General features: G+C 36.3%; 1 protein-coding gene and 2 long non-coding RNA genes across 8 annotated transcripts; all 3 read left to right on the forward strand.

Annotated features, from left to right (window-relative positions):
• Window positions 1-19,578: 19,578 nt before the first annotated feature.
• Window positions 19,579-65,416, forward strand: PNPLA4 (patatin like domain 4, phospholipase and triacylglycerol lipase). 6 transcript variants are annotated; one of them, XM_023918338.2, is made up of 9 exons: window positions 19,579-19,836; window positions 20,729-21,037; window positions 21,760-21,886; window positions 27,442-27,626; window positions 31,460-31,554; window positions 31,723-31,858; window positions 35,074-35,139; window positions 62,370-62,480; window positions 62,585-65,416. In XM_023918338.2, exons 2-9 carry the CDS (start codon window positions 20,879-20,881, stop codon window positions 62,648-62,650), a joined length of 945 nt encoding a protein of 314 aa, XP_023774106.1. In that variant the 5' UTR covers window positions 19,579-19,836; window positions 20,729-20,878; the 3' UTR covers window positions 62,651-65,416. The 6 variants fall into 6 exon arrangements, with proteins under 6 accessions (XP_023774106.1, XP_086736273.1, XP_023774104.1 ...); XM_086880147.1 differs by having other exon boundaries at window positions 62,370-62,490; window positions 62,585-62,736; XM_023918336.2 differs by lacking the exons at window positions 62,370-62,480; window positions 62,585-65,416 and adding exons at window positions 39,975-40,127; window positions 41,963-42,822.
• Window positions 44,000-45,330, forward strand: LOC147654001 (uncharacterized). The gene is made up of 3 exons (XR_015284230.1): window positions 44,000-44,147; window positions 44,469-44,783; window positions 45,065-45,330. It is a non-coding gene; the product is annotated as an uncharacterized LOC147654001 (long non-coding RNA).
• On the forward strand, window positions 46,232-50,808 carry LOC111922794 (uncharacterized). Its single transcript, XR_002860720.2, has 2 exons — window positions 46,232-49,055; window positions 49,207-50,808. It is a non-coding gene; the product is annotated as an uncharacterized LOC111922794 (long non-coding RNA).
• Window positions 65,417-144,179: the final 78,763 nt, after the last annotated feature.

The raw sequence follows: 144,179 nt of genomic DNA on the forward strand, positions 1-144,179 counted from the left end.
GGCTTTGGATCGCTACTGTGCAGCTCTTGGTCCATTTGTCTTCATCCTAACACCAATCCTCAAAACTCTTCCTCTTACACGTTCTTGCTTATAATAAAAAGTGGTAGAAACTAGCAACGAAATAATTTTTGCTGCTCAGAGAAACTGAATACAGTATCAGGACAGAATAATCTAGAAAAACATTTTCAAGCGTTTGTGTTTTCCATCCCCTTTATTTCCCTGAAGAGACTGGACTTGATTTTTCTGTGGACAACCTTAAAGGACACCTATTTCTTATCTTTAGCACAATGAACATTCAAGATCAGAAGCTGGATGAAAGATTCCATATGCAACATCGTACCAAACCAAAAAACACCTTCATAATAACAAGAACTACAAAATTTTTTTTTCTACAATATTTCACACAATAAGTTTTTTTTCAGATTCAGAGATTCTGAGCTCTTTTTGCTAACAGCGATTAAAACACTATAAAACTATCCATATTCTCAAATAGAAGGTGTTTTTCATTTTTGGACTTTCTGAAAAATAGTGGGTTTCACAAAACCACACGTATTTTCCTACACTGATAAGCCAGTAGCAACAGATGTTGCAGTACTGCAGGATATAACAGTAAAGAATACAATCTTATTTTTAATTCTCTTGCTTAATCAAACATGCTGAACTTTTATCTTGTAAACATAAATCAAACATTGTCTCCTGAAGTCAGGGAATGTGGGAAAATCTATCTGGTGGTAATAGCATTAGATTGCATGTAACAGCACATGGGCCATAAAGGGCAGCTTAAATTTATATATTCCATAATAACCAGGGTGAAAAAAACAGCACTGTTCACATGCAAAACCTTTTCTACAAATGGAAGTGAAGAACCAGTAAAGCTCAGATCTACTTATCATGGTCAATAACCCCAAACAAGTAATTTTTGCCTTACCATAGTTTCATTATACGGATATTTTGATCTATATTTAATGCTGCAGGAGTGAAAATAAGCAATGAAATGGAGATGATTAACAAAACCTACAACAATTTGCAGATTGTATAAAAGCTTAATGAAAAGCAGCTCTTAAAATGGCTTTTCTGAGAGAAATGGTATTTCTCTCAGAATTTGTGTAAAAAATGGTTTGTTATTTCTTTAAAACTCTTAGACATCCCCAAGACAGTAATATCTGTCCACAAAAGTTAATTGAAAGTGTAGTATGACTATTCACTAAGATGGTTGAAAAACAACATGGAGAAGAAACAAATTATTTTCTTATTTTCTTCTTTTGATAATGTGCTGATGAGTCTTCCTTCTGCCAAAGTGAAAACTAATTTTTTTGCTTTCTTGGGAGATAAAAGGAGATACTTAATGTTGCTTTAGAGAACGCCAAATTTTTAGGACATGGACTGCCTTAAGTTCATATTACATCATCAATTTATTAGACATGATAAAATTAATCGTATCATTGTCACATAATTCTATTTTGAAAGGTAAGTCAATCTTCAGTGCTGACCACATTGTACTGCTCAACAGTACTCAGAGAAACCTTCTAGGCCAAGTGTGGTGTGAGGATAACAGCCTATCAAGTTCCCATGGATACTCATAACGCTTGAAGACCCAAAGGTCGATGGGTCATGAGAAAAAAGAGTTACCAACCTGAAGAGTATGCCTGCTAAATCTGTGAAAAGTTCCCAAGAAGAGCCGTGGTGCATGAGTGGCTGAAGGTCATGAGGGCATGAGAATTTGGGTGGGTTCCTGAACAGTGAAGTCCACCCTTAGAGCCCACCAACTTTAGTCTAACTAGGGCTCATGTATTACATGTTCACATATTACAACTGGATTAGCTCTTCAGCAACTTCAGGATGTCAACAAAATCTCAACCAGCCACTGTGGCCTAGAGATGCTACTTCTTGAAAGATATCTTTTATGTGGTTATCATGGAAATGTCCTTCTCTTAAAAAGACAACATAATTTCCACAGTGCATAGAAAGCATTTTTCAGAGTAAATGCATGTAACATAAGGAGCCATAAGCTCTGAGGAAATCACTGAATATCTCAAGTGTTACCTTTGCAAGAAAAGATAAACATCCAAAACCAAAACTTGCTCATAAAGCACATACATTTTAATCTCCCCATAATCATTTGCTTCATCATTTGCTCATGGTCTAAAGCACCTAAAAATATTACCAATAGTTATAGGCTGATTTGCCAAATTCAGAGAAGAACTTGATTTAGAGATGAAGTCAGCCCTCCTTGTCACCATGACCTTGCTGGATGGACACACTGCTCTGGGCTGGTTGTGGTCACCATACTACTCCCAGCTCTGCTGCCTCACTGGGACTGTGGGATGGGGCTTTCATAATGGCAGACCCCGACTTCCTGTTTCCACCCTCAGCTCCTGGTTACCTCACTTGACTGCGCCCCAGCCATAAAATCTGTTAGGAAAAGAAACCGAGGGATCATGCCTTTTGACAATAGGAACTGACTATTTCAGGTAACTAAACACGGATGAGAGTGAACCGTCACCTTGATCTCTGATGGCAGCCAGATACTTCCTTCTTTCTCAAGGACAAAAATTATTGCGCTGAATATTGCCTTGACAATCTAAGGCAGCACTTTGGAAAAAGATCTGAGGTGGATGCAGGTGTTCACAGCATCATTCATGTTAAATATCAGCTGCCAGACGCAGCTTTTATTTATCAGCAATGTTATGTTGACCTGAAGCAGTAGTAAGGATATATCTACAAGTTTAAAATGACAAAAGTTCTTGTCATGTGGCAGCCAATTGAAAGGTCAGTGTTACTTGAACACAGAAGTCTTAAGTCCTTAATATATTTCAAATCTTTTACAGTTTCACTTGGTTTAGTAGCTAAGCCTCTAAAGGCTTAAATGTCCATAAGAGCTTAAGATCTCTGGAACTGTATGGTATTTTTTATTTTGTAAAAATAATCTCAGAGAAGAAATGTCGCTACAGTTTATACACTGTCCAAATTTAACCAGTCATATCCTAACTGGAAGTTTCTTTCTCTTCTTTCATATATGTATGATATGTATTGAACATTAATAAAGACAATTATCCTGAGAAAGTTAGACAATGCAAAGAAACTAACACTTCTCTAAATTAATTATGGTGTGTAAAGTATTTTTATAACATGAGTTGTAAAACTCAAAAATAAGGATTATCTTTTCTTCATTTCAACCGAAAGTAATGCAACTAGTTTTGCTATTTCTATAATTTTATGCTTAAGAAATACTTTTCATGAGTTGGATCTTCCAAAATGTCTGTCTCTAATAATCAGTAAGTTTTAACTCCTTTCTGAAGAGAAAGTTTTCCTGGAAATTAGCCTGGAAAGGTGACATCACTCATGTAAATGTGTGAATGCTTATCATCCTGTTTTTCTGAATACCTTAAATATACATATATTCAATAGTCACAAAATGACTGTATTATTTTGTGTCTGTCCCTCATGATCTGAGGCAATAGCTGAAGTTCTAAAATCTAAGATCAAGTCACAGACAGGCAAACTTATTCATAAAATGCCTGTCATGAGTCAGGTCTTTCTTGATGAAAATTGTCACCAGATGATAGTACATAAATTCTTAGCATGGGATACAAACCCTACAAAACTGTTACAGTTTTATAAGTTTTAAGAACTTGTTTTGGAAATCTGATCATAATTTAGTTCTCCTTCTAGAGTAGGCTCTTAAGGCCAATAAGAGACTACATATTCCAAGAACAAGAGAAATTTCTTTTTTATCTTATGAAATATCTAGCTGTATTTTTAAGAGGGGGGACAACATGTCTAATATTAAAATATGAAATCTCCTTGCAATATACACTTTAACTGTTTGGTAACAAATTACTCTTTCTTTTCCTGGTGGAATGGAGGAATCACTACTACCTTGAAAAGTGATTCACCAAAAACAACCTCTCAGCTTTCTTGGAAGAACTTTGTAGGTGCTTGGACCTATACCTGACCTTCTGAAGCATTTCCATTACTCTGCACCATGGTAGTAGGCACTTTCGGCAGGGAAAATTTCTGCTTTATGTACACTAAAGAATGGATTAAATGAAACTGAAAAGAGGAGCAGAGAAATTAATTAAGATGCTTTTTTAAAAAATACATAATAAAAAGCAGATACTCTATCCATGTGTCTATATCTATATTGTTTCCATAATATATCTATATTGTTTCCATGAATGAAAGAGAATTTGATGGGCTCCAGGGCTTAGTTGCCTAGAGATGAATAATCAGATCTGTGCAGTCTGGGGTTACCTTCTATGCTGGTCTAAGATATCAAGGGCTGGATTGCCAGGAATGTTTATACTTATCTCTCATCAGCACCAAACTACAAAGTAGTATCTTTCACCAAGAGAGTGGTAACAGCTATGTGCCTGAGAAGCTTTTGAATGATTCATATCCTTGATTCCACACCTGGCTTAGAGACTAGGATGAAGAAAGTATTTCTCTGTTTCTCATGATCTGACATGTCCTAACCCTGTCAAGCCTCTGGTAGTTTTCGCCTTTCCTCGTGCCAGGTCACAGAACCTCAGAATTGATAAGGTTGGAAGGGACCCCAGTGGATCATCTGGTCCAATCTCCCTCCTCAAGCAGGGTCATCCCTGAACATTGAACAGAATTGAATCCAGAGGGTTCTCGGATATCTTCAGTGAGGGATACACCACAAAATCTTCAGGCAGCCTGTTCCAGTGCTCCATCATCTGAACTTTATCACATCCTGAAGACCTCTTCTATTGACAGCTTACAAAAACAGTATGAAATCTTTCAGCAGGAAGTTTGTGGGTATAAAAAGCGCTTTTTACTTACGTTCTTTCTCTTCAGCCAAGTTACTAGGCTATTTTATAATACCAAATGGAGATACTGTTTTGGCTTCTATCATCACCTGGTGCAATGCCGTGTAACAAGGAAGCAATAAACTCAGTGTGCTGAGTCTGGCTGAAGGCACAAAGAATCCCTTTTCTAGCATCAAATCTGTCTTGAATTCTCATAAAAGATGAAGGAAAAAAAAAAAAAATAGGAGTTGCTAAGTCCCTACCTTGGGAATGAAAGCTACTTTTCATAGTGTGCAGAAAACCAGCAAAAGTAAGGATCTGATCAGGTTGTGATTACCACCGAAACAGAGTAGTTATTTCTACATGCTGTCAGTAGCAAACACTACAGAAAATCAGTTTTTACCCCTGTGGCAAATTCTTGGGTCCTTGGCAATAGCAATGGTATGGAAATTGTTAAATAAGGTGTTTTAGAAATGACAATAAAATTCATATTTCAGTCTCATCTGAGACAGAACAATTTTTGAATGCAAGAGATCTTTCTGTGTGATGGTACTAAAGAATCTGTACCAAAGTCCCAGCAGTATTAAGATGGGGGAATTTTAGTTATTTAAACTAAACCAGTTTAATCTGGTTAACTCCAGATGTATGAATTAAGCCAACTTTTCCCAAAGTTTCCGTCTAACATTGATATTCTATGTATATGTTATAGTAGAGCAATATCTAGGAGTAACAACACATTTGTCACAAGAAAATTAAATGCACAGCTGCCTTTGTGTGTTTGCCCCCTGTGACTAGGGCAATGAATGCACATACCTGCCTTCACATCAAGTAATCAAATACTTTACAGCTAACCAAGGACGTAATGATTTTATAAAAAGAGCTTTCAGATTCCTTTTGTATTCAGTAATAAAAGAATGACATTTTTTACCATCCCAAGGCAATTGTCTTTCCTGATCTGTGTACCTTTGAAATACACATTATTCTAGCAAAATAAATTTGAATATTGAAAAAATTTTTATGTAACTTACAAGTAAACACTGTTGATAACAAGACACATACTAAAAAGTGGACAATAAAAGTGAAGACAGAAAATTTGTCTTTGTCAGTCTTTTGTTATGGGAGGAGAAAATAGTAGCTGAAACCCTTCAAAATAATTCAAAATGTAAATAAGCAGATGCATATGTTCAGTCTTTGAGTCCAAAAAATTCTATGGTTTTCAGTCTTGCAATTTCTCTATGAAGAAAAAACTACTTATCTTATTTACATAACCCTTGCAAAGGTTTTCAAATTGTGGTAAATGTGGAAAATGTACTTTAAGTCAAAATTTCAAGTATGAATTCTTGGGATTCAGTCTGAATGCCAGGGTCCTGACCTTTAACACTTCCGAGACCAAAAGGGAAACTATAACAAATATGTGTCAAGAGGTGATGACTCTCCTCTCTGTCATCTTAAGGAACTTAGCAGTATCTGTGCCCTCTCAAGAACAAGCACTATTGCATCAGTAACAAGTGATGTCCAGAAGAAGCAAGCAAATCTTTAACTAATTAAGAATTAATCTGTTTCATATTGTTCACTGTTTGATTAACTTCAATTAGGTGAATGCTATTGAGATCCTTCCTCATATTTCTCATTTTGGAACTGGTACCTCAAAAATAATCATAGAAACTTACTTTTGATCACCATAGCATTTATAACTATGAGAATTACAACTATGAGAATTACCAGTTGCTCTGTTAATAATAAAGAAAATACATCTGCTTTCATTCTAGAGTGCTATTAATGTAATACATATGACTAAGTAAAGTACTTAAACATAGAATACAGTCTTGCCTGAACAAACGGGTAAGGAAATCAGTAAGAAAATCCCACAACTGGCTGAAAAATGTGGAAGTTAGGTCAGTTAAGAAATTTATATAAACTAAATGCACATCTGAAATATATAATGTCACCTTATTAGTGTGGATAAAGTATTTTCCTTTTTGAGGTGATTATATGAAACTAGAGTGGTCTGCCATGACTAAGAGAAATTCAGCTCCAATGCTGGTTTTTCTTTTTCCTACAACAATATTAAAGATACGAAAATGGATAAAAAAACAGATCACTGTTTTCTTTTTTACAATGTGACAGAAAATGCAAGAAAAGTACTGAAAACTTATGCAGGAAAAAATACAGTAAGTGGATGCAAATGGCCTTGAACTCAATTTTGACAAAGCTAGAGATAAGGATGCTGCAAGAACACAATGCTTATTGCAGTGCAGGGAATCTATCAAAAAATGCAGAATACCAGGAGCATGGTGTCAAATCTTTACTTTAAGAGTACAAAGAAGCAGCCAACACATCAGTAGCATTCATAAGCACTTTGCTGATAAATCCTGGAAATAAAAAGATGTCTTCTCTGCTAAGCCTCTAATCTACAAACATTTTACCAAAAAAAAAAGTGGTCTTCCATCTTCCCTGGGTATAAGATAATCCAAAGAAATTTGCAAAGATGACTGACTCCTTTTGAAAAAATAACAGTTTACTATCATAAATCACATTGCAAGTAAACCTTGTAATTCATTACAACATGACTTCTAGTGGGAGAAGGGAAGAAACACAAAATATGTCACTTTAGGAGTGAAAGGGAATAAAATAAGCAGAAATTCCATTGAACTACTGTCAATAATGCACTTACAAAACCAGCTTTTCCACTGTACTTGAGAGTTTGGCTAGTCTTTTACTTATGAATGGTTAGTAACTCCATCTAATTATCTTTTTCCTCCCAGTGACACCTCTCAAGTCTGGTCACATTCCTTTTTTGCTAAGAGATACAACTTTTTTGTCTGCTACCTAGGAGAAAAATTTTCTATAATTGAAAAGAAGAGAAAGGTACATATATTGTTGACAAAGTATTGCAATCATATTCTGCTGTACACAGAAATATACGTACATATTTTATCTTAGGAGTGATTCCATAATTCTCAATGTTTATGTCTATAAGTGTCCACCTATCATTTGAGAAACAGAAGTTGCATATCAGTTTGCTTTCACTCATCATAGATTATAAAACTATAAAAATCTGCTACAGACAAGACTTCTTTAAAGATAATTAATGAATTCTACGAGGAATGACAAGATAGACAACATCACTCTCATATATGTGCATAACAGAATAGGTAAGATTTTATATTAGAATTGCTGGCCAGCTTAGATGCCTTGCTTCATTGCCTGTAATAAATAAAAGTACACGTACAAAAAAATGTAGAGAGACATTCATAACACTTACAGACTAATTATACTCATTAAAGTAGTGAAGAAGTTTAAAGTTTATAATGGATCACTTGAAAACTCTTTTTCTATACTACAGAAAAAAATACTGGCATTTTATGTCCCATTTTAATACCATTATCCTAATGTTCCTCATAACTATCAGCAAAAACTCTGAAAAATATCTTTCTACTTGTAATTTAAACTTCTTTCAAAACCACTATGAAAAAAGTACATTAATATTTTCAAAAAAACTTGTCAGTTTTTGAAAGAAAGACCAAAAAAAGTCCAAATCTTACAGTCGAATGTCATAAAATGTTATCGGACAATTTGGTTGGAAGCTTTCATTGCTCCTTTCTTTGTATTGCACTGCCCCCTGCAGTTATAAGGTATACAGCATTTTCTTCAGCCCTGTGAGGAAGCATCTCATGTGCCGCGATTTCCAAATCCCTTGCTAATTGCAAAATATTATTTAAATCACAGAGAAAAAAAGAAACAAAACAAAACCAAACCCAAACCACAAAAAAACCCAACTCGTAATGTAGAAAACAGGAGAATAAAGGGAAAAAAACAAAAACCATGTGATTACTATTATCATGTAGAAGATACTTTGAAAAACAGCAGGTGCTCGTCCCTCTTTTGACAGGTTTCAGACAAGAAGTATGGAGCAGAGAGTCAGAAAGAGGAGACAGGAATCTCTGACACGCAGGTGTGGAACTGCTGCCCCTCCACAGCAGCTGTGGAACTAGGTAATTTGAAGGATTTGTGGTAATTTTTCAGACTAGGAGCTTGACTAAGGAAGCATGTCATAAAAAGAGAAAGCAAGGAGATTTAACAGTTGTTAGAAGATAATATTTGATTATATTAGTTAATTGTCGTGTTTCCTACCTGTTAAACTCTGCAAGTATGTTAATAGAAACTTCATTAAGTAATTACAATATACTGACAACACATAGCGCACAGCTGAAAAAGTTTCATTCTGTTAAGTCATATGTGTTGATTAGTTGCTTACAAACAGCTCAAGAACTGTTCCATTTCATGAGCTGAAAAAAGAGGAATGACACTTAACTACATTTCTTAAACAGAAAAAAAATGCAACATGTCTGAATGAAATTAGACTAAAGGCATCTATCCATTCTTTCTGATTAAAAATGCTAAAAAATAACCAAACACTTAAGAAAATGTTTCACTCCAGCTTTATGAACACAGAATACTGAGACTGAGCATCTACAAGTTAATAACTGGTATTAAGAACAAGTCTTCCTCTAGCATGATAAAAGAGCATTGACCTTTCAGAGTTTATTAATTTCTTAAAAATTAGAAATCAGGTACTATGTTAACTTTTCTTTTTCTTAATTTATAATCATACGTTGTTGCAGTGTCCGTTTTGGAGTTACCACTCCAACCACCCGGGGTAGCTCGACACTGTCAACCTGCAGGGGCACACCCTTCTAAATCCTGGGAATCAGAGGAGCAGCTGGATGGAAGAGACCGCAGCAATAGAGGAGGCAGGAAGGAGCCAGGCTCTCTCGAAGGGCAAAGCTCAAGGCTTATTGAGGCCCCACAGGGACCTCCAGCCCCAGTGAAGTTACTCCAGGAAAGCCCGTAAAATAGTGATGACAGCAACTTAAATTTGGGGTAGGAGCCAGGGGAGGGAACAGATCTCAAACCAATGAGAAACAAGGGGGGAGTGTGAAGGGATCAGAGGGACATTGGAAAGGATCAAGAAGAAAGGTCCAGGGAGGAACCTCCTCTGTCTCTGTCCTATCACTCGACCACCCTCCCTGAATTTTCTAGAAGCTGGGAGGAGTAGCCGAGTGACAAACAGGGCCCAGCGGGGAGCAACAGGGAACATTCAAGAACAAGGGGCAGGTACAAGGGTGGATTGACAATTAGGGTAGGAGGGTACAACTTGGGTTAAACTGGTAACAAAAACAAAGGGGAGAGGGGAACAAACCATTAACATAACAACATGGGGAGCAAAATTAACAACACTGTACAACAATACATATTTTATATTCAAAATAGAAAGCCAGAGAAAACTGAAACTTTGATACAGGCTAAACTCGGTTATACCCTTTCAGAACACCTGGTGATGTAGCCCTGAGCTCATATGTTCAACTAAACCAGCTTTCCTTCTTTCTACTGCAGTCTTGCACTGTATCATACCCAGATCAACTTCTGACATCAAAAATTAAATAATTGCTGTTATTTCTGCTCTTAGTTGACTTTCTTATTGAGAATTTTTTTAGACAGATACTTATTAAATGTTACAACTTAATCTCAGATCTGTTTTTCTTCAATGTTTCATTCTCTTTTGTCTTTAAAATTTATAGCGTTATAAACGTTTTTCCATTCTACACACTAGAAATTAGCCAGGTCGGGATTAATTGTACAGAAAAGGAAAATACAATGGAGATACGCAAACCTGCAATCAAATTTATCCCAAGAACACTAGCACACTGTTGGAACTATTCCAGAAGCAGAATAAAATGATAGAGGGTTATTACATTTGAGGATTTTTGTAACTCACAGACTGAGTCAAAAATATGCAAATTTCTTCATTTTGTACAACTCAAGATTAGAAGATAAGAATGATTTCCTCCTGGATTCACCAGATTGGAAAGCATAAATATCCAGAAACTGTCAAAATACGATCTGTTAATTTAAAACACAATAAATCAGACTCTAAGGGATGATAAGCAAAATCCTTTTGTAGCATAAAGAGCCCAAAGAGAAAAGAACTAAGATTACTTTTAGTAAAAAAGGTAATGCAAAAAAAGAATTTTGCCCCAGATAGTTGCAAGAATGGCACAGATTTTTGCTGAACAACCTTAACCTTTTTGTAGTGCAAAGTTTGTATGGCCACATGATGAAATTACAACATTTCAGAATGTGACATCTTGCACTTCAGAAATTTCCAGTTGCATACATACAATCTGAATGCGAAACTGTCATAATCAAAGCTACTCAGTAGATGTGTCAGACATACAGATTAAGACAACCATGAAATTGTAAATAAACACCAACTGGAAAATGCCCTTCCTTTTAGATGGTCTGACTCCTATGAAAACATCAGCCAGGGTATACACTGATTTAGACAGAGCAGTATCACTACTTCTGTCCATGAAGGTCTCATCCAGGTTACAGCAGTTCAGGCAAGAAGTTGGAAACTGGATTACTATCAAATGTGAAAAAAATATTAAAAAGGATGACTGCCAGTTAGAGCAAAATAGGCCAATATTAAGCCATATTCAGAAATCATGCACTTAGAACACATTGATGCCAGAAGTCATCAGGAGCTATCTATAGCATTTAAAACTGTTATAAAAGAGTAAATAGTACTGAAAGTACTATGATATTTTAAAGCATGCTTTTAAGGAAAGAAATATTTTTAGTTTGATTTCACCTGTAAGAATTTCACTCTGAAATTATTCAATAGTTCCCAAAGTTCTTCAGTCTCCCCCGGGCTTTGCAGAAGTGACAAGCCCTGGCCTGGCATGAGAAGGGTCTGGGCTGAGAAGTGAAAAGTCCTAGCTCATGGGGAGACCTCATTGCTCCTGCTTAGGATTCCAAAGAAGCAGTCAGAGACTTGTCATTCAATGGCAGCTCCAGCTGCTTGCTGCCACATGTAACCTGGATTCAAGAAGTCTTGATCCTTTCTCCACACTAAAGTAGAAAACTGTGACATTCCTTTTGCATTATCTATGACGCTGGTGCAAAGGCTCCTGAGGATACACAGCAAAAAGTTATAGTCAGACAGCATTGACATACAAAGACAGCAGAATTTCTAAAACAATTCTCATTTACCTACAGGAGAAAAACCATTCAAATGAAGAGTTCCTTAGAAAAAAATTCTCAGGATAGCATTTCTAGTAGGATAGACTGGCCTCCCACCAAGTGACTTAATATTTAGATAATGGTCCTAATTCTAAACCCAGCTCTGCCTCATCTGGAACAGATATCAACTCAGATGAGCTTCTCATCACTAGCTATTTCAGGATAGGATTACCACAATTTTTGTTGGAGCTAAGCAATTTAAATGTCTACTGAATTGAATTCACATTTCAAACTCACATAAGTAAGCTCAAAAATAATATGAATAAACAAGAAATGTATGTCTAAAATTCACATCCTACAAATATTGATAAAACAAAATCAAAACAAGTTAATTCATGGAAGCAGAATGTTCTTTTATTCTTTTCATACAATTCTGATTTAAACTGTCATGTCTTCATCATCCCTATATTCCCCAACAGGAAGCTTAGCACTTGTTTCAGGATATACTAAGTTGGACAGAAAACTGGATAATACTTTCTCAAAATCCCTGCCTATAAATCTTGATCCCCTGGTAGACAGAATTATCAAAATAATCACTTAGTTGACCTTTACCTTTCAGGAAAATTCAATCAAATCTGTCAGAAAATATTACTACAGCACTCTTGATTAGCAAAGATATTTCAGAGTGGCAGATTCAGATTAAATTGGCATTTTTTGAGACAATAGGTAGTTTGAAGTAAACATTACTGTACTGGTGATGTTTCACAATTTATTTACCTCACTAAACTTCTCTGAGTCTGGTAATGGTTATTATCTTGGAGTCATGGTTGGGAAGTGGAGGACATAGACAAATCATTCAGCACATGAACTTCAGACAGGTTGCTTTGAAAACTCTTTTTTGCATGACTATATTGTATTTATGCACGTGTCTATTACTAGAACTTCAAGTAATTTAACCAGATAATAACTATAAATGTGCAGTCATTCTATGAGACTAGTGGTAGATTCTTAAGAAAGATCATGCACACTCATCATATATTTAGCTTCACTCTATCAACAGAGTACAAATCAAATCTTTATGTACTACAGCAATGGAAAAAAAGTTTCAATTAACAAGTTTTTTGCCTTATGCAATTGTTGTTCATTAGCTTTCAATGATGCTGCCAATTATCAATACAATAATGTCCCTTACGCATTTTACAGTGATGGAGATGATATTAGCTGGTAAGGCTTAAATACAAAAGCAGAAAATATAGAGCTGAAACAACAGTGGAGTCACAGCTGAGACAAATCTGATATTTTAAAAAAATAACCAACATCATATACACCAAAACAGATCAAAATATGAATTTGTAATGAGATAATTTTGTCTTCTCTTGCCTCCTATATACAGAAATTCTTATTCAGGTGCTCAAAGCCCTTTTCTGTTGCCCTGCCCTAATTTTTGTCATCTTGCACTGGACTTGCCACAATTTCCTGTGAACAAGTTATTTTTAGATTAAAAAAAAATATTTTCTCATACTGAATCAACAAATACCTTTCTTCTTGTAGTCTACTGCTGTCTCAGCCAGAAAAGAAGATGTTTCAGGTAAATGTCAATGACAGTGTAATTAAGAGTATCTGCAGATAGTAAAATGAGATTATGTGCACTTGAGGTGTGTTTTGTGGTAAAAGACTGAACACATCCCATCAGTTGCTAAATACCATTTGTGAGCTTTTTGAGGCTGTGTGGACTCATCACATACTGCCAAATGGAAACAAAGCTGGAGGGGAGCTTCCCCTACATAGAAGGGAGATAATAGGTCATAGGAAAATTAAAAATCTCCCCACAAAAAGTTGAAGCAATCATTTATGTCCTCACTCAGGATTCCATCTTTTACCTCAATTACTTTTTAAAAAATGTTTTCAAAGATCAGATTCCCATTTAAGTACAGGAATCAAAGTCTTATCTGTTATTTTTACCTTTTTATGCACAGAAATTGAAAACAAAGATGAAAATGCTTTAATATGTCTTGAGAGCTCTATTTTAATATCCAAACATTTTTTATGTATACAAACTCAGTTATGACTTTTTTGATTCTGAATCAGTAGGTACAAAGAATTAATTGGGCCTAATTCACTCTATACTCACACCATAAGTTTATTTAAATTAATTTTTTTAACTCTTCTCATGTTCTCATAAGTTTAACAATGACTAATAAATTGATAGAAGGCATATTACAAAAAATAAACTGAGTGATGAGTCACCAAAATGACAAATGTTGTTACAAAAAGCACTAAAAACATCTCATGCTAAATGTAGTGGATGCATGGGAAATACTTATATACAGATGTGATGTAAGCACAGCTATTATCATTGCTACTATACATACTTTCAATAGTTTTAACATCTAAAATATAAAGAAGGCAAGATAAAACAATGGAAAGGTGAGATAATGGGTCTAAACAGGAGAGATGGTGAGATTAAAAAAAATTACATGAAAAATATTAACTCCTAGTAACTAAATATACAGCACATTATGCAATACAGGGAAGTTATTATTAGTGTAAGGATTTTGAAATCTTTACCAAGCCACATAAAAATTATTTTTGCAAAGTTAGTACAGGGCTGTGTTAAGAAAAAGATAATTTCATATGGCATCAGGCGAAAATGTACTAACATCAATCTCCTAAAGCTGAAGTATTAGAGAGAGACTGTGAAAGATGCAAAAAAACCTTAGCTTCTTGCATATCAAACTGGAAGTTGGAAACTAATAGTAGCCTACACATCAATACTCATGATTAAGTCCTCTCACTGTTTACAAACACACCTCATTCCTATGCTGACCCGAAGTAGCTTATATTTAACAGAAGAAACAACAAACCAATATTTCCAAAAGGATTTTCGGAGGAAAAAAATCACAGAATCATAGACTGGTTTGGGTTGCAAAAGGTCTTAAAGACCATCTAGTTCCAGCCCCCTGCCCTAGGAAGGAACAGCTTCCACTAGACTGGGTTGCTTAGGGCCCCATCCAAACTGGCCCTGAACTTCCAGGGTGGCGCATCCACATATTTTGGGCAACCTCTTCATGGGCATGGCAATCCCCAAAGGCTGTGACAAGAGGAAAAAGATGAAATGCAAAAGTAGACACTTTAAATGAAGTGTTAGGAAATGAAATGAGACAAACTGTGAGCAGATGGAGTGATTTAAAAGCACTGAGCCATTCCCCTTCTATAGTGTCCATTCTCTGACTGAGTTTTCTATTTAATGGATGGTTTCAGGTTTTGCTTTCTGGCTTCCAGACAGTAATTCATCTCACCTCGGAACTTCAAGTGATGGCAGACTCAGCATTTGGCAGCCAAGAGAGTCTACACTGTTGCCAGGACAGAGGCTCCTTTTGCAAAACTTTATTCATTCACCTCTGAGGTGGTCTTCTCAGACCTTCCTCAATGTCAATAAAGAAAAATAAGCAGTTTTAGAGAATAATGCATCTAACATATTTCAAAAGTGTACTCTGAATGCTGAAATCAGTTCCAAAAGTGTCTTTTTTCTCTTTGATGACCAGTGAAGCAGCTTAGAATGACTAGCTCAAATACCCATGTCTAGACTGTATCCCACGCCTGCATTCCTTTGACAAATCCCACCCAAGATGTCAAAAAGTGAGAGGGAAAATATCAAACTGTCTGGTTATGCAAGAAGAAAAAAGGAAAAAAAAAATTCTGGGCCCTTTAATGAACTATATGAACTTTTATGAAAAATAATATCAAATAACATACCTAGCATTCCTTTGGGATGCAAAAAAACCCTTTATTTGGAGGCTATTAAGGAACGAAGTGCAATTCTAGACTGTCTGAAAAAATATTCATTGTCAATTAGATATGTGGCTTCAGCTACAATAAAATCAAACAAAATCAGAGGAGAGGGAAGAAAAAGGGAAAAAAGTACAGACCCACTACCCCTGCTGTGATTGTTCCCAATTTAATTAAATATATCCATGTTATGTTCAATAGGCCATAGGGTCATACTAGGAAATTCCTAAAGACAATTTTCAACCTATGACAAAAATCTATCTTATATTTGCAGATTTATAATGATTACTTGGAGTTTTTTCCTTGATTATTTTTCCCAAATGAATGCCTTGGCAATATCTAATATTTTTCTTTTGTGGTTTTGTTTGTTTATTTGTTTTTTAGAAAATATTTTCATTTTGAATTTCTGCTTGACTCCTTGGCTGGATCAAGGGTCACCAGTCTCCCTCCAAAACCATTTTTTTTTTAATCACATATTTTCTTTTGAACAGGCTTTTTGGGGATATAATTCCCACATATGCTTTATTTGTCAGCTTTTGTGTCCTGTAGTCATTCCTTTTTGTGTCCCTGTTCAGACATCTTAGCCAAGAACAAAGTGATTCTGTGAGCAGGACCTACTCAGAAGTATAAAAATTATTTATTGGCTATCACACCCAGATGATCCCTACTAGGTTAGGCATTAATGTGCTCACCACTTTTTATAAGACATAAGCAGAGTCTCTGCTAGCCAGGCTGGCAAAAGTCAGGAAGGAAAAAGGGCAGCTCCTACAGCTCCCTGGAGCACAGCCACAGTCATGCCTCCCTCCAACGTTCTGTTTTTTCTTTATGATTTTATGCTTGCCTATGTGAGTGCTTTCCCTTGTCTTACCCTGTCAGCAGCTTCAGCTTTCTCATCTCAGATGAATCTCTTCTTCAGACTTTCTGACAGCTATTTTTTTCCTCACCTGCAACCTATCATTCTCCTCAGAATTCTGAGCCATGGTTGCATACCTTCAGCAATGGACCTGGTATCCTCAGGCACAGGCACTTGCATGGACTTCCAGCCAGAGGGAGTGACACCCTATTTTAGCACTGAGATGAATATAACAAGGGGGATAAGGAGTTAGTTTTCACTGGTCACCAGTCAAACCCATAGTTTTGAGTATCAGCTGCTCACCACTATTCTTATGCTTATCCTATAAAAAAAAGGCTCATCTTTTCTTTGTGATGCACTATATATATATACTATATATACTATATATTCCTGCCATAAATCTTAATATAATGATATAAATCATTACATTTCCTAGAACATTTCAATCCATTGATCAGCATTTGGAAAAAGGCCAATTGGAATTAACTTTGCAAAAAACAGCATTAAATCATTTAATGACACTTATCCATAACTAGAATCTTGTATCCTCTCCATTAAAATTTATCCTGCAGAGCCTATTGAAGAGACATATTTTTACATGTCTACTTCTGAATTATACACACAGCACCTTTGTCAGTAATAAAGGAAGACTTTCTAGTTAAGTTTGATCCTCAATGATTTTCTTTGTATGTCTTCTCCTTTCCATGTGGGCCTCGAATTTCTGAAGTAAGAATTCAGTTTTACTGACAGAGACATGGTACAGTAGTCACACCACTAACCAGCTTAATTGTGCTGACCAAATATAAAACTAAATTAAAGTGCTGTTACTGAAATCTCCTTTCACTCCTTTCACTTAGTCTGTTTCAGGAAATGATTTTACACACATTTTTAAATGCCTTGTTCTTTATGGCTGCTCCGAAATACCTGTTCTGACAAACACCATGTTGTGAAGCCATTTCAACACTTATGTAACTCATGTAAGATTTCTTTGGTGCACTTTATTCTTAAGAAAATGTCAGAGAATTCCAAAGAACAACCATTAAAGGAGCAAAGAATGAAAGATGTATGTCATGGTATAAAAAGTTTGAATATGGATAAAGTTATCTAAATGCAGCATATGAAATAACACTTTGACACTTGAAGATAAGGGTCTGATCATGTGACATTTCTATGGGAAAGAGAATGGATAGAGTTAGGGAGCCAAAGAATCACAGAATCAATGGGGCTGGAAAACACCTCTGAGATCATCGAGTCCAGCCTCTGACTGAACACCACCGTGTGTCAAATGGACCATGGCACTGAGTGCCACATCCAGAATTAAACACCCTCAGGAACGCTGACTCCACCGCTTCCCTGGGCCCAGTGCTTGATGAGCCCTTTCATGAAGAAATTCTTCCTGATGTCCAGCCTAAATCTTCTCTGGCACAGCTTGAGGCCATTTCCTCCCATACTGTCACTGGTTGTCTGGGAGAAGAGGCTGACCCCCACCTGGTTACAACCTCCTTTTAGGCAGTTGTAGAGAGTGATAAAGTATCCCCTGATCCTCCTCCAGGCTGAATAACCTCAGCTCTCTCAGCCACTCCTCATAGGACACACACTCCTGATCCTTCACCAGCTTTGTTGCCCTTCTCTGGACATGTTCCAGCACATCAGCGTCCTTAAGTCTTAGGGCCACAGGAGAAGACATAAATGTTTCTCTTTTATGACCATAAACTAAAATACAAGAAGTTCCACCTCAACTTGAGAAAGAACTTCTTTACTTTGAGGGTGGCAGAGCAGTGGAACAGGCTGCCCAGGGTGGTTCTGGAGTCTCCCTCTCTGAAAAACCCACCTGGATTTGTTCCTGTGTCACCTGTTTGAGGTGCACCTGCCTTGGAAAGGGCATTGGATTAGATGATCTCCACAAGTTCCTTCCAACCCCAACAGTCCTGTGAACTTTGAGAACCAGCTGCTATATGTGAAACACCATCTCATTTGCTGTCCTTCACAATGACTTGCTATGCTTGTACTTGAAATTTACATGGATTAAAGGTGCAGTTTTCCACAATTCACGAAGCTTCATTTACATCACGCATTTTCTAATTCATTAATAGATCAGACACAGTACAGAAAGAACAAGAGGCTAACTAATGTACTTCAGACCACATCTACAAGAAGGGTACTCCAGACATGCTTGTGACTTGCCACAGCTGTCAACCAAGTATTAATTTAGATGCAAGTAATGATACTACTGACCATTAAAAATTAGAACTCTGGCTATTATTAAGGCAAGAATTTTTTTCACCACTAGGCCTCATCTGGCAGTCTCATCTAACATCTCATCCTGTAAACATGGGGAAAGAGTGCAGGATGATGAAATCAGCAGGCAGTAACTCCACAAGATGCTGTCCTTGCTGTAAGACAGTCTCAGGGCTCTGTTTTGTAACTATTGCTCTTTAGCAATTGAAAGGCTGGCTAAACTCTGAAGAGACCCTGTAGACAACAGAAGGTGCCAAAGTTCCACCACACAGCTGCATCTCCTTCTATCCCAAATCCATCCCACCATCTTCCCAGATACTGTGAAAAAAATCACAGATAATGGATGCCGCAGGTGAAGTAGACAAATCTGTGTGAAATCTAACATAGTGTTTTTTCACAAGTTTAGTTTTAACCCCAATCAGTCAGACTCCAGGGAGAGTCCACACATCTGTTCCACAGGCATCTTTGTGCCCCCTCAGCATGTCTTCTTCCCCCACTGCTGGCTGCAGAATCCATATGCACCTCGAATCTGGGTGCTGTGTTTGCTCTGGCTCAGGCCTGACAGAAGGGTGAGTGGACTCACCTTCGTAAAACGGAAACACTGACCAAAAAAAAAAAAAAAGGAGGTGGGGGCGGGAAATGTAATCTTTATAATCTTTATTGCCCTGAGGTCACCTCAACAGCAACAAGACGCTACTACACCGTGCGCTGCCCAGCAGACAAGGGCGGCGCTGAGGGTGCGGACACCCGCTCACACGACAGCAGCGACAACCCCCGGAGGGGCCGGGCGGGCCGAGCCGGGCCCGCCCGCACACCCAGCGCCGCCGGTCGGGTGGCGGGGGCGGGGCCATGCCGCCTCACCGGCCGCGGCCCCGCCGCTCCTCCCAGCGCCGCCGGCCCGAGCCGCGCAGGCGCGCGGGGGGTCCGGGCTGGACCCGCCGTCACTTCCCGGTCCCGGCCGCGGTCCGGCGCTGCGGGCACTGCCGCGGGGGCTGCTGCGGGCAGCTGGGGCCGAGGCGGGCACAGTGCCGCCGCTGCCTCGCGGAGGCCGCGTTAGCCCCCGCGGGAGGCCTGCGGGGAGGCAGCGGGCGATCGGGACGGGGTTGAGGTGGCTGACCTCTGCAGGACCGTGTCCCGCCTAGGAATCGCCCGCTTGCTGTAAGTGTCTAAGGTTAGAAGGCGCAGTGGCTGCACTTTGGCGTTGCGCGTCCCGTGGTTGTCACTTCACGTTCTGTGTTTGCTAGCTCTAAAAACTTGTCTCGCCGTTTCGGCTGTTTTGCTCGTTTGTTTTGGTTGTTTGCTGAACAAAAGTGGAGGTAGGAAAAATCCAGTTGCACCATAGGCCTGATCTCATGGCGCACGAGATGAAACGGAGCGCCTTTCACCCACTCACTTGGTTGGGATTAAGCCGGAGGTTGGCGGTGTTCGCTGAGACCTCGCCGCCACAGGGTCACGGTGGGGTTGTTTGCAGTGGTGCTCAGGCAGGGACCTGCCTGAACGAGCGCAATTCCATACATTCTTCTTTATGGTCAAGGTGTAAACTAGGCTTCCACTGGGTGTGTGAGTAACCCCTGTGCTATCTTAGAGAAGATGACGAGGCTTGCCTTGTACCAGCCAGCATGCTGGAGTGTGTTACTGGGATTTTAACATCGGCACTTAGTTAAAGTGAACATGTTGTTTGAAGCTGCTGGATCACTGCATCCACAATTTTCAGCTGAGGTAAAAGGAGCAGTGTATTCACTTTGTTAATCCTAAGGGGCAGTTTGTTCGTTTGGGCTTCTCTGTTATTAACAATTTTAGTTCTTTTTGTCTGTGAGATGAACAATTGACTTTGTAGCCAGTGGTGAGCAACACGGTACCAGATGTGGGCTGGTGAGAGGGAGAGAGAGAGGAGCTACTGAACAAAAGTGTTTAATTGTCAAGTGAATCAGTTGTTAATGCCTCTCTGGTTTTGGGTTGGATGGGTGTGAGGAAGGCTTGTTCCAATATCAGAGCATTGATCTGAACCTTTTAACTACTTTTTCTTTTTTTCATAATGTCTTTCAAACAGGTTATGCTTAAAAGAAAGTTACTGCCGTATGCTTTTATGGTGTCCAAATTCACCTGTTGATGCTTCCTTTGTAACTTCATGGTAAAACAGCTTCTGCAAGTATCAATTTGATTACCAGATCGTCTGGATCCAGAGATCGCTTTTACTAAAATGTGGACTGCCAAAAAGCTTTTTAGTGCTCAAATACTGTTGCTCCAGGTGAAAGAAGGCCGATTGTGTAGTTGCATGTTTCCCAAAACTCAGCAGTTCTGGATTGGAATTCCAAGCTATTGTGCTATTAGAGTGCCACATAACAGAGTTAAATTCCAAGTAAGTATTTTTATGTTTCTCTAAAGATATAAGTAATTTTCATAAATACAGTGATAAAATAATTTATTTTAGACTCTACAGAGCTAAACCTTTGATTTTTCAGCATTAGTCATGAATTGAAGATGCCTTTGGTTTATCAAGGTAAAGGGGCAGGCAGCAATAAGTGCTGGAGTACTGGTGTTTCAGAGTGAATTTTTGAGTCTGATAGTTCTGAGTTGGGGAGAAATGTTAATTTTCTTCAGACTGTTCTTCAGACAGTAGTACAGGATAACTGACAGGCTGATTAGTTAGAGTGACAATCATTAAGTGAAGAATAGGACCAGAATTCTATGAAAAATTACTTACAGATGCAGTGTTGCGCATTACAGGGTAGAGGGGAAATGGATTGGTAAGGGAGGATAAAAACAGGATAAACAGGATAAAAATTTATTTTATTATAAAAAAATCTGTAGATATAAATAAAAGTAGTGGTAAATTACACAAAATAAAGCTGGTTTTGGAGACTGGCATATCCAAATGGCAGTGTTTTTCAATAGGTAGTTAAATTCATCTTTAAACTGTAGATTGCTGTGGCATAAGCTGTGGAACACTGAGGTTTGAACTTGTTTTGTGGCAGCTAAGCAATTGTGAAATCCATCTAGATGACTTAACAGTTATTGTCAAACGTCATATTGCTGTTGTTTTTCTTTTTAATACTAATATGTCTGACTCTCTGATTGTAGGTTTCCAAACTAAATGATAAACAATCAGCAGTTGATAGAAGAATGGCTACTAGTGCAGAGGGAACCAAAATAGCTGTTGGAAAAAGTCCCAGTGGAGTATGTGATGAAAGACAACATACATTACAAGGTATCGAACCTTTTGCCACCCTCTCCTGGAGAAGTCAGCCTTCCCTGACCTCTGTTGACATCTTATGGATCAAGGTCTAGAATCTTAATTTGAAAGTTTTGTATCTTGTGATCCGTTTTGGTTTTTTTTGTTTTGGTTTTTTTTTTTTAATTTTAAGGGGATTATATGCAAATGTTATAGTTTGCAAAGATTCATGATTTTCTTAGAGTTCTTAATGGCCAGTTAGATTATGTACTTACAATTTTTTTCCTTCAACTTCGTCAAACTCTTATGTTCACCGAAGGCTGTGAATTGTTATGCTAGCGCACTTTTTTCCCCATCAGGAATGTGGAAAAACAAACATTTCTGTGTCAGTGGTGATTTTTGATCCAGGTAAATTAGTAGTTACCTTTATGACCTTTATTTTAGCAGTGCTGCCGAGCTAAACAGTTTTTTCTGTGACTTTGCTTGTTTTGTCACTCTTTGCTAATAACTTATACTCAGTTGTGCTGTTATGCATCATACATTTTAGCTCCTGTGCCTCAGGGTACTTGGTCATTTGCATTCTATGTATATTTAGATTTTGTTTGTATAGGTGTTGGTACTCAGTTGCTTTGGGCATTTTCAGCTTTTGTTTACAAGTGGAATGACAGGGAGGTAGTTATGACAGGTTAAGACCTTGGATGGTACAATGTTTATGTAATTACATTGCTCAGGAAACAGTCCTATGAGAAACTGTTGTGCTATTTCATATGCATGACAATCAGGAAGACAGTACCTGTCCTCAGAAAGCTGTATGGTACTGTATTATAATTTTTCTGTACAGCCTTGTTCCCTTACATACATTCTCTTGAAGGTTTGCATTACAAAATGGATGAGATACTGCTGAGTAAACAGAAATGTCCCCAACCCCCAGAAGATTTTTAATCGCCATTATTTTATTTTTTTTTTTTCCTGCAGATGTGATAATCTTTTAAAATTGTTAGGTCTATGTTTATTCTTGAATGCTCCTGCATTATTTGCAAAATAATGAAACTGAACAGCCCCAGTGGTCCTCTTGTACATATCTTTTCTTACGCTTCTGTTTTTTCTCTTGTAGACAACAGAAGCATTTCTATCTCTTTGGCCAGTTGAAATCTTTATATTTTGAATTTTGCCAATCATGTAAGATAACAAAATATTTTCAAAAGCAGGGTCAGAAGTGTTTGCTCTGTCTTGTTTATATCACATCTCTACTTATGTACACTGTCCAGCTGAGACGTACTTGTGCACCTTCACAGTTTCTTGAAGCATTTTTTTAAGACATGCCATTTTGACAGCTTTGTGTTTTTAGGTGTTAATACCCTTAATAGTCACAACTTACGTTAAACTCTTTATTTGTTTTGATGTCTCGTGTAACAGGTGTTTCATATTGTTTCTAAGATAGCAAGATTTCTGCTCTCTGCTCTCTGCTCTGGCAGCTGAAGGAAGTGGTTTTTGTCCACATATGCCTATGCCCTATTTCTGTTACTCTGTAAGAAATTGTCAGGGAATAGTCATGTATACTTAATTAAATTCCTCTCTAATTTTTGTTTGGAGTTTTTATAATCATACTGTACTTTCTTGATCAAAAAGGCAGTGATCTACAGATCATCAAAGCAAAAGACATTTTTGAATCATACTTTGAAATACACGATTGTAAAACTGATTGATGCCATGATATTTGCAAGAATTCTTTTAAAAGTGTCCTTTTTCCTATTACTTGCCTTTCTGATTTTCCAAGACATTCATCTAACAAATGCTTTTGTATCTTTTATTCTTATTCGGAGATTTATTTTTTTTTGCAAGGTGAAAGAACATTGCTTAACTGTATCTATGAAACAGTAGTTCCTTATAGAACCACGATTCTTGTCTGTTTCATCTTTGTCATCTGCATCCTTAGTAAGTTGTGCTTTTTTACAGATTTGTTGAAGAGGCCTCAGTTCCATCCACTTACCTGCAGGTGGATGCATAGTACTGATTGAAGATATTAATGTTCTGTTTCTCATCTGTGATGCTGAGTATTTGCAATACTCTACTGTTTTTAGTATTCTGAACAAATGAAAGAAGATCTGATTGTTTCATCTAGCAACAAACAAATGCTAGGTATCACTTAGGAGCTAAACATTACAAGATTTTCAAGTTAACTGGGTAAAGCCCTGAATGACCAAGTTTGATCTGATAGCTGACCCTGTTTTAAGCATAAGAAGGTTGAGCAAGAAGTCACTTGAATGATTCTATGATTCAGTGATTTTTCCTTCTCATTATTTACCCACTTAGAGGGTTGATAGATGTATGTGCATACCCCATTTCTCAGTCATGCAGCTGAATGTAACCAGTGGATCTGTCATTTGAGCATGAATGTCATCTGCCAATTAAAATTTCTACTGAGGAATTTTAAATTTTTTTGTGTATATGACAAATGCTTAATGTATACCTGGGAATTGATCCTAATTAATAGAAATACAGTGTCTGGGTAACACAGCTATGCTATTGCTACCCTTAATTTGAGGTTCTCTTGGGAAATCTGTAAGACAGTGTTGTATTGCATGCCATACAAATCCAGTTGGTCAAGTACTTCTGTTCACTACAAGTAAAAAGTTACTTTATTTTTACATTGTGTTAATTTAATCTTTTAGGATTTGAAATTAGTCTACTCTTCACAGAGTGTGAGACTAGCAGCATTCTTGAACAGTATTCCTTTACCTGAAATCTTAGCACTTTTTTTCTTCCTGTGTGTTCTTCTCTCACTGAATTCTTCTGTCAGTCAAGTATCTGATGTGAATACTCATTCAATAATCTCTCTGTCTTTTGGGTTGGAAAATGAAGGAGGCAGAAAAGTGTGGGATCTAAGCGTTAACAAATTATCTCATGTGAAAGAGTGAATTCCACATATGCAGACACTCTGAAGAGAATAGTGGTTACTCCCAGTAGCTGATAATTAGATAGGACTAAAGTTTGTCTAAGAAACTACAATTTCCTTATGAATGTGTGTAAGAGGAGGTATGGATATCTGACTTAAGTCAGATATGTTCAGTAGTTTTTGCTCTGAGATTCAAATAGTTTCCTCAGTTCACATAGCCTCCTTTTCTGTTCTTGCTTTAGAGAAAATGTACCAGCCACTTCTTTATATAATGAAGTGTGATTTTTCTTCCACATTTGTGGGGAATTTTTCTTTTTAAAAAAAACTTTTAATCTAAAGTTTTTTTACTGTAGCTTTAGACACTCTCTGTGGTTCTCATATATTCTTTTTTTTATTTGTGAACATTTAACTATTTTCCATCAGAGAGAGATACTTTTTGGAGTATGAGCCTTGTAGAAGGTTTAAATGTGTGTATACATGTACTGTAAGCTGTATATATACATGTATATAAGCAATATACTTATTTTGGTTTACATAACCACATTACAGTTGCATTTCTTAGTTACATTTCTCAGATCCCTTAGATGTAATTATTTGGATTTTTGAACATGCACTTTGTATACTTTTTGACCAATCAGCTATGTAAAAATAATTTTTATTTTATATAGTGCTTATAATAGTAGTGTCTTGATCTCGAGATCTGTTTTGCACAGAAATGGGAGTTGATTCTTCCATTCCTATGTAAGAATGCAGTTGCTTTCTTGAATGCAGCTTCACCTTTTTGTCAAAGTGGTCTGTGATGCAAATGCATCTTTGCTCCTAATTTGTAGAAGGTATGGAGACAGCTGCAGCAGCTGGTTAAACTCCCAAGAGTTTAACTATCCTGAAAGGAAGTACATTGTGACATTATGCTTCAAAGACTGTTGATTTTTTTTTTAATAGAGTGGAAGAAAACTAAAAGTAGAGTTGTGTTTGTTGTTTACCGGTAACATCTTGAGTAAAGTTTTTTTACCTTCTGTTCAGTACATTGACTTTTCTTTAAATTAAAAGATTGGTTTTTTCAGAAGTAGTAAATCAATTTATCAGTTGCTTCATTCTAGAGAAAGTTGCCTTTCTCTCATATTGCCACAGCAAGAGCCAACCTCTAGTACTTTCTGTGAGTACAAATGTGTTAGATTCATTACAGGTATTTTTACTTACAAGTGGATATGGAAGCCTTTCCAGCAGAATTGATAAACCATGTGTTTTAGCAGACTGACTTGTGTTCCCTGGCACTATGAGATGCTCTCTCTGAGTAAAATAGCAAACCTGTTCAGGTTATTAGGTCTGATTTTAATCATGCTGTGGGTAAAGCAGTTTGGTTTAGCATGTCTTATCTAATGGTTTTGAAACTCTTTTCTTGTCCTCCTCGTTCCTGCCCTTTCCATATCAGAATGAAGACAAACATTTTAACAAAAATGTGGTGCTGTATATGTTTGCCTCAGTCAGGACTGATAGAATAATTTCTGTCTTTCGTTCCCATTCATATTGAGATCTACCCAAGTACAGTAGGAGGTTATTTGTAATTCAATAATAAGATAATGTGTTCAATATCTCTTATATTTGTAAAATACAACCTGCAGAATACTTTGCCTTTATGATGGAGTTACTTACAGAAACAGAAGAGCTAATAAATTCTACAGCATTCTATTTTGTTTATTTAATTAACTATCCATAATAATCTGAACTTGTGCTTCCCATTTGTTGGGGTTTTTTTGTTAATTTTAAATTTCTACCCTAGTCACCTTTGGAGTATATGTGTGTTTTCCTGCATTTAGTGCTTTGTATTTTACTTTGGGATATTTTTTATTCCTTTTTATTTTAATAGTAGCAATAATATGTTTTGTGTTTATTCTTTTTAAACTAGTAATTACTTTAAAAATTTGTCTATTAATAATACTAGTAAGGAAATGAGTTTCAAAGATGACAGAAAAAAATCCCTCTCTTAGAGAATTATAATGGATTCAAGGTTCTGCTTGTGTAAGGAGGAGTGTGATCATAGAGTCACAGAGTGCCCTGGCCTGTGAGGCACCTTAAAGATCATCTCTTTCCAACTCCCCTGCCGTGGGCAGGGACACCTCCCACTAGGCCAGGTTGCTCAGAGCTCCATGCAGCCTGGCCATGAGCACTGACAGAGATGGGGTATCCACAGCATCTCTGGGCAACCTGTTCCAGTGCCTCACCACCCTCACAGTAAAGAATTTTTTCCTAATATCCAATCTTAACTTTCTCTCAGTTTGAATCCATTTTCCCAGTCCTGTCACCACATGATGAGACAGTAATGAGCAGTTTTTTAATTAATTTGATTTTTTGATAAAGATGTTAAACAAGGTTTGTTCTTGAAAGGTATTCTTTAATCACTTTTGTGTAGATACTCTTCGACAAATCAGATGAAAATATGTAGTCACGTTGTATATATAGGTACATATTTTAGATTTATTTAAAAAGGGATTTGTACCAAGGATTATTTTAGAGTCGCTTTCAGTTTTGGAGGTACTAAACTAACTGTAATTGTTTGATGTATTTGGTAATCAAAAGCTTTTACTGTTCTCAAATATCTTGCGGATTTTTGTGTAGTTAGAGTATGTTATGCAAAAAAAAATAAATGTATATTGCAAGACAAATTTTTTCTCACTGTGACATGCTATTTCCACAGCCCAAATGAAACACATCAACCTGTCCTTTGCAGCTTGTGGCTTTCTGGGCATTTACCACTTGGGGGCAGCAGCTGCTTTTCACAGGCATGGTAAGAAGTTACTGAGAGATGTGAAAGCTTTTGCGGGAGCTTCTGCGGGATCTCTGACTGCCGCTGTCTTGTTAGCAGTGCCAGAAAATATAGAGGTAAATCAATAAACTCGTAGGTATAGGCCATGATAATTTTCAAAGGATTTTTTTTTTATATAATCATCTTCCATTAAGTTTATTAAAATGTTTTGTGTCTTGTTTTTTTTTTCTTCTTGTTTCTTGCTAGGAACAGGACTCTTGTATCATGTTTTCATTAACCACATCTGTGACTCATGAGAAAAAATGTTAATAATAAAAATATTTCATATGAACCTTACATTTTAAAGTGTTTATACAAATACAAATCTCATTTGTGTGAATCTTGATTTGTAGGCAGCAGGTATACTTTAATATACCAAAATGTATATTTACTTAATGATGGTACATTACAAAGTGAATCATTGTTCTGTTGGCTAGAGATAATCTTAGCATAGCACCACCCGTTTAACCTTTTCTGAAAGGAGATGGAAATGGTAGATGGAGTGTATCTTCGTAAACAGCTCCCACCTGCTCAGATCTTTTTCTTGCTGCCTGTGCTCCATTGCACAGCATTAAAGGCCTTTGCATCTCCTTTAGTCTCAGTGTAGCCCATGCCTTAAGAGCACCCAGTAGAATTAATCCTCACAGCATTCTGTTCTGACATGTGTCTAGGTGGTTTCATCTCCAGAGATGCCACTCCTTTCTCACCCTGGATGTGGTGTAATGCAGAGACATCAGGTTATATTCAGTGATTACAATGTTACAGATTCTGTGGAGAGCATTAGGAGGTTTTTTTTGTGTCTGTTTCCTTGGTTTTCCCCAGGTTAAGGCTGCTTTGCCCTCCTGAGCTGTCTGTAGTGAATTCGCCTTAATAAACGTAGAGGACCATTGAATATTTTTAATTATTGTGGGAAAAACAGATTGTTAGATTTTTGGTCTAAATTACACTTATGTTTCATTCCAAGTGAGCATTTGATAACTTTCTCTAGACCTCACTTATTTCACTTCATTTGATTCAAATAATAGTCCCAGCCAAACCCCACTTTGCCACTGATCTTTCTGTTTGTTTGTTGGTTGTTTGTTTCTCCTGGGATATGAACTCAGCTTGCAGCATTAACTATATTTCTGTTGCTTTCAGCAGTAGGTTTTTCCTTGGCTTCTTTCCCCCACCCCACTCCCCTGAAAGCATTCTTTATATTACTTGGTATTAGGCAAGTGCCACTCTGTTGTGCAGAGAACCTCATTGTATTTTGTACAGGCATTACTCCCCTTTTGTCACCTCTGACTGGTAGTTCAGTTTCAAGTTTGCCTGGTATAATATGTACCTCTGACTTTAATTTCCTCTGTGGTGAGCATGGCAGCCCTTTGTTAGCCTAAGGAAATTTTTCTGCTTATTGCAGACCCTGGGTATGAGCCCTTGTTCTCAGCCTGGTCCAACTTGCAAAGATCTTTCTAAGTAAAAATATTAGAACAGTTTTTATTTTTTGTTTTTGGAAACTAAGTTTATATAACATTGAGTCTGTTGTATTTTTCCTTAAAAATTTGTCATAATATTGCAGACTAAAGAAAGATTCATGAACTTTCTAGTCCTTTCATTTTTTGTGTACTTTTTAGTTATTCTGTTATATTGTTTAAGTGGAAAATTGAGAGTTCTTTTGTCAGTGGGAATAATTCTAATTCTCATAAAATTTAAGTAAAGGCAGTGTTCTGTACTGAATAGAATTAACTTTTCATATCAGGATAATAATACTATTATCTTTACTACGTTTCTAGCTTGAAACTTTATAACCTGAAATGTAGCTCCTAATCAGTTAATTATTTTTTTCTTCCCCCTCCCTCTGGCAGTCTCTGCCTCCAGAGATGGCAATGTTGGATAAGCCATAATTAGGACTTTCTGCATCTCTTAGTCTCCAAGCTGTAATGCAAGCTTTCCTTATCTTGGAGAGAATGTAACATTGAAGATTTATTGTTTTGACTGTTGCTGTTCTAAGACAGTTTCCAAATGCTTTCATGTCATATATTGGATTTTTGTCACTGTTTGTAAAGGCGTGTGACTTGAGAATTCTAAGTAGGCTTATTTAGTTATGGATAAATACCTATTTATTTTAAAATAACCTTCGTCATGTTTGATAGAAAGTCTGCTTAACTCAATACAAGCAGTTACAATTTCTAAACATGGCCTCCATCATTATTTAAAAGGTAGATGTATTGTTTAAAGTTTCTGTCACTCAGATTCTAACACAATTCATAGCTGTAAGAAGTTGTCCCTTTTGAGAGCAGAAGTTGAGAGTTTAGGTCCGGTCCATTCTTATCACGTGTAACATGGAAAGTAGTTTTCTATAATTTCCCTAGTTTGGTACTCTTAGCTCCCCATTACCTTAAGCATCTTACATATATATTATATATATATATTATACAGAGGTAGTAGTTCTGAGGTGCTTCTGTGTAGCGTTTTGTTGATTTCTTCTGCATTTATAGAGAGAAGTGTCTGGATGTGCCTTATATATTTTAATTGGCTTCCAGCTGGCAATGGCAAGTATCTCGTGGGGTAAAGGTGCCAGTCTAACCAAAGTGAGGCTAAGTAGCACAAATAATTGTTTCTTTAAGAAGTATGAACCTCTCAGTGAACTTTCTGATACATTTATTCAAAGGCCATATAAAGAAAGTGGATACAAGAACTACATTTCTGTCTTTTGCTTAGATGAGAGCTTTGTCATACAAGTGATGTGAGGAAGTTTAATTCTTTCAGTTAGCTGGCTCTGGTCTCATGTTAATCCTGACCCCACCTCCTTCCTTGTTTTCCATTCAATAGATTCATATAGTGGGATATATTCATGTCAATAGTGGGATACATTCATGTCTCTTTTTTTTTCTTCCCCTATACTTTCCTTAGTCACTCTACCATTTATTTTGTTACTAGCAACATGCTTCTTCTTTATGCACAGACCTAACAATCCAGGAAACCCAAACTATCTTTTATTCATGTGGTTATATATGTGAATGTGAGTGAATTTATAAAGTACCAATTTCAGAAGGTTGCATAAGATTGAATTTAGTTTTTTTACAAAGTCCCTAAAATCATTAGAAAAGCCTGCATGAAAGGATAAAAAAAGGATTACAAATATTGAATAGTGAGTCTTAAGCTCTCAGGATCATAATTCATTGTTTCAGCATCTTATAGGTGAAAAATAAATTATACCAATTTCTTTACTGCCCCTTTGGAGTTCTTATGACTCACACTTCAAGCTATTTTTCTGCAGTCATTAATGCTAGACATTTCAGCTGGTGTAAAAGGTTCTCTGTGCAGGAATCTGTTGCCTGGTTTTCTGCAGTGTATTTTCTTTTTCTGTCATCCATCATAGTTTTTCCTTTATCAAATACTTCCATAATATTTTATTAATTAAATCTGTGTATTTGCTAGTAGCTTGTTTTTTGCATTAGTGAGAAGAAATTGTTGCAATTTTATATTTTTATTATTGCTTATAAGATCTTAAGATACTTGTGTCTGGTTTAAATTCTAAAGTAGACCTTAAAATAAAAGGTGGCTTTAGAATTTAAATTATTGTTATTGTAATGCATGATCTAGGAAACTGATTATTTAACAGTGGTAGTATATAGAAAAATAGCCTTTAACTTTCCTTGGTTGTTGAAGTGGCAGCCTCAGGGTTTATAATTTTTTTTTTTTTTTAATTAGGGATTTTTTGTTTTTTCTTACGAATCAATCCTTAGAATAGGATCAACATTTTGTTATGCGTGTCTTGTTACAAACCAAGCACATACAGGAAAATCCTTCAGTTTGATCTATTAACTCTTTTATTAAAACTTTAATCTCTAGTATATTTTAGGTACTGTAGTTAAACATGCTTCCCATCACTTAAACATCCTTAATGGTTAATGCTTTTCATTTCCAGAAATGTAAGCACTTTGCCTATGGATTTGCAGAGGAAGTCAGAAGATTGAACTTTGGTGCTGTAACACCTGGTTATGATTTTATGAAAACACTTAGGTACCTATCTTAATGCTTCTGTAAGATCATTTTTGTGTTAAAGAACTCTCCAAATGCAAATGGAGAGGGTGCATATTTCTTCTGTGCTGTGGGGTGCTCACCCCGAATGCATTTGCAAGGTTTTGAAATAATAGTGGTGAGTAATGCTGAGCATTTTCTTTCCTCTAGGGAGGGCATAGAGTCTATTCTTCCTTCTGATGTTCATGAGATAGCTGAGAACCGGCTCTATGTGTCAGTCACTAACTCAAAGAGTGGGGAAAATCACTTGGTTTCAAATTTTGCCTCCAGGGAGGATCTCATTAAGGTAATCATGTTGAACATGACAGGAGTTTCTTCAAGGCTTGAGAGTGTGTTATTAATTGTGCAGTAAAATCACCGGTTTATTCAGTAACCACTTCTAGTGGTGCTACAACCATAATATAAACAATGTTTAAAGCAGAATTTAATCCTATAGCTACACAAATTTTACTGAAATTTATTTGGTGTTTGTGTGTGTTTTCTTCATTGGTTATTCAAGTTCTACCTTGTCAGCAAAGTGTTTCTGAAAGTAACAGCTAACTAATTGCAGTTGCAGTAAATGAGAACAGTAGAGAATGTCAAAATGTTGTAAAAATGTTTGCATCTCTTACTTCCCTGATATCATTATGTTTCATCACAAAAGAAAATAAAGGAAGTTTAAAAAAATTGGAACAATTCCTATAGGTGCTTGTGGTTAATAGTTATAATGTAATGCTAAGTACTGTATATAAGCTGCATTTTAACTGTAGCTGGAAAATATATCTTTCACTGCCCTTCTCTTCATCTGAATGCCACGTTTTAAATTTGGATCAGAATTGTATGCATAAGATGGTATGAGATGGTAGAAGCAATTCAGATGCACATGAAGCAGATGTTCTTTCTAGTAATTGATTGTATCTTAGTGGAAGACATAATAAGCTATAGCAGAATAAAGGAGGAAATAGAATAAGAAGGAATTCTTTCTCTATCCTTGTGGATTGCTTAGAGAAAATAAGAGATTCTTTATAGTTATCACTTTAAAAGAATTGACACTTGTTAACAAAACCACAAAGTGTGCATTGGGAATTTGCCTTTAAAGTATATTTTTTAAAATTTTGACCCTATTGTATTCTACATGGACAGTCCTCAAAATTTACAGGACTTATTAATGCAAATAAAGTGATATGAAAAGTTTATCTCAAGTTATGCACTGTTATTTCTAGCTATAGTATGCAATGGTAGCAAGAGTGGAGATTTTTATTCTTTGTGTGCTTTTGCAGTGAAATCTTCTAACCTGGGGACAATTAGAAGTCTCAGGATGACCTTGGAAATACGTACATTTTTCTAGTATTTCAACAGTTTTTTCATTGGTAGCAGTAGGGTGGGTTGGAATAATAGTATTAAAATTACACATAACTGCTCATTGGAATACATTTATATTGTCTGATCTTTCAGTCCAACTCCTGATACCTGTTTTTGTGCATATGCCTGCAGCTCTGCCTCTGTCTGAATGCTGGTGGCTGCCACAGGAGCAGGAAGGGGTAGAGCTTGTTAGATTATTTTATTCCATCATGCCTAGCCATGACCTACATCCAAGGCATGGATAGTAGTACTGCTGGGCAGATTGTTTTATAAACAGCGAAACATCTGTACCCCTTGCCAGAAATCTTTCAACTTCGTGTAGATTTGGTTTCAATGCTTAACAAATAAGCCTTATGGTTCCAAAGTTTTTCATAATGGCTAAACTGAATGTGTGCTGCTACAATGTTAAACTTTTATCTTATTCCAGGTGGACTTGGAAAGGCAGGTGATAGTCTCCCACTTTTGAAATAGTCTTCCCGTATGTGAAGACAATCATCTTTGTATCAGCATTCCTAGACTTGCAGTTCTTAAACTGGAGGTGACAGGGAAGAGAGGCACGATTTGTGTGTGAGGGAGCAAGAACACTGGTATATTTAGTCTGGGAAAATAAGGCAGTGCCTAGAAGTCCACAGTGGTCTGTTAGTGGTAGGAAATACTGAGAGTGTTTGTTCTTCAAACTTGTCCTGCCTCTCCTCACTTGGGAGATCTAAGTGACTTTGTAAGAAGAACAACTGCTTTCTTCTTAAAAGAAGAAAAGAAGGTTCTTTTCTCTTGAAAAGAACCCAAACTTTGCAGGAGTCACCTGGTTTTGACTCCGTTCACTAAATCTTCTTTCTGCATTTCTCTTAGTTTAGAAGGGCCAAAGCCAGTGAGATGGAGTTGAGAGGAGAAAAGGTGCTGGGCTGGGGAAGAAGCTGATGTTGAGAACTTGGGAATTTTGTCTTAGGCTTTTGTGAGCGAAAGACCTGTTTGGTAGAGAAATAGCTTCAGTTTCACATTAAAAAACCGAGAGCCTTTTTATTTGAGCTCAAAGCTCTACATTACTAGGAAGAGAAATAGGCAGGTAAACAGTTCTCAAAGTGGAAGACTTCATATACATATACAGTCTTAAAACTTGTTGGGGAGCAGATGGGCTTCATACTGAAATGGCTTAAATTTTGTAAAAGTAAATGTAATTCCAGCCAAGAAAGCTCAGGAATTTTCTTTCCTAATCTCTGTGGATTGTGAGTTTTTTCTGTACCTGTTTATGGTGTATGCACCATAACACCATAAACACAAACCAGCAGTTTGTGCCCTGCTTCTGCTCCCCAGATTGGTCGTCCATGCCACCACACAAGCATGTGCATATTCCCCCTATTTAGCTGTATGAAAAATTCTGACATACTGCGCCTTGTCCATGCATTTACCTATTCTCCTGGAAATGCTGTATACTGATTGCTTATATATACACATCCATATAGATGTGGATGGATTCACAGGTACAGAGAGACCCACAGTCTCACAGGTATTGCTATGAATGGATAGAAAGGCATATGTGTGTGCAAATCTGTACATGATAGAAGAGGTGTCCTGGACTAAAAAAAAAATAAAAATCAAGAACAGTTGTAGACAGCAATGAAGCTTTACAATAGGGGAAATAGTTTTGTTAATACTTTAATGTATTAAATACAAACATTGGTAAAGGTATATATATATGAATTTCCAGGTTGTTCATGGTAATTCTAAAACTCTGAAAATCTGATTTATTAGAAAAGTAAACACAATATTAATATGCTAACAGAATGACTTGGTCAGCTTCATCTTCGATGATATACTGCTTTTTTTCATCATAGGCATATTTCATTTCTTGAAAACCATAGATTAACTTCACATTGTGCAAAACTAAGTTCATACTCTTGAATCACATTAATCATTGAGTTAATTTTTGATATTTTGTTTTGAGAGTTGTGACTGTCAAGTCATAAAAAAAAAACCTCTGTTGAATAATGTTAATCACATTTTGACATACCACAAGAAGAAGACATTTTGAGATGATGCTGGATTTATGTACAACTAATACATTGACTGGTAAATACTTACAAAAATATGTATTGGTTCTAAATTACATTGTTGACGTTTTTGATTTTTTTTCTTCTATTCTTTCTGCTTTCTTCTCTCTAGGTTCTGCTAGCAAGTAGTTTTATACCAGTGTATGCAGGAATTAAGCCTGTGGAATTTAAAGGACAGGTAATTTTTTATTACCTATGAGCATCCTTTTTATATATTCTTCATTTATGGTGTAACTATTTCATCTTAAGGGAAAGCAACTTCAATATATATTTTGTATTTCTTAAAAGAAAACCTTATTGCAGTTGTCTTTACTCATCTAGCTCCTACAACTTTTTTGTCTTTCTTACATAAATATATTAACACATTAAGAATAATTTTAAGGCATGAAGGCTTATAAGGCTATTTCTTCCTTATGAGAAATACGTGATGCTTCAGTTCCCCATTCATACAAATTATGCCTCTAGAATCCTGATAACCCTCACAGCCCCCCCTGCCAAAAACCCCCATATGTATTTGCTGCTAGGTAGTCATTATATCAGAAAGCTTGTCTGATTTAGAATTGTAGATACAGCAATACATATCAGCTGAAATTTTGGAAGGGTTTAAATCAGTATTATTTGACTGCTTGAGTTAAATGGAGAGTGCTTGCAGCTTCCCTGGAATTTTGTTGATTGAGTCTATATATTGCTTGTGCAATTTTAGAGGGAATACATGGCTGTTTTAGGTTCATTCTGCCATTAGTTAAAGGGAAGAAAATGTCATTATTAAATTTCTTGTGGTATCCTTTCAATTAAGAAATTGAAAAGTTGACTCAGATCTTTGTCCAAAAGTTACTTAAAAACCATTTTACTGGATGAACAGTTCTATTATAATTTGCATAGGTATTGTAGTATTTAATTAAGCCTTTTTAGATTTTTTTTAGCCTTACAGTATTTTACTGCAGCCTTTTTTCTAGGGGACAGTTTTCATTGCTGAGTATTTTTGCATCCAGAACTTGAATCAATGAAAGTTTCATGGCAACTGGTTCTTCTCTTACTTGAAAGCTTCTTGTCATTCCCAAAGCTTCTTGCTGCTCTCTTCTAGTGAGATTCAGAAAAGGCAGTTTCTGGGATGAGGTTGCTTTCATTTATTGCTATTTGTTGGAATAATTAGTTCTGTATGGCTTTTCTCAGACTCCATAAAGCAGTGCATTTGTGGACTGGGGAGGTTTTTTGGGGGTGTTTGTTGAGAAAACTGTTGCCTGTTCCTGCTTCTGGCTTGCATTCTTTAGTCCCAATGTTTAGATCTGGGTGAGAGCTCTCACAAAGCATTTCTTTAGTTTGGAATAGTGAGTAAAAGGATGTGTGGGTGTGTAGCAGGGCCCCCAAGCATGCACTGTAGAGCCAGACGTGGCATGTACTGTCATGGCCCAGACATGTAAGCACCAACCCAGTAAGGTGGATTGGATATGGATTTGGCTCTGCAAGGTCACCTATCATATAGCATCATATTCCAAATTTCCTGAAAGCTTCGTGTAACAGACCAGGTTCTGTCTGTCTGCATTTAGCCTAGTTTAAGGAGGTAAATTCCTTAGGCCATGGGTCCATGGCAATGTGGAATAAAGATTACTTCCTCCTAACTGTGTGAGACTTATCTGTACTTCAGATTGATCTGGATTTTCTCTGGGCTACATGTGTCACCTGCACACATCACCAGGTCTTGGAGGACTGTTTCTAAAATGTATTTCACTGTGTTACTTGTGCTATGTTACCAGCCAGCATTTTGCACAGTAAGTAAGGGAGTATGGTGCACTTTCCGTGAATTAGTCAAACATGTTGCTAGCCTGCCCATATGCCTACAGAGACTGAACCCTGGGGTAAACATTGCACTTCAGTTTTATTTTTAGGAAGAGTATTTTTTGGGAAACACTTGGCTTCACAGGGGATTAGCTAGTTTACCTGTAAATACCTGCATGCCTTCAGGCTAGACTCTTGGGATGAATAAGCTAAATTTCATGTTAGTATAGACAGAACATTAGTCTGCTCGTAGTATGTTTTCTTGTTAATGAACTGGAAAATACTGTGACTTAAGAGGAAGTCTAAGATGATGTATGAGAATTTATAGTCTGTTAATGTCCTTAACCTGAGGGTTGGGGATTTCAAGTGGAACTGGAACTAAGCTTCCAGTAACACTAATGCAAACTTGCTCCATGTGAAATTATCTTTCTCTGACTTGGCTTGATGTCCTTTGAGTCTCTGACAAGGTTAATTTTCAAGACAGATAAAGATCCACAGATGATGGAGTTGCCTGTGTCTGCTGATGCATCTGTAGTTGGTGGAATTGTAGTTGTCATGGAATAGCTTTGTGAAAACCATCTGCTGATAAATGGGAAGGTTCTGTTAGGTGAAGCCTTAATGTCATTTTCTGGTTTGGTTTTCATTGCAAGTCATTTCAAAACTTCCTCTGTTTTTGTGTTGTACTAAAGCATTAGTAAAATTCATTCAGAAGCTACCAGGAATTTGTCTCATCAGCAAAGAAGCATTATTGCAGAATTGATTGGTGAGATTAGAAGAAACTGGTGCTTCACTGGTCTTTTTGCAGCAAATAAGTGTTTTTAATATGTTTTACAACTAGGAAACATGAGGGACTACAGAGCTAAAATATTTTTGAGTGAAAAGCGTTTCTCTCAAATGCTTAAAAGAAAAGCATCTACAGAATCTACAGAAAATAGTACTAAATTAACAGCATTGTCCATGCCTTAGTAAATGTTTCAATTTTCAGGTAGGTATTCAAGTTACATAGGGGGGAAAGGGTAAAAAACAAATGATCATAATTCTAAAAAATCTGACAACTTTTAAGTTTTAAAAGTATAAAGTTATACTTGTGAAAAACATCAGTAATGTCATTTGTTATGGTGTCTTTGACATGGCTTACAGAGGGATTCCACCATACTTTTCACTGTAGGAAATGCAACAAAAAGACACTTAGTACTCCAAGAAACATTGCACATAAATCAATAATAAATTACTATTTATGACAGACCTATATAGACAGACATAAAATTTATAGACAGACACAAAAAAGCCTTGGTGCTAGAAATGTTCTGGTGTGTTGCAGCTTTACTCACAGAAAAGCTGTAATGGGAGCTTGAGAAATCTGAAAGATAGCTGTAAATTATTCCAGAATTTTATTCTTTTTTTGCCTCTTTTTCTAAGGTGAGATGATCTCATTCCTCATTGATAAATTCGATGTTTCTGCAGAGTGAAGGAATTCAGAGGTATATTGTGGGTACTGACATCAGCTAATGTGAAGGGTCAGGTGCTATAGCACAAAATGGAATAACAGGATGAAAAGGGCCGTAGAAGCTACTGTATGTTAGTATTTGTAGCTTATATTTTGAGATCAGGAGCATAAAACTGATCTGAGAGTGAACAAAAGAGTGGGGTGAGGGGACTGTAGGCAAACAAATGGATGGATGGATGGATGGATGGATGGATGGATGGATGGATGGATACCACCAGTACCCCCTTGCTATGTATCCATGTATTAAAGAGTAACTTGATGTACCACCAGGTACAGGAGTTAACAGGCGGAGTCAAATGTGGCACTGGGAGAAATCTGTATAAAATTAAAATGAGATTTACTTTAAGTGAGAGTAAAGAACACAGAGAGGGATCTATATAAGTGATGGACCTCTGAGAATCTCAGGGGCTTCTGAAGAACAAACACTGTAACTAGAGTTAATGCTTTCTGTATAGCAGTAACTACACTGAGACCTAGTTAGTGTCTTGTCAGCAACCAATAATTTACTTTTTGTGAGCAGGCTTTTTTGTCTTTTGGGATTTTTTTTTGTTTTGTTGTTGTTGATGTTTGTTTTTTAAACTTTTGTGACTAAGTTCCTGTGGTGTTTTCAGGAATTGTGATGCGAAACACATTATTTTGCCATTTGTGATGGTCACATAGACCATCACTTACATCAGGAAAGCAGTCTTGCTTGATTGATGCTGAAGAGTACTAGTACAATTTGCCATTTCTTTCTAGTGGTTTTTGTTAACGTAACTTGAGGAAGATATCCTGGACGTGAATCTTATTTTTCTTACAGCATTTCAGTTTGCCTGGCTTTGCGAGTCTGCAGTAGTCTACATTTTACATAGTTAATGTTTGTTTCCTTTATTATTAGTGAAGAAAAAAGCACTTTTTCAGCACAATTAAAATGAGATATAAACACCTACTTTAGGATAAAGTGAATCGTGCTAGCAGAGTTTTCTCTCTCTTGATGATAAAGGAAGTGTAGAATAACTAATTGACTATAGATGTGTAAAGTTCAGTGAGATGCATCTGGTCAGCAGACCTCATGTATGATATCAGTGAATCCATCTAGCCAGCAGACTAGTGTTGAATTTTGGGCTATGCCTGTAAGCACAGAAAGAAATAGGAAGGTATAAAAACATTAACCAGGGATGTCACAGCTGTCCTGTTTATATTGGAATGGAGTTTGGATCCTGGATCTCATTCTTCACTTTAAACTCCTGCAGCAGACTGAGGTCTGCTCCCTCTTATGTCATAGTTTTTCATCTGCTTCCCAGCTTTACCTTCCACTTTCCTGCCACTGCTGCTTGTGTAGTGTATGTAAGAAGAAATGAGGCTCTGGAAGAAAAATCACAGAAGAGGAGAGGAGTCATGTATGGTTTAGCATCTGCAGTCAGAGTACCTGCACGTAACTTTAGAAAAATTCCATATGGGGCATTTTATTTTTTAATTAACTAAAAACTCTTATAAGTAGTTTGATAAATACCTTACAGCCAAATTTGCGCATTATGTCAAATGCTCATTGATTCAAATTTCTGTGTGCACATTTTCAGTTCTTTGATATTTGAAACATACTGAAGCTTATTTGTTGTATTCTTAGAGGGAAACTTGTAAGTTTTCTTGAGAGTGGAGGAGGCAGGCTCAGCAAGGGTAAAGTATTGGATTTTGTATATTGTACAGTAATCATACTATGTTACTTTGAAAATATTTCTGTTTTCCCATAGAAGTGGGTTGATGGTGGCCTTACCAATGGCCTTCCTATCTTGCCTTTTGGAAGAACTGTGACAATTTCCCCTTTCAGTGGTCGATTAGATATCTGTCCACAAGATAAAGGGCGTGTGGACCTGTATGTTAAATTAGCAAAACAAGATATGATGGTAAGTTGCTTGTTTATTAACTTAAAAACACTAAAAAGTATTTTTGCAGTTGTGTTCATATTTGTCTCTTTTGTGCTTATATGTCAGCTTACATAAAATTTTGTCATTTTCTGTTTTGCAAATGCAGTTTAAACCTTTTCTTAAACACAAGGAAAGCAGAATAATAAAGAAGGAAGTTTGAAAAGCATTGATCTAGTACAAAACAGATCAAATTATAACAGGCTGTTTAGTGTAAATAATACTAGGTTTGCTTTACATATCTGTTATCTTAGACTAGGCAAGATGTATATAGAAAAAAAAATTGAATGCCTCAGGAGAGGACAGCTGCAGAACATTTCTTCATGCTGACTGAAATCAATTGTTCTAACTGAATTTAAAATACAACTTTAAGTTGTACATTTAAAATGGTATATACAGTGACTTGTATCTACATTGCATGAGAGAGCTTTTGAACATTTTTGACTACAATGCATTTCCAGAAGTTTCGTTAGAATTTGCAGAAACATTTCTGTATGTTGAAATATGAGACTGATTTTTATTGCCTACTTTTCATCGTTGACATCTGTCTTTGCAACCTTTGTCTCACAAACACAGGTTTGCTTTCTTCAACATGCTGAAAGAAAATACTGAATAGTGATAGACCTAGTGGTCAACAATATCCCATTAAAGATTAACAGTAATAAGTACTTTATAAAACTTTTTTTCTAGGCAGTTTTTAATGTTTTCTTAATTTCACTTAAATTAGTGTTATGTAATACCTTTCTCAATTGGACCAGTTTTTCAATCTTTATCATTTTTCACGTAGAGATATTAAGCATGATAGTGCTTGGTGAAGATCATAAAGTACAAGATTATTGATTTAATATATCTTGAAAACTTATGCAATGATTGTATATTTCTTGATTTTACTTTGTATCTAGAGGATGAAGAATGACCTGGTGATTAGTTTAGTTTAGAGATAAACACTAAATTGCACAGTCACATTTCTTCTGGGGTCACACGCAGACTTCTGCAGAATCCCGGGCAACATTTTAAATTATTTGAATTGAAGCACCTCTGCTTTTAGAACTGTAAAAATTATTACTAAGAATAATTTCATTTCAGCAATATTGTAATCTGATATATTGAGGAGTTGTACATCTTCATTTATCTATATTGGAGTGTTAATAATTTTCTCTCTCTCCATCTCATCTCCATCATCATCCATAATGTCAGAATTTGTATAATTGCTTACTTCAACTAATGAAGATTATTTTGATACTGTTTTTCAAAATTCTTTATAATAATGTGGTTAAATATTAATTATATAAAGAAATTGTTCCAAACATTATTAAATATAATTATATTTTTAATCTGTTGTCTTTAAGAAAAATGCTCCAAAATCTTTTTACATGATCAGAATGACCACTTAAGATGCTAAGTAGTTCTTAATTTGTTGGTAGTACAAGCTACTTTATACTCATATCTGAAACATTGCCTGGGAGTGTTCCCAAGAATGTGGTTGTTTGCACTACTAAGTTGTCAAAATATTTCCTTGCACAAATTTAACTCGTGCCAGCTAACTCTGCGAGACAGTTTTGGGAGTGTTTCCAAAGCTAAAGTGTTTTAGAAACTTTGGACTGTTTTGCAGGCAGACAGTCTGTCTTGGATGCTGTGAGTTTAACTCTGTTTGTGCCAGTTTGTCCTGGTGCTCAGCAGTGACCCTGGACGTGGTTAGTTCTGGTTTAGACACAGCCATACTGAACTTTTCATTTTACATATGCTTCATGAAACAGATGACAGAACACAGATGACAGTCACATCTAGATAAGTTGCATTAATAAACTAATTTACAGCTTCTTGCTCTGTTGCAGCTGTCTCTGGCCAACCTAGTAAGACTTAATCAAGCTTTGTTCCCACCAGACCAGGAGAAAATGGAATCGTTGTACCAAAATGGCTTTGACGATGCTGTACGCTTTTTATTGAAAGAAAACTGGTTTGAGTAGATGGCTCATAGAAAATTAGCAAAACATGATGTCTGTCAAAACACAGCTACAGGCATCCTAGAGAATCTCAGGGATTGCTGCCCCAGTTCCTGTTCATGAAAATAAGAATCCCAATGGACTCGCATCTGCTTCTGCTGCGAAAGTATCAGTTGCACTCCACAGAGCTGTATAAACATGTCAGAACGGGAGCTGGACGTGCCTGGTGGATGTCTTGTTTTGAGGGGGTTCCACTTAGATTCATTTTGCTTCAGCTGGGGATTTGAGTGTGGGATTTGTAAAAAGCTTGTGTTGTTATAATTACAGAAATTTGGAAAAGTCTTTTTCAGTGTTATTTCAGAGAAGAATTGATGTTACATCATGAAAAATTACAGTCTGTATTATACACTTAACAGAATTCTGCGTATTAGTTCTGCATATTAATTGGATGCTCACAGTGTTACTGATCTAAAATACAACTTGCACTGTTCTAAAGAACTTGAAAATTAAGTACTAGCCACAAGAAAATAAAACATTTGCACTCTTATGTATTTTTTCATATTAAAAGTTCTTTTAATGTGAAAATGAAATGTTTTCTTTTAAAATTTTAAATACTACTGAAGTTTTTAGCAGAAATGTGATATAAAAATAACTTGTAAAGAACGGTGTAAAAATTGTTATATTTATTGTATTTTCTTCCTCTTCCAAAATTGAATAAATATATTTTCTTGAAACTTTTGTCAAGAGTTTATTTAAAAGTGTCTTGGAATGCTGTAATGATCTGATTATCTACTATCAGTCTACTGGAGAGGAGTTGATGGGAGGCAGTGGGTAATGAACTCAGATTCACATATGTTGTTATTTTAGTATTCACATTACATTGGCTACCTTAAGTTCAGGATTTCCAGTCTCAATGCCCAAATGCTAAAATCTGCAACTGTTTATGTAAAAGCAGTGTGTTTGGTTTTTAAGTGTAGGGCTTAAGTTGATTTACTGGTAAATAAAAAAAAAAAGTCAAAATTGGAAGTTGAATCAAGAATGTATGGAAGTTTAGAATACTAAAAACAAATGAAAAACCTGAGGCAATGAAAACCAAATATTTTTTAGCTGTTTGAAAGCCTCTTTAGCAAGTAACCACCAGATTTATATTAATATGTAGATTGCATCACATTAGGAATCATGTGCAGGGATTGAATTATTTTGTTACTGTTTTTGATAATGAAAGAAAAAATACTGATGTGAAGCAATTTAGATTTGTTTTAGAACAGCATTTGTTTCTAAATGCATGAGGTTCTGCATACTGTGATAGTAATATACAGGATGGCTTGTGTGACTTCCAGATCTTAGGATAGCATTTTTGCGTGTAAAACTGAAAGAAGTTACCTTTGTAACCTGTGCCTCACCCACTTGCATTCTCAGTTGTACAGAGGATAACTTCCAGCGTGAATTGCAGTAGTAGATAATGTTATTAAAAAAATTCTCTTCCTTCATGCTGATCTGCTGCAGTGAAAGTCTGATTCAGTGGTAATAACTGTCCCGGAATTCTGGTGAAATCTTGAAACAGCTCTTTTTTACTCAGACACTAACTGAGAAATCTAACAAGATCAAAGCCTCTTAGATTTTGTTTTCTATTTACAATAGTTGTATTCTTCAGGTAGTGAATATGATCCTTTTTGAATGGAGGATGTTCAGGGGGGTTTTACCACTCCACAAGTTCTTCAGTTGATATGGATCTTTCCTAGCTAGTTATCCTGATCAATAACTGATATTTTCTGTTACAGTGTTGTAAATCAGATATGCTGAAAAAGGATCCCTTCCACCTTATTTTTCTCACTGTTGTATTGCATTATGTTACGAGAAATGGTTTCTCCCTGTTGTCCCCCCTCTGGATCCGTGGTGTGTTGGTTCCTTCCCCCTCACTCCTCCCCCTCGGTTTCTCCCCATTAGCTGTAACCTGCCTTCCCCCGCCCCCTTTCTCTCTGTTCAAAATCCACTGGCAGCCACGGTTCTCCCTTTTTTCCCTGGAACCCTTCTGGAGTAAAGCAGGAATACAGTCCTGGTAAGAAGGAGCCTTCTGGTCTTTATCTTTTGTCCTTGCTGAATCCCCTTCTTCCCCTGGTGGGCAGCAGCTACTCAGGTAACCTCCCGGGGCTGGGAGGAGTAAAAAAAAATACTTTTTTGTTTGGTTTGGTTTTTGTTCTTTTAAATATTGGAATAGCCCCACCGATCCCAGAGGATTATAGGGCCATGTTTTACGTTCGCCGTTCTCCTCAGTTCAAGATGTATTTCCTTCAGACCTGCCTGTGCAGAGGAGCTACACAGGACTCAATGTGGTCAGTCTTGTCTCCAGAGCATTCAGTGTCGTATCTGTCTTTTGCAGCACGTCTTGCAACACAGCTGGACTTTCAAGAGTAAGATGTTCCTCATGAAAGACAGCTTGTTTCTCTGGGCTTCCTAGAACATAGCTTTCAACAGTCAGTATGTAAACAGAACAAATCTCTCTTGTATTCGAGATTCCTTGCACTGTAGATACTGCCAAGTGTCCTCGAGCAGGCAGAGCAGGATAACATTCCTGCTGTACAGCCGCACTGGCCAGGGAGCTCGGACACCTTCTGCTCCAGGTCCGTGATGAGGCTGTCAGCTACACCGCGCAGCAAGGTGCAGCCTGTGTCATCGCCACTGGCCACCCGGCTTGGTGAGTCACTGTCCTGGGGTGACTGTGGTCTTAAATTGTATCCCCATCTGTCCACCTAGCCAGAAATAGGTTTTGTATCCTTAAAACATCATCTAAGAGTAGAGAGTGGAGAAGAAGCACCGAGTCTGTTATCAGAGACTTTACTTACTCCCCCTGCAGCCCGGGATGGGGTTTTGACTACAGCACAGACAGACAATGAGGGACAAATCGCCTTGGCTTTTCCAGCTAGCCGAAGCAGAGAAGTCTTCCTGGACTGTTTTCTTTCCCTTTTCCTTGAACAGATTGAACCTGCTCTGGACTGGGGACTCAGGGGAGCACCGGGAGCTTGCACCCGTGGACTACCGGGAGCCCAGCCTGGGCAGCGGCATTTTCCAGCACCAGGGAAATATCCAGGGACTGATAACAGAGTGAACACCCACAGGAAAGAGACCCTCTGAATTTTGTCATCTCTTCAGAGCAGAAAGAGGTTTTGTAATTTGATACTGTTAATTCCTGTGCTGGGTAGTGCTTTGCCTGTTAAACAAACAAAGTTTTTTCACTTCTCTCAGAGCAATCTCTTACCGGACCGGCTGGGGTGTGGGAGAAAGGGGCCATGTGGGTTTGCTTCCCGAGGGGGGCCCCATTGGAGGTTTTCTCCCAAATTTGCCCTAAACCAGGACAAATGCAGTCACCCACGTGCCGTCTGCAGCCGGAGCACATGAACACCGTGGGCATGAGGGCCGTGCCCGCCCGTCGCTCTCGCTGCTGCTGCTGCTCTGGCCGGCCGCCGGCTGGCTCCAGCAGCGAGAGCGAGCACTCCAGCTCCAGGCACAGCTCCATCGTGTCCCGCCTGCTCGATGACTGACCGGCAGCAGCCCCCGACATCGCCTTCGAACCACCCGCCGAGGAAGCGGCAGTGACGCCGGGGACCGCCCTGGGACTGCCCCGCTTTGGGCTGCATTCCCAAGCAACCCGACTTGGAGAAGCCCCGGCCCCGGCACGTCGGGGGCCGCTACCGGCCTCACACCGTCCGCGGGCTGCGGCCTCGATCACAAGGACTTCTTGAACTCTCTCTTCGAACTTCTTCGCAACTTTCCCTTACGGTTCTTGTTGGCTCTCAGTCTCGTGCCGGTATTTAGCCTTAGATGGAGTTTACCACCCACTTTGGGCTGCATTCCCAAGCAACCCGACTTGCTTTCGATCACTCACAAATGCCTAAGATATCAGAGTCTTCTTCAATAGGTCCTAAATAAATGGAGTTGAAAATCAGTTAGTGATCTCTTTGCCAAAATAAACCTCAGTGAAATAGCCGGGTTTTTAATTTCAATAATACTTCCTAGGTAGATTCTGTTGCTTCTCTTCTTTTAAATGTGTTTAAAGTGTAGTCCTTCTGTGGCAAAAGACAGAACCTACATTTAACAGAATTATGTCTTCCGATGGACTTGCTATGCAAATAGGCAGCATAACTATTTTTAAAAAAATTTACTAATAACTTAAAAAGCTAAAGGAGATGAAACTTGGAAAAATTCATACCTACTTTGTACCATGATGCTGTTGATAAGTGTTGCAATGAAGATGATGGCAAGCAATACTTATAATTTAAATAGAAGGTTCCATTTTTGCAGAAACCTTAGCTATTCTGCTGGCTGTGTTTTCTGGGCAATCATTGTTTTGGTTTGTTTGGTTTTTTGATTCAGATTTCGTGGCTGTTGAAAGACAACAGATGAAGAACGAGGGATGGGACCGCCTTGCTTTGAGATGATTTATTGTTCAAGTAGCCAGATATCAGTCTCAAGGCATGACATTTAGAGGAGCAACAAGTCAGCTCAAGGAAGACATGAGTTTCCTCTTTGAACAGCAATATATAACATTTTGGTCCAATAGACAGTTGACATGAAAGTTGTTTTCGCTTATTAACCTATCACCTTTGCTTAATTTTGCTGCACTGCGTCTGTCTCTTAGCCATTAAGCTGACAGGTCACGTACTCACACCTCTGTTACATTTTCTAGATCTCTAACTTACTCTATAAGTCACACTATTACAGTTCAAACTTCAAACTATTTTACCTAATACAATTTCTTACCTACTCTAGGTGTATTCTTACTTAAAATTATAGGAACATAAGTCTGTAATTTCCCTACCCAGTGTCCGTGTACCTTCATCACTACATCAATCCAAGCTCTTTCTAAGGCTGCAGATTGAACCCTTCAGCATCTGTAGAAGTTTGTATTTTTCATTTTCCAACACGTGGTGTCTTTCGAAAATCCTTAGTACAAACAGTAAAATCTAGAAGATGAGACAGGCTAAAGTAATATTTTCTCATGAAAATGAAAATATTTTTTATTACAAAGCACATGTTCCTATCTGTGCTGATATTTCTTCAGATTATGCTAAGGATATGCTAAGGTACTTTTTTGTGTTTATATATTCTGAAGTACGTTTAAACAGGTAGGGTATATAAATCCTAAGAAGCTGTTTTATTCCTGGATTTCATCACTTTCCATATTTCATAAATGCAGTGATTCTATATTTTCTAAGACCTCTGTTTTCCTAAAAGATTCTGGACTCTGCTCTGACCTTGGAAGTGGTCACCTTTGTTGATGTGTAGAGATTGGAAGTGAAGATCACTATAAATATAGAACAGCTACTTTGTTAGTTATTAAAAATAGTAATTGGCTGGGAGTACTAGGCTAGGCAGTAATGCTTGTCATCCAGATGTAGGTACATCCATGGATGTCTGATGCCTGGACAGATACTTTATTTCTTCAAGAGCAGTTCTTCATATACATATCAATACCCATTGTTTCTCCTATCTCACTCTTCTTGTGAACATTGATTTCAATCCTTTTTTCCATTTTCTTTCAATTCTCTAGGGAAGCTATAGGGCATGCATGCTATTACTATATATATTTTTCTATGGTCCAGTGAAGTGATTTCTGTCCAGTTTTCCACAGAATGCATTGTGAAATCTGTAATTACTGTTAAAATCTAGCTGAGGGTGTGTTAAATAACCCTTAATACCAGACGAAGCAATTGGAAGTTACTGTTTCAATTACTATTTTCCTTTAGCTTGTCTGCATGTTTCCTATTAGAGAATATATTTAAGTGATTTGAAGGTTAACTTGAGTCCTGCTAAAATTATGAGGAATTCTGTCTCCAGTCCCTGGAGGGCTGAGACTCCGTTGTGAAGATACTGGGTCGTGAACCTTAGGTTCTTGTTTTAAGACATTAGTAACTGAAGATATGCTCATGGTCCAGAGGACTCCAGGCAGGCTGCAGAATTGGCCTGAAGAGTATCTCTCAGGTTTGTCAAAGAAATGGGCAAGTTCCTCCATCTGCTTTGCATGGATGTACCCCTAAGGGGATGCTGAGGGGCAACAAAAAGACCATGAGCTAGCAATAGGCTTTCATGGCAAAGGCATCCAACAGCATCCTGCCCTGCATTAGGCAGAGCATTGCCAGCAGCTCAAGGATGAGGGTCCTTTCTGTGTACTCAGTAGATGCTGGACCAGATCTGGAATGCATCCTCCAGTTCTGGGTTCCCCAGGGTAGGAATATTATGGACTTTCTGGAGGTATTGTATAAATACCTGTGGACGACAGAGCCAGGCTCTGTTTGGTGGTGCCCAGGGGCAGGATCAGATGCAATAGGCACAGTATCAAACACAAGAGCATCCATCAGAATATCAGGAAAGTCTCTTTCCTTGGAGATATTCAAAAGCCATCTGGCCAAAGTCTTGGCCAGCCGTTTCTATCTTGATTAGGGGTGTTGAAATATATGGTTTTCCGAGGTCCCCTCTAACCAGTGATTCTGTGCTTTTTTGACTTACTGCAGTCCATTTATATTTCATATAAATATTAATGTTTTTAACTCTACAATATGCATTTTAAAAAAAGTATAAATAGTAAAAAAAGGATATTTCACACATCTAATATTAAGAATTTGTATTCTAAACTCATTCTGAATTCTGTCCTGATGTTTGATTCTTGGTAGGCTTCCATAAAAATCTATGATGCTGCTGACTGGAACATAACAAGTAATGTCTTTGCTGTTGATGTTAGATGATAAAACATATTACGTGTTAAGTTTTTTCAGTTCCCCAGAACTTGCTGAATTTTTAACCTTTCAGAGTGGAAGTTTATGTCCAATTTCTTTTGAAGCAACTTTCAGCTGTTTCTGAGAAGGATGTGAAAAACTGCAGAAATCACACGGAACTTCATTTGAAGGGCCTTCATTTGATCAGAAGTGGAGGAGGCAGTGTTATCAAGTGGAAAGAAAAGAGCCCAGTTCAGGTATATAAGTTTTCTGAATCTGATGCTTTTTAAATACACTTTCTAGTTGTATGCTGGATTAGGTACAAACTCTTGTCGGTTTTTGACAAAATGTTAGAGCTGAAAGGTTTTGCTGAAGTCATTGACCTCTTTGTGTTTTGTACCCTTGGAGGTGACTTTGCTTCAGTGACTGCTGCCTTCAGTTCTTTTCTTCAAAGAACTGCATCTGTGGCTCAGAGAGACTTCACACCTCACATCTAAAACGATGGAATGGCTGTATCTGCCCTTAAAGCTCTATGTTAAATATATAAATATTCATTGTATTTAACCTCTTAATATTTAATCCAATTTATAATTTTACCTTTGAAATTAAAAGGCATGTATTATATGCAATAAGGATTTCATATTTTAAAGAGTTTCAAAATAGGAAATCTGAAGTGCTTCTGAAGATTTAAGTTTTGCTGGAAAAGAATGAACTGCATATTTTCATCCACAATTAAAATTCACGTTACTGACTCTGGAAAGCTGAATATGTATGCCTGCTAGTGGAGTCAGTTCCCAGTTTAGATAAAGAAGGAGGGAAAACCATTGTTTACTTCCCAATAATGTCCAAATAATAACAAGGATATAAATTTTAAAAGGATACTTCATGACTGTTCTTCCTTGTCTGAATGCTTGTAGTTGATCTTTCCCTCTGAAAGTCACATCTCACTTTGTCTAAGTGGGGTAGCCAGCACCTTACCTTCATCAAAAGGAAACAAATGCTCAGATAAACTTCTTAAAATTATTTGGAATCTTTACTGCTACAGAAAGGAAGAATTTCAGAAAAAAAGTCTAGTGATGAAGTTGAAGCTGAATCCACTGAGCTGCCTGAATCAGTTCTTACAGCACAGTTAAAGTACAAGGCTGCAACCTCTCATTGTATTCTATAAGCTGTTTCCTTTCACATATTTACAATTGTGAGCAACTGTGAAACACAGTATTCAGCTTGCAGCATTTGACTGTGAAAAAAATTAATTTCCTTCAAGTCACAGATACTTAACTATGCCAAGACTGCATTTCCTCAAGTGTTACGCAAATTATGATAATCTCTTTCTATGCATCTTAGTTGTATTGTTGTTTCCTTAGATTCCACAAGTATTCTAAGCACTTTAAGACAAGTTTAAGATGCAAATTTTTAATCCAAATAATTTCTGTTAGAGTCCCTGATATGGCACATAAGCTCTACAGCAGTAAACCATGTAGCCTGTCTACCCGTCAAGATTGTTTTGGTAATTAATATTTATTTAAAAAACATATAAGCTGACTTAAAACAACACCAGGTATTTTATGTTGGATTGAAAATGTGCATTTCAAGATGGCATAGCTGGCTAAATAGCTAAGGGTGAAAGGAATTGCAGGAATTTGTAAATGTGGGGGATATGAAAGGAGTTGGAAATAATGTCAGACAGAGCCCTGGGAATATGTAAGGAATTCCTTTCTGACAATCTGTCATTACAGTGGGCAGATACTGTTTTACAGAATTGCATTTTTGAGGCAAAGAAGCTGCCTTAACCTGGGTAAAAACAAAATTGTAACGGTGTGCTTTTCTTTGAAGTAAAAAAAACCCAATGTGCATGGTCAGATATTTTGGCTTTGAAAAGAGGTTTGAATACCTTTAGTTTTCACTGCATTTTAGTTACATACATTAATGCTTATTTCATTTGTAGCTGTGTGGAGTAAAAAAGTTCTTTAACTTGAAATAAATACATGAACAAAAAGCATTCCAGATTAATGGAGAGATTTTTATGTGTGTTTTCTTTCTACCTTGATAGAAGCCACATCACACGTGCTCGTATCTTGGTTACAGCTGCACACACTTTCTTTTTCATATTGTCTCCCTTCAGTGTCACATAGAATTCTTATTACTGACATATCTTCATATTCTTGACTAAACCCATTAACTGTCTTGATGGCTGGTCGTAAATCCATTCACTTTGTGTGGGGGCACTGCTATCTGTATTTCTCAGCCTATTCTTGCACTTGGTATGGCACTGGTGAATCTATTGTAATAGGCACAACAACATATACTGTTAGGCAGTAAAAATGTTTCCATCAGATATCTCATCTGTTTAGAGAACAGGTGGTTAACTTCACTGGGATGTTGTTCCAGTGTTTATTCTGAATTGGTTTAAAAGTTGTTATGCATATTACAGTCAAAATGAAAAGTGAGAATTAATTTTAACTACACCTTAATGAATTTTCATAGACTAATAATAGCTATTATTTTTAGCAGTAAAAATGTAAGGTATATGTAAGCTAAGTTACTAATACATATGCCATTATTGTTTTATAGCTTATTTGGTTCTAACTTAATAAAAAATTGGAATATAGCCAGATGTTGGCTATTATGATACAGTAGAATAATTGTGGTACATTTTTGTTTAAAGTTATTTAGAGTTAATATCTTACAGTGTTAGATTGATTAATTTTGGTTAATTAGAATTTTATATGATGAATTCTAGGCCTTTACAGGTAGCAGAGTAAGGGTGTACACAAGAAATGGCCTGAAAGTGCATCTGACTGTGTACCAGTGGTTTCATGTAATGCTTCTCCATTTTCCAATATTGCCCTTCAAGATGTTTGTGTGCTGTTACTTTTGAAAAAAAATAGGGCATGGGAATGATGAGAGAGATATTTTCATTCATTCTTGATTCTTAGGTAGTGTAGACAGGGTTTTTTGGGGATAGATGTCTTCTTTTGAGGGAGGATTCCCAAGTGGGCACTTGTAATGGCACAGTTGTCAGGCACAGGTGTTGTTGGGATAGTGCCCTGCTGTGTCCTTCTCTAGACATGGAAGCCCTGAGAGAGTTTGGCAGAAGTAAGAAGCAAGGGAAGAGCAGAGTGGGATTTAGACTCAGAAGAGGCAGGTCACACTTGTTTTTGAGGTGTGTACAGAAGCTGCCCGTAACCAGCCATGACACGCTGGATTTAAGCAGCGGAGTGTAAGGGCCAAAGGACCTTTGAGTCACTCAGCCCCACTTTCATTAGTTTACACTTTGGTTTTGATACTATGCACGTTTTCATGACAGGAAGTATTTTTCATTTAGTAAAGAAATGACCTTTAAAAGTTCCTGACTTTGTAAATATCAGTTACTCTATGCAGTAGGTTTAGCCCAGCCAGCAGGCAAGCATCTAGAGCTTTCTTGCTTACTTCTCCATCTCCAGATTGGGACTTGGGAGAGAATATGAAGAACAAAACCAAAAAAAACTATAAATGAGTTATATTGGCTCATGTGTCAATATAGAGACAATCTAACAGGCAAAGGAGAGAGGAAAGAAGGAAAAAAGAAGAAAGCCAAAATCCTAACAAACAAAACAAAAAAAGCCCTCAAGTGATGCAGGGGAAATCACTCACCACCTTCATCCAGCAAAGCAATGCCCAGCCAGTCTGAGCAATAGGTAACTCAAAAGTAACTCCCCTACCACAGTTTTTATTGCTGAGCATCTCTTGCCTGCCCCAGCCTTATCTTTGGAGCAGCATAGTGAGAAAGAGAAAGCCTTGGATGCCATTCAAGCACTATTCAGCCAAATCACTGCTGTGATATCAACACTGTTTTAATCACAAATCCAAAGCAGCAACATTTGGACTGCTATGAATAAAGCAAACTCCCATCCCAGTTTACTGCTGCTGCTGCTTGCTAATTGTGCTGACAGTGATTATTTTTAGGAGAGACTTGTTAGTCTCCTGTTGTATGTTCAGATGCAATACATCCTTTGTTGGCTTGTGCTCCTGTTGTATTTTAGCAAGGTTTGACTCTTTACCACATCTCTCTCTGGCATGAATTCACTGTGCCAGTCAATACTCATATCTTGTCTCCTACTGCCTGAGTTCTGTGAACATTTCTCATTTTGCTGTGGTAACAGTACTTAACAACCAGTTGTTAAAGAAGACAAAACGCAAACCTTGACCTAGAAGGGCAATCAGATACCATAAATATCTTTGTAATTCTTGTAACTTATGTCACTGGTGCTGAGTCTTATATAATAATGAAGTTCTTGGCTCTCTGGCACTATCAGCAGAGTGGTTGCCATAATACAAGATTCAGTTTCACTGAAGTAGGGGTACCTTTAAGCGCACAAGCTGAGAAAGACAGAAATCCTGCCTTTCAGTCAGGTGCACTCCAGTGAAGCAAACAACAGTTTTGCTACAGCCTTATGAGAAGCCATAAAACCAGGTTTCCATTGTAAATATCCTTGTATTTGTAAAATTACTTTCAAATGAAACAGGTTTGTCTGTTAAGGGCTTCATATGCATTTTTATATGGAGTATAAGAAATTGGGAAGTCATTACTAAGAGCAGATAAAACTTTGTTTAAAAATATAATAACAAAATAATATTTTTAAAATGTCCGGTTACTCCTTTTTTTATATAGTTATTCTTTTTAGACTTTTTGTCATTTTATAGTATCATAGAAGGTTTTGGGTTGGAAGGGACTTCAAAATTCATCAAGTTCCAACCTCCTGCCATGGGCAGAGATACCTTCCACTAGATCAGGCTGCTCAAAGCCCCATCCAACCTGGCCTTAAATGCTTCCAGGGATGAGCAGCCACTGCTTCTCTGGACAACCTGTTCCACTGATCCAGCACCATCTCAATAAAATATTTCTTTTTAATATCCAGTGTAAACCTTACCTATTTCAGTTTAAAACTGTCACCCCTTGTCCTATCACTACATGCCCTTTAAAAGGCATGTGATTTGAACCTAATTAATAAGAAATGAGTTTTCAGAAGTTACAAGTCTTAATTGAAAGAGATTCCTGCAAACTAATATGAAACATCTTTTAAAATAATATTAATCCAGAAAAGTTTCTGGGCCTCACTTTTAAATTGGGCAAAAAATACATATTTTAAAACTTTAGTATAGCACACCAATAGCCATATTTCACAACTGATAGAAGACCAGTCTCAACTCAGTTGAATGAAGGAGAAGTAGGAGAAGTAGATAACTTTGTGACTGCAAAAAGATAGCTCATATCTGAAATATCTTTTGCATTTTTATCAGGCTATAAAGAAATAGTTCCAAATAACATTTTTTTTTTTCCTTTTAAGTTCTTTAATGTACATGGTGACGACATATACTTTTTAAAAGTTCTCCAGGACACAGTTATATAAAAATCCTGAAATAATTTATTATCCAGTTCAAATAATTATAAAAATACCAACATAGATATGAAACAATGTTTTCTACTTTTTCATTCAGATATATTTAATTTTGTATCATATGCACTTTTAATTTCTATCTTCTAAGTTTTTTTATATTTTTCCCCCCTAAATTGTGCTTTCCTCCATAAAACAGCAGCTTGAAGGGTTTAAGGAATAAAACTGAGCAAATGACATTTTCATCCTTGATTATTAAATTAGCCTTACCTTCCTCAGTCAGTTAGGGTTTTGTGAATTCTGGATTAAAATAAATAAACAAAGACAAAAAAATCCCTACTTACCAGCAAAGTGAGTGAAGTTGTCATAATTAATATACCAAGTTGCATCATTTTCTTGGTATTGCAAATGCAGGGATATTAAAACCTTAGGCAAGGCTACTGATAACACAGCTTTCAGCAAGTAGTTGAAAAGTAAATTCATGATCTGCTAAAAAACATGTTTTTAATCTTGTTTTAAAGGGGAAGGCTCTTGTGGTTTCATTCACTGAAACTATTTCCCTTTGTACCATCAGATATCTTGGACATAGCAACATGGTAGCTTCTATTATAGTTTCAGATTTAATTCCACTGGGATTATTTTTGTAGTCTGAGAATTTTCTTCAGATGACTAGTAGTAGGATTGGTTTTCTTGAAGCTGCCTGTCTCAAAAAAAAAAAAAATAAAAATGTTAAAACCCTCTAAGGCTGGGAGCAGTGCCTATGATGTAACACAGCAAAGTCTGCAATAGACATCTAATTCTGTTTCTTTTACTCAAAGTTCCATTTACACCTTAAACACCACTTGATGGCTTTGCTTTATCTAGTATTGATCCAATTAGAGAAGTCAAATGTACTACAGGGATGATCCAGAGGAAACATTATTTCTGTTTGCTGAAGTGTTGCTGATTTCTCGTTATCATCCTGCAGTCCAGGACGTGTGAACATTAGCTGCCAAAAACTCTAAGATGGCAAAGAGGGCAATGTATTTAACCTCCTAGTATATACACCTGGATTTACAGGAGCTCACTAGGTTAGTCAGTATCCTTGTAGCATCTTCTATAGACTTAAATTTCATGCAAAAACTTACTCCTAAGCTTAGTTAAAACTTGTTACCCAGCCTCACTGCCTACAGATTTATATGTTGGGTTTGACTAAGAGATAATTGCTATGGGTATATCCAGTTTTGATCTGAAGGCTTTGAGAGATAAAGTCAACACACTGAATGGTCAGCTGCTGCAATGACTAACCACTGTCACCATGAACACCTGTGCCTTAATTTGTATTCTGAGCTCTGTCTTCAGCTTCTCATCACTGGAACAGCTTTGCATCTCCTCTATAGCCCTTTAGTAACTGCCCCCCCCCCCCCCCCCCGCCTTTTTTAAGGTGATACTTATGCATGCTATAGGATAGTTTTCTGATACTAATTTTCAAAAAAAAAAAATCCAAAATTTCTTGCAACTGTTATGATTTAAAGCTGAACTCCTTTAAAACTCATTTATTCAGGGTTAAAAATTGAATTTCTCTTTTGTCCCTCCATCTTGTTTATCAATACAAGAACATTGCTCCACAGAGTCCTACTGTGAAGTCCCTGTCAACTGATTTTCTATTTGAAATGTATCTTTTTAGAGTCACTGCTTTCTTATGTGGTACAGGAATATTACACATTCCTTAAATAAAGTTAAGGCTACAATCAAGCCCTTCAGCTTTCCAGTAGATGCTATTTAAGAATGTCTCCTTGGTGGTAACTTCCAGAGGTGTTTTGTTAAACAGAGTTTCAATGACTAATTGTATAGTCTAATACTAACTTGCACTTACGTCTTAAAGAATTTAATTATTTTAATTAATAATGATTCAAAGGTTCATCCCAGGAGAAAAAAACCTAATTTTGTTACCTCATTTTGTTATCAGCAGATACACACATGTATGTAATTATTTTTACCAACATTTGAATATAAGAATAATTGGATATACTTTTTTATTCACCATATCTGAAACTAACCAGGTTAAATAGAGAAACAAAAAGAAAGTGCAAACCAGCAAATTTCCCATTATTGGATAGTAACTCCTCAGATAACACTCTACTTTTATCTATAACATTTTGAAAAACAGAGATAAAGGTCCTTTAAGATACTGACTTCAATAGGATAAAAGAGAAAACTGATCAAAAACAACCATAAATAACTTAATGAAGCTAGTCTGAGATTCATGTGTGCATTTAAGCATCTATTTAGTATCAGAAAAAACAGGGTGGGGTTTTTTTTGTTGTTGTTTTTCCTGAAAATTGATTTAATTAATTATATAGCAGTTAAGTTATTCTAACTCAGTGTTTATCTTGGTATATTGATTCAGTGAATTTGGTCCTGATAAAAGTTTGATAAGGTGATAATATGTAATTGCAATAGTGCTGAACTATGCCACTGAGCAGAATTGCAGGCTGTAAATAAGCATTGGTTTATTGGCTGTGTATTTAGAAAACAGAAAGGCTTACCTACAATTGTAACTAAGTCATTAAAAATTTCTATTCTAATAGCTTGAAGTTTCTGTGTTAGTGGTATACAAGGCAAAAATAGGTATTATCTTTCTAAAATACTAGAGAAAATTATTAATGAGCTGAAATTCTGCCATAGCCTCGAGGTTTGTGTCCCCAAGACCTGTGTTCATACTTACAGACAAGCTTGTGCTTAACTCTTTTTCTATTCATTAAAGATCTTTGAGAAGAAGCTGTGTCCCACAGGAGTTATAAGCATGTGTCATAAGCACTTTCAGAAAGAGAAATCAGATGACTTTTGTACTTAGCTATGCAAGTGAAACTTGTGGCTGTGAAAACATGATGACAGATTTGGAATAAGGAAGAGTTTAAATAAAATGAAATAGAAAACTTTTTCCTTCATGGCATAGAATAGGAACTATTAAAATGCCCTTGAATAAAAAGTGCTTCTACTCTCTACCACAGAAGTGATATTAATCTTTAAATATTTTATACTTTCCCTGTGCATTAAATGACAGAAAAGATTTTAAGATTTGAAACTTCCAACAAGTCAGGAAATGGGCAATGACATTATAAATTTTAAAAATAAGTGTGTAAAACTTTGAGACACCTAAGGATCAGGAGATCAGTACATAGATCTATTTCAGGACCATATCATGATGATGAAAATAAGAATTGGGTCTGTGATGATATTAAAGACATACTAATATATAAATACAATCACATTTAGGTTTTCTGTCATGTTAGTCCTGTGTGGTTTCTTACACTGGCTTCAACTGTAATTCCAGGGAATTTAGAAATTTCATTCTGAACACCTACATATTTTATATATATATATATATATATGTATATGTGTATTATATATATATATCTGTGTATATATATATATCTATAAGTATATTTTAAATTTTCTGCTGAAAGAAGGAGTAGATATAGGCCCATAAAAAATGTCAATATATAATAAAAAGGCCTTAATTCCACCTGCTTATTGTCCTTCACAGAAAACAGTCTACAGCTCCTAGACAGAATGTTTCCTATAAAAATCATTAATGTTTTTACAGATGAGCAATTTGAATGCCCTAATGAGGATTGCTTTACTGTATGAGAAAAAAGGCTGTGATTCCTAAGAATATTTTTTTATATTGGCAGGGTGATATAAAAATGATTATATTATACATTTGTAGAATGTTTAAGGTTGGAAGGGACCTTAGAGATCATCTAGTTCCAATCTCCAGCCCACCTTTGTGTCTTTAATAAATTTATCTAGGTCACAGTGCTGGCCAGCTTTTACCTTCATCCAGCAATGAATGACCATCTAAGAGTAAGGACCTCAAAGATAGTACAGCTTTTTCAGCAGCCCAACATACTTGTTCTCAGGCAGCGGCAATCATAGGTGTTAACAATGAGGCAACTAAATGACTGTTTTCTATCCCTGTGGAGAAGCCAGCAGCAATCAGAGAAATATGGGATTGCAAGAGTGGTAATTCAGATTCTTATACACACATGGGATTGAACTGAAAAATAGTTGGTTGTTACATTACACAGCAATTGTTTTATGTGTTACACTGTCAAACTGAGACAGTGAAAATGCTATGTGTGTTAAATCACTGATAGTGACTGCAGAGATAAAACTTCCTCTTTTTAATTAGTTTTCTTAGTGTGGGGGGGGTCTTTGTTAGTTTTTTTTGTTGTTTTGGGGGGGGTTGCTTGTTTGTTTATTTGTATGATTGATTGTTTTGTTTGTTTTTTAAGGCTCAGAAAAACCCACAGAAAATAGATGCTTTCTATTGCTAGTCTAGTGGGGTTTCCATCCACCAGAAATCTGAATATCCAGAACTCTCTTATGTGATATTGGCTAGTTCTACAGTAGGCAGGTAGTTTGAGAATCAGAGTTGATACCATTTTTGAGCCTTTGAGAGCAGTCACAGTAGGTGAACCTTGAAGGAAGAAGTAATGATGAATGTCTGTTTTGATACCTCTGTTCTGTGAGCACACATACATTTTCCACAAGTAGAAAATCACTGCCAGCATCTGGTTTTTTTTCTATATGCTTTAGAAGATAAGGCAAAGATTCTTCTGATGTTTTCAAATCCTGCTTTTGAAAAGGAAGTTAGAGCATTATTGAAATTCTCTTCAATAAAATTTAATAATAACGTTACCTATTCAATAGAAAGTAAGGTAATCATGTGAAGGATGATTGAGGAGGTTGGGAAAGATGAATGTAGGCAACCTGTCATTTCTGTTTCCCTCATCTTTCTCCTCTATTTTAATTCCCTTTCGTACTTTTAATATCATCATTATGCCCTTTTTGAGCAATCATATGTGGGAAAAGTAATGGAATTGCACATAGTTCTTTTATTCTGGTCTCATATATCATTAGCTTTTTAATTATACTGTTTTTTGAAAACATAAACCTAATATTAATGATACACAACTTCACATTTCCAGCCAGTTCTGTCACCTGTACCATATTTACATTAAGATAAGCACATTGCATTGTTTAATTTGTTTTTATTTACCATGTATCTTGAACTAGATCTAGAGGTTTACACTTATTGAAACATCTAATTTTATTCTTGTTCATTTAATCAGATTATTATTGGAAAAATGGTGGATAATTAGCTGTGGAGGGTATCTAGAAACATTTCATTATAAGCAAATAACAATAAGGCTCAAATCAGTACATAATCTTTACTGAACCATTTAAACATTTGAGTCTCAATTTACCTTTTATAAAGATGGAGGAGTGATAATTTTTTTTTCTATTTTCATTCTGTAGATTTCTAGGGGTGTCAGAGCAGCAGCTGCATCCTCTCATTTACTTATACAATGTCAGAGAGAAACCTTTTCATATTCTTGGTGTGTTGTCATTTAAGTGTTACAAAGACATCTGAAGATTATAGGTAACCTCTACTTGAACAAAGTTGTAAAGGTATTCAGGTAGAAGTTTGTCAAAGTCTGGCTTTTCACAAAAGCCATGCTCCAGCAGCCCCAACAATGTCACTGGGTCTTTTAACCCTGTGAAATTTCTCTGCGCTTTTTTGTTGGTTGGTTTCATGTAGTTTGTTTGGTGGGGTTTTTTTTGAGTTATTGTTCTTTGAGTTATTGTGTTTTGTTTGATTTTAATTTATTTTATTTGTGCATTGGTTTTATTTTTGTGGGCTGGGCAGAAACTGTTAAATTAACAATTATAATGTAATATATTATACATGGGAAGTTTAAATCTGTTAACATTACATTTACATGAATTGTAATGTTTAAGCTCCCAAAAGAACAATGTTCAATGGGGCAGGGACACTATTTAAGAAATACACATTTGCTTATAGCAGTAGAGAGGAAACAGTAACAAAGTAGATGTCCATGTTGTAAGACAGAGCACTGAACATAAAGGAAAAGGTTGTCCTTCTAGGAAGTTACAGGAGTTACAGGAAATTCTTAAAAGTAATTATTTTATAATCATTGTACTTTAATTTGTTGCTGTAGTGATGAATGAAATAGTAATTTTTGTATCTGAAACTTGAATTAAATATTCTTCTCACATGGGAAATGTGAGGAATTTTAGGGACTTTTGCTTTATATAGCCAGTCACATTAGGAGCCAAGTTTTCTGCAGCAGGTGTAGTAGCTGAAGGATTTGTTCATTCTCATTCTGCCTCTGTTTGCTGAACTGTAAGTATTGTTTAAATGGCAGCGATTGGCCCTCATGTTGCATCAGTAACGTCACTCTTGGGTGACATCCCTAAAGGATGGCAGATGGTTGCTAACCCAGCTGTCAGATCCTAATAAGTAGAGGTCAGATCAGCATTAGTACAAGCTTGTTGACATAAAATAAAGCTCATTTAAGTTCTGTTGTTAGTTCAGTGTGTAAGGGTTTTTTAATGAAAATATAAGATGATAAATAAAGAGTGATTCACTAAACTATCTTTCTGTTTGGTTTATGCATTTAGAAGTCAATTTGCAGGTACTGTTCATAATAGTTTTCTTTAAGCATATTTCTAAAAATCTCAGCAGAATGATAACCACTACAGATAGTCTCAGGATGAGACTATTGATTTCTAGTCAAATAGTATAAACCCCAGCATCATTTGATGGGAGGTATGTTAAAGTGTCAAGGAGGCACTCTGATTTTCATGTTAAAAAATGGATCAGAGGCATAGTGAATACAGATGGATTTAGTGACTTCTGAATGACAAAATCTTGAACATTTTTCCTGGCACATGATTGTATTCCTTAATGTTAAAAGGTGTCTGTTGCGTGAGATTCTTTAATTTTAGAGTTCATTGCAGATTCATGTACACTGAAAAAGTAGAAGCTGAATTAAATTGCAAAACATTATTTTTATGTGATAAATTCCTACTTTTTTTTTCTGAACTTGTCTTTAGAAAGTCTATTTGTCTGTGGTAAATGTAAAGGAAGTAAGAAGATGTGGGATGAGAGGGAAAGGGAGAGGGGACAGAGGCAGAGGTAGAAAGAAGAGGGAAAGGCAAGAAGAAAGTTAGAAAAGGAGAAGTAGAAGGAAAGTAAAGTGAGGGGATTATGAAGTGTGTTATGCATGATGGAGGGTGATGGGAAATGTTGAAATTACCAGAGCCCACTACTGAAGAAAGAAATAGAAAATTGAGTTTTATATGTCTGTGTCATATGTCTATGCAGTGTAATAAGGGTAAACTTAATGTTCTAAAGTGTCTTTTTATGTTTTCCGTCTTTCTCTGCAGTAGTAAAACTGGAAAAGTGTTAACGAATTTTTCAAATACAGTTAGGCATGCAGTCTTATTTTTCATTAGAGATCTGGGTTTTAAAATTTGGCTTTCAGAGAAAGGCAGGGTTAATTGGTCAGAATTTGGCATGTCTTAAGACAAGCTTCTCTTTTCCAGTGCAAGTTTTATGAGGGTGACTTGCCAGAGCTATTCAGAAGGTGGCAAAAAATCTCCAGAAAGCTGCCTTTTGAAAAAATACGCACTTCCCATAATTTCAGTTCACCCCTTTACCCTCTGCACATCACCTTCTTTGGTGTAATGTTATTGTCATTAGTTAAAAATAACGTCAAGGATTATTTTTTAATTTTATAATTTTATATGAACAGTTCTTGTCTTCTTGATCATCACCACAACTGCCCTAGAAGTTTCTAATGAGTCCTGTTACTGCCTTATTTAGTTGACAGCCTGCCCCCAGCTTTGTTGTTTTATTACTGATAACAGCTGCAATATGAGAGGTACATAGTTCCCAATGGCAACAAATGTAAACAGAAAGCAAATAAAAACCTGTCTGGGAAACCTCAAAAATGACTCACAGCTAACCAAAGAAACCATGACAGTCATAGGGCCTTAAATGAGGCAGCCTTCCTTTGATCACTTCATTAAACATTCATGTTTTTATGGTTGGCAGGACAGGCTCTTTTAAAAAGCCAGGGAGAAGAGTTCCTCTTTTCCTAAGTGGCAGCATTTGTGGCTACTTCATCATAATGAATAACATCACAAAGGCTTTAATTTTTGTCATGTGGCAGAATACTATTATAAGAGGAATCATTGTGTTTCTTAACATCTATATAGTATCTGCTCTACTTTATCTATTAGCTCTTTTATCAGTGAACATGTTCAGTTATTGGCTATAAACTGTAATATTTGGTGGCAAATACCATAGCAAATTAATCTCCTGTTTCTCCTTTTTAGCAAGAACAGTTTCATACACCGATGCCCTCTAAGATCTGCACATCCTTGTACCTGTGCTGCATCATTTGCATAATGGAGCTTTCCTGTGAGGTTTCTGTTTGCTCTGCAAAGGTACTTCAGGGTAAGATTCTGATTGTAGAGAAACTAGAGAGAGATATTACTGCTTTATTTTAATGTCAGGGTGAATCAGGGTGTGGATTTTTGTGTCTTCACAGAGATCTAACCCAGGAATCAACAACTTTTCTGCTCACTGCTGGACCTTGCCTGGCGCTCAGGTTTAATGTGGTTATCCTGACTTGTTTCAGAAACATCAAAAAACTGAATGGGCACTCCCAAGGAAATAAAACCCTGGCTGGGTTATGAATTATGCCACCTCTGATGTTCAGCTCTAGACCTAAGAAGTTAGATATTTTAACATAGCTTGGCATTTTAACTTTCCCTACAGCACTAACAAGAGAGTCTTTAGACAAAAGTAATTCTCAAAAATTTTGGGGTAGGTACTTTGGTATCTCTTTCCTGACTATGACTTTCATTATACTATGAAGCTTGAACTTTCTTTCTATGGTAAGGATAAGTTTTTGGATTTAGAGATTTTCAATGAACTTTCTGTGATGGTGCCTGGCCTGAAAAAAGATGGAGATGTTCAAAAAAGTTTCAGAAATTACAATTTCAGAATTCACAAAAATTCTATTCAGATGCATATATTTAGATTTATGGTTTAAATGTTTGTGTTTCATCCTATTGCAGCAAAATATTTATGAAGATTCAATGCTAGAACCTTTGTTCTGGCTTTATTTTGCTTGAATTGGATGTACAGTTCCTCCTTCTTTATCCACACTCAGCATAACTACCTGTCTGGGAAACCTCAAAAATGACTCACAGCTAACCAAAGAAACCACGAATGAATGTAAAATACAGGATGGTGTGTGGAGAATTAAAAAGGTGCACCATAAGTCCTAACTGAATGCCTAAAGTACCTTGATGTAGATGGAACATTTCTATATATTTTAGAGGTAGAAATAATTACAATTTATCTGCTTGACATTTTCTCAGTCAGTTTTATTCATGCATTTTTACTCTGAGTAAGTCGCATTAGTCTTCATATAAATGTGCTGGCTCTAAAATGAAGTGTTAGGAGAAGTTACCATCCAGGACTTCTCCTTGATTACTTACTAACTAGCTAATTTTTTTCTCTGTTTACTTAGTTACTTATTTTTGTTTAAAGCTTCATAGTGTTTAAATGCTGGGCTTTGTATTGTAGTATCACCAAAAGTACCAAATCCCCCAGCTGACAAGTGGCAAAATGTATAGGCACAAGAGTCAAACTTCCAGTGGTTCGCAGTCTGGGCAATATAGCAAATATATATATTTATTTTCCTATGTCATTCACAAAAATTTGCTTAGCTATTAAGTACTATGGTTTTCAGCCCATATTTCTCAGTTGTTTCTTTCTTTTCATTTATCATAATATATAGTGACATAATTAGTTTGACAAAATACTGTATATATATAAGATAAATATGAGACTTTGGACATGTATTTTTCTATTAAAAAGCTTGTTAATTTTGCTGGTCATACCAGTATGGCTTTGACATATATCACAGCTGCACACAAGGTAACTGTTATTTTTGTCTTTGCTGCTTTAGTTAAGAAAATGCAAAACTACTAGGCATGAAACAATTTTGTTCCCCAATTAAGTGTCTTTAACAATATTTTCCCCACAGCTTCATTCTGTCTACCAAGTGCTGATGTACTTTTTATGCATGTATAGGGCTGATCATCTGTTTCTATGGGAAAATTCCATTAGACCATAAGAACCTCCAGTTAATTGCACAGCAAATATTTATTTCTCACACATCAAATTAATGAAACAAGTTCAGTGAAAGACCACATCAGCTTGGAAAACAACACCTATCAAGCTATACAAGCCTCTAAAGGCATTCTTGGCAGAAATCCTGTATCCTGAAGAATTGTGTACCCTTGAGATTACTGTCACCATTTAATTACTAGATGATAATGTTGTTTGTTTATTGTTGTTTTGTTTTTCACCAAGAACTATAACAAAAAATTGGTTTTCTGTGTTTACTAATGTGCTGTGCCACAGCTATAGTAGCATAATTGAAGAATGATAATTTTCAAGCTTCTAAAACCCCTATTTAATCTTAATTTTCAGTAAGATTAATATTACATTGATATTCAATATTCCTTAGAGCGCTTACTCCTCTTCATATATAAATGTGGAAGGAGCTTTAATAATCAGTTTTCAAATCCCCCACTTTGATTACTCTACAATAATGACAGTCTCTTTCCTGTCTAAGAGCAATGTGGATGTTTTTCATATGTCTGCAACGATGATAGTTTCACATCCCACACATTTCTCTGTGTTCCCTTCCCACCAGTGCTAATACTCCCTGTGCTGTGTTGTGTGAGAAGACAATGACATTGTAAGGAACTTCTTGTAGCAACAAAGGACAATGATGCATGAAGTCATAAAATCTTTTTAAGCAGTGGAAGCAGGAAGCCTAAATTGCTCTCTGACTGTTTAAGTCCATTTTGATGCTCTAAAATTTATACCATTTTCTTAACATTAATTTCTGAGAACCTCATAATTATTTTTGCTTGCACAAGCTTTGCTTTTTATGCAATCTACTTCTTCTGAAGCTGACCCAAATGTAGGTGCATAGTTTGTATGACATATAACAACTCATAGTCTATCCATTAATTTACATTTCAATTAATAGAATTTAATATCAATTACCTGGGCTGACTAGACCTGTTTATTGAAATATAGAGGAAAACAATGACATTTTGTTGTTTGCTTTCTTTTTTTTTTTATGCCTTTATCCAGGGGCAATTTGCTTGTTACTTATTATGTGAAGCACACATAGAACTCTGTCCATGAAGGTGGAAAATTTATTCTAAGTTCTCCATGGCTGTATATAAAAAGGTAACCACTTTCACTAGGAGATATGGTCATTATAAATTAGGAGAGAAACCCTTGGAAATGGAAAGTTCTTTAAATCTTTAAATAAAATCTGAATTTTGTCTGAAATGTGAATAAGAAATGTCTTCTGAAAATAGATGAGCTATAATTTTCAAGTCTTGTAATGTAGAAGGATTTGGGTAAGTTAAGACTTCATATCTCTTGTCCATGGGTTAAATAGTTCATTTAGAAATGAGAACTAGCCACAAGGAATTTCAAAATAAGATTTAAAAAAACCTCATTTCTTATTGTATCAAATTTTCAGGAAGAAATATTCCTTATTTCATCCCAAAACATTTTTTGTACTGAAAAATTCAATTAATAGAAAGGATTTTAAAAAGCATGTAAAATGACACTTAAAAATAAAACCTTCCTGTATTTTTAAGTATATATATATATATGTGTTTGTGTGTGTATGTATATGTATATGTATATGTATATGTATATGTATATGTATGTATATACTTATTGTATATAATTTTTTTTGCTATTTAAATACTGTCACACTGCAGAGATGTAATGTGAAGCAGTAAATTTTAAAGGTGCTGATTACAGTGGGAATTATGCTTGACTGTATTATCGATCATAAAATCACCATATGTTTTGGTAACGATTCATTTTGTGGGTACACACCAAGCAGACTAAAACCAAATAGAATTTTCTGTATCTCTAAAAACACCACCAAAAACCCCACAACAAAAACCACTCAGAAATATTACAAGTCCATGTTATCTTTCCCAGTTTTTCCTCGAAATAAGGGATAGAAATGTACAATCCAAAATGTAATACTCTGTAACATATGGAACAATCTGTACCTAAAATAGCCATTCTGCGATACATGTATTAGTGCAGAATGTGATAAGGAAGTGTGGTGTGCAATTTTCACCTGGTTTCCTTATGAGATGCCTTGCTTTGTTTTACTAAGGAAAAAAGTGAGTATCCCAACCTCTTATGGCATTAAATCTTAATATTACACAATAGAATATTCTATAGGTCAGGAACAAAGATGTAGCATTCAAAGTTTGGTAACGATCAGTAAGCGCAAAGAGGAAACAGATATCATGCCTCAGTGAAGAAAAATATATTCTTGAAAACCTCCCCACTTCTCTGTCTCCCTCCTTTCCACTCCCGTGTATTACCTATGCTATCTGATGTTACAGGGAAATATTCATGAGAGATGATGTCCTGGTCTAAGTCAGATCTGTGAAAACAAAAAACAAACAAACAAACAAAAAATTCCAGCACATGAAATAAAAGCAATCTGTCAAGTCAATTTAGAGGGAATCAGAATATCTGCATTGTGAGAAGCTTGCCACTGGCATAACACAAACCCATAGACTGCTCCTTAGTAGCAACAGAGAACCACTGTTTTTCTCCTTCGTGTGTTTTAGAAACTTGTGCTGTAACCTTGAAAGCAGAAAATTCTCAACTGCCTAAAACTGTGTCATATCAAACATTGCAATAGAACTGTGTATTTGCTAGAGCATATGAATAAAGATCAGAGGTTGCAGAGTGAGAAAGAGATAGGGCAAAGAGAAGGAGAGAGAGAAAAGAAAAAATGAGTAGTTTTCCATTGGGAAGGGGATGAAGAGATTTTGTACAGAAAATTATTTCACAGTCACCAGTTCTGGTTATAACCCACTCAGTTTGTGCTTGCTGCTTCTGCTCTGCAGATGCAAATGCTGAGATTTTTGGATGGCACTGAAACCACTGTGCAGGAGTCTAGGCTGTGAGGAAAACCAATGAATGGAATGAGAGTGGAAAGCAAGCAGTGGGCTTTGGAGTAGCTTCAGTGGAAACTCCCTCCAGACTTTTCCTCTTGGGCTGATTTTCCTCCTAAACAAGACTACTGAGTGGTCTTTTTGAATTACTGGAATAGATCTTTCCTTACTTCTGCTGGGTGGAAGAACAGAAAATTTATCTGACGACATCAGTCCTTGCTGTCTTTGTGTACCAACAGAGATCTCATAAAAAAATTTGTAAAGTCCAACCTCTTTTCATAGTTTATAGTTCAAAGTGGTCCTTTTCCAGTGCCAGTTAGCAGAGCTAAACCCTTCACTAACTGAACACTAACACCATTGAAGTACAAGAATGATTAAATACTTGCCAAGTTTTTATTGAAAAACTAGGTCCAAATTGACATCATTCATAGATCCCCAGGCAATCCTATTTTAGTCCCTGAAAGACATTTTTCCCATTTTTTCAGTTTGCCTTACAAAATATGTCTCAATTTTAAGACTTCAATTCAGTAGGTAAGTGAATATAGAAAATTTATCACTTCATTGTTTCGTCTCATTCATTCTCAAGTCACACAATGTCTTAAATTCAAATGCAGATCTACAATTACAGTTTCCTCCTTATCTGTTTCATAAACGAAATACAACCATGCGGCATTCTTGTTGAACATATTTCTATTTTTCTAGTGACACAAAGAAAAATACAGTTATTATTCTGATTTCTTAGACATGTATAAAACCTGAACTGAAAAACCCTCCTGCTCAGAGACACAGGATATTTTATTTTCTGTCATTATTATTATACACTGAATGCAATTTTTTTCAGTTCACTTACAAAGAATTTTGCATGGTATGGAAGAAAATGTTTTTCAGAAAACTTTAAGAAAACTGACAGGTTTCTCCTTGACTTAGTCAGTAGAAGTATTTCCTCTGCTTTCAACAAGACTAGAATTTGATAGCTGGAATGCAAAATACAAGAAGTAAAAAAAAAAAGTAGCGCAGGATTAAAAGAAAAAAAACCAACAAAAAATACAAATAAAACTGAAAGAAAACTATTTGAAAACACAAAAATATTTTAAGAAACATAAACTTTATTCCTAAGTTGGATACAATTTACAGATATAACAGGAAATAGTTCTTTGTCTTTTCTCAAAGTTATCAATTGTCCACATGAATTTTTACCTCTTGAGGGAAGCTTGGACTTGTAATTTTCCCTTCTCTGTCCATTACCTCTATTTTGAGTAAGATAATGTGCCTCGTGACTGAAAGGCATATTATCTTGACAGATATGGTCAAGAATTTCTCTGTATTACATTGTACACTCTAATTTGTTTAGAAAATAAAAAATATTATATTAATAATAAAATAATTAATGTAGTTTTTCTATTACTATTTCCTTTGTGTTCAATGAAACTTAATTTATTCTGTGTGTGTGTGTGTGTTTGTGCAAGTTCGTGTTTATCTGGTGAGATCATGATGCTGAAAAGCAGAAGAGAAAACTAAAAGTGGCATAAAAGGAGATTTGCCTCCCAAAGAAAGCTCTGGGAAGTGCTGTAACTTACACATTGAAGTGAACCCTGTCTTAACTGAAAATACCACTACTAATTACCACCTTTTAAAACAAATGTGTTAATCAGTTTGTTTCTTCACCAGTTGTAGTGAACACACCTTGGGCCCAAGGATGATAATGACACCATGCCTGTTTGTAGGGGGTTTGCAGGAAAAGCAGCTCCAAAATGGCACATCAAAAGATAAGCTTTACACCAGCTGTGTTATCTTTTACTGCCACACCCACAGCTCTTCCTGTTCACATTCTCACACTTGCATCAATGGGAAACCAGTAAATAGCAATTATTTTCTATACATCCAGAATATCAGTTTATGACACAAATGTTGTTGATCTATCAGGAAGCAGTTCTCACAGATGTTAATATGGATATCAGACCAAAGTGTTTCTTCCCTTGTAGCACAGCTATGGGATAGATTTTTTTAAAGTGAACTTTGGAATTTTTTGCTTAGTATAAAAACCAGCGTTCCAGGGTTAAAAGAAAAACCCCAAAACAAAACAAAAAAACATCAAAAAAAGCCTGCAGAGGGTTTTTATAGTTTGGGGGTTTGTTTTCTGGATGTGTCTAAATTAGGATTTGACAAGCCATGCACTCATGGACTTGTGAATTTCAAGGTGTTTATCTTTCCCTCTTGAGAGGATTCACTGACGATGGTACCTGGATTTCCATGGTGTAGAGGGAAGAAGGATACCACTATTTTATTATCCATGTGAAAGATAGGTAAGACATGGACCAGAAAAAATAACTTTAAATCCTTGTTTACTTCAGCTACTGCAAAATCTTTTAAATTTAGCAAAAAGCATTTAGGTAGTATCATGTAAAATACATTGTAACTACTATTACAGTAGCAGTCTGTTTGGGTTTTGTTGTTCAGATTTTGCAGTGAGCTGAGATCAAAGCTTTTGATATAATGCAGAAAGATATTGTGAGTTGGATTAGAACCCAGTCAGATATGGCCTCCTATAAGGAGAGTTGTGCTGTAGCCTTACCTGGATTGGTAGGTATTGGAATATGAGAAGCAACATTATTATTTCTGATTATAAAAGTTGGAGAAATAGGAACAGTTGTAATAATTAAGTCTCCCTATGTTAATTTTAAAATTGAGACTACTTTTGTGCAGAAAATTAATAAAATACTGGAAGAATGATACCAGTTTGGGCCTAAAACTGGAAAAGACAAAGGAAATTAATAGGTAAATATAAAATGTTCCTTTACACATTCTTTCTTTATCAAGAGAGAGGCAGGTGATGAAACAAAGCAGGTTTTCAAAACTTTCCTTGTTCCTGAGTAGGTCACAAAATCCATCCCAGTGTATCTGTTATGTGAAAAGATTGAAGCTTCCATCTTTTATATCTTTTACATTTGTACCTTTGGTACAATAGGCTGCTATTTCTGAAATGTCCAATTTTACATTTTCAGGAACTCTCTGGTCTCAGTCTTATCTTCCAGGAACCCATTTAATGGAGGTTTCCTAGGAAAAAGTAGAACAGACTGTAGTTATTAAATATATATCCTGTGTCACCATTAAAGAGATGCTCTGCTAATTATGTAACAACTGTCAAAAGACTTTTTCTACCCTGACACTTCCCTGAATATAGTGTCATTCTTTTTCTTTTTTCAAACATATTCTTACCCTTGATTTTACTATTGCACTATTATATACATATATATATATATATACATATATATATATATATATAATTTGTCTGCAATATCACTGGAAAATTGATTTTCTCTTCCATTTTTACATGCAGGAATGAGTGTCCCAAATATACACAAATTATATGAATCATCTCCCATTATGAATTACATTCTAGAATTTATTTATAGAAACAAGATGAAAAGAAAAATTATTGGAGAATGGAGTCAGTATACCTTTTATCTTTACAGGGGAGATAGATAATTCAGTGTAAGTCTTTGCAAATACAAAAAGTTAATCCCATCAAGTACAAGAAACTGATACGCTGTATCCTATGAAGAAGCTTATTCTTTTAAATGTTATATAATAATTGGTTTAGGAAACAAAATAAATTTATAAATTGTAAGATCTTCAATTAATTAATCTCTCTTGTTTTTCATTTCACTGCAGTAGCCCCTTGACTTTAAAAGGGTTTGATTTTATTTCCCCTTGCCTGCCAAAGAAAATAATTTCTCCCAGGAACAAGCAATTCAGTTCACAAACACACAGCATGTAACTACTCTGAATTCCTGAGAGTCCACAGGAAACACTTCTTTTGACAGAAGAAATGTGACCAGCAGAAAATTAGTTTGGAAAACAGCTGTGGCTCTTAATATTCAAAGAACTTTCTCATTTACTTCAGTAAAACTGGAAACTCCTTAGTTTGCACTGTTGTGGATTTGTTTCTCCCCCACCTTTCCCAAACACAATGAACTGAAGTATTTTCAGCATGACATTACAGGAAATATTTTGATAAAGAGCCTGTCTCACATCATATTTTGGGAAAAGAGTCCAGGAAACAGGATAGGGACAAGGAACAAACTGCATCTTAGCAATTCCCACCTGTTGTTCAGTGTGCTGGGCAATACTGTCAATGAAAAAAACCATTAAAGAATCTGACAGCTTTAGCCATAGTTGAAGACAAAGATTAAGGAATCTGGTTTTGTGTTTTCAATATTGTCTGAAAGATTTACTTACTCTTGGTGCATCAGTCATCTAAGGCTGCACTATCTGTGCACACTCCCTGCAGACATGCACATTGCCATTAGAGGGATGAAGACAACCTTGACTGCATCCTTGACTACATGAGTTGAGTGCCAAACAGGTGGTATGTTTGTCACCTTTTTTCCATTTAATACTCTGGAACCTTCATGTCAATAGCTGATAAAATCCCTATTTGATAAATACTAGTTTTGAATTCGGAAGTGCTTTTTTTCTATCAGAAAATCTGTAAACAGCGCTAAGCATTGGTGAAAACAAAATGTTCAAGAAGTTCTATTTGAAAAGTACACTGAACGAGTTATTTGTCAAATAATATGCTTGTGACTTACTTAGCAGTCCTCTAAAGGCAGTGTTACAGAAGTGTTCTAGAGTATCTGTACTTTAGATAACTGTAAACTTTGCTAGGAAATTCTGTTTTGTTTTATTTTATTTTATTTTATTTTATTTTATTTTATTTTATTTTATTTTATTTTATTTTATTTTATTTTATTTTATTTTATTTTATTTTATTTCATTTTATTTCATTTTATTTATTTTTAAATAAACAGCTTTGTGTTTGTCTGGTTTTGCTAGCTGATAAACATTGCATCTGGTGGTGGGATCACAGATTTTGCACATTAATTCATTTTGCACATCCATTAATTACATGTAAGAAATGATTCTTAATATATTTCATCCATTTTGATATTTTTTCCATTGGTACATTTTATCAAGATTCTTTTGTCACAACTGCTAGCATGTGGTCATCGGGGATATCATATTAAGATTGACATTTCTTTCTTGTTCAAATAAAGAGTAAAATACTTACCTCTACGAAATTTAAATACACACCATGCACACAGCCAACACTATTGTTTCAAATAGAGAATGCAACTTCCATTTAAATAGAAGTTCTCTAAGATGAATTGTAACTTGAAAAAGAAAGTAAGAGAGGATATTTATGCTATGTTGTTGCTTGTATGATACCATATTTAAATATTGATTTGAATCTGACCAGGGGAGTACATTGCATGAAATAAATAGTTAATTACTCTCTACACAGTAAGAGGGGAGCTAATTGTCCTAGAAAGCAGCACACTGAAAACGATGTATTTAGAACCATCTGGCCAATATGGAAATCTATGATTGTGCACTGGAAATCATAGTTTGTGATTACCCTTCTCAGAGTTGCTCCTCCATCCACAGGAGGAAAACTACCCAGAAGCATTTCTGGAAAATGGAGGAGAACTGGACTTCATTTTTCCACCAAAACTCACAGGTGTCTCAGAGAACTTCCTCATCTCAGAACATGCTCTCTTTATGGTCTTTTAGGATGCAGACTGCACTGAAAATTCAGAAGCTGCCATTAATCTGTCTTTCCTACTTTTGAAATCATTAGATAGCTAATGGGGCATGCAAAGAAAGCTGTGCCAATACGCTCTCCTGTTGGGAATAGCATTTGTTGAACAAACAGGTTTGAGACCTGTTGGGATACGTTCAGTGTGCACAGCAAGTGCACAGACAGCCATTGTGTTTAGCCAGCTGTACAAACACAACCATAATTTCCTCCTCTTCTCTGTCTTCTGAAAGCTGCCTTCAAAATGACATCTCTTTTTGGAGTGTAGCACAGAAGCACTAAGTATTAAATACTTTTATGTTAGGTGTAGGGACTACTTACTGTTTCTTTCCTTCATGTATTACTTCAATGACAAATGACCATGGATGGAAAAAGTACCCGTCAGTCAGAGATTAAAAATAATAAAATAAACAGGTTTTGAAGTTTAGAATTTACTAATGGTACTGCTGATGAAACAGAAACACAGCAGCATCTAATTTACTTCTACTTGGCCTTTTTAGTTATCATCGAATATCCTGCGTTGGAAGGGACCCACAAGGATCATTGAATTCCAGCTCCTGGTCTTGTACAAGGCAAGCCCAAGAACCATACCAGGTGCCCAAAGTAGTACAGAAGTAAAAAGCGATACTATTTTTATTTTTATTTTTATTTTTAGTTTTGTTTTTGTTTTTGGTTTTGGTTTTGGTTTTGGTTTTGGTTTTGTTTTATTTATTTATTTATTTATTTATTTATTTATTTATTTATTTGACATATCTGTATTTTACATACTGACTCATGCAGAATGACTTCCACAAAATAAGGTGGATGAAATAGTTTTTCTTTCATTTTTATTATGATACTTCTTACAGTACAGGTGACAGAAATTTTAAAACTCCTGTGTGCCTGAGGGCCCCAGCGACGCTCCAAGGCTCTCTCCGCCCTGCCCAAGCCCAGGACCCGTGTCAGCCCCAGCCTGGCGGTGCCGCAGCAGGGCCGGTGCCTGGCTCCCCACAGCCCGGCCATGTCCCCGCTGAGCCGGGCACAGCTCCCCACAGCCCGGCCATGGCCCCGCTGAGCCGGGCACAGCTCCCCACAGCCCGGCCCTGCCACGGCCCCGCTGAGCCGGGCACAGCTCCCCACAGCCCGGCCATGGCCCCGCTGAGCCGGGCACAGCTCCCCACAGCCCGGCCCTGCCGGGCACACCCTTGGGACACATCCTGTTATGAATACACTAGAAAGAGATATATAAGGAAAGGTTTTATTAATTACAGCAAGCCAGCAATAAGCAAAAGTTGGCACCAGGCGGCAGGGAGAAGAAAAGGTCTCCACAAAACTGCCGCGCTTCCCGCTTCCGTGTTCCTTCTTTTATTCGTCTCAACTTCTGGGTTTCGTGTCTTTTCTCCAGCGTCTCTGCACATGTGTCTCTGGTTATTAGAGGGTCTTTTTCTGCTCTCTGGTGATCGTAAAATAGAGGCTCCAAGTCTTCCTCACTCTTACTCTGCTGACCTTTTCTCACTGTTTTCCCCTCAAGGTTTATCTTGTCCTAGCATTCCAGGACTCTCTGCTAGGCCGTTAATAATTATGCCAGCCTCAGCGAGTTAGCGGCCTTCAGCCTCTTCCCGATTTTACACACAAAGTGCAATTTTGCAAAGCATCATATCATATCTATATATTTAGGCGAACAAAAGAGTTTCTGTCTATTACACATCCCATCCCTTTGGCCAGGGAGGTGCCCGAGGGCCGGGGCTAGGGCTACCCCAGTACCCCATTATGGATGCTAGCTTTGGAGCAGGCTGCAGGCCCATGGCCTCTCAGTCCTGCCTGAGAAGCTAGCCTGGGAAATTCAAAGGAGGATTTCAAAACAATCCTCAGAGACAGAAAACAACTGCCAGGTGCTGTTTGTCTGTCCTTTTGTTTTCCTTGCAGGAGAGAGTCAGGGGGGTGGTGAGCTCCCCTGCCCAATGATGGTGATGTAGCACTTTGTTAACCAATAAGAGTTTCTTTTCTGTACTTTCCATGTACCAGTCTATAAAACAGGCCTGAAGCAATAAACCAGGGAATTCTCGTGTTGTGACTCCTTTGAGAGCCTATGTCGTTCTTTATAGCCGTTCCCAATCGGGACGACACCCTGTGGCTGCCCTGATCCAGGCTGGGAGAAGATAGGCTTTGGCTGTCAGAATATGCCTGCTGTGGACAGATCCAAGGTGTCCTGACAAAAGCTCAAAGCATTTTGAAAACTGAATTTCTCCTGACAAGTTTATCACTTTATCCTCTAAAATAGACCGTGTTCTTTAAAGACTCATTGCACAGATTAAAATCTAAGGACACTTTCAGGTTGCTTTTCACCGTACCAGCATCTACGGAGAGAGACAAATATCATCTAGATAGAGCATTTCAGGGACCAATTCAAATTCTTTTGTATAATTTCAAAGGGAATTAAAATGCTTCTTTCTATTTTATTGAATTCTTCATACCTACAGGTCACAGCGGTAAGATTCTGCCAGATGATGATTCACTAATTATTCTGCTCTGGGGACTCTGGCATTGGATAATGATGTTCCAGGCAGAAAATCCATTAAATAATCTATTCTGCTTGGTTAATATATTAAATATATTGCAGCTGTTGCTTTGAGTGTCATTTTTGAAAAATTATTTCCAACAAGAGCTGTGGTGGTTAAAAATTATTCTGGAAGGGTGGCAGAAAGGTCCTGGTGCACTGAAGGACCACTGCCAGGGCATTGTGCTGCTTTTCTATTTGTCCAACCCTGCCAGGGTTTGATTTACAAATATTTGTGCTCAATGGACAAACAAAACACAGAAAGTGAAAAACGAAGAAGGTGTTGAGGTGTTAACAAGGGGAAGTGAGGTTGATTTTTGTTCTTCCACTGAATCTGAGCAAAATGAATAAATTTGAGGTAATGTGAAGCAGAAATCTGATAAATGGGTGTAGTCTTCTTCCAGCAGACCAATCTCTTACAATTTCACTTCCCTTTCCATCAGAGATAGAAAAGCTAAAAGCATTACTATGAAACACAAATCCAAAATTAAAGACACTCAGTTAGGAAAGTGTTCTTCCTTTCCAGAGAAAGAGGAACAATGGGAGTGAAGAGGCACTGAGATAGATATCTGCCTTTGGATGTGTAATTTGACTTAAAAGAATAGTAGAAAAGCTCATTGCATATCTCCTGTGAAACCAAGTAAGGGGATACTTCTTTCCAAAGAAAATATGAATAACATTCTGATAATAATGAATGTATAACTCACTAGTTAATTAGTAGAAAACACCAAAGATGAGAACTTTATGGTTCATCTTGTCTGAGACAATTCAGTTGTTAATACAGTGATAGTTTTAGTTTCTATTATGATCTTAATGAACTGGAATACTTACGACAACACTGCAATTGTTTTTACATTTAAGATTTCATTCTGTTCAGAAGATTAAAAAAAATTAAAAATTATGAGAAATATAAATATTAATCATAGTACTATAATCTTACATTAGAAATTCATCCGAATTCTTGAAGGTGTATTTAATAATTAGCAACTGTACACTCGATTACTACTGAAAATTATTGAAGCATTACTTTAGTTTTTTGTAATTTATTAAAAATAACATTTAGTATTTAATAAAAGTCATATTAAAAAATAAATAAATTTGGCTTTATACAATTCTCAGTAGATGATAAAAGCAAAGAAATGTGTTGTCATTCAGAAACAACCAGCAAGTCTTTGTCCTCTTCATCCTCTGCAGTGCAGAAAATAGACAGTAAAAAGCCATTCTTGTGTTGAATCAGGAGAGTAAAATATATCTCACTAAAGTTTGTCAGCATATTTCTATGTTCTTGCCTGTCTTGGCTTCACCCAAAGGTACCAGATGGCTTGATTTGCTAGTTTAGTTAGGATCTAATGAAAGACGTTATTTTTTTTCCAATAACAGATTTTAGCTTTTAGTACATATATGCTGCGATAACTACAGTTCAACTCTTGTTTAAAACCATGCCCCTTTTTCCCCCCTCATTGAAATAAGAGTGCAGAGTAATTTCTCAGACATCAAAAAAGTCCCAAATCTGAAATCAGCCTCCTAAAGTATAAGACAGAAATTTCAATAAGAGTGGTATATGTAATAGGTTCCAACTATTAATCATCTGCCATCAGAGTACTCTGCTAGTCTGATATCCTTACAGCATGTGTTCACGCAGTCATCAGCACTGACACCACCTACCTGCTAGAATAAGAACTTAAAAATCACTCTGAAAAGTTAATGGCCATGCTTACTCGGTTTTTGCCATTTTGGCACATACATTTATCATTTGCATAATGTCTAACTATGACATTTATGTTTTGAATGGTACTCACTGAAAGTTTTCAAAATGTATTTCACATAAACGTATCCGTTTTACCACTGTTTTATAATCTGCTGCCGACAACCCATCAGTCCTTCCCAGTTCCATATATTATTTCTACAGAATCCATCTTCATATTAAGATTTTTGCACAAAAGCATGTTCAACAGTCCTCTCATTTAATATATACAGCTGCATGCAAAATTATGGGTATCAGTTTAGTAAAAAGAATACAATTTCTGTGCGCAGTTTGCAAATCACCATAATTCATAATTTCTCACATTGTCATCTTTACAATGTTTTGATTTCCTAGGGCTCTTTTATTTTCACTGTTCTGCATCTTGTCTGCATAAATGATGTTTGTGTTTGTAAACATATAGTCCTGAATTATTATGACTACTCTGTGCTGGCCTATTGAAATGTAGCATAATCATGAGCACATGCCCAAACATAGGACTCAATTCCATTTTGTACATACACAAAAAATACACTCGTGATATATAATTAAAAACAACTTTTACTCTTTGACTTTAATTATTTGGAGAAGTATTTTATCAGAAAACCTAAGAAGTCTTGAGTGTCCACTAGATTCCACCAGATCAGGTTACTCAGAGCCCCATCCAGCCTTGTACTGGATACCTCCAGGGATGGGGAGTCCACACCCTCTATGGACAAGCTGTTCCAGTGCCTCACCACCCTCACAGTAAAGAATTTATTCCTAATATCTAATAAAAATCTGCCCTATCTCAGTTTAAGGCTATTCCCCCTTGTCTTTTTTTTGGTATGTGAGGCCCCAGTACCTCCTGTTCATTCAGAGGTTTTTTGATATTTAGCAGTGAAGAAAAAAGTGCAAATAAAACAGAAGTTAGTTTAATGAACTTTGGGGTGTATGTATTTACTTTTGGTGCTCATTTAAATGTGGCCTTTTTTTTTTCTTAAATTTTTTCTGCCATGACTTACCACAAAATGTACATTTAAGACCAGCACTATAAAACCTGAGGGTCTTAAAATGGGTTCTCCTCAATCACAATGCAAGAAAAGTGTACATACTGCTTTTAAGAAGTACATCCATCTGATCATTAAATGTTTATCTTGAACAAGCTTCTGAACTGCATGTTGCTGAATATTGTGTGTTGACTAAGGCTAAATGTGAATGAAGTTAACCACTTTGGTGAGAGGTGAGAGATTCCAAGCCTCTCTTTCTTAAACACACCACAGAATTAAGATATATACCCTTGATTCCTGGAGGAATTGTATCAGTATGCAGATGTCAGTAAGAACAGATGCTGTGACAATGCAGGGAAGAGAAAGAGGATGATCAGAGCTTTTGCAGGTCTCAGCATAACCATGGCCACATGATTTCTTATGTAGAGACCTCATGTATTTTTCTTGATTTTCTTTTCCCCTCACCTGTCACATTTGTCTCTGTTTCTGAACTGGTTTGTCATGTGTTGTTCTTGAGTTTCCATAGTTTTAGTTGAGTATTAGTTCACATTTTGAAGGAGGGGTGGGGAATCCAGTATGGCTACATGTTTGTATTTTTATATATAGCTTGTCATAGTCATATGAGCTTATTTACAGTTATATGATTGGTTTGTTCACTTTCTTTTACCTGTGTATTATTTTGTTGTGTATACCTCTTGCCTCATTCTGTCAATTTTTAGCTTGGTGTGAACAAAGGGGACTATTCAAAGTCTTATTCCCACACAAGCTACTGTTGTGGGGGCAGATGAGCTGTCTCTTGGAAGAGGAGTGGCATAGGAAAATAAGAATCATTCATGCCAGGGTGCAAAATGAATGAAGAAAACTACTGGCCTATTCTTACAGAATCTTTCACTTCTTACAGAAGTTTGTCTGTTAGGTTTAATGGAAACTTCTTTTGGCATGTGTCTACCCCTTGTTCTCTGCAGGTAACTTTCTGGGAGTGGGAGCAAACGTACTGAGTTAAAATGGAAAAGAACAACTAATGAAAAAAGTCTATGACAGTCAATGTCTTTTTTCTTGAAGGCTTTGGGGATTGGAAACAAGAAAAATATCTTTCCTTCCTATCCCACCCTCAGTTCTTGGTTAGGAAAAGGATTGATTAAAAAAACTGAAAATTGTTTTCCTACCTAATTTCCTGCTTCCTCACCTGTATACATTAGAAGAAAATAACATTTCCAAGGGGAATGATAGAGGACATTGCAATAAACAGAAGTAATGTATTTTTGTGCTGTGTGAATAGCAAGCTTATGTACTGTTGTCTGTGAAATCTGTCTTGAATAGCTAATGGCTAGAATAACCAATTTTCTAGGAATGGAGAGATAAACCTTGTTTATGAGGCAGAGATGATACTGCAGCTGATGGAGTGGCTGTAAGCTGGAGTTCTTGCATCTTGAACCAGGCTGTGTTGCTTTCATTGCCCGATGAATCAAAACAATACAGAAAGGCATGGTTCTGACCCCAAACCAGGTGAAATGAATAATTTTCATTTGTACACAGATTATGCAAAATGCTAGTTTTAGGCTACTCCTTGGAGTCAGCCAACTGGATGAGCAGTTTATTTTGATTCTGTGAAATCTCAGGGCCCAACCAAAGGTGTTTGTGACTCTTGATTGTGCAGAAACTGTGACATTTATGACAGTTGTGATGGTTACATTGTGCTGTTCTCACTGAAGATTCCATACACAATTCACAGATGATGTATCTGGGGATAAGGAGGTCTCAGCCCACCCATGTTTGAAGACATTTGAACTGTGGAAAACATAGTTATCGAGAGTTTATCTGCAGTGAGGGTTTATAGCATCTATAAATCTGCAGAATAAGGCACCCCTAAGAGGGTATTAGCTTTTATTACCACTTGATACATTTTTCACCTTACTTGGCAACACTGGTTTTATGAGAAGGACATGAATTGTAAACCTGGCATGTGCTTGGAAGAGCTTTAGGCACAGAGGGTTATTAGAAGCTTTCTAAGGGTGCTTAACGTGTATTGGTCCCAGAACTGGCAATTAACATGGTATAAACATATTCATTAATTGGTGGTTATCTCCCTTGTATCATCAAGTTTCTCACTAGAGGCAGAATGTCCCCTCTGTTCCAATATTATGCAATTAGACCATTTTTACTGAGGATGTGTTTATGTGCTTTGTTCATATTCTTGCAGACATGGATATATTCTTCATGTTCTTCAGAGATTCCTCTGTCAAATCTGCTACTTACAGTGTTTATTTAATTAAATAAAAAAAAAGGGAAAACCAAAATTGTAGACCTGACTGTTTACGTCCATATTGCCCAAGGTTATAATATTCTTGCTACTGCTGTTCTTACTTTTAAAGACATTCCGAAGTACAATGTTGAAAATTGTAAGCTGACCCTCCCTGACAAACTGTCGTGTATTGGGGGCACAAACACTCCTAGCCTGACCAGCATCACAGAACAATCTCTCCAATGCCACTCTTGCAGCAGTCATCACTCTGCTGGGCTTGGCTATTACTGAACTTCTACAATTGCTTTGTCTTGTTTCATTATCAACAACTCAAGTGCCAAAGTCAATGCAACATGCAAGTGTTTTTTAGTCACTTAGTCAAACCTGTCCACATTGCTGTGACTGTTCTCAGAGGTGGAGTACCTAGAAGTAAACTACCGTGTAGGAAGAGCACTGTAACAACTTACAAGGTCAAATGCAGAATGCTAAAATTATTTTTTCTGCTTGCAATCCACTTTCCATACACATATGCCTCATTTTCCATAGTAATGGGAAAACATGATGGGTATCTTTTCATACAGCCTTTTTAAATAGAAAAAAAATATATTTCAGATCATATTCCCTAGGCAGAGAGAACAAAAAGAGCATAAGAACTGTGAGTAATCCCAGCAGAACAGCCTGAAACTGCTGAGGCTGAATTGCCTGATAAACAGTGACTGATGTGTGTATGGCAATCTCGGCTGAGCTCACCTGATTGTTTTTTCTTCCTCCTTGTCACTAATAAGCACTTTTAATCCTAAACTGACTAAGCACAGTGGAGCATTAAGCAGAATATAATCTAAAATGTATTGCAATCCATAGCATCATGTACAGATGACTTGTAGTACATTTTTACACATTTATAATTTACTAAAAAGTGGTGTCAAAAAGCACACTTCTGCTGCACTGGTTGTAGAGGGTTTGTTTTCAGTTCATAAAGTATCTCATTTACTCATAAAAATGATCCTTTATTTTTGTCAAGAAATCTTCTATACATGCATTTTAATATTGTTGCACTTAAAATTTGTATCACACTGAGAAAATCTTCAGACATGAATGCAAAGTAAGAAAATGTACCTGGCCAAGGCTTATCCTTAGCATAGAATATCTATAAATACCTTTTATTTGAGTTAAGCAGTCATCTTACCTGCCTCTTTTGTAAGTATATAAAAAGGTTTCTCCTATTTAAGACACAGCAATATTTGATTTCTCACAAATTCCTTTTAAATTGTAATATATTGGCTTTTTGTCCTCTGTTGTATTGCCTAGTATTGCTAATATCATGTTATCTTAAATTTTAGTCTATTTTCTATCAGATAGAAATGAGCATATGTTTCTTTTTCATTATGTGTGTTGTCAGTCCTCTCATATGGCATCTGTAACATATTTGTCAGTTTTAATCACATTGGAAATTTTCTTACACACACTTTGCACTGCAACAATAACAAATGCAAAAATTTAAAATAATATTTCATGCAAAATCATGTGCAAAACAACCCTTTCTGAATCAGTTTTTGTCTGTGCACAGTTTGCAGTACTTTCCATATTTACACTTTTGCACAATAATTGTTTTTCTCATAAGATCATAAAAACTTCCTGGGATTAATGACAGTATCTTTGCATTGGCAGGAAACAAAGATAAGGGTCATGGAGGGACTGCTGGAACACAAAATAATTACACAGAAAAAATTACAGTAATTATTTTTCTGTTTCATATAGTTTTACAATCAAATGCTTCTTGACAGGGCAGTGTATGGAGTTCTATTATAGGGAGACTGGAAAAATTAATTGGCACTCATTACCTATACTTGGGGAACTGAACCCTTGCCTCTGACTTCTATTTATCTGTCAGTTGTATCTTTCCCTTACTCAGCCTTAAAGAAAGAATTAGCAGGTCATTTTTGTTTCTCCAGAACCTCTTCTACTAACACTCATCCATTCATAAGTAAGCCAGCAGGTAGTTCAAACCCATGTCAACCAATCTGCACAACCCCCTTCCAGCTTCCTGCCTCCACCCCAAGTTTGGTTTGCTTTTTTTCCTAGTGCATTGATTTTGAGTACTAGGAACAGCAAGAAGGTGATTTTCACTGTTTTTAAAGACCCCAAATCCTTACAGTGCATTTTTTCCTGCAGTCTGCAGCCTGCTCAGAATTGGTTTTCCTAAGGAATGGTTATCAATTCTCATAAACTAAACCGGCCTTGAGGTAGTTTCCAACTCGTGGGAGTGGAAAAAGAGTGGAAAATATTCATATTTCACACTTTGGCTTTGGTAGAGCACTGAAAGGTATGGATTCAGTTATTGAGATGCACCAAACAACAAAGAAAATCTGGAAATTGAAATGTAGCTTAAAAGAAAGAAAGGTTTTTAAGAAAACCCCTTCTATTGAGAGTTTTTCTTTAGGAAAAAATGTCATACTTTCTTGATATGCAGAAATGCTTTGGGTTGGGAATCCACTTCACTTAAGTACACGTTTACATACTGTTACTGCAAAATGCATACAGATTGCTAGTGACAATTGAAGATGCTATGTTGTTTTCAGATATAATTTGATTATCTCATTAAGATAGAGTATCTGAAGTGTTATACCAGAATATTTTCTGTTTTTAAACCATATGTTATGAAGCTTGTAGTTAAATATGCTGCAAAGCAGAAAGGACAAGCTAATGTAGACAGACAGTAATAGCTTGTCTTTGGGTTATAGTTGTTGAATTGGAAAGCATTGTTTCTTACATAAACAATGCATGAACAGCATGACTCCTTGAACCACTGGGCACAAATGAGCATGCTTGTAAAAGAACTGTTTCAAATCAATGCAGTATGTAACAGAATATATGCATTCAAATGAAGAGGAACTTCATCTCTTACAGTGGAAGGGAATAATTTCATTTACGTGTCTACAAATGTATTCTTTCATCTATGCATCAGAAGGTAAGTTCTGTCTTGAAGGATTTGTACTTCTGTATCTCTACATAATAAAAATTGGAAAAATAAATAAATTCTATTTTATAAATAATATTTTTTTTTCCAAGGCCACAATACCTGATCTCTTACAGTGTGCCAGGAAAATTACTTTTTTTACAGTATACCATGCTTAAACCCACCTGGGCTACTTTCCAGGAGTGCCAGCAGTATTGGAATTACACTAGAATGAACAGCTTGAAAGTGAACTTAGGTTTGAACTCCAGCATACAGAAATTGCTTTGGGAAAAAAAGATAACTACAGGTTGCTACAGGGAAGAGCAAAACAAAACTTTGTATTAGTTTCTTTTCCTTGTGTTACTGCTTTGCAGCTTCAACAAAGGTCAAGTTTAATTTTCTTCCCTTGGAGAAGTGTGACTTTGGACTTTACCAAAGTTATAACTTCTTCACAGCAATACAAGTAAGAGAACAAACCCAAGACCTGAGTTCTAGTCAGTGGAAGAAAATTGAGTGCAAAATGGCATGTGTTGCATGTAACCCATCTGCAGTGTTTGGGTTAAAACAAGCTCGCTGCAGCTAATAAAACATCAACATTTAAATGCAATATCATGAATGCAGTATCTGACTCTGTATATCTTCAGATTACCTTGGTGTTTGGTTTGGTGATCAGGTACTTAAAGAACAATGCAACTCCAGGATCATTAATTGTTCTTCAGATATTATTAATGGTTTGTCTTATGTGGACTTATTCCTGTAAGTCCATGGCCAAGATTTAAAATTTATTACAATGATAAAATTTTCAGATCTCAGAATAATTTTTAACTGAATGTGTTCAGAATGAGGATAACCACAAACAATATTGAGTGATGCATATATTAATTGTAGAAAGGATCCTATGCAAAATAATTCTATTTGAAATTTCACTTATTTCCTTGGATATACACAATCACATATAAATGAGAACAGAATTAAACTCTGAAGCTGACCACATCCTTTGTTTCAGTGAAATCAGGTCTGAAATCAGGTCAATCCTATCAAAGTTACCCTCTGATGTGTTGCATAATTCCACTTCCTCAGCATTTCTGTGCACCAAAACAATCCCTGCAGACCTCTCTTCCATGGGGGCAGGTATCTCATGATATTTTTAGAAGAAAAGGATTAAATGAAAAATGAAAAAATTAATTATTCTAGTCAGCATAGATAGTATCAGGAAGTTGGTACCTCTGTATAGATAACAATGGATAAAAAAAATCCACTTCAGAAGTAGATTGATCTTCCTGTGCAAACTAATTCAGTATCCCTGAAAGCAGACACATACAACCTGCCACAATGTGATGATCTAAGAAATCTGTCAAAGTATCATAGAGAAAATGATCAGGACAATATTTTGCTTCTTTTTTCTCTACCAGAGGCAAAGGGAAAATGTTACCATCCCACAGTATTTCTTACTGCAGACAATGAAAACCTATAAGAACCACATTTTTGTATTCTAGCACTCAGATTTCTTCCTCTTGACTCAAGTGAAACCTTCATTGAAGGTTTCTGCTCAAGGCTGGCTGAAGGGCATAAGCGTTTAAGCTCAAGCACACTTGTTTCAAAATTACTGCAGGGAGAGGATATCACTTCTGAGCTCTGAATGATACAAGGTTCTTGAACACAGGCTTGTTTCTCAAGGTTACTGGTCTCCATTTAAACACTCAAACTGAATGAGTTTGAACAAAAGATTTGCTTTTCTCTTTTCAGGTTGGTAAATACCAGTGGTATTCTTCTGGCTGAGGGAAAAAAATTACAACTGGAAGAGTATTTTAGTCAAAACTGACACGTTGGCATGCCATTTCAAAATAAAGGAGAGTTTTTAACACATTGGTTAAACAGCTCTTTAAACTTTCTAATTGTTGATGCTGTCTGTCAAAAGTGATGGATAAATAACCTGGATTTCAATTTGATTTGCTTTAGTTCTTACATCACTTGTGGTCATTAAATAATTGTTTTATCTATGTTTACTTCAAGACAATGAAATTGCACATTTTATTGAGGGGATTAGAATTTGGCAGGAAACTGGAGCCTAGTATCCATATTTTGGTAGTATAAATAGTTTGATAAATGGTCAGTGCTGTATTTCTTCACAAGTCATTCTTAGCCTTTGTTTGTCTTACATTCATGCTTTTTTGTTTCTTCTCTCAGTATGCCACAGCTGCAAAGATATTGTACCTTTTTAAGCTGTGTTTAGCTTCCCTAACAGACACATGCAGATGCCAAGAACATTAGACATGATGACTGCATCTGTTAATGTTTTTGTGTATAGACAAAAGTACATATCTATCAATTACCATATTTTTTTCTGGATAATACTAAATTGCAATATGTTCAATGCTTCATTTGCCTTGCTACTATGTAGTGAATATTTGCTTTATAAGCAAATAAAGACACTTTTAAATTTGGAAAAAAAATAAAAAAGCAGTGAAAAGAAACCAGAAGTGAAGCAAAGTTTCTCAACTACTACTGTCCCATATAAATAATTAAAGAACTGTATGCAATAGGATGGAGCTGCTTCATTTTTGAAATTAAAGATGATTGCTTTTTGTCATTGACAACAATAGAACAAAGACATTACCTGAATTAGAAGAATTATTTTTGGTTAAAGGTAATTTTTAGATTTACATGCTCACTCTTGAAAAAATAATTCCATTTGAGAAGGAAATAATTTATCATCATTAAGATGAAAATTTAGCTCTGTGTTAACTTACAACACAGAAAATGCTTTGGTATTTTTAATTTGGCCTTCTAAATATGTGATAAAACTTAGATAGTGATGACTGTATATTTTTATAAATTTTATGTAAGAGAAATATTATAATATTTCTCCATGGAATAGTTACAGGAGATACTATAGAACCATAAAAATTGGGTTGGAAGGGACCTTAAAGATCATCTAGTTCTAGCCTGCCTGCCATGGGCAGGGACACCTTCTACTAAACCAAGTTTCTCAAAGACCCATCCAATCAAGCCTTGAATATTTTATGTATAAATATCCAAGTTTAGAAATACACAAGTAACAAATTTTAGATATTACTTTTATTGCAAAAAGAAATATTTAAAGGCAAATATTTCACAAACATCAGGACTTTTTAGTTGTGGAATAGTCTCATTATCATGTGTATTAAACTCCTTCTTTGAAACTTCCCAAAAAACATAGTGCCATTAAGTGTAAGTTTATTTTAATTGTACAACCTCTGTCTTTGCATAAAACTTCCATAGTATTAGTGATTATTCTGCTGGCAAAGTCTAATATTAGTTATGTTCCATATCAGAGACAGACAAATGATTTCTAAAATTTTATTGTGTCTAAAATGAATATATAATTCAATGCTCATGATAATTTTTAGGGTAAAGTATTGATAAAGTCATCTGTCTTTATCTGAACAACTCTTTTTATTCTGCATTCCCTGTAAAAATTTATGTATCTCTGTAAGGATTACAATACTTTACTACTTTTGGTAATCATTAACATATTTTTTTCTTGTATACTTTTTAGACTGTGTTGCTTTGAAGGTTTGTTACACTTGTACATTTTTTTTTCCAGTCTGAGACATCTTTCCTTCCATGGCTATGAAGCCTGGATGGAGGGAGGCAGTGAGGGCATACTCAGACAAATCCCAAACCTCCAGGTGAGGAGCCTTGGCAGGCAGAGAGTGCTTCAGACTATTCCATTGCCAGGCAAGCAGCTTAGAAAGCAGGAAACTAAAATTGTCTTAGAATAGTCTATTATTGTTGTTGTTATATTATTATTATTAGTAGTATTAGTATTAATATTAGTATTAGTATTAGTAATATTAGTATTAGTATTAGTAATATCAATATTAATATCGATATTAATATTAATACTAATGTTAGTGTTAATGTTAATAATGTTAATAATGTTAATAATAATAATATTAATAATAGTTGTAGTAGTAATAAAATGGTTGTAATGGTAACTGAATATTTAAATGACAGGGAAGTAGTTTCTTACTGAATCATACTGAAGATAAAACAATTGTTTTGGAAATGCATTTATATTTAGTTAAGTATTAAACAGAATCATTGCTCAATTTCAAGGAACATTTATTTATTAAAACAAAACCTAAAAAAGGAAATTACATATTTTTTTCCTGTAAATAATAGAAAATAGGGGTTGGGGAAAAAAAGGGGAAATGAGCAGTCTTTGGTATGTTCAAAAGGCAGTTATTGGTTAAATACATATTCAGATAAATTTTTTATTGATAGCAATTAGTCATGAATAACAATGGTAATGTACTTTCAAAATATAAATTCAGGTCAGAGTCAGGGATGTATGGGTACCTTTTGAAACCATAGAACATTTTCACTTCAGTCTTAGGTACATATATTCAGAATTGAATACTGTAACTTTGAGCTAGCACAGAATTCCTGTATAATTTAGTCTACACAGATAATTTAAATACATTTAACTATTTTATATCAATATTCTAAATGTATAGGAAAAATAAAGAACTTGATTCAAAGGTGGGGAATATAATAATTTTCAAATTCTGCAGTCAATCAAAAAGACATAGTGCTTTATCTAGATACATAATTAGTTCAATATTCTCCACATTTCCACCAGACTTGTCAAATGTAAAACAGAAAATTCAAACGTACTGATGTTCTTTGAAGAATTTGACTCAGATCATATCTGAATCCAAAGGGTTCCAATATCTAAAATTATTCAGATTCACTGGTATCAACAAGGTAAGTATATGAAATGAGAATATGTTGCAAAATTTTATTTAATTCTGTGATTCCTACTGCTGCAAAGTGCAATATGCAGGGTCCAATATAGCAACATAAGCTAAATAGGTACTGTGTACAAGCCTTGAATTTGGGAAATGAAAAGAAATTTAAAACAAGAATAAATATTTTAAAAAATCATAATAATTAATTACATTCTAGAAAAGGAAGTAGTTAGAACAAGGTCACATGGTTCATATAAAGCTTCATAAACCTCTGGAGTGTTCTAGAGATCAGGAAATACAACTACCCAGGATGAACTCAATGAGCTATGATTTAGTTCTTGAAATTCTTCTATGCTGTTTCAATTATTTTTGCACCTCTCAAAGCTAACAGTCAATTTTCTCTTGGTTTTGCACAAGGAGCTTACATGAACATGCTTCCTGGTGAAAAATCTCACTGCAGCCTTGACAGAAGTAGGGAAAACAAACTCTAATAAAGAAAAGGGATTGTAAGAATTTGCCTGGCTTCATTGTTAACTGTGCTTCTGTGCTTTCTTAGAAAGTTACAGAAAATGCAGAAAGAGGTAAAGGAAATCTTACAAAGAACATGTCAAAGAACTGGGTAAGAAATTGCTTAAATTATCAGAATATGTTGAAAAAAAATCTAGCTTTTCTAATCCCCTGCCAGACTACAAAAGATCAGACAGTCTTGTGTCTAATTATTCTAAAATAAATTAATATATGTTCATTTTATGTCCTTGATCAAAGATTATGGAGCATCATATTTTTGAATACTTATTACTGTTTGTCCAAATGAACTTTTCCCAAAGCAAATGATAAGTGTAGCACTCAGCTGCAGAATTTTTTTACTAATAGTTTCATTTTCCCTGTGAAAGCCTGAAAAGTTTTCTAAAGCTTGAAGCTTGATTTTGCATTCTCAGTAGTGTGACAATTGCTAATTGCTAATCTCTTACTCACCCTAGAGAGTGGTTACAAATAAAACAAGACCCATCTAAAGCTTCCACTGTCTTCTAAACAGGTGGTCAGGATAGGAATACCATTAGTGGTTGCACATTTATTGGTGAGCTGCATGAGATAGGTTGTGTTACATCTCCTTGTCTGATAGTTACACTGCTATGGATCACTGAGCACAAGTTTCCTTTTGTTCAAGAAGATGAAAAAAATACTCAGTGGTATGTATGTAAAAACAATTTATTGTACATTACTTGAGAAAGAAGAAATCAGTTGTTTTTCCAAAATATGGGATTATAGTGTGGCTGGGTTGACATGAAATCAAATTATAATGACCTGACATAAGCTAGTTCTAATATTCTATTTGCTGACACTGAAGTTAATGTTGTGGATCCCTCAGGCAGTAACACCTTTAGGTAGGAATGGCTTTTCTATTGATCTCCAGTGGAGCTATTTGCTGAATGATATTCATCTGTTTGTTTTATGCCCTTGAAATCTGAATCTCTGGGTAGTCATGATTTAAGATTGATTTTTATACTACTAAGAAAGCCAGGGAGGCAGATGAGGCCATGCTGGAATGAAGCCCTAAGAGACCCATCCAGCTTGTGAAACTTGTTCTTAAACACTGAATGCCTTTTTCTAGCAAAAGATTCCTGTTTGCCTTGGATTTTTTTCTCTCTGTAAACTTATCTCTTCTAACTTTTAGAAAAAAAAATATATATAGCATTTTGCAGGTGAAACTGCCATTGAAATGAAAAAAATACTGTAGAGCAAAAATGCAATCCTCTGGAAGGTAGTTCTTTATCAGAAGATGAGGCTGGATCAAGGTAATGTAATTTCCTTGGGATCTGAATATTTTCTGAACTGATAAATTGCACCAGGAGGGATTTATTTCACAGTTTTACGACTATATATCATTAATTTTAAAAAATGCTGTTTTTAGAAGAAATACTTGGGAATTCCCTAAATCATGGACATTGACTTGTAAAACAAAGCATTTGCAGATACCTAATTCTTGAATTCTAACAGCCTCAAGATTAGAAGGATGGTAGTCCTTGCCAGATACAGGCTTTTCTTTTTTCCAGTTCAATTTTTTAGTAGAATCTTGCCAGTGCGCAAGTGGAATCTGTGCAGGAGGCAATCTCATTAATTTCTAGTGTAGCAATATTGGAGTGGTAGAAATTGTATTCACAAGCCTCTGATATGTATGAGGTTATCATTAATCTTTGTACAACCAACTTAGGCAAAAATAATGCTTTCACTTTGAGTATCTCTCCAGTTTGAGATGAAAAACATTCCAAGGTGAAAAAAATGTGTAAATTCCAAAAAATTGTGGAAATTTGTATGTGATTTTTATAAACAAGTAACTGTGAAATGTTTTCTTTGTATTCTGCTCAACATCATGTTATCCTGCCATACAAATTTTCTTACTGTCATTCATTTTTATAGACAAAATATTCCTAAGTATTACTGTATGTTATTAAATATTACAAAAATGTACCAGCAGGAAAAATTAAATTTAAGTGAAATTCTCTAAGTTTAAAAGTATAGAAATATTTCATTAAAATTTTAAGGAGTTTTCAATTAGAATGTTCTAGAATACTCTGTGAAACATTATTGGTAATGCAGGAACAGAAATCTCTTTGCATGTATTTCTCTGTATATCAATAAAATAAACAGTCTTGTAGAAAAGGAATTTAAGTAATTGATTTTAGTTTATTTTTATGGTGTTTTGTACTACCCTTCACTCTACTTTTATAAGTGTCTGATAGAGGCTTCTTTATCAGAACATCTGAAAATATTTTTATCTTTGTGAGAATGTCAAACATTAATCTATTTCAATAAATAGGCAGAAGAGGAACTAATGGGTTCACTCAATAGTAATCTCAGAACCTAAATCTTCCAATTGATAAAAATTACTGTAGATCCAATTAAGTCAGTGTAACATTTTCTCAGAAATGCAAGTTACTGCAAGTGTCGCAGTTATGCTGTTCTTTAGCTAGTGCTGTTAATGCTCCTGTTACATTCCCTGCATGAAAATGATGGAATGACTAGCCTTGGAAACCATTTCCAAGCAAATCAAAGGCATGAAGGCAGTAAGGAATAGTTAGCATGGATCAACAAAGGGAAAGCCATGTATGAGCTGTCAGGTCATCTATGAAGAAATATCTGTCTGGATGAGGGGAAAGCAGAGGTTATTGTCCACCTTCAGTAAGGCTTTCAGTGCTGTCTTCCATTAGTTCTTTATGAAGAATCTGATGAGCTATGGACTGAATGAGCAGACAGTGGGTGGACTGAAACCTGATGGATGGGCACAGATTGGGGTGCTTGGCAGTGCAAAATATTGTTGGTACCTGAACTGGCATTATACACCAGGGGTCAATACTGGGCCCAATGATCTAAATGATAGGGCAGAGTTGTGCCCTTAGGAAGTCTATAAATTTGCAGACTACACTCAGTTAAGAGAGGTGTCTGATATGCCATATTGTTGTACAGCTGTCCACAAGGAGCTCAACAAGCTGTAGAAAGGGCCTGACAGAAACTTCATGGTATTCAACAAAAGTGTAGCGTCCTACACTTGGAAAGGAAAAACTCAAGTCACAAGAACAGGGAAGGCGACTAGATGGAAAGCAGTTTTGCAGAAAAGGATCTGAGGGTCCTCATGGACACCACTTGAATTTGAGACAACAGAAAAGGCCAGTGGTATCCTGGGCCACATTAGGAGATATGTTACCATCAGAGCAAGGGAGGTGGTTCTTCCCTTCCACCCAGCAGTGGTGAGGCCAGTTAGAAGTACTTGTGTCGAGCTCCACAGCACAAGAGGCATATGGAAGTACTGCAGGAAGTCCTGTAAAGGGTCAGGTAAAGGGATGAAGGGACTAGAGTATCTCTCCTATGAGAAGAGATCTGTGACTGCTCAGCCTGGAGAAAAGAAGACTCACAGGGATCTGTGTACATGTACCTGAAGGGAGGGTTGGAAGAACACAGGGCCAGGTTTTTAGTGGCACCCAGAGACAGGCAATAGGCTCTGGGTGGCCTTGCAGGCTGTTTAGACCAAATGAGCTATGGAAGTCCCTTCCAAAGTCAAACATTCCCTGATTCTGTGAAGGAATCTAGGCTATTTTAGGGGGATGACAGATGATATGAAACCTACTGGGGGCATGTTCTCTTCTGGAATGGAAAATTGGATACCACAAAACACTTTTTCTCAGTTTATTTTACTGGAAAATTATAAAATATGTCATGGAAAAGTCATCAAGAAGATTTAATTCACCTGTGAAATAACAATAAAACCAGCCAAAGCAATCTTATTTTTTCCCTGTAATAATTATTTATTAATTTTATTAGTAATTGATAAATATCTATTAATTATGGGGAAAAATGTACTGTTATTACTGACCCATAAGTTTCAGAAGGCATGAAAGAACATATTGATAGTTCAGATCACAAAATATAACAGGCAATATTTATTTCCATATGCTGTACTGAATTACAGTCTGTGAACCAGCAAAAATCAACTACAGTATGTTTAGGAAAATATAGTTTAGTGTTCAGTACTCCTTTCCTTAACAGAATTAGAAGGCATATTATGCACAGGAGGACTGGGTAGAGCATTGAAATATAATAAATGTGTGGTAGCCAGAAACATCAAATTGATTTAAACCCATATGTTTTGAAAGTTATTTACCAGGTTTTTTATCTAGACTAGGACAAATATGTTATCCAACATTTGAACCAAGCAACATAATTTGGATATTCAGTCTACTTGTAATATGGATTAAAAAGTGACAAAGAGATTCCTTACTCATCTGAATAATTGAAAACAAAAGGGTTAAAAAAGCTGCTTAGTTTTAATGAAAAAATTTATCATGTCGGTTGATTACTATCCTTGTTAAAGAAAATGAAGACAGAATCTGATGAAGAGAAGAAACCAAGTGTGACTGTGTGCATCACAATGTAACTATATATGGAGATCAGAAAATATGAAAACCATTATAGCTTTGAAATTTGTCTTTACATGCAAGTGCTTTGGATACCAGCATTTAGCTTCTATCATTTGATGGAAGTGATTTATTTCTCAATAGGCATAAAGCTAGTGTTTTGCTTTGCAAAATGAAGATTAAAATGATTAATGAAAAATTTTCGTAGTCATTCCACTGTGTAGGGGCTGATCCATTGCATAAATCAGATAACCGATTTCAAAGAATAGTAAAATATTTTGGGTTGTAAGGGATCTTTAAGGGTGCTCTAGAATAGTTTGGGTTGTAAGGGACCTTTAAAAGTGATATAGTCTTACCCACAGTTTATGTCTCTTTAATTATTATCTATGCAAAGGGAAATCATCATTGTAAAAATAACGTCTACAGAAATTTAAACTTGTTACATTCAACTACTTTCAGTAAATAATTGCTTCCCATAAATTTAGTAACTTAATAGTTTCTCTTTTTTTGTCAAAAATCTGACACAAGACTTGCATAGGAATCTGGAAGCTGTGTGTCTATCAGTAACTGATTAAATAGTGATACTTGGTGAAACAAGAAGTCCATAGGGATTTTCATCTGAAGTGCAAAGAATGCAAGGAATTTGATGTAAACTTAGAAGGGTGTGGTGGTGTATGCTCCCCCTGCTTCCTTGGGGCTTCTATGATTTCAGGAATTCCTGTCAGGCCTTGGCCTTTGCATGATGATTTGGGCAGTAAAGTGTCCCTTGACCATACCAGGAACTCTTTCATGGCTATGGTGGGGGTAGTACTACCTATAGCAGGGTTTTCTGTGGCTTGGCCAAGGTGGGGAACAGTTAGTAGCCTGTCATCTCCATCCACCTTTGAACATCACTTTTCTTAATTGTATTCCAAGTAGAATAGTGCCGTTGTTACTGGATTTCTTAAAACTTCTACCAGTTACCAACCTGGGTTGCAGTCAGGACAGAAACTCGCTGATGGATGGTGCTGTGCAGGTCTGGAGTTGGACTCAATGATCCTTGTGGGTCCATTCCCACTTAACTTATTCTGTGACTAAAATAAATCACTTTGCAACCCTATAAACAATGGCCCCAAGTGAGGCCCTTTGAGCTCTCCTGGATCACAGAGGGCTGTGCCAGTGTCTCTGTCAGAGTGGGACACGTGTCAGAACTGCCTGGTTCACAGTACTCAAAGGACCACCACTGAAAACAAAAAAATAGGGGCTGGCTGATACCCCCACTCCTCAAATATCACCACTCATTGAGAAATACAGAGAAACTATAAATGAGAACTCAAGGGGAATTTTTTAACAGGTACCTTTGTATTATCCATATCCATATATATATATATATGTGTGTGTGTGTTTATGTGCATATACGTGTGAATTGATTGAAATGCCATATATCTAGTGTAGTATAAATATTGCCATCTTGGATATATAATTGTAGTGAAACCCATTGACTCACTCTGCAAATGTTAAATTAGTCAATGATTATGAGCTGCTAAATCCTTTGGATATAAACTATTGAAAAAGTCTGAGACTAAGACTGGATTTGGCCAGACCTAAGCTCCATCAGAGGTTTAGAAAACAAGGGTTTCTGCTCTGAAACTCGTGACTGATGAGAAGCTCTCCCTCACTCTTTTGCATCTCTGGTCTCTCTGTAAACCATTTTAGCTTGATTCCAACTCAATTTTCTTTTGTATCTATGAAGTGTAATCTGCATCTATGTGGTGTATCTATGTATGTAGTTTCATCTAGATTAACAGTGTGAATTTTTGACATTGAACTTTATTAAGCCACACCTTCACAATTTTATATGAAAACTGGTTTTGTTAATACATTTGACAGTGATTCTTTTAGTGCCCTAAACCACTAATTTCTGACAAATGGTTAGAAGCTTGAGATACCAGAAATGCTTGATTTATGTTCTGGTTTACGTCTATCTGAACGACAGACAGTAAGAGCAGTAACTTTCAAAAAAATAGAGAGCTAATGGTGCTTATAAAGCTTCTTTATGTCTGTTGTGACTAGATGATACAACTAGACTCTCAAAGGAAACAAAATGAATCAAAATGTGACATGGCTATGGATATTTAACTTAAATACAAATCAATCTTTATAGATATTAAAACATCTACACCAAACAATCAAATATTATCTTTTCATATATAAAATATCTTCCTGCTATGAATGATGAAGAGTAGAGTACAGGAAAAAATATTCATTATTCAACATTTTTTTTTTATCTTCTTCATTACTTAAGTGTGGCTTGAAATCTAAAACTGTTGGCAGAATATAGCCCAGGTTTGTGTCTTTGTTTGTTTCTAATAATTCAATCAAGAAGTGCATATATTCCTCTCTCATTATGAAACAACCTTTAGTTGAATAATACAGGTCCTCTTAAAGGGAATGATAAGTAAATATATGTTAGAAAGAGAGGGAGAGGAACATGTGGAAGACATACAATGTTTACCATAGAAATTATTCATGGCTTGTTTTCATAGCAGAGAAGGTGAAGAAGAAACAAAAAGGGCAGAACAAGGTAATAAAAGCAATTTGGATGAAACAATGCAACAAATGCTTATGCACTGAGATTGCATCACTCTGTGACTGGCCAAACTGCTCTCTGCAATTACTCTTTAGAAAGAGGGTAACACAGACTTTGAAGACTTCCATTTACAGATGAAGAGGCTCTACAAAGATCTTTTACATTAAGAATATGGGGGGGGGAGGTCAGGGAGAGAAGGGGTGCTGTATGCTTTGCATCTTTCGTTTGTCCATATTACAAGTCAGAGAATAAAACACAGAATATTTTATTTTCCTTATTGTCCCAGTGCTGGACATCTTTCCAGTCTATGTATATACAGAGATTAGAAAATAAGGAATAAAGACTAATATTCTGTCTGAATATTGGACTATAAGTGGATTTTAATGTAGAACTGAGGCTCTTATTTAGGAAAATTCCTTGCAACTAGCCTTAAGATGGACATCAGGACATCACCTGGTAGTGATGATGAGAGGTCTCTCAGCTTTTAGTTATCTCTGAATCATTGATGTTCACCCAACAACAAGTGTGAACTTCATATCTGGTAAAGACACAGTGTGGATATTCAACCCTAGAATCCTAAGGTACTGCAGAAAATATAACTTTCTTTTTTCTTTCTTTTTTTTTTTTCCTGAAACAGCAGTTGAACTTTATGAGAAAGTGCTTGCACAGCAAGTTTCATAACACAGGAGGAAGAAACTTCAAGGAAATAAAGCTAACCTGCTAGAAGACTTAAACTTACCTGATTCTTGAAGGCCGCAGAGGTGAAAAGAAAATAAATATTTGTGCTAACCTTTAATTTCTTGCTCATAGCAGCTCTGTTTAATATAGTAAAAATTAATTAATTAATTTATAATTAAAAAAACCCCAAACAAACCACTCCCTAAAATTCAGAACTTTTTCTTCTTTTTTCCCTTTCTAAGACAATGTTTACTGTGACTGTTTTGGCTCCTGAGGTTTCTGAGCACGAATGAGTTCCATTAAGTTCCTTAAAAAATTGCTAGGGATTACAGTGGAAACAGATTTCACACCTCAGACTCCTTCCTACCAATCCCCTGTGCAAATCCTTAGCTGTATGTAGATGCCAAGTCTGCATGGTCAACTGTGAAGTGCCTGAAAATCATACAAGCACAAGCCCAGAAGTACCTTTGGCTGGAAGGACTGTGTCACCCTTCATTTTCTCCTCTGCTCTTAATAGGCATACTTAACACTGGCTTTTTGAAGAGAGTTTAGCAGACCACAGTGTCTACAATCCTCTTTGCCTGGACTACCAGTTGGAGGATAGAAGAGGTTAGAGTTTTTGCTTTCAGAAATAGCCAGTCTTAGAAGCTGGGTCTAGCTTACACAATCATCATACTGACATTCTATCTGTAGATTTTTCTTTTAGTACTTTTTTAAAGTCCTTCTCTTGTGTGCTACCTGAAATCATCTGAATAAAATGCACAAAGGGTACCAGGAGCAGAATGCAGGATTCACTATAAGCATTGAGTTTATATGAGCACTTCCTCTCTTCCCTTGCAGAACAAGAGGGTCATATGCACCCACAGCTCGTTGGATAAATTCTCTTCTGGGAGATGGAAGAAGTCAGTTCAAACCCACGAATGTGAGGAGTGAAAGATTCCAAATATCACTCTTCTAAAGTAATTTCTCTGTGTCTTTATACATTAACAAACAGCAAACTACCATGATAGTACTAAAAGAAAAGGGAAAAGTGACTTGTTTTTCATTTCTAGAAGGACTAATTCAAGTCCCATAGACAGGATTCTGGGCTGAGGATCGATCACATCAATTTCCAATTCTGTACTCTCTACTTTTTATATTGTTATATTTATATTTATATTTAAATATTTTTAATTTTTAAAACTGTTATTAACCCTCCATTTATTTTCAGCACTGTAAGACTTAAGTGACAATGTTAATATACTATACTCAATATCTCACTTTGAAAATTAACTAAATTTTTCAATGCTACTAAAATTAGATGAAGAATATAACAAAAACACACACAGATATTAATCAGGTTGGAAGCAATATAAAAAATCTGGGAAAATATTTCAATCAAATTTTATTTTCATTCTGGACATATAAATGGAACCAAACTTGTACTTTAATGTAAAACTTTTACTAATTTCAAATAAATCATAAATAGTGATAGAACACTGCAGTTACATAAAGTTTATAAAAAACCAGACAGTGATGGAGGAAAATGCTGCTGTATTCTTTTAAAAAACACATACATGCCATTCTGCTGTTCCAAAGCACAGGATTATTTAAAAAAATATCCCCAACCCTACATCCCAGAAAAAACAAACAAAAAAAACAAAACCTCAAAAGCCAGACATTCCAAAAAAATACTGGAGAAAACTGAAAGCATATTATCTATGAAAAAGCAAATTGCTATGGCTGAAATACATAGTTAATGCAAGAAAAATGTAGACACCAGGAGAGACATGAAGGTAGTGAAATTAGTTGGAAAGGTTTGCTTCTTCTGTGTGTGTGATTTGTGAAAGAATAGCCCTAATGATTTTGATCACTCAAGGCTGAAGTTTCTGGGAGAGGCATCATAAGAATTTTGATAACCTAAATTTCTTATTTCTTCAGTGGCAGGAATCAGTGTACGTGTCACTTTTTTGTCCCATTATTTCCTTGGGATCATAGCATGACTCACATACCCATTAGCACAGCAACTGCATTTTTGAGAAAAGGAAAAGAAGTAAAATGTTTCTGAATACATTTAATTCTGTCAGTAGCTGATACAATTCTTCACCATTTCTCATGTCATATATGCTTTATATTACAGTGTGCTTTGCTTTCATTTTATACCTCTGAGAGCCTTTTCCACCTAATCACAGCTACAGCAAGACTGAGGAAAACATTCTCAATTTTACTGCTCAGATTGATGGCACTGCAGATACTGACAACTTACATCATCACTAATTAGTGTTTTCCAGAAGTTTCCTCTACTAAATGGCAAAATTTAGATGTTAGGGTTAATCAGGGCTTCTATAAAATTCACATACACTTAGGTGGAGAGTGGACCATGTAGTATGGATTTATTGGATGCAAATGATGAGTAAAGTAGGATTTCACTGTACACCCATAAGCACAGAGGAGTTGGAACACGCTGGAGTGATCAAAGATGACCATGCACAACATTATATTCAATTGTGAAAACTGGTTTCACTTAGGGAACACCAATGACTGCTGTAATGTACAGTTATTTAGAACAGTGCCAGTGGTCAATGCTGGAAGCAGAGCTTGGTGGGATCATAATGTGGTTTGAAAGCTGAAAGGAGATTGCAAAGGGAATTAAGACAACCAAAAGTTTGTAAACATTTTCCTATGAAACAAAACTATAAAATCTTGGACTGGTTTACATACAAAATTGGTATATACTTAAATGAGTAGTTGCTTTGAGAAGCATGATAAATACAATTTAAATTTTGTTTCTTAAGCATTCAGAGTGAATCAATTGCAACAGTTAGGCAGGGAAAAACTGGGCATGATGTTTCACATTAAGGCATTAAAGTGCATGTCTTTTGCTCAAGAAAAGTTTTGGGGTAGACTGGGTGCCGGTCTGTGTCTGTGTGATACTGCTGATCTAATTTGAGATGATATTTTCTATTTATATTATATTTCTGTTTTATATTAATGTCCTTATCAATAGCTTTCTATTATCTTGAGGTTGTAGTTCAGTAGTATATCTGCACAGTATGGGGAACCAATTGTGATTTCTTCAGGGCTTCATTGTTCATTGTGTATGTTCATCACAAACAGATCTGGAGGGAAGCTCAAGAAGTGTCATCTACCAAGGCATATTTTGAACATGGCCCTCAGGAGTTTTGCCCTGCAGCCTTTTCTTTCTTCTTGTGTCTGAATGACCAAGAGCTCCTTCTGCACTTGGAGGGAAAAATGAGGTGGCAGGGACAGAGAAGAAATAAAGGAGTGCTTCTATTTGGAGATGGGCTGGAAGACAGGAAGTGTAGAGAAATGTGTCAGAGAGGACACATGAAGAGGAAAGGAGGAAAGTTGTAAAGAACGGCTAAAACTAGAATCTGCATATTTTCTACAGCTTCTCTTCTGCCTGGGTAACTTCTGTCTGCTGAAGAGAAATGTTCTTTGTCTTAGGCAGTGCCAGTTTCTATATATTGAAAAATACTGAACTAAGAAAAACCTGAAGAGGTCAGTGAGATCATCCCCAGGTCTCAAAGAGATTAATATGCCTGAACTTTATATTGTTACAATGGCCTGACCTTGGCTGGCTGTCAGGGGCCCAGCAACCAGTTTGCTCACTCCTCCTCAGCAGGGCAGGGAGAGAAAATATAATGAAAAAACTTGTGAATCTTGATCACTCACCAATTACTATCACAGGAAAAACACTAGACTAGGGGAACACTAATTTATTTTATTGACAATTAAAATTAAATTATTGACAATTAAAAATAGAGTAAGGTAGTTAGAAACAAAAACATTTCCTTCCCACCTTCCTGGGCTTGGCTTCCCTCTACCTCCTGTCCTCAAAGCAGTGCATAGGGAATGGGGAATGAAGATTCTGGTCAGCTCATAACACTTTGCCACTGCGTCTCCTTCTTCCTCACACTCTTCCCCTGCTCTATGGGGTTCCTCCTATGGGGTACAGTTCTTTGGGAGTAGACTGCTGCAGCAGTGAGCTTTGCCTTGAGCAGCAGATCCTGCCAGGAACCTGCTCCAGTGTGGTCTCCTCTCCATGGGCTGCATCTTCCTGCATGGCACATCCAGCTGCCCAGGCATGCAGTTCTCTGTGGGCTACAGTGTGGGTGTCTGCTCTATCCTTGTCCTCCATAACCTGAAGGTGAATGATTTTTTTCACAGTGATATGTGTCCTGGCTTGCAGGGGAATCTCTGCTCCAGCACCTGAAGCACCTACTCCCACTCCTACACAGCCCTGGGTTTCTGCAGGGTTATTTTTTAAATTTTTTATTTTTTATTGTTTTCCCCCTCCTTCTCCCTCACAGCTGCCATGTGGTGTTTTTATCCTTTCTGAAACATGTTATCACAGATTTGTCACAAACATTACTGATGGGCTCAGCTTTGTCCAGGGATGGCTGCATTTTCAAATTGTTGCATCCAACACAGGGGACTCTCCTTGTCTCTTCTTCCAGGGGCCACCCCTGCAGCTCCCCCTCTACTTACACCTTGCCAAATAAACCAATATAAATTTTATCATTAATGCACTCCCTTAGCTGAGTTCTCTTTCATTTCCAAGGAAAAGGAAAATGACTTGTGTAATAAACTGAAACAAAAAGAATTAAAGCAAGAATTCCTGTCCAATGAAAGAAAGGTTGTTTTCAGAAATTAATTGTTTGTACCACTTCCAAATATAACTCCTGCAAGCATCTTCTACAACAGCTTGTTTATGTAATTTCTCTCAAGTAGTTTTACAAGCCTTTAGTGATGAAGTTTCAACACTTCCCTTCATGGCCACTCTACAGAAAATGTCACAGTCAGAAAGCTTTTCAAGATAAAAAGTCTTTATGAGCCAGCAACAAATAAACCATAATAAAATGACTGCATTTCTCATTATATGCCACTCGACTCACATATGACACACTTGTTATAAAGTTTTTTTATTTTCATAATTTTAATTTTCAAGCTTGTCACTTGCAGTTTAGTAATTTTCACAGGTAGGGTGCTTAAGGTTCCTCTAATTGCCAATTCTTGTTTATCAGTTCTAATTATGGATAATATATTGTATTATAAATTGTATTATAAATCACACACACACAAAGCAACCTGTGGTACAGACACTAAGACAAGTAGTGGGTATAGAGCATTATGGAAAATAATGTATGGTGAATTTTAGTATCAAATGCTGAAAATTTCTTTCTTTATCAGAGAAGATTTTCTAATTGTACACTCACGAAGTGTCACTAAGGTAAACTAATGGGATGGTGCTATATTCTTTTTAATCATATGGAATTCAAAGAAAGCTGATAGTTAGAGAACTCTTAAGCCATTTTATATCTGGGGCTCACAATTCTTGCTGAGTAAATAAAAGCCCAGACTTTTAGAAAACTGCAGGTGTGCAAAGCTTTTGTGGAAGTTTGGACAAAATCCCTTTGCTTAAAAGTTTTACAAGATAATGGTAATCAGTTTGCCGGATTCAGTTTATAGATCATCTTTGTGACAGTCCAGGTCATTTATTTCTTATGTTGTTTTGGTCTTTCTAGATGTAAAACAGTGTTCCTGCTCGTTCTTGGTGGGCTATGTTGATGTGCTCTGTCATTCTCCTTGGCCAGGCTGACCCAGCAGCAGCTGGAGGTGGGGATGTTGCAGGGGGCATAGGAAGAGGAATCAGAGAGGGAGACCAGCAGTGGTTTCCTATTACTATAAAGGTTTAGGGGAGGAATCTTCTTTACTACTGTTTTTTCATAGAAAATCCCTAAAGAATGACTGGAGAAGTTGAGCATAGCAAGATCATTGTAATGACAAGGATTTGAATGGAGACACCAGGACAGTGACTGTGGAACAAGAGGGAGTGGACATGGGCTGTGGAGCAATTAAGGAGCTAGCTTGTGATAGTGTTGGGAAGACCATTAGACCCTGACTGGTATTTTGGGGAAAGTAATTAAAAAACCACTTGCTAATTTAGGTTTCTCTTAACAGCCATTTATTTTGCCTGACTCCTCAAGCCCCTTTATTAGTACTGGAAAAATAGTTAATCATGGGTGCACCAATGCTGTAATTTCTTAATCCACCTCTTTGGCTGGATAGCTGAACTCATGCAAAATATTCTGCCCAGCTTTAGCTTTTGTCTGCATTGTTATATTTTGCTTTCTTCTACTGAGACTGACAAAAATCATGTTTTGGGTTTTTTTTCTGACATGGATACACTTTCCCCAGGTATGCCTCTCTGGCTCACTCTAAGAGAATAAAAGCAAAGGGCTGTGTGATGGCAATTCTACTTGGCCACAAATACCATGAAGTGGACCCGGGCCAAAAGAAAAAGAAGATACTTTATTGCTGGTCCTGGAAATATCAAGTTCCCTACTTCGTTTCACCTTCATTTTACAAGCCTTATTCTTCCATAGCCTTTTCACTTTAAAGCTCTCTGTTTAAATTGTCTGTACTTGAATTATAGCCTCTTGGAACGTAATACCATTGTTAAGACTTACAAGAGAAGAATTGCAATTTTGGTTGGTCACAAAGGGCTTTTCTGAGTAGTGCAACTCAGTGCTGAAATGCCTCTCCTTGAGGGCTATTTCTGTAAGTCCTTTCTGAGCAGAACTTTGCTCATAAACCCTGTAATCCCAGTATATGGAAATTGTGTTTTATAATTCCTAACAGGATTTTTCAGAGAATGTATTTGTATTGATTACAAACTTGACAGATCTAATATATTAAATGGGAAGGTTACATTTTCAGATTAAAGTACTTGATTGTAAAAATATGTTAAAAATGAAATGGAGTCCCTGCTGTGGTGTTCCAGAACCTGTTCCCTGGAATGTGAAGGGATGATAAACCACAGTTCACGATTTTCTCTTAGAAACTGAAAACATTAAATGCTCAGGGAAAAAAATAATACTAAAGCCTGATCAGAATCCAATAAGGATTTGTAAAAACCTCTAAGTGATCATATTAAAATGCTGACAGGTAAAACAATGAAGCTCATTTTGCATTAAAATATCTAAATCCTATAAGCAGTAAATTTAAATAGTTTGCTGTTTGTGACTGTTGAATCTCTAATCTCTTCATAATCTTCATTTATTTTTGGTTAGACTGTGGTTACAGAAAAGAAACTAGTGTCTGGACATAGCTGTAACAAATGGAGTGCTACAAAGGTTTCATCTGTTCTTGAATATAATCTGTAACTCTGTAAATAAAGTTCATAAAGCTTTAAAAATATAGGTAACTTCTAGGAATTTGTGAAGAAGATAGATCCCTGTAACCTCTCCAGTATTTGCAGAAGGAAAATCTGCATATAGACGTATTTTTTCCTAAGATTATGTGAATAACTGCTGTTTCAGGAGCTGAAGCATAGTCAAATACAGCTGTTTTTCTTTTGCTTTCTTTTGTTTTGTTTTATTTTTCCCAGATATTATATCTGGTTTTAATACCTGTATTCTTTTCTGCTTGTTCCTATTAGATTAATAGGCCTTGTGGTCTCGGAAGGTAATATTCCTGCCATGCATGGCTCTGCAAACACATTAAGGCAACTGATTCATTATTAAAAAATTACAGCCATAAATTCTGTGACATTAGCCTGAGTACAAGTGACTTAGTAGCAGCATTCTTTCTTCATTTCATACAGATATTTCACTAACAGCCACCTAGAAAACAGCTTTTCTACTGTTGTCTGAAATGTCTGAATACCACCACCAGTGGGCAGTAATGGGCCTTTTATTCTCATTTTGGAAGCGGTCTCCATGAAAGAGGAAATAATCTTGATCACGTCTGAGAGCTAGTCCTGATCTAGTAATTCCCGACTAAAATTGGTCTGTTTGTTTTCTTTGTACTGCTTTCATAGAGCAAGTATGCAATTGTTCTGTCCAGCATCAGAGGCCTAAATAATGTTAAATGCAATCACTTCTTTATAAATTCCTCTTTCCTCTCTTCCTCTTCTTCCCATCTGAACTTAACTGAGCATTTTCGTTGCTACTGCAGAAGCATTTTGAAGTGCTGAATGTGTGACAAAGCTTGTAGCCAATGCAGGGAGCTAAACACTGCAAACAAGATAATAGCAGTGAGGGAGGGCAAGAGAAGAGAGAGACAGAAGGAGAGGGAAAAGTTTCATGTAGAAGTTAGTTTGGGGACATGTAACTCTTTGGCAGCCTTAAGTCTGCTCCACGACTGCTGAATGCCAGGGCCTATAGCTATAGATGTCACTCAGTCTTTCAGCTATGCTGCTAAGGGGCCACGTGTGCTGCTTGATGAATTGCCTCACCAACTTTGAGGGCTTGCTCCCTTCCTTGGAGCCCAGTTAAAGGTTTTCATACCATCTAAAGAGTATGTGTTTATGATAAAATCATAGTCTCTTTATTGAGCTCTACTCACAGCCCAGCTTAAATAAGGCCTCTTATAACAGCAGCAGAAATACACTGACAGGCACAAAACCCAATGAGCTGTGTGGAAACAAAGAAATGTTTTTAACTTGCAGAACAGGTAGCAACAATGATAAAGCTTGAATATGAATATGAGCTTTACTGCCACTACCAGCAGTTTCCAGCAGAAGTGATATGGAACGAGAGAAATGCTGAGCAACCAACATTTTTTTTACATCCCCTGCAGGACAGGAGTACTGCTGAGGGTAGCACAGCCAGGTACCAAGTTAATTGTCATGTGTTTAGTTATTTTTGTTACTTTTCCATAGGCATGCATTTAAATTTATTTTTTTTACATCTCATAATATTTCCGTAGGGGACCTTATTGTAATAGCATTCTGTGTGGGATTGAAGTATTTGAGAGAATTAAGAATCACACAATAATAGGAATTAATATTAAAAGGTTGTTTTGTTGGTATTTCCCCCTGCTTAATGAGACATGATCAAACAGTCTGCAATGGAATGTAGACCCAGGAATAGTTACTTTGGGTCTCTAAACCTGTAAGATCCTGACCTTGTTAAGTACTTTCCCCTTTATTCTCACATCACCCTGACCACCTTTCTTCTGTCAATACTCAGTACTTGTGCTGGAAGACAAAAAGGAATGTCCTCAGGGGAAGCAGCAACCATGGCAGTGTTAAATTTACAGCTTCAGCTGCTGGCCACAAGTCAAGGTCCTCTTCTGGGTTCTGGGACAGTGTTCTATTCTGCCCACGTAAAGTTCAGAGCCAACTGGGCAAGAGCCAAGTGAGAAATACTGGATTTTTCACTCTTGTTTGAAGCTCGGAGGCACTAAAATGTATCCTTGAGAGGAATGGGAGGAAATAAATTTTCCAGGAAACCACTGAAATGGGATTAATTAAGAGAGCTGTGTCGCCATCTACTGGTCTTAGAAGGTACCTAATTAAAGTAAATATTGGCCTCTCAGATGTTGCATTTCAGCTTCTGTAAGCTCTGGGAGTGAACGTTTAAACTTGGGAACTGGGAAAATGAGACAGGATGCATTTGATGCTAAAAGGAAATCCTATAGAGAATAGAATTCTATAGATGTATAGATAGAATCTTTTCTAATGTACAGCTTATATCTCTAGTAGTGCAAATAAAGCAACAGCAGAGAGGAATAGAATATGAAATATGAAAAGGAATTTTCTCTGTGTTCCATTTAAAATGTGGTGAACCAGGGAAAGGTAAACAAAACAAAACAAAAAAAACATACCCAAAGGAAAATCCCAAAAAACAAACCACACAAACAAATGACCAAAAATCCACAAAAACAAAGTCAGCAACAGCAAAATCCACCAAAAAAAAAAAAAACCAAAAAAAAAAAAAAACAAGGAAGAGAGAGAGAAAAATGCTGTGTGTTCTGGTTTTTAATGGTTTTTTCAAACCAGTAAACACTACTAATTCACTGAATTGGCTGAGACACCTTGCTTCAGTGGTTCTCTTAGCACATGGTCAGATGCATAATGCTTTATCAATGGACAAATCTTATTTTCCAGCAATATCTTTATAGTTTCCTCTTTGCTGGTAAAATTCTCTTTCAATCAATACTAAGTTTGCTCTAATAAAACAACACATATAATATGGAAGGCTTGTGAGAAGATAAGGAAGAAGAGGAAGGGGATGTCAAGGAAGATTTTACATTCGATTACTCAGAGTAGTTATGTGCATATTTGTATGTGTTTTTGTCCAGGAAAATCTTTGCAGGAGGAAAATGTAGAAACAGTTGTCTTGTATTAGTCACCTCATCAGTCCCAATGTCCTTCTGAATAGAAGGTGGGAAAACACTGAAAAAATGTATTCCAAAATATTAATTCAAAATCTCTGAGATGTTCCTTCTATTTCAGAAAACAGATGTGAATATTTGTGATGTGAATAACCTACATAAAAATATTCACTCAGACATGCATTCACACAGGGAGAAGCTGCAAAGCCATTTCGAAATCTCTATATAGTTTTAATAATTGTCTGATGGGAAAAAAACCCATGTGATTTAGGAGAATAATTACCCAGTGTGAATATCAATCACAAGCTCCTACTATTCAAACAATAACCTCAACTCATCTACTGTCTGAGATATCCTTTCACTTAGCATTTGTCAAGTAATAAGCAAATTGTCATTGAATGAAAATAACAAGGGAAAAGATAATAAATATTCTGTCTTACAGGATACAGTTTCCTTAGAGTCAGGGTGAATCAGTGGAAGCTGCTGAGGATGGACAGTCTTGGGCACACACGCTGTGCTGGGTGTGTTTTCTGCTGATCAGCATCCTGCCTGCCTGACTGAGAGGGGCATGGGTACTGTAATGATCTTTGATCTTTCTGGAAGCACGGCTGTAACATCAGTAACAAGGGCAAGCTGCTGGTGATGGACTGCAAATAAGAATAGAGATAATTCAAAGTTCAGTCTAGTTGGTTCCATAATTTACCCTCTCTTTTTTGTCAGTGGGAAAATGTAGGGATGTGCTAATTTGTATGTACAACAGTAAGATTGACTAACTATTCAGCCTCAAGCTGTATTCAATACCTACAAATACAGAGTGCTATAAAATAGCATTTGGTGTATATTTGAGGGAAATGGGAAATAACCAGAAGCTTGCTTTTGGCTGACAAAGTAAGAAGGCCTTGTGTGTCAAGTAGCAAGGTAAAGAACAAGATGCAGTGGAAGAGGCCAGCTCCTTACTCTTTGTGGTGGTTAAGCTCTGTCTGAGAATCAGAGAGAGCACATGGATTCTCATTGTGAGTTGATGCACAACTTACCTTTAAAGCACAAGTCAAAAGAGCCTGGAATTCAGCACCTAGTCTCAAACACAAGGATATGGTACATGTCCTGTCATGAAAATTCTATTTTTCAGAAGAATAATTTACCTAGCCTTGCATACTAAGTAGGATCTGCATAGGGTTAGTCCAGGCTGTATTGGCATCATCTTTTCTTTGGTGACTGACTCCAGACTGCAGGGGAATTGCCTTCACAGAACTGGGAATTATAGTTAAGAAACTTGCTTGAAGACCATCATATGCAAATTTGCTTTGAATGTCATGAATAAGGCTATTTTATTATTTTCTTGAAGAATATGATTGTGATTATAATACTATGTGCCTTTCAAACCCACTGACCAGAGTCAATCCTTCATCCTGTCTCCAGTTCTATGTGAGAGGATTCAACCACACTTTTCCTACCTCAGTGGAGTAACCTTGACATAAGATTTACAGATGGAAGGAGGGATAAATGCTCTCCACGGCTGCTGTTACAGCTGAGCTCTTATGCTGCTGGGAGTATTAAGCTCACAGAGAATGCTTCTGTAGCCTATCAGCCATATTATCTAGTCTGAAGTTGGAGAGCCCAGATACAAGGAAAAATAGAAGTTGTATTAATGCATTCTATTTTGAATAGCAACTAGATGAAAGTCGTAAATAATGCTTAAGGCCCCTTTGTTACTTAGAAACAGAAATAGGCATTCTAACAGTAACTGTTGTCTCCTCTGCATTGCAGACAAAAGATGCAGTTTGCAAGTACACCCTGCTGACCTGTGCAATCTGCCTGCCCACAGGAAGATTGCTACCACTGCGACAGTCACAGTGTACGTGACAGGAGTGTTTCCCTGTGAACAAAAGCCTGCTCCTTTTAATAAAAAAATCCAGCACCAAACTGCAGGTAGCAGCACTCCTGAGTTCAGAAGCCCTACAGGTTTCAATCACTGCCTCAGTTGATGATGCCAGAGCTCAAGCGACATCAAAAGACAAGGTCACTACATGAAACTGCTGAATCTTGCACTTAGACCACTAAGACTTTGTTTTGGGGTTTTTTGTTTGTTTGTTTTTTTGGTGGGGGTAAATAGTAGTATTCCAAATATGTGTATATGGTTAAGACAGAAGAATAAATAATAACTTAAATAATCCCTGTTGCTCCATCTATAGACCATCTTCGAAGGATCTAAAGTCAATGAAAATCCAAAAGCCTATCCTAAATTACTTTCCACAGCCCAGGATGAAAACAAGAGCATACCATACCCACTTATGTTGTTGCATGGTCACATATTTCATCCTAAAGTGCTGAGCACACTTTGTACCTTCACGTCTACGTCCATGACACTCCTGTGGAAATACAAGAATATCTTTGCTCAGCTCAGATGAAGCTATACTCTTCTGAGCTATACTCATTGCTATACTCTTCCAAAGTGGTAGACCTCAACCAGTTTTATTTCAGATCAATGGATTAACTCTTTGTCAGAGTGTGTGGCTCCTGTGTTGCACTTTGTAGTTTAAAATACATGAAGAGCACTGACAAATGAAGAGTCTCTTCATTTATATCAGTTTTATGTGTTGCCCACTACAACTTCTCTTCCATTTGTAAAATATTATTACTGCTTTTTTCCCCCACAGAATTAATTTCTGTTTTATTAATTCTCTGTGGATAAAGAGTTCTACTTCATTTTTATATCTTGCTGTTACTATACTTCAGCTTTTTTAACTCAGAGGTCCTGAGCAGATAAAATGTCATACTTGCTGTATCTGACTTAGGTGAAGATAGCAGTCTTTCTGTGGATGCTACACAGGAGTTTTTTTGGGAATGTAAAGAAGCTCCACACTGTGAGATGTATTTGTGATCTGTAATTAGATCAGCGTCACTGTGTGGGTGCCAAAACTGTAAGTAACCATTTGTCCTTCCAGGTAAATTCTACACTCTCCAAGCACCCTATGCAAACTCAGTCCTCCTGGTCTTGCTAAGAAAAGAAGGAATGATTTTTCATTTTTGTCCATGTGATTTGTCTTCTCCTGAACTGTTTTATTACAGCATATTAATCCTTTGACTTTAAGAATAACCTGCTTTTTTATAAGAAAGTGAGTGATAGCCACCAAAAGCCATGTGTGGTTTGTATTTGTCCATTGGAAAGAAAAAGGTGGCTGAGTTTCACCTGTCCAGCTGTAATGTCTGAAGACTATTGAGTGAGGTGGACATGCAGCACCACAAATTGCTGCAAGACTGTTGAACTTTGAATTCAGGAAATGTACAGAATGATAAAACAGTTTGTGAGAATGAACAGGAAATCTAAAAAAATAAAAGTCAAACCACTTGGAGAGAAATGTTATTCAGGGCAAGACCTCTGCTTGACTTTGGTGATATAAAAGTGGTGACATTTAGGAGGTATTTTGGCTCTTACTGGCTACAGTTTTGGAAATGTTATAGAAAGTACCGCTGGTTTATGGCTGTGGCCATGTTTTGTGGTGGAAGAAACTGGGTTTGTCAGGGGAAAATAACTGAATGCAGGAAGGTTTCTTTACTATGTAACCTGGGTAACTGGATCTTCTCTGCCATCCTCTCTATCATACTATGATAGTCATAGTTTATGACCTATATGTATATTATATCTATATATATATATATATCTTAAACTAACCTGAAAGTATAATAATTAGGTAATTAAACAGTAACTACACAACTCTTGTTAATGTAGTCATATAAAACCAGGATTACTGAGCAAAAACATTTAACAATGTATAAAATGTGGAGACATGCACAATATTCCTCATGGGAAGCAAATCAGTGGGGGTAGAATTCATACTAAGGTGCCCTTTGTTTTCTTAATGATGACTTATATGTAAGGTTTTCTTTCTGTTTATATGGTTGCTGTTTTTTTGAGAACAAAGTCAGAAGAGATCTATTTTAAGACTACAGCATCCTCTTTGTCCAATAAGAAAACTAATACGCACTAAGAATATGTATTGCTGCAATGCACTTTGAAAAAATCATGTAGCAATTCTGAATGCAGCAGCTCTGTAGTAGTGTGACCCCACTGAGATCAGTGCACTGCTGAATTAGTGTGGCAGTGTGCTCAGCTCTGCTCCTGTCTGCTTAAGCTGTAGCAGCCAGTGGTGGACATGATGGCAGCAGCTGGCTTAAGTTGAACTCGGGGAAGACATATAACACCACAACAGCTAAGAGCTTTCAATATTGATCAAAAGAGGAGGCCTCGTTGAGCATGTGCCATCCAAAACATGGTTGGTATGCAAATATAAACCAATCATTTTGCCACATAAATAGTGGACAGCCCAGGGTTTGTTGTCTCCCCTGAATGGCCACAGTCTGCAGGCTGGGATCTTCCCTTGAGCAGGGGCACCTCCCAGGGTTACTCTGTGAGACTGAGAGATTCCTTGCCACAACAGATTCTTGGTAAATGATCACCAGCATGCTAAACTTTGACATCTTAGTTAAGTGTTATAAAGGGTTGACTGTTACACAGATAGTCTTTTAAACATAAACAACTGACCAAGTCTGGGACTAAGCCTGGATCCAGCTGCACCTAAACTGCCTTCCAAGAAGGAGTTTAGAGTCCAAGGGGATCCTTTCTTAATCTCATGGCTCAATGGGAGAGTGTCCCTAAGAGTTGTGCCTGACCCTCCCCTCCATGCAGTAAATAATCAGTGCACCATGCCATCAAATATTCTTAACCACTGTGGCTTTTGCTATCAAATCACTGTTTATATCAATAAATATATTGGTGCTTTTCTTTAACAAGTGAAGTGTATCACTCCATCCTCAACAATTAAGCAGCAGCACTAAACTACAATAACACTAAATTGGTTTTGGCTTTGGAATAAAAAAGTGCCTTATAAGCTGCAAGGCAAGAGACACACTCTGCTAACAAAAATGTTCGGTTGGACTCAGGGGCTGAGATATCATGGCTGATTTATAATAGAAGACTTCCACAGACAAAGCTGTATTCAATTCTTCTCTCCCTGGAATCCATAGAAAGTAAGTTAAAAGCATGATCTGACACACAGCTGGAACCAAGCAGCAAGTCATAATATCCCTATACTTCTGAGAACTGCAATCTAACTCTTAGTAGCTTGCTGGGTATGGGTACAACAGAGGCGTGCAGTTAATCTCATGTGTGAAATATATCAGCTAATTTTTGCTTAACACAAAGACACAAAAAGGTATAGCTTGATTTTTTTTTCTTTTCTTACCACCAGTGATGGCAATAAGTTATGGTTTCTAAAGAAAAGCGGGGGTCAGTGATGGTATAGTTGCTGTACTAATTTGGCAGCAAAAAGTATGACAGAGGAATTTTATTTATATGCCTGGAGTGTATTCTTGCCAATAATCTGCCTAGTGTGCTTGCACCTTGGGCATCTTCCACATTATTAGAAAAGTGCTTTTCTGCCAGCCCTCCTTACAGTCATTTCATCACCATGCTCAGCCATTTTCTATTGCTGTTTGATTTCATCTGTGTGAATTTAAGCTCTGTTGTCACATCTAGCTTTGCAAATCTTTTTTTTGATGGCAAGAAAACTCTGCAGCATTAACCTATTTATAGTAAAAGAGGGTTTTAGCTCTTGTAATTTTTTCTGAACTGATCTTTTATCTTTAACACAAATCAATCCCTCATGCTAACACTCACAATTTATCTTATCAAACTAAAGATATCCAGCAAGGTCTTTGTGTTGGAAGCACTAAAAGCACATACTTTTATATAGTAATGCTTTCACAAACCAAATCTTTACCTTGTTTTTGAAGAGCATTCTCATTATTTTTTACTCTTTGATAAATGGAAGTATTTTAAAATATACTTTGTTCATTTTTTGCTAGGAGATATGACAGCACTCTTGGACATTTCAAATTTCTTTCTTTAGCCTTATAACTTGGTGGAGTCTAGAAACACCATTTTCAATTCTTAACAAAGTGTTCTTATGACCAAAATGTCACTTAGCTATTCCTTCAGAATGTGAAAAACTGTGTAACTTGCATCCTTCACGCCTGAATCTTCCCACACCATTTTGATAATGCAATAATGTCCTCTTCTGAGCAAAAAGCCTAATTAAAGCTGTTTCTGTTTTCAGGTTAAAGCCTCCTGCAACAGCTGCAAAAGAGTCAGTATTAAAAAAAATCAAGTTTTACCTACATCTTATACTGTTGTTATAATTTCCTATATCTCTGTCATAAAATTTTCATGAAGCTCTTTTTTATTTTTAGCTCTCTGCATATAACAGAAGAAATATGATCAAAAAGTCTGACTCACTAAACACAGCTTTATGTCATAGCTGGGAAAATTTTGAAAGACAGAGAAATTGTTCTTGCTCATAGGAACTGGGCAAAAAAGCATCCTTTGTAACTTTGAAAATCTCTCCACCAAGTTTCATCTTTGCTCCCACTACTGTCATGATTTCCAGTTCTTTAGAATGTAAGGGTGAGCTAGGATGGTGAACTGATCTCTGTAGCAGGATGATCTTCTACAGACTTAAAATTGTCTCTTGGTTGTGCTGTTTTTTCCCATTTACTGATATTTTTAATAATAATTGGGTGGAGTCAGTTCTACTCAGGTCTGCTGAGGGCTCAGAGAAATGATTGATGTTAGTAGTGGTTGTTTTGGTTTGTTACACATACAGAGGAAAAACCATTTTACTGTTGTGTGGCCTCAGTGAATCTACATGAGAGGGTAATTCACATCCTTAGGGAGTACCTAGATTTTTCTCTTTTTATTCCCTGGATCTGAGGAGGGATGGCATGAAATTGAAGCCTCAGCACCTGATGCACCCTGAGCCAGATTGTACCTGCAGGGAGGCACGGTGACCCCCATGCTCTCCAGGGCCCATGGGGCAGAAACATGTCCTGTACATCCACAGTGACACTGTGTGTCAAACTGGATGCTGAACTAACTCTGTTACACATGAGCAGCATAGGCCAAGTATCTCTGCTCAGTAGCATTAATCAGGACTTGTGCTGTACCAAGATGCTGAGGCTGAAAAACAGACCTGGCCCAAGGCAGCTTCAGGAAATTGCTGTTGGGATTCAGCTACACAAGGTGCTGCTTGCTGTTGGTCTGGAAACAAAGTCCTGAGGAGTGCTTTTTTTTACCAAAACCTGCCCTGCTGCCATGGCTGCCTTCTCCTCCCACTGGTATTTATGTACTGGTGTTATTCACACAACCTTTGCTTTCTGCTTCTGAGTTCATTTAAGTGAATGAGAATTCTCATATCTCAAATTTAGCACAACTCTTATCCTGCTCTTCTTTGCCCTCATAAGTTCATTTGGGTACCTTAGGTACTCATTTGCATGCACAAAAGGCACTTGTATGTTCTTCTCTCAGTTTGTTACATTTTTATGTATGTAAACTATTGTAATTTGAATTTAGAGGCTTATGACAAGTAACAAATTGAATTTTTTTATGCATCTGACATTTTGCTACACATTAGTGCTGAAATCCCTGACCATTTTTGCAGTTTACCTGGTGAGAAAAGGTGGCAACTTTAGGAATGACTATATCTAATTAAGTTCAGTCAGGATTTTGAGCAACTAAATACACTATAAATACTCCATGTTCCTAAAATTGTATTTATTTCTCCAGTAGTTATAATTATGGCTTTGATTAATGACTTAATTTCACCAATAGTCCCAAAACCTAAATAGTCACCAACCTGTATAAATAAAGCCTATTTATATATGCTAGGTTAATGATTCTGGACTGATATGCTTCTCTAGCTCCATAAAGTGTACAAACTTCTGTTTCCTCACAGGACATGGTGTGCCTAAACATATACTAAGGGATGGCAAGTCAATATTATAAAACATTGTGTGTGACATGACTATGGACTGTACTGCTGTCTGTGAGAACAGGTTTGCAGATTACTGAGATAAAGGAGAATAAGATGACATTTATCTGGGCTTGAGAAACTTTTTGAGAAAGTCCATCACAGAAGATTGAAAAGGAATGCTAGTACACAGCCAGACAAAAAGTAGAGTCACAATCAATATAGTGGGGTTGGTTAATTAAAAAAAAAACTGAATAGGAATAGAAGGGCACTTGGAAGATGGAGATGTTCCAAAATTTTATGGGGGAACAAATTTGCCAAGCACAGAGAATAATTTTATGTTATTTGTAGACAAAGAAGGTGCTCAAATGGACCTCTCAGATAATAAAATGTGTGTGTCCTTTTTGTATGTTTCTTTGTTTATCACCTTGTTTATCCCTTTAGTTCTCACTGAATATAAAATTAAATAAGAAAATAGGCAAATAGCAGAAAATGTGTTTCAGTGGAAGTGTAATTTTGCTGATTGATCTTTAAAAACATGTCACTAGATGATTCTGTTTAGAAAGAGTGAAATCTGTGCATCTGTTTTTGATGGGATGGTATTAATCTACTCATTAAATACTGGGAAGACATACTGTGGATTTAAACTCAGACTTCTTTGTTCCCTTAGAGGAAAGGTCTATATAGTGTTTTCATTGGGAGTTCACACCCACCCTTCACATGAATGACTTTGGGATATAGAAGAGTTGAGTTATGAAAACAGAAAATCTATTCAAGTTTTCTCCCGAAGTGAGAAATTTTATGGTATTAAAATGGGCTGAGCCAATCTTTGATTCTACTAAAGTCAAGCAAGAATTATGGCTTTGCCTTCAATAGTACCAGGGTTTAGCCTTGTGTGTTTATAGATCAGAAATTCTTTAAACAAACAGTGCATATTTACACAGTTTGCTAATCCACTTCTCTGAACCAAAACACAATTCCACTTTCCTTTTATGTTTGCTCCTTTCTCAAGCAAGAGCAGCATTACAGAAGTCAGCAAACAATGTCATTCTGTTCACAGTAAACATGTTCTATTTTCAGAGAGAACAACTACAAAAACATCAGAATTGCTCTTTTCTCTGACCATGCCAGAACAAAGTTTGAGAGCATCTGAGTAGACAAAAGCTTACATCCATTTTATTTTTTCCTCTTCACTAAGTTGTACTGGCTATAAAATGAGATTGTTCCAATTAATTTTTTTTTTTATCATTTCAGGTTATGTAAAAATGACATGTATTTAATTTTTGTATGTAAAATAGCCTGTATCATAATAGTAGAGTAATTCCATTTTTTGCTACTTTTTTGGCTACTGTCTAAATGTTTTTAATTTTTTTCTGAGCTAGGATAACCTAGAGTGATAATAAACCCCTTATTAGTTGAGGAAAATTGAGGGTTTTGGAAAAAAAAAAGGGAATTTTCTTTTGGAGCAGAAATAAAATTTATGAATATTTTGTGAAATATTACTCTTTTTTTTTTAATAGCTCTGCCTTGTTTAATTACAAAAGGAAGATTCCCACAAGACTCCTTTAGTACTCACCTTCTTCTCTGCAGTCTCTCACTGCCATTAGTATGACATTGACTGTAGTACATTAAGAATATTTCTTGTTGCTTACACAATTTTTATTCTAGTGAATCTTTATCAACCTACTGGCATTAGTTAATTGAATTTTGTACATATCAGAAGTCAAGCCTGTGATTAAGCGATTTTAAGATACTGAACACAATGAAATTAACTTCATTAATTTTATTTGATTGGGTAGAGCAAGTATTTGGGTATTAATCTCTAGTTCCTTTTTCCAAAGGCCCTCTTTAGTTTTTGATAATCATACCCAGGAGAAACTTATTTAATTCCCTGTATAGAATTATGGCAAAATTTTTACTGTCATTATTCTCTACTTTTTCCATTCCACATTCTTCTAGAAACATAGAATTATACATTTAATTTAATATTTTTAAAATTTTATTTTATTTTATTTTATTTATTTATTTATTTTATTTTATTTTCCAACAACCATTTAGCCATTTAGGCTATCCAGTTATTTGCACTCATTTGCAACTTGATCTTGGTTTCTTGGAAATCTTAGTGTAAATCAGAACTTGTAAGGTTATTTCCTTTCTAGGTTATGGCATTTTTATACTAGCAAGAGAAATATACAGAAAATTGTTATTTAATCTTTGACCTGGCAGACCTTTCTGAAGAAGTTGTGAATTTTCCACCTTACCCATTTTCACTTTTTCCTGCAGTCCTGTAGAATCACCGTAGAAGCCTGGGCAGCAAGGAGTTAATGCACTGCCCCAAATGCTGTTGGCCTTTCAAGTGGACAACTTGGAACAAGATGTTCCTGAAAAGGGGGGCTGTAAGAAGGTAGGGGAGCACCTTTCCAGAGACAGTTTTCCTTGTCCAAGTCCGTGGTGATTGTGCTGCACAACATGCAGCGCAAACACAGAGAGTGGGGCAAGGAGCGGGCAAGACCAACAGAGGGAGATTGAGGCCTCAGAGCCTGAGACCAATCAAAAGATACCAATTTCCATGCCAAGCATGTAGTTTGCTAGCAAATCTTTGTGAGCTTTTTTTTTTTTTGACCCTTTTGGCTTTCAATGTTCTTTTTTGACCATGAGCATCTAAAAAGCTTGGGTCCTCCTTTCCTTGTGGGAGTGGGACACGGCAATCATGTCTATCACTGATTTTACATAATGTAAGAATAACCTTACAGTCTTTCATTAGAAAGAGTACTCCTGTAGAAACAATTTTAATAGTGAAGGGTGGATATTAATGAAGACAGCAGTTACTGACATTGATGCAGGAGATAACAAAATGAGAGAAGCAGAATTACAGTTATTAGTAATTGAAATTCAACAATAATGAAAAAAATATTAGCAGAATTCCCAATGAACAGAGAGTATCTTTGTGTGACTGAAATAGTTAATATGATTTAAAAGATGAAGTGCTGAGCATCTGTGATCCCAAAACATGTATTCTTCTTCCCTATGTAATCATTCTTTGGAGCCCTTTTCCTCTGTAGAATCTCACTTAAATTATAGGACTGGCTTGAGCTGTTGTGTGTCTGAGCCTCGCAGTGGTGTATCAGCATCCATCAGAGCACATTGACTCCACTGGGACTCACACATATTATGGATTTTGCCCTTTGACTATTATTTGTTGAAAAGCCTTTTGAAACCTATCATACTCTCAGTTTACAGCTTGCCCTTTCAGAGGCTTTTGTTCTGCTTCACCTTGATTCAAACTCTATACTTTGTGAAACAAAAAATCCTATATCATATAAAATGCTTATTTAATTCTGTATCCTTTCCTCATTAGGCAAATTAATATTTTAATATTGTATGAAAACAAAGAATTACTTTTTCTTAAGGAAAATAATTAAAAAAAAAATATTTCAAGTACTCACAGAATCATAGACTCATGGAATGGTTTGGGTTAGAAGGGACATTTAAGATACCCTAGTTCCAACATCCCTGCCATGGTCAGGGACATCTTCCACTAGATCAGGTTGCTCAGTGCTCTATCCAACCTGGTGTCACTAAACTCTTCAACTCCATTGAAGTTACCATCTGAACTGACAATCAGGGAGTAGTTTTGGTCCTGACTAAAATGACTTTTGGGTTCAGTTGGCCTTCCTTTACTGAGTAAAAGAAATTCATCCATGCCTACAGTTTAAGTCATTATAAATGCTCCTTCTGTGGGTTTTTATTTTGTTTATTTTTGCCAAATGACTTTTATGAAATCAAAATCAGTCAATGCACTTTTGCTGGCAAATAATCAAAAGAAACTTTGTTATATATTCCCAGTGTTATGAGTCATATTTCAGAGATTCAGTCTCCAGTTAAAAACCACAGATAGTACCAACAACTAATGACATTATCCTTTGTTTTTATATTAACATTTTTTCTTAATTCCTCACCTCTCAGTAGGTAAAATCTGTCTACTGTAACAGATAACTCTCCCTTAATTCAGAACTGATCATATGGAGGGAGGAATTTTGAACAAGGCTGCAGCACTTTTCCTGTGCCATTACACCTTGTGTTTCATTGCAGATTAAGTTGCATTACTTGAATTTGCATAAATGCAGCTCAGTGCAATAGCCCTGTAGTCACCCTGCGGGGCTACTTGTTCTTTGGTAGCAGGTCAACCAGGCAACTTTTCCAGGGTACACAGAGCTATCTCAATGAACTCACCTGTACATTAAAAACAGAGAAGGCTCCTTTAGTTTGGGGAAAAATCAATACAGATAGTTTGAATCATCTAAGAAAATCACATTCAGAAAACTGCTGTGCTGGGGATTTTTTGTTTCAGATAGTATTAGCCAAATATATTTCTAGACCTGCTTGTATTTTTACCTGGCTACTGTCAAATGCCAATGACAAATTACATGACACAATCAGAAGCATTGTAGTTAAAATTTAAATAAGATTTTGAGGTTTAGCTGCAATGCTGTGTAAGGTGAATAAACTGAATTTAATAATTTAACGAGGTGTTTTGTTTCAGACACACACAGATTTCTGTCCTGTTCCCCTTCATTCCATGTCAATGCACAATTATGAACTTTTACAGCCTCCACAGTGTGTCCTTTCACAGTCCTCTGGCTTCCAAGATAACCAACATTGTGTCCCACAGTGCAGAACAAGAGAGATGGTAGAGTTGAAGGCAAAATTAGGATGCAGTTCATGCATTTATGTATTTAGATGGGAGGTAGAGCAAAATTTTAGGATTATATGTCCTTAAAATGCTTAACCTGAAGTGAAATAAAGCACTTTCCCTTTTCCAAAGCTGGCACAGATAAGCCTTTTCCTGCAGGACTGCTGAGGCTTACTACTGCTAGACTAAAGACATCCTTTCAGTCAGGTTTAGCAAGCTGTTAGCAACCTAAAAACTTCAAAAATGTCATTTTATATAAACCATTTTCTTCTACAAAAAGAAATATAAATGTTATGAGTGCTGGAAAATATTCAAAACCCTATCTGCTTACCTATACAAGATCTATATTCCAGAACAAAAAGAAGCTGTGCAAAACTGAGATACAATTGATGAATTTCTTATTGAAGTAGATGGTCAAGCTGTTAATAGCAACAAATAAATAGAATTTTTATAAAAAGGGTTATATTCCTTAAATGACAAAATCCTTCTCTAGAGTCCTGGGAATATAAAATTCAGCAATTTCAGTGTTCAAACACATAAAGCAGTTTTGGTGGGATATGTTTAACTGACACCAAGAAGCTTATTTACTTCTCTGTTTGAGCATCAATTACTTCATACGAAAGGGAGGAGAAATGGGATTTTATGCAGCATGTAATAGCTGTCATACAGGCTGATTTTAATGACACTTCTTTTATATTTCAGGTAGACCAATTCCAGTTGAAACTGGAATTTGCATCTATCAAATAACTTGGTTTTTATTAACTGTCTTATGAGTTCATTTCTGTAGATTGTAAAGCAGCATGGCTGTTTTGCAAAAAGGTTGAAGCCTAGACAGCAACTTTATCAAGGGGTGAAAAATTGCTAATCTCTGAGGTGGTAAATGAGCTAGTCTGGAGATTTTTCCTCCCTGGCTAGATTAATTCAATTATTTGGGCAGATTATGTATTCCTGTGCTGTATTTCACTTGCCTGAACAGATGGCAAGAGTAAAGTACAACACTTTAATTGCCCTCCCTGACAATCTGCTTCTTTGTCCAGGCAGAACATACCTTAACTCTACAAGTAATGTTGATCCTGCCTCACAAAGGTGTTGAGAGCCTGGATATCACAAATGTTCTCAGCACCTGTCTTCAGGCTGAAGGAAAAAGTTTAGACCCTCCAAAGGGCAGTTCAAGTCTTTCATGAGCTTAATCATCCTCTCCCTGAGCTAATGTTTGTCAATGCATTGTAGCATATGATCATGCTTAGACCCCTTAGAGAGGTAATCCCTTAGAGACTTGTCCAGTTCACAGGACTAGAGCTTTCAAGGGATGGAAATGTAGACATGAGATTTAGCTGGGCATCCAATGTATTTTCAAGAATGATGAAAAACTGCCTCACAGGCAGTGTCTCTCTGTATGTCTTTTTTACCTAATTATAGTTCAAACTTTTACCTTCTTGCTATCAAATATTAATTTACTGGTTGTTATGTATTTATGGTTATTTCTGTATAAAGGTGATTTATCTGTACAGAGCTGCAAGAACATCTTCACAGGTACATTGGAATAATTACCTTCTTGATTATAGTATGTATTTGTAGATGGAAAGACAGAGGATTTCAGAAAGGTCTAGTGATAAGGAAGCCATTGATTCTATTTCAGTTGTTCGTCAGAGGGCTCAAAAGTAATTTGTCTAAAACAAAACTCATCAGATCTCTGCACATTCCAGTCCCTAGGAAGTTTCTCTTTGTCTGATCCAGGTTGTGCAAAGAAACTCTCTGTTGAAGGGATTGCATTACATCTATTTCCATATAATCTGTATAATTTAAATTGCACCTTTCTCCCCTCAAGAGAGGGGAATTTCACTTAGTCTGGTCACCTCCTTTCAGAAGGATCCATCTGCATCTATTGTAAGTCTTGAAGGAAGGCAGCAAACAAAATGAGAAAGAACATATGAATAATGTATTAACCACCACATGGAGCTATAAAATCTTCTTCTTTTAAATAACACTAATGTTTTCTCTAAAAGGAGGATGTAAGAGCACACAATGTTTAACAATATAAAAGTAAACTATAGTAAGAAAATACCATATTCTGCACATCCAATTGGTTGAATACTTTTATGGATGGGAAAGAATTTCAGAGTGACAAACTTGCAGAAAATTAATGAAATATGTTTGTGGAAAATTATTTATTTAAAATGATGCATTAGAATTATTTTAAAGTGATTATTAATGCTTTAATGATATTTATATTTATCAAATTAAATGTTACTAAAGCAATATATTTTAATTTTTACATTTTAAATTAATATTTTTCACCATGAGGACCATTGAGAAGCAGAATAGCTACTCCAGGAGTTTGTGTAGGCTCCTTCTATAGATGTTTTCAAGACTGGAGTGGAGAAAGACTTCAGCATACAGATAGGATCCTAGGGCTGGCTTTGCTTTGATCAGAAGCTTGAACAAGAGACCTTATGAGGTTTCTCCCAGACTAAATTATCCTGGATGAATACAGATTTTTTGGGGAGGATGGGCTGGGACTGAAAGGAGGAATCATCCTTTTAATGAGAGAGAAGCATGGTTGTATTGAGCTTTGTCTTGGCACAGGTGATGAGTCAGCTGAGCCTGTGAGTCAGTGATACTGTGCGTGTCTGCTGTACACAACATGGTGGGGAAGAAAAGGTTCTTCCTGAAGAACCTTTTCCCTGAAGAATAGGCAAAAAGCAAGACCCAAGCCATGATTTTAGAAAAACTTAGATTTAGAAAAAAATATTTTGTGCTGTTCCTGTATTTTCTTGTAAGGATCCCATGAGACATAGCCCTGGAGTCCAAAAGAGAGTCCAAAAGAGCTGATATTCAGCCTCACCTGGTCCAAGCTCAAGAATGGTCTGTACTGATGAGCAGAAAGCCAAGTAAATTTGTCATGAGACTTGCAAGAAAGGATTCATGACAAAATTCAGACACAATAATGACATGTCTCACAGCAAGAAATAAGTAAGTTTTCTAGTAATTTTTTTAGTTACTGCTTTAAAACCACAACAGACAAAACTTTATTTCCTTTTACAGAAAATATTGATGTTTAAACATATAGCATTTTCCTAAAGAAAAAAAACCAAGTAAAAAATTCAACAAATATTTTAGTTCTGAAAACGACAAAAGAAGTTAAAATTTCTTATTTTTTATATCATCAAAAACTGATAGTTCAATTCAGAAAACTATTCCAACTCTTACCTTCTAAAATTTTTGTATTTCATGAATAATACTACTGGAGATAAATAGCCCAAATAAATTAACCAGAAAACTTACACAAGATCACCAACAGTCTTGTGTAAGCCCTTCAGAATGTAATGCAATGTTTCAAAGGGAAAAAATAATCTGAACAAAAAAATAACTGCATAATAAAAGCTCTGTTAATATGGATAAAATCAATCTATAGTTATCATGAGTATTAGCAGAGATCCCACTTGGCATGTTAACTTTCTGTACATGTGAATCAACAGTGGTTTCACCCTTAATTAAAGTAGGCATTGCAAAATATTTGACCCCTTTCTCATTTATTCCTTTTATCTTATTCCATGTCTTTTCTGCTGAAATATGGTGTTTATACAGCTACAGAAGTTTTGCCATCAATATTTCTTAGATGATCTAATAACCCCTTGAGCCTGAATATGTTTTTCTTTTACAATCTACGAAATCCTGAAATTTTAACATGTTTTGCCTTATTCAAAGCATTTTTCCTTTCTTCAAATGCTTCATAAAAGTTTCCTACCAAATCTCTAGAGAGTTGCTATTTTTCTTAAATGTTACAGGAAATATTGTTGATAAATATACACTGCAGAGTAACCTTACAGTCAGTAGCAGGAAACACAAAATCCCCAAAAGAAAGAGCAGAGAAAATAGCAATCTTGATTTAGAAAATGGAAAAAGAAAAAAGCATACTATCATACTTTACCTTCCTGCTGAAAGCTTTTTATTTATTTGTTTGGGGTTTTTTTCCCATTTATATTTATCAGAGGGTAGTATCAAAGAGGAGGGATAGTATTTCATCACAAAGATGTTCCAATTTTGATTTTAAACATTTATGATTCTGTTAGATTTACAAAGAGCGTTGTTTAGCTATCAAACTGCTTCTCATGGAGAGAGATTTGAAAACATCTTACAAGACACTTGTATTGCACTTCTGTCATTTTCTGTCATATCTCTTCCTCAATAAACTCTTTACAAGTATTTTAACTTCTGATATCCATGCTGTGGTTTTCTAGACTGTTAGTCATTAGGAGAAAAAAATGTCACAAGTATCACATAACTTATGCCAGACATTTTAAACAAATCAGACACGTAAAAGTGGCTGTTTATTTTCCCTGAATACTTATGTAAGATTTCTAATTTGATTAGGTCAGGTGTAAAACTGGAGGAGATAAACTCTGAGAACTGCTGCAGAAGTTTTATGCTTTCTTTCCTTTTCAAAACTGTTTTGTCTATTCAGATAATTTTTCACCCTGAATATTCCCCTCAGCTACTGAATTCTCCTTGATTATGATGATTTATAATGACCTCTCAAGAAAGAACCAATTTTTAAGCCCAAAAAACAGGTGCTGTCTGCTAGGCACCAATTAGATATTTGGTATCTCATTCAGTAATTGGAAGATTTGTAACATTCCACAAAGCCAGATTATTGTCTTATTTAAAACAGTTTTAACTAGAGTTGTCAGTGATTGAACAGAAATTATGGGATTTAATTTCAGTCAGCTATTGTTGTTTACACCTGATCTGTTTCTACCCAAAATTTTCTTTCAAACCAATGAAAAATAATTTATGTGAAATTTATTTGATCTGATTTTGATCTGTGCCTTAGTATGAATCATATTCTAAGTATCCTTTTTCTCTTTTTTTACTATAAAATGATCTCAGGTGATCAGTTCAGACAGAGATGTCTCCACTGCATAACAACCTGTGGTTCATTTTCATATAGAACAGCATCTTATTGCTATTGCCTTCCACTGCTAGACCCCTTTGTGGTGATTGTGGTTGTTTGTCTCTTGCCTTCACTTGTAAGCTCTTCAGAGCAATGTAAAACAGAGCACAGTGGATGACAGGTTATACTGAGTGCCAATGTACAATGCTGCGTTATATGATAAATACTAACCATAACAAAAAAATATAATGAAAGTATTATTATAGGTTAAACAGAAAAGGATCAGGCATTTGGACAATTTTGTGATGACTGAAATACTTATTCAAGTATGTAATCCACTTATAATAAAAAAAAGGGATTACTACCAAAAGTAATCAACTCATGCATAAATGTCATCATATACACTTAAGTTAAAATCCATCATATGCTGATTAATAGTTTTCTTAAATGCTAATAAATTACAACTACAGAATTCTTCATCTAACAGCATGGAGTCCTGCAGTTTCTGAAGGGTGATATTTCATTTGCTGTAGTGAAAGGATTATAACATCTTTCTAATTCTCAGGTAGCTATATTTTCATGCAATTAACTTCAGTGTCTTTCTCCACTCCTAGAATTACCAAGTAAATCTCTTTACAAAGAGGATAAACTGATGCATCCAATCATTAATAACAAATGTGTACACTTTTTTTAACATAAAACCTGGTCATTCTATGGAAAAAGAAAAGAGTGACCTTTTCATTATGATTTTAGTCTGTTAACTGTCCAAATTTTACACTGGAAAAGAAAGCTGTCAAAGTGAAGCTCAAAAAAACCACATGAATTCTGTTGCTTTAGAGATTCAGCCTAATGCTTTCAAAAAGAGTAAATTACATAACTGGTAGGTTCCAGTTCTTTTCACATACAGGCTGACTAAGAGGAAGAAAAGATGCAGGACAGAATGGCAGATTGTAAAAATCTTAAAACATTTCCAGAGCTGGCATAGAAGGCATAGCTTGCAGGACAAAATTATCCAAGTGAATTTATGATATATTACATTTCTGATTGTAACTATATGGTTGAAGGGATAATGGCCTTCTGTTTAATAAATCCATCAAAAAGACTCTGAAACCCAAGGCAAATGAGAAAGGAAAAAATTTGTTGTTTGACACCAAAGACTATGTCTTATATCTGCTGACAGTGAGAAAAAAAGAGAACACCTGCCCCAAAAAAGGCAGTTATTTAGCTGCTTGACAGTAAATAATAACAAGGAAGTATTTAATTATATCATATATGTATTCAAAACATTCAACATTCCTCAATCTTGTTAAATCAGATTAGTAACATAAACTTGTGTTTTCTTTGTTTTCATAAAACACTCACTTTGAATTGTTTGCTTGATTGCATTATTGGCTTAATCTATGACAGTCTACCAAGTAATTTCTAGTAATTTATCATAAATATTTAACACCATTTTTTGTTTTAAGCACAGAGATACATTGACAGGAAAAGCCTCACAAGCTTTATACAAGACTTTTTTGTTTATCTGTTAATAGCTATAGGCTCAATGCTGATAAGATCACACATGTTAACTATGGTCTGAGATTGATAACAGGCAATGTAAACCAAAATTAATATTAGTAGCCAAATGATACAGTATTTATTCCCTAATTGGAATGTGTGCAATAAAAACTTTTATATCTGGTGTAAACATACTGAATTTTCTGTAGGCTTTAAAAAGGCACAGAAACATCCAGTGCACTCATTGGACCTCTTTTACAGAGGACTTCACCTTCAGATCTAATATCACATCAAGTGACAGGAATCTGCCTTAACTGAGCAAACCATAAAATATTGATGCATTTCTTTTCTGAGTTCAATCCTATTTCTCAATATCCTTTTCCAAAAAGAGCTCAGAAACAGATGAGACCATAGTATCCAGATTTTGAATTCCATAATGCCATTCAAAATAATTGATTTGTTCTTCCAAGAAATTCCCCTGGTGCACTCTAGAATTCTTGCTTCTCTCTGTTGGAGCCTCTCATATGCATCTTGCATTCTATCAATCATTGATTAAGAATCTTAAACCTTTTCATTTTACCATGTACCAGTGCTTTTTCAAATAAGAAGTTTTGTCCATGATGTTTGATTTAAACATCTAAATCACATTACAGAAATTTCTGATTACTAAGATCCATCTGGTCATGTGCTCCCATTTGGTCATGTGTTCCCATCCACAGACTGAATCTAGACATCCACCTGCACTGGCAGAAAAATGCCTATGCTGTGGATGTCTACAGTTGTCAAATTAATTCCTCCCTTTATGTCTGGCCTTGTATCAATCTTAATGAATATTTGAAAGAAGAGACATTGTTTTTTGTCATTTGATCAATATTGAAATCTTCTGCAAGCCTATAATGACAAAATTCCTGATATATTTTGGGAATTCTTAGCACCTTTGCCTGATTCCTCCAATTGGCAGGCCACTGAGGAGCTCAGGCTCCCAGTACATCTCTTGGAAAGATATCAGAAGGGGAGGATGTTAGGAGCCTTGAAATTTCCACTTAATTGAGAAGCAATGGTATTGTTATCCTGGTATAGATATCCTGAACATGTGATAACTAACATACACTGATTTTGATGTGTACATTTTCAAGCATATATTTAGTTTCATCTTTAGCAAATCTAAATATATATTGGTCATTCTCAACTTTTTCAGTAAAAGGAGATGAGCAGATTCTTTTCATTACAGCATGTAATCATAGAGCCATGGAACAGTTTGGACTGGGAGGAACATTTAAATGTTGTCTAGTTCAACCCAACCCGACAATGAACACTGTCAACTTCAACTCAGACAGGTTACTCAGAGCCCTGTCCACACTGATTTTGATTCCAGGGATAGGACACCCACCTTCTCTGTGGGCAGTGGGCAAGATGAAACCTGAGCCAGTGTTTGATCACCCTTGAAGTTAATTATTTCCTCCTTATATCTAGTCTAAATCTAACCTCTTTCAGTTACCCTTTACCCAAAACCATTGCCCTTTGTCTTATCGCAACAGACCCTAATTAGATGTTTGCTTCTATCATTTTTATAAGCCCCCTGTAAGTACTGAAATGCTGCAATTGTAGAATTGAGGAAGAGAGCCAGATCTCTTCCTCAGGCTGAACAGCCCCAGCTCTCAGCCTTTCTTCACAGGGGAGTTGCTCCATCCCTCTGCTCATTTTGGTGAACCCATTCAAACAGGTCTATGCTTTTCCTGTGCTGAGGACCCCAAGCTGAATGCAGGACTTCATCTGGGATCTCACCAGAGCATGTTAGAAGGGTAACATGTCCTGATGTATCTTGAGATAACACCTTGGGATGTCATTACAATCTAAGAATTTCAAATTTAAATTTTTATGGAGCATCCCTGAGATCTAATCAGGCAACATCCACGGAGGGTCACTGAAGGCCATATTTTGTCACTGAACAAGTTAACCACAAGCTCATATTTATGCATCTGCTTTTTATTTGGTTTGTGACAGGGCAATGAAATGTGCTGCCAAAAGAGGTTTTTTTTGTATGTGTTTTTCAAAATCTCACTTTGCTTGATGAACTGGAAGAAGAAAAAGCAATCACATCCTGGCTGAAAAGGAGAAAGCAGGTGTGTAATGTGATCAGATTCATTAGACCACTACATAAATACTGTTTTATTACTAATAAAAAATCTGATTTTACTGTTAGCAGGTGTTAGTAAAAGCAGGGATGAAGAGACTGAATAAGGAATGAAACAAAGGAAAAGCTTTATTTTCTAAGATATTTAGTATTAAATAATGGAAATTTTTAAATGATAGGGCAAATGAATCAGAGGTGGGACTTATGACCAGTCCTTGCAGTTATGGAAACACTGGAAGATCTGAAATCACAAGATTTAGTGCTTTCTACAGCACACATGATGTGTCCAGATGCAGCAGCCATTTTGTGGTGTCTAGGAAAATGCTGTCAGTGACTGCAGGGAAGGTGTAGCATTTCCACAAATTGTACAAATATTAGAAATTGCCTGAGCATATATTGGTTCACTGGCCTCTGTCCCTCCAGGTACATGCAGCGATCCGTTGTCTTCTCCAGGTGTCACACAGACCATTACGCTACAGAGCTGGCACTGTGCCATCCAATACCAGGCTTGCTGTGCTGATGTTGTAAACCTGATTCCAGTTCCTTAGAGCTGCAGAAGTCTTGCTATCTGAAGTAGAAATCTTGGGCTTAGTGCCACCATGCTGTGATAATCAGGAAAATTTTAAATTGCACATTCTGTAAGTTAAGAAAAAAATAATGTTTTATGCATCCTTCCATCTTCTCATCATGGTGTAAATATCACCTGAAGATCCTTCCTGAGAGATTGCAGAGAGCAGTTGCAAGGACTTTTATTTTATTGGGTGAAAATTACTGTCTGTGTAATGGCTCAGGCAAAAAGCAATAAAGCTGTCTCTGGATACTTGCCTGGCCTTCAGCTTTGCTAAAAGTATATGCTGAAAATCAAATTAGCCGAGAAACTTTATAGAAGTAGACTGCTGCCATTGCTGTATCTGTATGGAGAATGCCAGTGTTGCTAGACATTTTTGAAAAGCTTTATACTCCTCAATGCATAATAGTGTAATCTCAGCACTACTTAAATCAGTGAGACCTGTTAAACCCCAAGAAGACAGATACATGAGAAACTAGTGCATTTTAATCCTTGTCATTTCTAGATGCACATAATTGAGATTGATACTCCTATTTGATGTAGCTGAAGCAGCTCAAACAATGATAAAATTTGTTTAGACAACGGGTTCATATGGTGTAATTCCTTTTTATGGGTCCATGAAGTCAACTATCCACAGCAATGCCAAACAACAACTAAGGGCCTGATCCCCTTGCCTACCTACTTGCCTAAATTCTGTAATTCCCTATAGCTGTAGAACATCCTTACAACAGCATAATAATGGTCAAGTGACAGAAAAAAATGAAAGGGAGAAGGAAGAACTGTTCAGGGATGTTCCAGCTCCAACAGATAGGTCTGTGTAGGCCAGGATGGAACCATGCAAAGATGCTGGCAGCAGCTTAGCTGCATCAGCCTGTCAGCTGGGTTTGTCACACTGGGCTCAGCACTGCACCAGGGGCCTGTGCTGTTTCTGACTCTCTGCCAGGTTTAGTCAGCAGTAGCTCAGATCTCTGCTGTGATACCATAATGCACTAAAAATGTCTAAATTCATGGTCCTTTCTGTCTTGAAAAGACTTCCTAAGGGTAAAATTTGGAGAAAACAGTCAGTGCCTAGCAGTTTTCCTTGTTTGTTGGATATGTTTCACTACCTGCATGACTAGGTTTTCCAACAAGCAGAAGAGAGGTCAGCAGTGCCTGACAAGTGGCACAAGTATATGAGGTGAGCATATCCTCTCAGTTTTTTTAAAGTAACTTGTGTGTTTAGGTCTGATAGAGTGCCAGGAAAGAACAATTATATTTAAAACTCCCAGAACACAAGTTGCTTCACATCTAACACTTTTGCAGAGCACCCTGAGATCCTCAGGAGTGACTTGAGTGAAAAGGTGACGTCCTGTGGACTGAGCCATGAGGATGCACAAACTCTACTGTGACTTCAGTTAGGGGGAGCTTCACTTTTTACCTTCTCTTTGGCAGTAATGTGATGTACACACACCTAGAATAAAAAAAAAGGAGAGCAACACTAGGTACACCAAATACTGCAGTTTCTCAGCATGATCAGATTTCTGGGATGTCTCATGGGAAGGAAACCAGATCACACCAAAAATCATGGTACTTCCAGGAGCATCTCCAGTCTGGGAAAAGGACTCATTATAAATAATGCAAAGCATTTACACTGAAACTTGGAGGTCTACTAACTAGAAAAATCATTACTACCCATCATTAGAAAAAAACAGGATATGTTGATTGACATAGAGGGAAAGAGCAGGAAAGCAGATAAGGAGGGTGTGCTTCCTTTTTTTGGCAATGAGTTCTCTCATTTATGCTTGCAAGAGGCACTAACAACACCATCAAAAAAAGCAATTTGAATTTTACATTGTAAAAAATTGTGTTGCTGCATTTTCTGGTAACAGATCCCTTCAGTTTCCTTAGAAATAGATACTCTGATATGTGTTGAATGTTGTGTATTATAGGTCATTCAATAGAAATCTGTCAAATTAGTCCATGATCATAATGGAATGATCCTATATATATATATATATATCTTCCTATATATAGGAAGATAGATAGATAGATAGATAGATAGATAGATAGATAGATAGACAGATATAATATCTCTTGTAATTTAACAGGGTTAGTAACCCTGCATTCAAAAGGCTATGTTTATTATCCACAGCTGCTTTTAGTTTCTTCAGCCTAGTAATAGTAAGATATCTGTCATATAGGAAAGATATCTGCCCTCATAGAAAAAATCTGATAATTAATCAGATTAATCTTATATTAAATATCAAAGAGCAGCCTGCAATCAGCTTCTGAAATTTATGTATAGGTATTTACCAGTTTCTGGTTCCTGATAACAACCAGCCAGTCTGTTCACTTTTTAATTTTTTTTTTTCTTAAAACACTTTTGAAAAACTCTATGAGGCCATAAATTCTGTGAGTGAATGCTTGAAGGGATGGATTTAAATTTATTACTAAGAGTTTTGTCTCGAGGGAAAAAGAGTAAATATCCATATTTGTTCTGATTGTACAGAAATACAAATTTTTAGTGTGACAACTAGAAAGAAAAATCAAAGGTGTGCATCCTCTTTTATTTATTTATTATTTAATTGTTAACATGACTCCATTCATCTGATGAATGAAGACCTAGGTTCAGCCTGGACTATTAGACTTACCATTAATTACATAACTTCTCTTTGTTGTGAAATCAGAGTATGTCTGAAGTTATAGCTGTAAAAGAAGGTCAAGTCACATTTTATTCAAAGAGTATATGTCCTAGAGTTAATTAAAACACTAAAATATGAATTTGCCACAATTTGTTTTTCAGGTGTATCTCCACCACCTTAACTTCATTTATTTTTTGACATCTTAGACCAACACTCCCTGGAAGAAGTAACATGAAAAAAACCATCATAATCACTTCCCATCAAACCAGTCACTCAACACAGATGACCCAGACAACTTAGGCAAGAAATGTGAAATGCCTTGCTATGAGAAATTAATATCTGTGAATAATGTTACAGAAAAAATTTCTATGCCCCCTACTATGGATTTTATTTTGATTAAGGTAATGGGGTTTTGCAAATGTGAAAGTTTCAGTTAATTACAACATGTACAAATAGTGTGCTAAGGGCACAGACATGGCTATACACCTTTCCATCCTAAGGACCTCCTCAGTTTCTGACTCTTTTATCACCCTGAATTACTGTGCAGAGTGGCAATGCACTATGGTATTTGGATCTATTGCATATTTTTATATAGTTTTATATATTGTATAAAAAGTTCTATTAGAACACTGAGAACTACCTTGTATCTATGATAATGAAATCTTTGCAGATATTAATAGCTACTTTTTAAAATTGTTTTTTAGCTTTTTTTTCACCTTATTTATAAAGTTTTGTTTGATAGATAACTGCAGGGATAGCTTTGTGACATTATCTTGCATATCCACCAGTGATAATTGCTGCTACATTATTAGCAGTAAAATGCAATTAGAACCATACATTTTTGGTGGCATTTATTAAAGAGGAAAGACAACTTTATTGTGCATAATGGGACAACCTTATTTGTTAAATAGTGGCTCCTTTTAAGCAATACTTGTGTTCATGCTTCTTACAGCAAGATTTCCTGAATTTACAAAATTAGTTTAGCACACAACCATTATAGATTGCTTATCACTGATGATGAACCAGGTAATCTTGTTCTTGATGAAGATGAAAGCACAGCTAAAAATCAGATATTCATTTATTTGTTTACATCCATTCCTTTCCAGCAAAAAGGAAGGTACAATAATAGGAACTGATTGGCTTTTATCTGTGCTGAGGGAGTCTGCAAAGCCAAGGGATAGAGGCTAGGCCTGTAGATAATGAAGGGCCAGGCACTATGCTGACTAGATGAACATCAATAAATAAAAAAGTGATAAATGCTTGAGAAACACTCAGGTATGGAGAAAAAATTATGCAAGGAAATAATGAAGCCATATTAAGTTGACACAAAAGACAGAACAGTTTCTATGTCTTGCCACACTTCTGAAGAGGTGCTGTAGGCTACATCTTCTAATCCCTTGTAGACAACATAAACTAATCCCTTAATAGCAATAGTGAAATGATTGATTAAACTTTTGTTGATTCATTTTTGTGGGGTAATTTTTGGTAATAGGAACAACCTTAAATGCAGTTTTAAATGTTGCTAACTAGACTGACAAATCTGCCCAAGGAAGTGCTGTTTCTAGAAAATATTAATATGTTTGAAATGTTTTACAAGACACCTCAAATATTCTGAGAAGAGGCTTAATCATTCAGTGCTCTGAGTTCAGTGCTGCCATGTGTACCTTTCTGACATCTTTTTCCACTTTTACCATGCTTTCTTAGGAAGGAGGTAAAACCAGTTGCTTCAGTTTCTCTTTCCTTCTGCCTCCTCTTGCATCCATTCAACACTTGCAAGTCTCTGCCAAAATCAGGCAACTCGTTAGCACACCCTGTAAACCAGATCACTAAAACTGTCATTATTTTTAAAGCTTTCAGAGTGGGCTCACAAGCACTTGCAAATGAAGACAGGAAAGATCATGGTAATGCAGAATGGTAAGAAGTAATGGAAAATGCAGAAGTGTCAGAAACTGAAGATGTCTTTTAGGAAAGAAAAGTATACAACTATGACCTGAATAATGCCTCAACTGCTCGGGAGTGCTTCTCTCCTGCAGTGCACTCCACATCCCCAGACCACAAGGTGATGTTTATTTGAAAGTGAGTGGAGGAATGCTCACTGAAGTGCATCTGTCAGAGTAACTTTCAACTTTCCCATAATTATTTTCAGTAGTATCAGAGTACTACAAAAGGAAATAATCCTTTTAATTGGTGTCCAACCCCTGTTGATGATCACCTGTGCCAGTGCTGGGGGCTCCAGCTTGTCAGTCTTCTTCCACAGCTTTATATCAGTTCCTTGGGTGGCAGTGGAGTGCTGGGTAGGAAACCTATCCTTGCTTTGTATGGCTACAGCAGGTACTTCAGCACACAACCAGGTGTCTTGGGAACTTGCAGAACAGTCAGGGAGATATTTAACACATTCAGGAACCTAGAGAATAGACAGTGCTAAAAACTGGGCAACTGAATTTCAATATTAGGCTTGAGGGTTTTTTCATCATTTAATTCTAAGTTTGTGGCATATATTTTCCCTTGTAGTTTCCCTTTTATTTTCTCATACAATTTAAAAAGTGAGTCAAAACTCCTTTTAAAAGTATTTCAGATATCCACTGAAGAAAATTGCAATTAAAAATACATGTAGTAATGATACATGAAAATACTTTTGCACTAAATTTCTTTTGATTAAATATATATTAATAATTGCTGTGAAAAATATATAAAGATTTGTACGCTCGAGCAAATATATTATATAAGCAGTTGCTCCTTTTCTGTTGTGCATTGATTTACAGCATCTGAAATGACCACAAAGGAAGTTAGGAAGTATCTTGTGGAAAAAAAAAACATGTAAAAAAAAAAAAGATGCAATGGGCAGGCCAATAGGATTAGAAAAGTAAGAAAAAGATTCTGTTTGCATCAATGCAAAGTAATCTTTTCAATTGTTTTGTCTAGGAATACTTACCCTGACTTCATCCATGTTGCCTGAAAAAGGGCTACATAGTATACAAATACTTTTTTTCCTCTTGATTTTGCATCAGTATAGCATGGTTTCAGGCAAGTTCACCTTTAAGCAATAGTCTTTGCGTTCAGCTCTGCACACTCCACTCAGTACAACCAAACAGAATTCAGATTCACGCAGAAGGAAAGTATAATGCATGAAACAAAGGAAGAAGCATGAAGATATGCAGAAAATGAATGCATATGAGTTCTCACATCTTTGACAAAAAATCTCTCATTTATCAATTTGCAGCATATTCACTAGAAAAAGAAACTCTCCAGCTCCATAATTTTTCCCCTCTTTCCCTATACCTTTAAAAATGTTGGGCCAAAGACGACAGAACAAGGATTGGTGTCGCAGAGATGGTGGTGTCACCATCATCCAGCTCAAGGCTGGCAACCTGGCTGGTTCAGAAGGTGTGTACAGTCTGCAGCTATGGCAAGCTGTGATACTCCGTAACATCTTTAGATATTTGCTACTATGAAGTATGTCTGAAAATTCTCACAGAAAAGACATTAGCCATGCACTTTTATGAAATGGATCAGGCCTCGTGCCCTCCTGACATCTGGTTTTACTGGTTAAAATAAAATAGTGACTGGATTTCCCTGTTTCCAACAAGATCACTATTTACCATATAGCATTTCTGCTTCTTTAGATGTGTAGTACCTGATTTCACCACTTCTGACTGAAATGAATGTCTTTAATAACGCTTCCAGTGCTGTGCCATTCTGATATTATTTTTACTCCTTCAAGATGGAGCTTTCTGCACTGTTATCTCTGATGTACTATTTATATCAGAAACAGAAGCACAGAATAGCAACTTATTTCAGGCAGGAAGGGACCTCAGGACACCTAGAGACCAATCCTTTATCCATGGCAGGGCCAGTTGTGGGGTCAGACCAGGCTGCTCATGGCTTGTTCCAGGGCTTGCAATCCTTCCAAGCACCGAGACGTCACAACACCTTGGAGCAACCTCAGTGATGTCTCCTCATAGACTATGTGGGTCTGTTAGATGCCCCCTCATTGGGCTGGATGCCTCCTAACTATTCCATTGTGGTCATTTCAAATCTATCTTGTCTCTAGGCTGAAGCAGCCCAGCTCCATCAGCCTCTCCTCAGGGAACAAGTGCTCCAGACCAGCCACCAGAAAGGCCCCCCTCAAGCTCCCCCATTTCTCCAGTGCTTGCTGTGGGGGGGCCCAAGACTGGACACCATCTCCAGCTGTGCTCTGAGCACCTGTGCAGGGGGACAGTCCCTTCCCTCAGCCTGCTGCCCATGTCCCTGCTCAAGCAGGCAGGATGCTGCTGGCTACCCTTGCCCCAGGACATGCCATGGGCTCGTGTCCAGCTCAGTGCCCATGACTGCCTCGAGGCCCCTCTTGCCTCAGGCTGTGCCATCCCCTCCTGGGGCACTTCTTGGCACCTGCACTTTCATGGGGTTCCTGTCAGCCCATTCCTGCAGGTCCCACTTGTTGCCAGAGATTTTGGTTTCCTCAGGGCTGAGCCCCTTGGGATATCCCTCACGGAGAGTTCCTCTTATCTCAGTTCTGTTTCAGGAAGGATACTCCAAAGGCTCGTTAGGCTCTTGTTTCTCAAGTTTATTAATATATAATCAAAAGACTTGGCAGATCTTCCCCAGACTTTCTGCTCAAGTTCAACCTACCATCCCCTGGCTCAAATTGGCTCAAAAAGCACAAAATGGCCCTGAAATATTTTATCTTATTTTCACCCAATTAACAATAGATACATATATTATTTTTCTTAGTGACCCAATGACCTATCACCTGTGTGTTGCACTGTGGCATTCTCTATCCAATCACTTACTATTACCCAAAAACCTCTAGAAGAAGAAGGAAGAAGGACAAGAGACAACATCCTAAATCTTCCATCTTGTCTTCTGTTCTCTGAACTACGTTAAACTCTAAACTAACTTTTTCACCTAGTGACTTAAAAAAACTCATCTACACACACTTTTATTTTTTCTATTTAACTTTAACAGTTATTTTCATGGTGCTATATGAAATTCAGTGTTTTCTTGGATGTCAGAGCCAGGTATCTGAGATAAGGGCACACATTCTGTGCCTTGGACTCCAACACCACTGGCCTTGCCACAAGGTGTGCTGAGTTGCATGGTGGCAGATTGTTATTGTGAAGAAGCCTATGGAAACATAATTGTAGAAGTGTTATAGAAGTGTTCCCAGACTGACCTTACAAATTAATTTCAAAGGCAAAACCTTATGAATAAACATTAGGAGTAGCTACTGTGCAGTCAAGTTCTTTGCCATTAAAGTCCTTTTGTAATGGGCACTGAGGAATTCAGAGAAGAGCTGTGTATAGGCTCAAAAATCTTAAAATAATTGCAAGGTTAGAGACTAATATACTCCCCCATCACCCCCACAGATCTGATTAAACTGTCTTTTAAAGAGAGAAAAAAAAAAAAAAGAAAGGGAAAAAATGTTGTACTCTATTTATTTGAAAGAAAATTACTTTGGTTTCCCACAGGAAGATGATAATTAAGGAAACAAAAGAAAAAAAAAAATGAAGATAGGCAGCATCTTTCTACATGTGTAAAGAAGAACATCAGAGACTTTAATCTTTTTTGCCCCTTGTGACATGAACTTTGAAGGAGAAAGCAAAAGACTTCCAAGCGATCACACCTGGCAAATGAGCTGTGGTCTTTCACCTCCATAGACACCCCTTAAATATAGGCATTTGATATATTCAAATATAATTTTGATAACTTCAGATCTCCAAGCAGTAGAGGAATAAATTTATCCAGGAAGGCTGCCTTTGTTTGAAGCTTTTGTCAAAATGGAAGCTGTTATTCAGCAGAGCTGTTAATGAAAAAAACGTCCACACAGATCTAGAAAAGCAGTTTGGGAGCAGAAAGGGAAAATTCTGGACCTTTACATGTAAATGTGACAATAAAGTTGAAAAAAAGAGTGAGATAAAAAAATTGGTCTTATTTATTATCTTTTATTACAAGTATTTATTTTCAGTTTTGACCTTTTATATTTTGGTTATCATGTTTTCATTATATTTAAGTAACATTAAATAATGCACTAAGTAATTTAATGAATGTTTTTAGAAATAATTCATTCTCTGTGTTTCAATTATTGTGGAAAATACACAAGAATTTGTATAGAGGGTTAGATAAAATTGCCTGACTTATTTTAAAAATGTATTTAAATAAAAAGCCAATACAATATTTGAAGATCAGCTCTGATGTGTACAGTCATTCTCATTTCCAAAATATTCAGATATATGAAGATCAGATGATCATCCATATGTTACAGAAAATTTACACTGAAATAACCTGCAGGGAAGGATTATGGCAGCTTTATAGGAGGTTATATCTTTAGTCATTTTAAATAGTTTTACATGGCTTGACTTATAGCTGTGAATTATAGTAGCTCTGTGGGCTAAGAAAAGCACTAGACATATCATGCAATTGATTTTTATGTTCAAACATCTATTATGTCAGATTTGATGGAAAGAGTGCAGAGTAGCCTGGAAAGGAAGTGTTTCTGTGGGTGTCCTTAAACCTAGGGAAAAATCATAATTTAAACATATTCAAATAATAGGGTATCTAGAGAAGCCAATAACTTGCATCAATAACACCAGTTCAATTCACAAAGAAAGAAAGAAAATGGTACCAATTGATATATTTGTATTCTGTTTTGCTATTTTGCCATTTGAAAACAGAAGAAGAGAAAGGATCAAGTGAAAGGCTGTTATTACAGCAATGATATATTATATGCTACTTTACATTATCAGGAGATAATGCAATAGCATTTTTGTGGATCACTACAAGTCATAATTCCTGACACCTATAAGCATGTCCACAAAAAAAGGTCACAGATATGGGCTGTCACAGTCCAGTGAATAAAATGAAACACAGTACTATGCTGCCATAAGTACTTGAGTTGTAAAGGGGAGTAACAATTTATTGAGCAGATTAAGAATTTGAAAAGAGTCCGCTACTACAAAAGCTGTTTTACTACCAGAGATATTCTTACATGAGGCAGAGGGTGTAAAACCATTTGAAGTAGAGGATTACACTCGAAGAAAAGTCATGTGTGGCTACAGGGCAGATGGAATCACAGCACCATTGTGCTGCAAGAAGCCAGCATCATGATGCAAATAAAATTTTGGCCATGCAAATTTTATGGAGACTTTACAAGCCACCTCTGACCATACAAAAGTGCTGAAATTGCTAAATGCTAAGATTTATGCACTAAGCTTTTTGCTGCTTTGGCACAGCCTAGGTGATAGGCAGGGAGGCAAGGGCATTATCAGACCAGCTGTCAGTACGTAAATAATGTTCATGGATGTGCTATATTGCTTACTGATGGGTAAAATTATATTACACTGGTCTTCACAAAATGTTTTTCTCCTAAATTACTACTCACCACGTGTTGATGTTTAAAGAATATTAATGCTGTTGGTTGAGTTATACTCAACTGATATTGGCTAACACATTCACTTCTTTTTTTTAAATGCATTTAAATTTCTCCATAGGATTAGGTATAGCTGAAACAATAATTGCCTCTAACTCTAGGGTAAGTATACATCCTGGTAAAACAGAGACACCCTTCTGAGACTTACACTGTGGTAATTATATGGTCAAAGGCAGCTTCTTGCCTTGTTTTTGCAGGAGTGATGTGGGAGGGTATTAATCATGTGTTCACCTGTAATCATGTTATCACAGAGCCAGTGTGGCTGAAAAGCTTATTTCTTTGAGCTTTTCCTTTCTTCTTCTGGACATTCCTATTGCAGAAACTATATTAGTTCATAACTTGGCATGTTAAGTCAGCCATCCATTTTAATTTGCATTATTATTTTGGCCTTTAACTGCTCTAGTTGAGGGGAGAATGTGCTGCCTGACAAAGGAGTAGAACAGCTAGAGCTGATTGCAGACACTGCAGTTTAGTCCAACCCAGCTCATGAGGCACAGCCCTGGGGAGGATGGAAACATGGAAGAAGAGAATATCAGTGAACCAGATGGGAAACTAGATTCAATCATGGAAGCTCTGGTGGCACAGCAGTGACAACTTTCTGGTTAAATGTAGGCCGAAAGGAGTTTTGCACCACAAGCAAGGGAACTTTTTCTCTTGTCTAGAGAACAGAGAGTTTGGCTGTTATTGAGCAGTTTCTCTTTTGGAAGAAAATTTATAGAATTATGATTCAAATGCTTAGGTCAAATAAGAATAATAGTTTAGAATGTAATCTAACATGTTAGGTTCATGTCCTGTATAGAAAGCCAATTCAAACAAGATTTTATTGAATGCAATAATGCTTTATGTTTGTTATCTACTTTCTATCATACTACACAAGACAGCAGAGCTAGAAAGGAGAGAAAGTGTTAGCATACATATAAGCACAAGAGATGAAACCTTCCATTTCTCAGGAAAGTATGCAAGTACAAGTTATTTAAAAGCATGTGTTGCCCAGGGACAAAACCCATGGAGCTTAGATTTAATACGTCAGTTAAGAAGACTTTAGCCTCTGACACAACTAAGTTACTGACCGATGTAGGCCATGTCTTCAGGCTTGAGAACAGTTGCACAACTTCCATAATCAAATTGGGCCCAGATGTACCCTGATTATGTCTTATTTGTAATACAGAGCTAACTAGGTCACACAGGGCCTTGAGAATGATGAGGGGTCTGGAGGGGAAGCCATATGAGGAGCAGCTAAGGACATTTGGTCTGTTCAGCCTGGAGAAGAGGAGGCTAAGGGGAGACCTCATTGTGGTCTTCAAGGTCCTCATGAGGGGAAGCAGAGGGGCAGGTACTGATTTTTTCATTCTCATGACCAGCAACAAGACTTCAGGGGATGGCATGAAACCGAGTAGAGAGAGGTTTAGGTTGGGTATCAGGAAAAGATTTTTTACCCAAAGAACATTAAGGCACTGGAACAGACTCTCCAGGGAAGTGGTTACAGCAGCAAGCCTGACAGTCCAAGAAAGGTTTGGACAACATTCTCAGGCATATGATGTGATTCTTGGGGTGTTCTGCACAGGGCAGGAGGGGGAATTGGTCATCCTTAAAAGTCCCTTCCAACTAAGCATATTCTATGATTTTATGATCACTCTCTTGAGATTGTGAGCATGGGAAGAGTGTGACTTCTTCTACTTCTTCATGTTTCTCATCAATGTTATCTGCCTTTTTTTACTGTCTTTTGTTAATTTAATTATCTATATGCTAATAATTTTTTAAGTATTGCATGTGTGTCACAGTATTTGCCATTCATTACCAGCCAACATCTTATTCCAAATGTAGCTTTATTAGTTTTCAATGCTGACTATTATTTGGGGTTTTTAATTTACTGGCATCCCTCTGTGGGAAGAAGTGGAGAAAAAGCTGTGCATCTCTGTGTAGCTAAAGATATAGTCTCTCCATAGATTATTTTTTCTCATCTCAGTGTCATATCATCAGATTGTCCTAAATCAATAGTCACCCTAGTCAGTCTGTTTGATAATTGTGAAATGTGTTATGTTCTAGAAAACAACAAAGTAAGGTAATACTTAAAGGCAACATATTTTTATGAAAAATGAAGAAAAAAAATCTAAAAGTATAGGTTTGTTGAATCTGTTTATTTCCAGCTTTTCTAGAGTACCAAGTTCTGCTGAGATCAGTAGCTCTTCTCTGTAGTTTTTAAGCAGAACTAGAGCATAAATCATATGAGCAACAACAAAAAAATGTTATGCTTTTAATCATCAGATAATACTGGGTGACAGAGAATGCAATCATTTGCATGCAAATAGCTTTGAAGCTGTTCTGACACTAAAGGTGTAATGGACTGTATTTATTAAGGTCATATTCCTTAGAGACATTATACTTTCTCATAGGCTCTGTAAGCTGCCTATGTTCTTGCATGACTTCCTGACAGCTTTCTTACATTTGCTCTCATGATTTCTTCACTTTTCTCACATTTTCTCTACCTTTCATTCGTCTGTGTGTGTCAGTGTCTAACAACACAAATGAGCTGTGGCCTCAAAGCCTCAGGGTGCTACACATTTCACTTGAAATAAATGGCTTACCTTGATGCAAGGTTTAGGTTATGGAATAAGCCTGCAGATTATTTTCTTTACTACTATTTTTTTACCCTTTTTTTTTTTTTTTTTTGTCTGATTCTATATTTTTGCTACTAAGTTAATTCATTTGAATTCCTCAGCTTGGAGAAATTTTGAGTACTGCTGCAGACTATTATTGAAAGAATCCAGAAGATGAAATATTTTCAGGTCTAAGTACATTTAGTACTTTTTTCTTAATACTACTGCTGGTATGTGACTGATAAATTGTAACAGATATGCTAATGAATGCAGTACTGACTCCACTGCTGTTCAACATCTTTATTAATGATGTGAATGATGTGGCAGAGTGTACCCTCAGCAAGGTTGTAAATGACATTAAACTGGGAGGAGTGGCTGATGTCAGGGTCAGTGGGTTGTGCTGCCATCCAGAAGGACTTCAGCAGTTGGAGAAATAGACTCAGAAATCTCATGAGGTTCAACACAAGGTACTGAAAAATTCTGCACTGGGGGAGGAACAGCTCCAGGTGACAATACACACTGGGGGCTGTACAGCTGGAAAACAGGTCAGCAGAAAAAGTCCTGGGGATCCCAGTAGACACCAGTCTGGATATGAACAAGAAATGTGCGCTTGCTGCAAACGAAATGAAACATATTCTGGTCTGGATTAGGCAAACCATTGCCAGAAAGACAGATATAAATAAAGATTTATGCCCTGTCTCTGTATCTTAAAAATCAGCAATACATCTGTCAAATTCAAACTTTTGGTATAAATTAAAAGAAAAATAATAATTTTGAAAAGTTTGGACCGTTTTAGCTGTAGTTTCAGTTTATTTCCTTCACTGAGACATGCAATTTATAAGATCACCCATGGAATTCTTTACTGACTAACATGGATGGGGACATCCTTTTTTACTAAATAATCAGGTATTAGAAACCTTTCTTAAAAATTTAGAAAATTCTGAGTGATTCAGTTGCAAACAGAATTCTAAGCTTTTCCATTCCTCTTAAGGTTTTTATTTTCATTGTTACAAGTTGATTTTCTAATTGGCCTCTGTTTTTCCCCTATCTCCCATAGAATTTAGAGGGACACACACAAATATTTGCTATATTCCTGATTTCTGAAATGTTGTTTCACCTGTGTTTGTATTAGTATTCACACTCCTAAAGAACACAAGGAGAAAGGAGGTCTGGAATAACGAATGATTACCTTAAAGCCTGCTCAAGTGCTGCCTTTTTCAGAATATATATAGATGGCTAAATTGGCAAACTATGACATTGATGATGAACATGTTTCTTAAAAATCATGTTTGAGGCAGCCCTTGATTTGACATTGTACTAGCAGTCATCTTAACCTAAAGTTCTACTTTATATATTAGAGTGTTTACTTGAGATCCAATGTTATGACAAAGTAAATAATATGTGCAGGATTGTGACAGTTTTGGAGCATATTAAAAAATGTATGAAATATTTCTCTAATGCTGAAAGACCCTGCTTCTTTGTGCAAACTCAAGTTCTCATTATGAGAATATATCATTAAGTATTTCTGGATCTCAGTAGCATTTAAAATGTTTCCATGTACTATTAATAGCTCTAATTACTTTCTATGGTGTTTGTATTCATTGATTTAATCCATTACATGATTTTGAATGAAATATATATTTAGTAGAAAGATTTCCAAGCCTTAATAAAATTTGTAATACTGAACTATTTATAGCATCTTTAAGTGACTTTTTTTTGTCCTAAATTTAAGAACACTGTTAAAAGAAAATGCAGAAATACATTTAGTTATTTTCAGCATTTTTTCAGAAGTACACACTTCTACAGGAGCTATTGCTCTGGGCTCTGCAACTGTAGGAGGACTAATGTCTGTTGAAAGATCAATACAGTGGCCCTCCATTTCTCATTTTGAAAGGAGCCATTGTCACCTGGCATCAAAATGATGCTTTAAAAATGCCCAATATGGTTTTCTCTTCTCTTTGAGGAGTAGGTTTTACCAGCTTAACCCAGACCGAGTGTTATCCAAAAGTGACTCACTCCAGCAGCAAGACACTAATGCTTTCACACTATGACTATTTTACACTGCACTATTTCACACTACAGCTTCAAAACTATGGAGGAGTAATAATTTCTGGTTTACTCCTTAATTTTTTTTTCTTATGCATCATTTCCACTAGATCAGATTAGGAGGAAAACACAGGAAATAAGCACATTCAAGCATGCTGAAATCTCTGTATATGGAGATCCTTTGCTGGAGAGATTCTTATGAAGCATTTCAAAACTGCAAGGTTGGTATAAAATGGTCACCTTTCTGCTTAGTGATTTGCATGAACAGAATCTTTGATAGATTTCCAGAGAGCTTTATGGCATCTATCTTATTTACAAGTAGTCTAAGCTGTAGATATATAATACTTCAATTAATGGCCCGTATCATAGCAGGTCTCCATAATTTCATCAGACCTTTATGTTATAACAAGTAGAATGAGATCAAGATATTCTCCAGGGAATTCCTCCTGCTTCACATTTTGATATTTTTTTTTGACCAGCTGACATAGAAGGAGTTGGATAAGGGTGACTTTATGATATTTTTTTTTGACCAGCTGACATAGAAGGAGTTGGATAAGGGTGACTTTAGAGCTTTTGGTAGGCAAAATCTGGAGGTTGAAAAGCATATGAAAAAGGCTGACAGATTGTTATAGTGTTTTGAAAGTGCAGCTATTTCTGACAATTGATGACAGATTTATCCTTGAAATCTACATACTTCAATTAGGAAAATATTGACCAGATTGCATAAGCTATGAACAAATAAACTTTTAATAAGAATATAAAAATAAGAATCAGATTTAATTTTAAAAATTAATATAATTTTAGCATTGGGATTAAGTTCAAGGACCCTACAAACTAAGGACTTTGTAAAGCACATACATCTGACACATTCAAAGAATAATATTAATTTACAAGAAATCAGGAGATATTATTAGATATTAATATTTTTTGACATTACTTTTGAAAGAAATCTTGTTCAGCTGTGTGGTTGTAAGTGGATTTAATGGTAAAATATGCTCTCCTTAAGTAGCATGATTCTTTCTAGTACCGTGATTCCATGGTACTATAAAGATGTTATTTTTATTTAATGAACAAATCTAATCTCTCCTTATAAAATCTTACCTACGCAACTTCTTTCAATCTTTCTGTTTCCCAAGCTCCTTTCCTTAAAATTACATATCTGATTTCCCAGTATCATCAATACAAGAATCTTATAGATTCTTCAAGAAAATGAAAAATCTGAAACAATTCCTAACTGATAAAAAATGTTCTCACCGAGCTCAGAACAGTAGAGTTAGATTAGCACTTTTCATTTACTTTAGTAATTCTGTTCATCCATTCATTCATTCATTCATGTTTATAATTAATAATAATATTCGAATTTTTAAGTGTTCCATTGACTTGTCTTAGAAACTTCGTGAATAATCATCTGCCACAGGAATCCCAGACCACTCCTCATGTGTCTGTTTTGTATAAAGTTAGCCTGAGGGAATGCACCAATACACTGGCTGGGACCTGTAGAACAATGCTGATTCAGTTTGTAGGATTTGCCTCTCAAGTATGTGTTAAAGACATAAGTATTAGCTGGAAAAATACGTAAGAATACTAAATTCAGATTTCAACTTCTAGTTCTGCAGGATGACTTATTTCATTTATTCTCATTATTGCTGTAATCAATTCATTAGCTTCTTTAGACTCCAAATGTAATAGAAGATCCACTCATAATAAATGTAATCTCTGTATTTTTGCCTAAGATAAATAT

The sequence above is a fragment of the Cyanistes caeruleus genome, chromosome 3 (assembly GCF_971803275.1).
Source record: "Cyanistes caeruleus chromosome 3, bCyaCae1.hap1.1, whole genome shotgun sequence".
Taxonomy (NCBI): domain Eukaryota; kingdom Metazoa; phylum Chordata; class Aves; order Passeriformes; family Paridae; genus Cyanistes; species Cyanistes caeruleus.

Bases quoted from the DNA above. Each gene is read 5' to 3' on its own strand.
- PNPLA4 (XM_023918336.2), top strand. From the start codon at position 20,879: ATGTGGACTGCCAAAAAGCTTTTTAGTGCTCAAATACTGTTGCTCCAG. The intron at 21,038-21,759 runs GTAAGTATTTTT...CTCTGATTGTAG, and splicing joins ATAACAGAGTTAAATTCCAA to GTTTCCAAACTAAATGATAA. The intron at 31,555-31,722 runs GTACCTATCTTA...TCTTTCCTCTAG, and splicing joins GATTTTATGAAAACACTTAG to GGAGGGCATAGAGTCTATTC.